Source organism: Anomaloglossus baeobatrachus, chromosome 3 (genome assembly GCF_048569485.1).
Source record: "Anomaloglossus baeobatrachus isolate aAnoBae1 chromosome 3, aAnoBae1.hap1, whole genome shotgun sequence".
NCBI classification, from domain to species: Eukaryota; Metazoa; Chordata; class Amphibia; order Anura; family Aromobatidae; genus Anomaloglossus; species Anomaloglossus baeobatrachus.
In genome coordinates this window covers 188,114,721-188,258,899 of record NC_134355.1, presented here as the reverse complement: position 1 = coordinate 188,258,899, position 144,179 = coordinate 188,114,721, and the positions used below count along the sequence as shown (strand labels likewise).

General features: G+C 45.7%; 1 long non-coding RNA gene across 1 annotated transcript; it reads left to right on the top strand.

Annotated features, from left to right (window-relative positions):
• Positions 1-43,536: 43,536 nt before the first annotated feature.
• Positions 43,537-123,605, top strand: LOC142295117 (uncharacterized). The gene is made up of 3 exons (XR_012751369.1): positions 43,537-43,642; positions 47,324-47,405; positions 123,547-123,605. It is a non-coding gene; the product is annotated as an uncharacterized LOC142295117 (long non-coding RNA).
• The last annotated feature ends 20,574 nt before the right edge of the window (positions 123,606-144,179 follow it).

The following is a 144,179-nucleotide window of genomic DNA, read 5'->3' as shown; positions in this document are numbered from 1 at the left end:
GGGCTGTTACCTCAATGCCTGCAGGGCCCCAGGTGAGGTTTCTGGGCTGGTCTTCGTCAGCAGACGGTGTCAAGTCCTCCTCATCCCAACGTGAATAGGGTAACATCTCCGGCTCTGAGTATTGCTCCACTGCCGGTGGCTCCGGAGTCAGCTCCTCAGCTTCCTGGCCTCCTCTCCCCCTTAGTTCTTCGCTGCACTCTGGTTGTGGTAGCGCTGGAGATGAGTGGTCCTCAGCTGGTCTGGGCGGTGGACTCTCTGGCGCGGCTGCAGGGGTTGCCTGAATCTCCTTGGGGGTATGCGGAGGGAGCAGATACCGATCCACCATCTCTTGTGGGAACTGGGCCTCTAGGTCAGCCTTCAGCTTCCAGTATTCGGGGTCCTCTCCTATCAGGGTCTTCCTAGCAGGGACCTCTTTGGACTGGGGAGCGGTGTCTGCTCTGGCCTTGCAGGCCGGGGTAAATGATGAGGTAATCTCTTCTTGGCGGGCCGCGCCTGGCATGGCGGCGGCCTGGTCTTGGCGGGCCGCGCTCGGCATGGCGGCGGCCTGGTCTTGGCGGGCCGCGCCCTGTATGGCGGCGGCCTGGTCTTGGCGGGCCGCACCCGGCATGGCGGCGGCCTGGATCAGTGTCGCTGTTGCAGGGGGCTCTATGCAGGCTGGGCTGGACGTCGCTGCAGCAGTCTGGGCTTGGCGGGCCGCGCCTGGCGTGGCTGCGGCCTGGTTCAGCACCTCACTTGCGGCGCGGACGAGCGTTGCTGCGGCGGTGGGGTCTCGGCGGGCCGGGCCTAGCAGGGCGGCGGCCTGGGTCAGCGTTACGCCTGCGGCGCGGATGAGGGTCGCGGTGGCAGCCGGTTCTTTGCGAGCCGGACTGGGCGTTGCTGCAGGGACCGGGTCTTGGTGGGCCGAGCAGGGCATCGCTGCGGCCGCTGGGGCTTGGAAGGCCGCACCTGGCGTGGCTGCGGCCTGCTTCAGCGTCGCCGCACCGGACGCCTCTTCGGGGACCGCGGGCGTGGCAGCAGGGGTCGGGGCACTTGCGCTGGCCGGGGCATCACTCGACTCACCCACCGGTGGCAGCATCGGGGTCTGCGTCATCGCCGTCCTGTCTGGCACTCGGCGCGCGGCTCTCCTTTCATAGGCCCGAACCGCCGCGGTCATCTCCAGCATTTCCATTCGTTCTTCCCGGATCTGCTCCACAACCCGGGTCTCCAGTCGGTCGCAGAACTGGGCCAGCTCCCGATACCACCAGGCAGCGGAGCCCGGTTCTGGATTTCTGCGGTCAGACGCCATTTCTTCTGCGCCCTCTTCTGCACGACTCTCCAGCTGTGGACTCGCCGTTGCCTCTAATAGCAAGCTGTTCAGTTTCCGCTCTGCCTCTTTCAGCAGCTCCTCTCCCAGCAGCAGGCTTGTGGCTTCCTTTCTGTCCCGACGTCTCTGGACGCTTCCACTCTCATAGCTGGCAAGGTCAGAACTCTCCAGGGGATCTCTGGGTAGCCACACCTCTTCGTGGGCGGTAACTTCTCCCAGCGCGGGCTGCTGTTGTTTTTCAGCGCGCTTTTCATGGTGGCAATATGGCGGCGCTTCCAATTTTTCAAGCGGACCGCCCAGGCACATGGTCACCTGTCTGAACAGGTCTAGTCCTTATCCTGTTCGTGACGCCAGATGTGAAGCCCCACAGGTGTAGTGTCGGTGCATTACCTTCAGGGACTCCACTCAGCTGGATCTGGTCACAGGTAGGAGATCTTCTTCTTGTCGTGACGCCACTCTCAGTATTGCGGTCAGTGGGGACCGCCACTGCAGATTAAGGGACGCCTGGGGCTGATGGTGGGTGCAGTTAGTTGTAATAGCCTCCTGAGAGTGAGGCAAGCCCCAGGGCCCTGTGTAGATGTGTAGAACCACAAGGCGCAGAATAACTCCACACAGGCAGAATGTCTTTCAGGGTTTTTACTCACTTCAGGTGGCAGGGTGAGTAACCCGGGCGTAGCTGGGATGAACCAGGCGGGAACCAGGTGTCCTTCAGGCTGACTTGTGAGGGTGACTACTAACTCGCCTTCCTTAGCCCTTGGTGGTTTGGAGTGACCCCGACTTTGAGTCCCTATGGGGGTCACCCAGGGAAGATGCTGAAGCCTCTCTCCCCTTCGTTTGCCGTGTGCTTGTCGCCTGGGCCAGATCACTCCAGCTTCTTGCCTCCTGTGAGCTATGGGCCCTAACTGTGGCTACGTGGCTGCGGCTTTCTGTGGTGTTGTGGCGTGGGCTTTGAGAGCCCCACACCGGCAGGTTTAGCAAAAGAAAGCTGGATCTATCTCCGCTTCGGGATCTGCCGCCCGTTTGGGCCTGGTACTCTCTAGCAGTCTCCTTACTTCCCACTCCGATGCTCTCTCTTTAGCTGAAGATGGATTTCGGGTAGCACTCCTAGTTGACCGTTCTCCCCCGTCAGTAGCCACTGCGCGGGCGCTGTTAGACAGCAACAGCCCCACAGGTCTGCTCCTCACTGAGCCCTATGGAGTTCTGCTCTCACTGACTCACTGCCCCTCCTCTCCTGTTCTTGCCTACGCCACCTAGCAACCAGACTCTGTTACCACACCCCTTGAGAGGAGATGGAGGCTTTTGGCCCCCTCCACTATTCCAGTGAAGGTCAAGGCTTTTCCCCCTCCTGGGATCCCCAGGGGTCCTCTCATGGGTACATGTGTGAGACCTGATCACTATGCGCCTGTGTTCCACACCCCGGTCAGCCTTCTGGATTACCTGTATTGTACTGTCCCCAGCATGGGTGCAGTACTCAGTGGTGCCTGACCAGGTCAGGGGCGCCACACAGACAGAGATAAAGGCAGACAGAGAGAGAGAGAGAGAGAGATAGACCGAAGCAGACAGACAAATGGAGATAGAGATACAAGTAGTCAGAGATAGAGGCAGAGAGAGATAAAGCCAGACAGAGATAGAGGCAGACAGAGGCAGACAGATGGAGACAGAGGCAAACAGAAGCAGACAGTGATAGAGGCAAAGAGAGATAGAGGCAAACAGAGATTGTGAAAAACAGATAGAGGCAGAGAGAGATAAAGCCACATAGAGTTAGAGGCAGACAGAGACACACGGAGACAGAGATAGAGGCAGACAGAGATAGAGGCAGACAGAGATAGAGGCAGACAGAGATAGAGGCAGACAGAGAGAGAGGTAGACAGAAGCAGACAGACAAATAGAGATAGAGATACAAGTAGACAGAGATAGAGGCAGAGAGAGATAAAGCCAGACAGAGTTAGAGGCAGACAGAGAAACACGGAGACAGAGATAGAGGCAGACAGAGATAGAGGCAGAAAGATGGAGACAGACAAATGGAGATAGAGATAGAAGTAAACAGAGATAGAGGCAGAGAGAGATAAAGCCAGACAGAGTTAGAGGCAGACAGAGACACATGGAGAAAGAGATAGAGGCAGACACAGACAGAGGCAGACAGAGTTAGAAGCAGACAGAGATAAAGGCAGACAGAGAGAGAGAAAGAGGAAGACAGAAGCAGAAAGACAAATGGAGATAGAGATACAAGTAAACAGAGATAGAGGCAGGGAGAGATAAAGCCAGAGTTAGAGGCAGACAGACACATGGAGAAAGAGATAGAGGCAGACACAGATAGAGGCTGACAGAGTTAGAGGCAGATAGAAAAAGAGGCAGATAGAGACAAACGTAGACAGAGATAGCGGCAGAAAGGGATAGAGTCAGAACAATAAAGAGACTGACAAACAGAGGTACACCGAAATAAAGGCAGAAAGAGATAGAGACAAATAGAGGCAGACAGAGACAGAGGCAGACAGAGAAAGATGGAGACAAAGGCAGACAGAAATAGAGGCAGACAGAGACAAAGACAGACAAATATACAGGGCAGATAGAGATAGAGACAGAAAGTGTCAGACAGAGATAGAGGCAGACAAAGATAGAGACAGAGATTGAGGCAGACAGAGACAACATGAATAAGAGTGTTATACCACCAGAAAAGCGTCAGTATTAACTCACTGTCGATATGATTACTTTTAAATTAACTGAAATACAATTTGGATTTTATATTTACCAGATGGCTGTGCTACACTCACTCCTCCTCCCTTTTTCATGCCAATGTCTGCTGCCCTGCACAAGCGTTGAATCAGCACCTTCCGACTCCAGAGATCTCCCGGCTATCATATCAAGGGCTTGGCGTCGTGAGTAGAGTTGAGCGATGTTCGAGGTTCGAGGTTCGCCAATTTCATGTTCGAGTGATTTTGGGGGTGCTCGAGATCGAACGCGACCGCGAGCTTTATGCTAAAAGCTTGATAGCTCGAGTTACGTTCGAAAACGGTTTGATCAGCAAAAAGCCTAGCTAATTACTAGCTGGCTTTTCACCGTAATAGTGTGAGTCACTCTGTGATTCACACTATTATCTAATTTCAGCATATAGTGTGCGGTGGCAGCGTGTTTAGATCAGTGCTGCTGAGATAATGGCGATCGTCATTTTTTTTTTTTTTTTCCTTAAGCGCGCGTGCAGTGGGGCGGGCCAGCATGTCAGCCAATCCCAGACACACACACAGCTAAGTGGTCTTTTTTTCCAGACAAGCAAGGGCATGTGTCATAGGCTGTCCATGTCACATGTCCTTGCATTATAAATACGGCCATTTTCCCTCACGGCGCCATTATCTGCTTTCTGCGCGTAGGTGACAGTCAACGCTCACGCAGCTCTTGGCGCCGCTCCGGCTGTGGACGCTATACACACAGCGCTCTACAGATTAGGGACAGAAGTTTATTTCAGACCTTTTCAAGGCTCATTTTCTCGGGCTCAGAGCCATAGGTGACAGTCAGGTCCGTGGAAACGCTGTATACAGCTTCAGATAACAGCGTTTGTGTACCTAAGCTCAGGGAATTCCTTGCTGAATTTCACCATTAGGAGGGATAGAAAGTGAGGCTTCCTTTCATTTCCACTGACCCAGAGAACCCGGCCACTGTACCCACCTGCCCACTTTTGCCACGCTATTTTTATAGCAAACAGTGCTGAAACTTAGTGGCATCCAAAAGGTGGCTACTATACTAATTTTGTGTCCCACTGGTGCCAAGAATTTTCCAGCACCTCTGCATTAAACCCTGATGCACATTTTGCTATGCTATTTTTATAGCAAACAGTGCTGGACATAAGTTGCATCCAAAAAGTGGCTGCTCTACTAATTTTGTGTTCCACCGGTGCCAAGCATTTTCCAGCACCTCTGCATTAAACCCTGATGCACATTTTAATGCGTTATTTTTATAGCAAACAGTGCTGGACATAAGTGGCATCTAAAAAGTGGCTGCTATTTTGTGTCCCACTGGTGCCAAGCATTTTCCAGCACCTCTGCATTAAAGGGAACCTGTCAGCAGAAATTTCCCCTAAAACCTAACAGATTCCCCCTCTGCAGCTCCTGGGCTGCATTCTAGAAAGGTCCCTGTTATTATTGTGCCCCCTTTCTGACCAAAAAAAAGAGTTTATAAAGTGGTACCTTTTTGGCTTCGGATTCTATAAATGTGACACGGGGGCGGGCTGCCTGATGGCCGTTATTCTGCCCCCTGGTCCTGTATGCCGCCCCCATCGCTGATTTCCATACTTGTGGACGCCGACCACTGCTCCAGCCATCCCCGCGCATGCCCAGTGCCCATCTCTCGTGGATGAGCACTGTGCCCAGTGTCACCGCTGGTGACGTGCGCGCAGGGTTTAGATTATGGGCGGTGCTTTGATGTTTATTACCAAGCAACCGCCCATAATCGCGGGACCGCGCTTTCCCCCTCGGCGTCCTTCATTCTGCGCAAGCGCGGTGCTGCTGACCCCACGTCACCTCCTTCCCATCTATTTCCTGCCTCAGGGCAAGAACAACTGTAAGAAAAGTAGATGATGCACAAAAAAAGAACATGCTTGAATGGATCTCAAGTGCTCCAACAAGTGCCCTCTCCTCCACCTCAACTACCACATCAAAAAAAACCCCAGTCCTCTGAGTTGTCATCTCAATCACAATTGCTTTCTCCCAGCTATCAAGTCTCCACCCGCACTGCACAGTATGGTGTACCAGAGATGGCTGAGTCTGCAGAGCTGTTCAGACATACTATAGGCTGGGAATCAGAGGTCTGCTCCCAAGCTACAGTGAGTACAGACCAGGAAATGGTCTGCAGTGATGCCCAGAAGCTTTTTGAGTCAGATTCAGGCCATGATGACCAAGTTTCTGAGCATAATGTAGACCCTCATTCCAAAACTGTAACACCTGTTGGTGGAGACAATGAGGAACATACTGATGACGATGAGACGCAGATACCAGATTGGGATGACAACTTAAATATTCGGTCAGGGCAGGAAGAGGCTAGGTCTGAGGGCGAGGGAAGTGCAAACACAACGCTTGATGATGAAGTTCTAGTTCCCACTTACTGTCAACCCACAGTCAGGCACTTGAGGAGATCAACCAAGGCGGTGGAAGAGGATGCAACTGACAATGAAGTTACCTTGCGCCTTCCTGGACAGAGTCGGAGTACTGGTAGCACGTCTACAACTGCATCCTCAGCCCCCACTCTGCCTCTGAGCACTAGTCGGGGTGGCTCTGCAGGTCGCATGTCCTCTAAGCCTTGCCTAGCCTAGTCCTTTTTTGACCTTACAAAGGATCTCCCAAATCATGTGATCTGTAAAATTTGTCGGGAATCTATAAGTAGAGGCAAAAAGCTCACCAGTTTGACAACTTCTTCCATGAATCGTCACATGAATACCAAGCATAATTCCCAGTGGGAAGCTCACTGTGCTGCAATGCGGCCTAGCGTAGCAGGCCAACCACCGCCTGCCCCTTCCAGTGCATCCGCGCGCTCTTTGTTTACTGTGGGGACAGCTGTCACACCTGTTTTTCCACGCACACCTTCCACTACTGTAACCTCAACAGGCAGTTTGCTTGTTAGGTCGTCAGTTGGTTTGGAAGGGGAAACAAGTGCGTGTGTACAGCTCTCTCAGACATCGATAGCACCAACGTTGGATGAAGGCAACATCATGTCTACGCCTGCACTTTCCTCACAAACCTGCATTTTTCCAGGGACACCCTACTCACCACCGTCAACACACAGCAGCCAGAGCTCTGTACCGCAGATGTGGACAAATAAAAGGCCATTTCCTCCGACCCATGACAAAGCTAAGAGGTTGACTTTATCCCTCTGTAAGCTCTTGGCTACCGAAATGCTACCTTTCCGCCTGGTGGACACAGAGGATTTTCAAGACCTTATGTCCGTCGTAGTGCCCCAGTACCAGATGCCCAGTCGCCACTACTTCTCCAAGAAAGGTGTGCCTGCGCTACACCAGCATGTCGCACACAACATCACCGCTTTCTTGAAAAACTCTGTGTGTGAACGGGTGCATTTCACCACCGATACTTGGACCAGTGAGCATGGACAGGGGCATTACATGTCGCTGACTGGGCACTGGGTAACTATGGTGATAGATGGAGAAGGGTTTGCTGAACAAGTCTTGCCGTCCCCACGACTTGTGCGTCAATCCTCTGTATGTATAAGTTTCTCCAACGCTTCTGCCTCCTCAACCTCGTCTGGGTCCTCCAACTCCACCCCAAGCCTGCCTGGTCAGTCCACCAGCGTTGTAACTGCGCACAATGAATCACGCACACCTCCTTACTATGCTGGCAGCAGAGCGCAACGGCATCAGGCGGTCTTTAGCTTGAAATGTTTTGGAAATAAGAGTCACACAGCAGCTGAGTTGTGGGCAGCTCTGCTGTCCGAGTTTAATAAATGGTTGTCTCCACTCAACCTGCAGCCAGGTAAGGCCGTGTGCGACAATGCTGCAAACCTGGGTGCGGCCCTTCGCCTGGGCAAGGTGACACACGTGCCTTGTATGGCTCACGTGTTGAACCTTGTTGTCCAGCAATTTTTAACACACTATCCCGGCCTAGATGGCCTTCTGCACAGGGCACGAAAACTGTCTGCTCACTTCCGCCGTTCAACCACCGCAGCTGAGCGACTTGCATCGCTCCAGAAGTCTTTCGGCCTGCCGGTTCATTGCCTGAAATGCGATGTGCCAACACGCTGGAATTCGACTCTCCACATGTTACAGCGACTGTGGCAGCACCGCCGAGCACTGGTGCAATATGTCATAACGTATAACCTGGGCCAACGAGATGCAGAGGTGGGGCAGATCACCCTGATGGAGTGGTCTCAGATCAAGGACCTATGCACCCTCCTGCACAGTTTCGACATGGCGACGAATATGCTTAGCGCTGGCAATGCCATTATCAGCATGAGAATTCCAGTCATTTTCATGCTGGAGCACACGCTAAACACTATTCGGAGTCAGGGGGTGGTTCAACAGGAAGGGGATAAAGTACATGAGGAGTCATATGCGCAAGGGATAACAACATCACCAAGGTCCAGACGTTCATCATCACCAAGGCGGCAGGCATGGGACGGTGGGGGCCTAACAAGGGCGCATGGTAGCAGGCAAAATGTTGAGGAAGGTGCAGGAGAACATGAAGAAATGGAGGACGAACTGTCCATGGACGACTCAGCACATGATGGAGACCTCGGTCACATTTCAGTTGAAAGAGGTTGGGGGGAGATGTCAGAGGAAGAAAGAACGGTTAGCACCTCTATGCCACAAACACAGCAAGGACTTGGTCCGCATGGATGCGCAAGACACATGAGCGCCTTCTTGCTGCACAACCTACAACATGACCCTTGGATTGTAAATTAGAAGTGATGATGACTACTGGGTTGCTATTAGATCCCCGGTACAAGTCCAAATTTTGTGAAATAATTCCAGCCATATAAAGGGACGCACGTATGCAGGAGTATCAGCAGAAGCTGTTACTCAATCTTTGCTCGGCTTTTCCAGTGAATCTACCAGTTGTAACTTGACAAACATGGGACGGTCTCGTCATCAACAGTCAAACCGTACCAGCAGCACCGTATCTGGTGCTGGTAACAGCAATTTTATTGAATCGTTTCATAATTTTTTTTAGACCATCCTTTGCAAGGCCAACATAGACAAGATGTCTGACACATAGTCAACGGCTGCAGAGCATGATACATGAGTATCTCCAAATGAACATCGATGCCATGACTTTGCAACTGGAGCCTTGCTCATTTTGGGCTTCAAATCTTGAAAAATGGCCTGAGCTCTCTACTTACGCCTTGGAGATCTTGTCGTGTCCAGCTGCCAGCGTTGTCTCTGAACGTGTCTTCAGTGCTGCTGGGTGTGTGCTGACAGATAAGCGCACGCGTCTGTCCAGTGACAATGTGGACCGACTAACGTTCATCAAAATGAACAAGTCATGGATCCGAAAGGACTTTACTACCCCTGTGTCATCCTGGGGAGAGTAAATGCTTGTGGATTTGGAATGTGCTTGATGCAAATGTACCTGTCAAGTTTGCAACTGGGGCACAAGTACTGCCACTGAAGGGGTGTCTGTGTGGCCCAATTTTTGGAAAAAAGGGAGACTCTGCTTGGAGTAACCCTTGCGGTACTTTTAAAAATGAGCCAAGATGAACAAGTCATGGTTCAGCAAAGACTTTGCTACACCCCGGTACCATCCTGGGGACAGTTAAGGCTGGTGTATTTTTGAATGTGTTTGATGCAAATCAACCTGTCCAGTTTGCAACTGGGGCACAAGTGCTGCCACTGAATTGGTGTCTGTGGGGCCCAATTTTTGGAAAAAAGGGAGAGTCTGCTTGGAGTCCCCTTGCTGTGTTTTACATGATTTTAGAAGGGCATGCCATGCTTATATCTGTGTCTCCTCCGCTTTTTCCTCGTCCAGCTGTTTAGTTTTCGCATGAGTTTTTGTCCTTGTCACTTTCCCATGTGTTTGTGTTGTCTTGGGAGTTGTTTGGCACCTTTAGGACAACTTTGAGGGTATTTTCTAGGTGTTTTTAGGTGTTTGTGATTGCCTCCCATTGGTTTCAATGGGGTTCGAGAGGTTCGTCGAATGGTTCGTTGAACGGGGCACCGTTCGACAAACCGAACCGAACTCGAACTCTAGGGGGGTGGCTCATCTCTAGTCGTGAGTTCCTAAACCCCCTCCTGTTTGCAGACAGAGACACATGGAAACACAGATAGAGGCAGACCGGGATAGAGGAAGACAGATGGAGACAGAGATAGAGGCAAACAGAACCAGACAGTGATAGAGGCAAAGAGAGAGAGGCAAACAGAGAATGTGCAAAACAGATAGAGGCAACCAGAGGCAGACAGAAATAGAGGTAGACAGAAATAGAAGCAGACTGACAAACACAGAGAAAGTTAGAGGCAGACAGAGAGACAAGGTGACAGAGATAGAGGCAGACAGAGATAAAAGAAGATAGAAAAAGAGGCAGACGGAGATGGAGGCAAACAGAGGCAAAAAGAGATTGTGGCAGACAGAGATAGAGGCAGCCAGAGGCAGATAGAGATGAAGGCAGACAGAGTTAAGGTCCAGTCACACTAAGCAACTTACCAGCGATCCCAACAACGATAGGGATCGCTGGTAAGTTGCTAGGAGGTTGCTGGTGAGCTGTCACACTGCGACGCTCCAGCGATCCCACCAGCAACCTGACCTGGCAGGGATCGCTGGAGCGTGGCTACACGAGTTGCTGGTGAGCTCACCAGCAACCAGTGACCAGCCCCCAGTCTCCTAGTTACAGCACACATCAGGTTAATTAACCCGATGTGTGCTGCAGCTAAATGTGCACAGAGCAGGGAGCAGCGCACACTGCTTAGTGCTGGCTCCTTGCTCTCCTAGTTACAGCACACATCGGGTTAATTGCCTGATGTGTGCTGCAGCTATCTGTGCACAGAGCAGGAGCCGGCAGCACAGGCAGTGAGAGCGGAGGAGTCTGGTATCAAAGGTAAATATCGGGTAACCAAGGACAGGGCTTCTTGGTTACCCGATGTTTACATTAGTTACCAGCCTCAGCAGAAGCCGGCTCCTGCTCACTGCACATTAGTTGTTGCTGTCTCGCTGTCACACACAGCGATCTGTGCTTCACAGCAGGACAGCAACAACTAAAAAATGGCCCAGGACATTCAGCAACAACCAACGACCTCACAGCAGGGGCCAGGTTGTTGCTGGATGTCACACACAGCAACATCGCTAGCAACGTCACAAAAGTTGTTCGTTACCAGCGATGTTGCTAGCGATGTTGCTTAGTGTGACGGGGCCTTTAGAAGCTAACAGAGATAGAGGCAGATAGAGACATATGGAAACAGAGATAGAGGCAGACAGAGATAAAGGCAGAAAGATTTAGAGGCAGACAGAGATAAAGGCAAACAGATAGAGACAGTGATAGAGGCAAAGAGAGATAAAGGCAAACGGAAGCAAACAGAGATTGTGGAAAACAGATAGAGGCAGAAAGAGGCAGACAGAAATAGAGGCAGACAGAGATTGAGGTAGACAGAGTCATGCATAGACAGAGGTAGAAATCGAAAAAGGCAGAGATAGATGCAGACAGAGGCAGACAGAAATAGAGGCAGAGGGAGACAGAAACAGACAGAGACACACGGAGACAGAGACAAACGGAGAGACACATAGAGACAGAGATAAATGTAGACAGAGATAGAGGCTGACAGAGTTAGAGGCAGATAAAGAGGCAGATAGAGACAAACGGAGATAGAGATAGAGGCAGAAAGGGATAGAGGCGGACCAATAGAGACTGACAAACAGAGGTACACCGAAAAAGAGGCAGAAAGAGATAGAGACAGACAGAGGCAGACAGAGACAGAGGCAAACAGAGAAAGCCGGAGACAAAGGCAGACAGAACTAGAGGCAAACAGAGACAAAAATAGACAAATATAAAGTGCAGAAAGAGATAGAGACATTGAAAGCTAAAGGCAGACAGAGGAAGTCAGAGATAAAAGCAGAAAGAGTCAGATAGAGATGGAGGCAGACAGAGATAGAGGGAGAGTTAGAGGCAGACAGAGATTGAGGCAGACAGAGATAACATGAATAAGAGTGTTACACCACGAGAAAAGCATCAGTATTAACTCACTGTGGATATGATTCCTTTTAAATTAACTGAAATAAATTTTGGATTTTATACTTACCGGATGACTGTGCTGCACTCACTCCTCCTCCCTTTTTCATGCCAATGTCAGCTGCCCTGCACCAGCGTTGGATCAGCACCCTCCGACTCCAGAGATCTTCCAGCTATCATATCAAGAGCACGGCGTAGTGAGTTCCTAAACCCGATCTTCTTTGCAGACTGAGACACACGGAAACAGAGATAGAGGCAGACAGGGACAGAGGCAGAAAGAAATAAAAGCAGACTGATAAAGGCAGACAAAGCTAGAGGCAGACAGAGATAAAAGAAGACAGAAAAAGAGGCAGACGGAGATGGAGGCAAACAGAGGCAAAAAGAGATTGTGGCAGACAGAGATAGAGGCAGCCAGAGGCAGACAGAGATGAAGGCAGACAGAGTTAGAGACTAACAGAGATAGAGGCAGATAGAGACATATGGAGACAGACACAGAGGCAGACAGAGATCAAGGCAGAAAGATTTAGAGGCAGACAGAGATATAGACAGACAGAGGGAGACATAATTTGTAGCAGACAGAGATAGAAGCAGATAGAGATAAAGGCAGACAGAGAGAGAGAGGTAGACAGAAGCAGACAGACAAATGGAGATAGAGATACAAGTAAACAGAGATAGAGGCAGAGAGAGATAAAGCCAGATAGAGTTAGAAGCAGACAAAGACACATGAGAAAGAGATAGAGGCAGACACAGACAGAGGCAGACAGATGGAGACAGAGATAGAATGAAACAGAAGCAGACAATGATACAGGCAAAGAGAGATAAAGGCAAACAGAGGCAACAGAGATTGTTGAAAACAGATAGAGGCAGACAGAGGCAGACAGAAATAGAGGCAGACAGAGATTGAGATAGACAGACTCATACAGAGACAGAGGCAGAAATAGACAGAGGCAGAGATAGGGGCAGACAGAGGCAGACAGAAATAGAGGCAGAGGGAGACAGAAACATACAGAGGCACACGGAAACATATAAAAACGGAGAGACACATGGAGACAGAGATAAAGGCAGACAGAGATAGAGGCTGACAGAGTTAGAGGCAGATAGAGAAAGAGGCAGATAGCGACAAACGGATACAGAGATCGAGGCAGAAAGGTATAGAGGCAGACCAATAAAGAGACTAACAAACAGAGGTACACTGAAAAAAAGGGAGAAAGAGATGGAGACAGACAAAGGCAGACAGAGAGAGGTAGACAGAGACAAAGATAGACAAATATAAAGGGCAGACAGAGATAGAGACAGAGAAAGCTAAAGGCAGACAGAGGGAGTCAGAGATATAGGCAGAAAGAGTCAGACAGAGATAGAGGCAGACAGAGATAGAGGCAGAGTTAGAGACATAAAGAGATTGAGGCACAAAGAGACAACATGAATAAGAGTGTTGCACCACCAGAAAAGCGTCAGTATTAACTCACTGTGGATATAATTACTTTTAAATTAACTGAAATAAAATTTGGATTTTATACTTACCGGATGGCTGTGCTGCACTCACTCCTCCTCCCTTTTTCATGCCAATGTCTGCTGCCCTGCACCAGCGTTGGATCAGCACATTCCAACTCCTGAGATCTCCCGGCTATCATATCAAGGGCTTGGCGTGGTGAGTTCCTAAACCACCAACTGTTTGCAGACAGATACATATGGAATCAGAGATAGAGGCAGTCAGGGATAGAGGCAGACAGAAATAGAAGCAGACTGACAAAGACAGACAAAGTTAAAGGCAGACAGAGAGACACGGTGACAGAGATAGAGGCAGACAGAGATAAAGAAGACAGAAAAAGAGGCAGACGGAGATGGAGTCAAACAGAGGCAAAAAGAGATTGTGGCAGACAGAAATAGAGGCAGACAGAGGCAGATAGAGATGAAGGCAGACAGAAGCTAACAGAGATAGAGGCAGATAGAGAAATATGGAGACAGAGATAGAGGCAGATAGAGAGAAAGGCAGAAAGATTTAGAGGCAGACAGAGATATAGGCAGAAAAAGGAAGACATCATTTGTGGCAAACAGAGATAGAAGCAGACAGAGAGAGACAGAGATAGAGGCAGACAGAGATAAAGGCAGACAGAGAGAGAGAGGTAGACAGAAGCAGATGGAGATAAAGATACAAGTAGACAGAAATAGAGGCAGAGAGAGATGAAGCCACACAAAGTTAGAAGCAGACAGAGACACACAGGGACAGAGATAGAGGAAGAGAGAGATAGAGGCAGAGTAAGAGGCACACAGAGATTGATGCGGACAGAGACAAAATTAATAAGAGTGTTACACCACCAGAAATGCCAGTCAGTGTCAGTGTTAACTCACTGTGGATATGACCACTTTTAAATTAACTGAAAAAATGTGGATTTTATACTTACCAAAAGGCTGTGCTGCACTCACTCCTCTTCCCTTTTTCATGCCAATGTCTGCTGCCCTGCACCAGCTTTGGATCAGCACCCTCCGACTACAGAGATCTCCCGGCTATCATATCAAGGGCTTGGCGTGGTGAGTTCCTAAACCCCCAACTGTTTGCAGACAGATACACATGGAAACAGAGATAGAGGCAGACAGGGATAGAGGCAGACAGAAATAGAAGCAGACTGACAAAGACAGACAAAGTTAGAGGGAGAAAGAGAGACGCATTGACAGAGAGGCAGACAGAAATAAAAGAAGACAGAAAAAAAGGCAGACAGAGATGGGGCAAACATAAGCAAAAAGATTGTGGCAGACAGGGATAGAGGCAGACAGAGACAGACAAAGATGTAGGCTTACAGAGTTAGAAACTAACAGAGATAGAGGCAGATAGAGATAAAAGCAGAAAGATTTAGAGGCAAACAGATATATAGGCAGAAAGCGGAAGACAGACTTTGTGGCAGACAGAAGCAAACAGAGATACAAGCAGACAGAGGTAGACAGAGATAGAGGCAGACAGGGATAAAGGCAGAGAGAGAAAGAAAGAGAGGTAGACAGAAGCAGACAGACAAATGGAGATATTGATAAAAGTAGAGAGAGATAGAAGCAGAGAGAGAAAAAGCCAGACAGAGTTAAAGGCAGACAGAGACACACAGAGATAGAGATAGAGGCAGAAAGAGATAGAGGCAGACAGAGATAGAGGCAGAGTAAGAGGCAGACAGAGATTGAGGCGGACAGAGACAAAATGAATACGAGTGTTACACCACCAGAAACGCGTCAGTGTTAACTCACTGTGGATATGACAACTTTTAAATTAACTGAAGAAAAATGTGGATTTTATGCTTACGGGATGGCTGTTCTGCACTTACTCCTCTTCCCTTTTTCATGCCAATGTCTGCTGCCCTGCACCAGCGTTGGATCAGCACCCTCCGACTCCAGAGATCTCCCAGCTTTCATATCAAGGGCACGGCGTAGTGAGTTCCTAAACCCCCTCCTGTTTGCTGACAGAGCCACACGGAAACAGAGATAGAGGCAGACAGGGATAAAGGCAGAAAGAAATAGAAGAAGACTGATAAAGGCAGACAAAGTTAGAGGCAGACAGAGAGACACGGTGACAGAGATAGTGGCAAGCAGAGATAAAAGAAGAAAGAAAAAGAGGTAGACGGAGATGGAGGCAAACAGAGACAAAAAGAGATTGTGGCAGACAGAGATAAAGGCAGACAGAGACAGACAGAGTTAAAGGCAGACAGAGTTAAAGACTAACAAAGATAGAGGCAGATATAGACGTATGGAGACAGAGATAGCGGCAGACAGAGATAAAGCAGAAAGATTTAGAGGTAGACAGAGATATAGGCAGACAGAGGGAGACAGAATTTGTGGCAGATAGAGGCAGAGATAGATGCAGACAAAGGGAGACAGAGATAGAATCAGACAGAGATAAAGGCAGACACAGAGAGAGAGAGAGAGATGTAGACAGAAGCGGACAGACAAATGGAGATAGAGATACAGATGAACAGAGATTGAAGCAGAGAGAGATAAAGCCAGACCGAGTTAGAGGCAGACAGAGACACATGAGAAAGAGATAGAGGCAGACAAATGGAGACAGAGATAGAGGCAAACAGGAGCAGACAGTGATAAATGCAAACAGAGCTAGAGGCAAACAGAGATTGTTGAAAACAGATAGAGGCAGACAGAGGCAGAAAGAAATAGAGGCAGGCAGAGATTGAGATAGACAGTCATACAGAGACAGAAGCAAAGATAGAGGCAGACAGAGGCAGACATAAAACGAGGCAGAGGGAGACAGAAACAGACAGAGACACACGAACACAGAGACAAACAGAAAGACACATGGAGACAGAGATAAAGGCAGACAGAGATAGAGGCTGACAGAGTTAGAGGCAGATAGAGACAAATGGAGACAGAGATAGAGGCAGAAAGGGATAGAGGCAGACCAATAAAGAGACTAACAAACAGAGGTACACCGAAAAAGAGGCAGAAAGAGATAGAGACAGATAGAGGCAGACAGAGAAAGAGGCAGGCAGAGAAAGCCGGAGACAAATTTGGATTTTATACTTACCGGATGGTTTTGCTTCACTCACTCCTCCTCCCTTTTTCTTGCCAATGTCTGCTGCCCTGCCCCAGCGTTGGATCAGCACCCTCCGATTCCAGAGATCTTCCAGCTATCATATCAAGGGCTTGGCGTGGTGAGTTCCTAAACCCCCAACTGTTTGCAGACAGATACACATGGAAACAGAGATAGAGGCAGACAGGGATAGAGGCAGACAGAAATAGAAGCAGACTGACAAAGACAGAGAAAGCTAGAGGCAGATAGAGAGACACAGTGACAGAGATAGAGGCAGACATAGATAAAAGAAGACAGAAAAAAAGGCAGACGGAGATGGAGGAAAAACAGAGGCAAAAAGAGATTGTAGCAGACAGAGATAGAGGCAACCAGAGGCAGACAGAGATGAAGGCAGACAGCGTTAGAAGCTAACAGAGATAGAGGCAGATAGAGACATATGAAGACAGAGATAGAGGCAGACAGAGATAAAGGCAGACAGAGGGAGACAGAATTTGTGGCAGACAAGGGCAGACAGAGATAGAAGCAGACAGAGATAAAGGCAGACAAAGAGAGAGAAAGAGAGATAGAGAGGTAGACAGAAGCAGGCAGACAAATAAAGATAGAGATACAAGTAAACAGAGATAAAGGCAGAGAGAGATGAAGCCAGACCGAGTTAAAGGCAGACAGAGACACATGGAGAAAGAGACGGAGGCAGACAGAGATAGAGGCAGACAGATAGAGACAGAGATAGAGGAAAACAGAAGCAGACAGTGACAGAGGCAAAGAGAGATAGAGGCAAACAGAGGCAAACTGAGATGTGGAAAACAGATAGAGGCAGACAGAGGCAGACAGAAATAGAGGCAGACAGAGATTGAAGTAGACTGAACAATATCAGACAAAGTTAGGGGCAGACAGAGAGACATGGTGACAGAGATAGAGGCAAACAGAGATAAAAGAAGACAGAAAAAGAGGTAGACAGAGATGGAGGCAAACATAGGCAAAAAGAGATTATGGCAGACAGAGATGGAGGCAAACAGAGGCAAAAAGAGATTGTGGCAGACAGAGATAGAGGCAGAAAGAGGCAGACAGAGATAAAGTCAGACAGAGACTAACAGAGATAGAGGCAGATAAAGACATATGGAGACAGAGATAGCGGTAGACAGAGATAAAGGCAGAAAGATTTAGAGTCAGACAGAGATATAGGCAGACAGAGGGAGACAGAAATTGTGGCAGACAGAGGCAGAGATAGAAGCAGACAGAGGGAGACAGAGATAGAAGCAGACAGAGATAAAGGCAGATAGAGAGAGAAGAGAAAGAGGTAGACAGAAGCAGACAGACAAATGGAGATAGAGATACAAGTAAACAGAGATAGAGGCACAGAGAGATAAAGCCAGACCAAGTTAGAGGCAGACAGAGACACATGAGAAAGAGATAGAGGCAGACAGAGATAGAGGCAGACAGATGGAGACAGAGATAGAGGCAAACAGAAGCAGACAGTGATAGATGCAAAGAGAGATAGAGGCAAACAGAGATTGTGGAAAACAAATAGAGGCAAACAGAGGCAGACAGAAATAGAGGCAGACAGAGATTGACATAGACAGAGTCATACAGAGACAGAGGCAGAAATCGACAGAGGAAGAGATAGAGGCAGACAGAGGCAGACAGAAATAGAGGCAGACAGAGATTGAGATAGACAGAGTCATACAGAGACAGAAACAGAGATAGAGGCAGACAGAGGTAGAAAGAAATAGAGGCAGAGGGAGACAGAAACAGACAGAGACACACGGAGACAGAGATAAAGGCAGGCAGAGATAGAGGCTGACAGAGTTAGAGGCAGATAGAGAAAGAGGCTGATAGAGACAAACGGAGAGAGATAGAGGCAGAAAGGGATAGAGGCAGACCAATAAAGAGACTAACAAACAGAGGTACACCGAAAAAGAGGCAAAAAGAGATATAGACAGACAGTGGCAGACAGAGACAGAAGCAAACAGAGAAAGACGGAGACGAAGGCAGACAGAAATAGAGGCAGACAGAGACAAAGACAGACAAATATAAAGGGAAGACAGAGATAGAGACAGAGAAAGCTAAAGGCGGACAGAGGGAGTCAGAGATAGAGGCAGAAAGAGTCAGACAGAGATAGATGCAGACACAGATAGAGACAGAGTAAAAGGCAGACAGAGATTGAAGCAGACAGAGACAACATGAATAAGAGTGTTACACCACCAGAAAAGCGTCAGTGTTAACTCACTGTGGATATGATTACTTTTAAATTAACTGATATAAAATTTGGATTTTATACTTATCGGATGGCTGTGCTGCACTCACTCCTCCTCCCTTTTTCATGCCAATGTCTACTGCCCTGCACCAGAGTTGGAACAGCACCCTCCGATTCCAGAGATCTCCCGGCTATCATATAAAGAGCTTGGCGTGGTGAGTTCCTAAACCCCCTCCTGTTTGCAGACAGATACACATGGAAACAGAGAAGGAGGCAGACATGGATAGAGGCAGACAGAAATAGAAGGAGACTGACAAAGACAGAGAACGCTAGAGGCAGACAGAAAGACATGGTGACAGAGATAGAGGCAGACAGAGATAAAAGAAGCACCTCGTCCCCTGAGGAAGATTCTACACCCTTCATGAATTGAAACGTACGTAGGACGTTCTGGGGGCCTAACTAACGTCTGGACTGTCCGGTATACCCTTCACTTTCTAACAGGTCTCTCTGGGGTTCCCCTGCGGGCACATTCCAAGTGTTGTCAGCTCACCAGGGAATCTTTGTACCTTGAACTATCAGGACTTTACAATATGGAACGATAAATATGTGTCGCCCCAGGACCTGGTCGCCACAACAGCATTGCCCCTCCAAAGGGTTAATGCTGAGCCTGGAGGTAATTAGGGGAATCATTGGCCAGTACGTTTAACATCCAACGTAGTTAATAGCCGCAAACCACAGGTGGCGTCACGACAACCATAAACTTTATTCACCAGCCATATTTAACTGACACCCACCAGGGCCACGGAGTCGGGCCCCGCCACCACTGACAACCCCCGGACTAGTCCGGCCTGGCACCGGGTGTCCCATAGCCCTGGGGTGGGCGAGTCAACTTTGGCGTCACGAACAGGATTTCGTGCCTGGTCCCACCGGGTACTGTGCGCCTGCAGAAACTGTGCTTAAAAGACTGTGTAACTGTTTGAAAACTGCCACCGCCATTAGCCTCGCTGAGCGCAGGAAGAAGGGGGGCGTGCCCGAAAAAGAGCGCGAAGGGAGCGCGCCATCAGAGCAGAGCGCTGTTAACCCCGCGCGACCCAGAAGGGAATTTGAAAAGTGAACGGAGCCTGGTAAGGTTCACTAAGGGGGAGGAAGATGTCCGACTCAGAGGGAGAGCAGGTGGCTGCCATAGCCCGAGACGCCGCAGCACCAGCCGAAGCAATCCCAGTCGCCCCAGCCCCAGCCCCCCGCTGTAGCGCCGGTAATGCCGATCACAATGCCGTACATCCCAGGAGCAGAATGGCTGCCGCAGTACTCCGGGGAGTCACATACCCTGAGCGACTTCAGAGAAAGGCTGCACAGCTTGTTTAGAGTGTATCCGACTGAAAGCCAGAAGGTAGGCATATTAATGGGGCAGCTAGCCGGCGCGGCCCAGCGTGAAGTGAAGTCCTGGCCTGATACAGATAAAGGGACAGCAACCCAGATACTGGCCAAGTTAAAGAGTACTTTTGACACCCACACCGCAGCGGAAATAAAAATGAGATTCTTCGGGTGCAAACAACGGGCAAGAGGCCCTGAGAGCAATTAAACAGGTGGACCCAGAGAGTGTACGTGAAGAAGACAAACTCCTAACTGAGCAGTTCATAGAAGGGCTCCTGTCAGATGCACACAGGACACAGCTGCGTATCATGGTCCTGCAGAACCCTGCTCTGGACTTTGCAAAGTTTAAGGACCAGGCCATCCGGGTACTGAGAGAATCTACACCGAATGACCCAGTACCCCTCCGGCCTCTTGCAATCACGTACCCAGGGGTGGTGCCTACAACACGAGCCGCTGCGGGGGCTGAGGCGCAGTCCCTGGATAAGGATCCCGCTGCAGAGCTCAGACAGCAGGTCCAGGAGCTGACCAAGACTGTAGCTGCCCTTGCCAAGACCGTGCAGTCTCTACAAGTGACCCCATCGCCTGCAAGAATCGAGTTGTCCTCCAGCCCAGATGACATCCCGTGGATGCGACAGAGAAGGATTCCGCCGACCCGAGGAAAAGACACAGACCGGTATGATTCAACTGGACAACCGATCTGCCGCCGCTGCAGCCAGGCGGGCCACATTGCAAGATACTGTCCTTTAAACGGGCCGAGCCTGGGGCCAGGAGCCAACCCCCAGGTGTAAGGAAGCCCGGCTCAAACCCCAGCCGCGGCAAGTATGTGGGAGGACGACCGGTCCTTCCTATTGTGCTGGATGGGATCCCTTTGAATGCCCTCCTGGATACGGGGTCCCAGGTAACAACCATCCCCTATAAACTGTACAAAAGATATTGGGCTGATTCAGACATTGACCATGGCCCAGATGATGATTTAACAATTCTGGCCAGTAATGGTCAGCCCTTGCCTCAAATTGGGTATAAGGAAGTAACCATTAAAGTGGGGCGGGTAGAATTGCCATGTCAGGGGATGATAATTGTAGATATTGATCGCAAAGAATCTAACCCACTGCTAACCATTGGTACAAATGTGATGGAAAATTGTCTTGCCGAAGTGATAATTTTGTTGCAGCAGGCGTCTGAAGGTGCCAGCTCCGGGCAGCAGCGTGCCCTACAGAGGGAGATCAGAGCCCTGATGAGGAGGCAGCAGGTAGAGCTGGCCGGAGGAGAAATTGGCAGTGTAAGGGTAAGTGACCCTCTCCCCATTGCAATCCCCCCAAAAAGTGAAATGTTGATATGGTGTCGGGCAGCAATAGGCCTCAAGGGCCAAGATTACCAGGCCCTGGTGGAACCTGTGTATTCAGAAAGTAGGCCTGGAGTCCTGATAGCCAGAGGGGTAGCAGACGTCCGCAAGGGAAGAGTGCCCCTCCCCCCTGGGCAGCTCCACTAGTGCTCGTAAAGAAAAAAGATGGTACAATCAGAATGTGCGTAGATTACAGACAAATTAACCGCATTACACATAAAGATGCTTATCCACTACCCAGAATAGACGAGTCACTAACAGCCTTAAAATCAGCTAATTATTTCTCCACCCTGGATCTCACCAGTGGGTATTGGCAGGTTCCCGTGGCAGAGGCGGACAAGGAGAAGACTGCATTCACGACACCAATGGGTCTCTGCGAGTTCAATTGTATGCCGTTCGGGCTCTGCAACGCCCCAGGGACATTTCAGAGATTGATGGAGTGCTGCTTGGGCCATCACAACTTTGAAACCGTGCTATTGTACCTGGATGACGTCATAGTCTACTCCAAGACCTACGAAGACCACCTGAGGCACTTAGCAGAAGTGTTTGAGTCCTTGTCGGAGTATGGCCTGAAGATAAAGCCGTCCAAATGTCACCTCTTGAAGCCAAAGGTACAGTACCTGGGTCATGTGGTCAACGCAGAAGGTGTGGCACCTGATCCGGAGAAAGTCACCGTAATCAAGGACTGGCCAAGACCCACCACGGTAAAGGAGGTGCGGCAGTTCCTTGGGCTGGTGGGCTACTACCAAAGGTTCATTGATGGTTTCACCAAGATAGCAGCGCCTCTTCAAGATCTCCTGGTGGGCCAGCCAAAGAAGGCTAAGAAGCAAAGCCCTCCATTTGAATGGAACAGCCAAATAGAAACATCTTTTGTCCGGCTGAAAGGGGCTCTCACGGGAGAAGAAATTCTGGCCAACCCTGACTACAGCCAGCCGTTTGTACTGTACACAGACGCCAGCAACGTGGGACTGGGAGCAGTTCTGTCCCAGGTGCAGGGAGGCAGAGAGAAGGTGATAGCTTACGCCAGTAGGAAGCTTCGTCCCACAGAAAGGAATCCAGAAAACTACAGTTCCTTCAAGCTGGAGTTCCTCGCTATTGTTTGGGCAGTGACTGAACGCTTCAAGCACTATCTGGCGTCGGCCAAGTTCACCATCTTCACGGACAACAACCCGTTGACACATCTGGCAACAGCCAAGCTAGGTGCGTTGGAGCAGCGATGGATGGCCCGGCTGTCTAACTTTGACTTTACCATCAAGTACCGGGCTGGCAAAAAGAATAACAATGCTGATGCGCTGTTCAGAATGCCTCACTTACCAGAGTCTGGAAAAGACCTGGATGAACTCGAAGAGATAGAGTTACCGGCTTTCCATCACCAAGGTGTTTCCCAGTGTGAGCATGCTGTAGGAGAGAAGCGCTCGAGCCAGCACGAAGTCTCGGTCAACCCATTACTCCACCATAATTGGGAAGAGACACAGAACGGTGACCCGGGCGTGCGATTGGTCAAAGAAAAGCTAGCACAAGCTGAGACCCATCTCGGTCCAGACGCTCCACAAGAAGCCCAGCAGCTGTGGAAGGAGAGGGGATGACTGTTCACCTACCAAGGCAAGCTCTGCAAGAGATATGTCAACTGGCGAACGAATGAACTCGTCTGGCAGATAGTGGTCCCACAGAGGGATGCTCCAATGGTCCTAGCAGCTTACCATGATAAAGCAGGACACTTCGGATGGAAGAAGTTGGAGACCCTACTCCGCGATCGGTTCTACTGGGTGCACATGAGAAAGACAGTCGAGAAGTGGTGCCGAGACTGTGGTCCGTGTAACCTGAGGCGGAAGGATGATGCCAGCCAGAGGTCTCCCCTACAGCCAATTGTCACGAAGCAGCCCCTGGAGTTGGTGGCCCTGGACCACGTGAAGTTAACACCAAGCCGGTCAGGCTATGTGTACGCCCTCACCATTGTGGACCATTACTCTCGTTTCCTGGTAGTAGTGCCTGTGAAAGACCAGACAGCCAGAACAGCAGCTAGAGCATTTCAGGCATACTTTTGTCGACCTCACGGTTATCCGGAAAGGGTACTGACTGATCAAGGTCCTGCATTCGAGGCAGAAGTGTTCCAAGAGTTCTGTAACATGTACGGCTGTAAGAAAATCAGAACAACTCCGTACCACCCCCAAACCAATGGATTGTGCGAGAAGATGAACCATGTGGTTATTGATATGCTCAAGACTCTACCTCTGGAAGAAAGAAACCAATGGCCAGAGAAGTTATCAGATCTGGTAGACCTGTATTACCATATCCCAGTGAACTCGACCAACTGCAGCCCTGCTTACTTGATGCGAGCAAGACCTGGCAAGTTACCTGTAGACTTTGAGATGGGAACTGTGTCACCTGAAGCGGTTCAAGAGATAGAAGATTGGGATACAGAGCGACAACAGCAGTACCGCAAAGTCCAGGAATGCGTAGAAAAGAGCCTGTCCCAAGCAAGAACGAGACAAGAGCAGAACTACAATCAGACAGCCCCAGCAACTCCCTTAGCACCTGGAGAACAGGTCGTAAAAAAAAGCAGAGGGCGCATAAATTAGATGATCAGTGGGAGAATGAACCCTACACCATTATTTCCTCCAACTTTGACAATAGTAAGGTATGTGTTACGGTTGCTGCGAGCACTGGAGACTATGTCCAGATTTATTGCTACTGCACATGTGCGAGCGCTGGAGACTAAGTCCAGATTTGTTGCTACGGCACATGTGCGAGCGCTGGAGACTAAGTCCAGATTTCTTGCTACTGCACATGTGCGAGCGCTGGAGACTAAGTCCAATCTTGGAGCCATTGCACATGTGCGGGTGACATCTTCGCTGACACGAGGTCACATGTCTCTGACACCTTCTATGCCGATTGGTCGCTGGTCATGTGCTTGTGATGCCTTGCTCGGTGATAGGCCAGCATGACGTCACTCCTGTCATTCTGGCAGCGGATTGGCTCTGGTGTCCTCCATCTTGGATGAGGCACAGAGTCTATATAAGACCCTGACACACGCCGCATGGCGCTCAGTCCTCTTGGTTCATGCATAAGAGTAGACGCTCTGTGCGCGTTCCTCTAGGCATTCCTCTGTCTATGCTAGGTGAGCGCTACCGGCAGGGTAGCGTTCTTATACCTTACAGCTTCGGCTGCTGTCCGTATCCTTACCTCTTAGGGGAGCGGACATAGGCAGGTGCCTGAGGCACATGGTCTGGCTGGGCCTTGTGGTTCGACTCGTAGGTGGACGTTGCCGCTAGGGTAACGTTCCTTATACTGCGTCTGGCAGTTGTTCGTATCCTCGCACACTAGGGGAGCGAACAGAGGTAGGAGCTTTGTGCGGCTTACGCTGCTGTTCGTCTCTTTCGCACCACTAGAAGAGCGGACCTAGGCAGGTGCCATATCTAGTAATTCGTGTCCTCGCACACTAGTGGAGCGAACGCAGGTAGGAGCTTTGTGCGGCTTACGCTGCTGTTCGTCTCTTTTGCACCACTAGAAGAGCGGACCTAGGTAGGTGCCATTTCGCACACATTGCCTTTGTCTCTGTGAGTATTAACAGAGATCATTCCACACCCTCCAAGTAAGGGAGGAATTGCTTTACTTACTTATTATATCCTTCTGTGAGTTAACAGAGGTATTGCACTCTGCCATAGTCTGCAGCAGAATCTTTGCACGGTGGACCCTGACTGTCTGATACTCCTTTAGGTTATTATCAGACAGCCCCCCGTAACAGTATGCCTCATAAGCAAAGATGAAGGCAAGACCTATCAAACAGTTTCTAGAGACCGCCTGAAAGCGTGCCCTGAGCGGTGCAAAATCCAAAAAGAAGTGGAAGCAGTACAAGAATGTCCCCAAATTCAAGAAAAAGAGGAAGAGATGATACAAACAATCCTTGGAAAATTCCCCAAAACTTGGACTCGAATAAATAATGCCATAGTGGTACCAGTCTTGACGTTCCTGCAGTTGGTCGAGCTAGAGACAGAAGAGGTTCCAGATCCACCTAAGGAACTGTTCGCCCCAACACAAGATGACACGCCAGCAGTGGAACAGGAGAATCAACCCCCTGTCAGTGGTGAACCTGTCGTACCCTTGGCGACTCTCAGACCACGTAGGCAATCATCACACATACCTATCAGGGTTAGGCCTACCCGTAGTGCTGAGGTAGCAGACGCTCCAAATAGTCAGGGACAAACCCCAGAGCTACGCAGGTCCCAACGTAGCACTCGGGGATGGCCCCCTCCAAGGTATAGAGAGTAAAAAGAAAAAGTACTTATTAGAATGTATATAGTTATTTAAAATGTCTGTAATGTTGTGTATAAAATGCTTTTATTTAAATGATTAAGTAAATGGACAATTGGGCCACTGGAGTATGGGTGGCCAACACGTTAACTGTACATAGTTAGCACCAGTGTGCTCAGCACCCCTGAAGAAAAATCCGTCCGGTGTGCATAGAGTGGGGTCATCAATGCTCTGACGCACGCCCAGAGCCTACGTTGGGGGTTTTATCGCGGTGGGTCCCCCATGGAGCAGTGTAATGGACACCCGGCAGGGAGCCACACTGGACTCTTATAGTATTGTTTAAGTTGTAACATTTAAGTAATGTGCCTCCCATAATGGGATGAAATGTTCTGACATGTTATGTTTTTTGTTTTCTTCAGTCCGGGAGTACTGAGTTTAACTAAGGGGGAGTGTGGCGCCCCAGGACCTGGTCGCCACAACAGCATTGCCCCTCCAAAGGGTTAATGCTGAGCCTGGAGGTAATTGGGGGAATCATTGGCCAGTAAGTTTAACATCCAACGTAGTTTCTCCCTCAGGCCAGCAGGGGGAGCTCTGAACCTGGAGTTCCAGGGAGCATTCCTCAAGTCTGACCTGACGGAGGGGTTAGAGGAGTCTGTAGAGAGAAAGCAGAGAAAGCAGACGCAGAGTGTGCTGTCTTGTGGAACTGGGGCCTGGAGCTGGAATAGCTTGGCCCAGTGAAGCAAGATTTGCAGAGAGGCACAGAAGAGACTCAGACATCGGAGTCTGTGGTTGCCAGGGTATAAAATCCTTCCCTGGTGACCGAATCCGGAGGGCAGGAGAGCTGCAAGCCCCCTGGCCCAGAAGCAATCTGAAGGTACAGCTGCATCCCAAGGGCCCGGTGTGGACTCCAGCAGAGAAGCACCAGAGAGGGCCTGCGCAGCCTACCACACAGAAAAAGGGACGAACCACCGGTCCCAGCAGCAAGAGGGCCATTGCTAAATTCAGAGTGCAGGGTCCTGTAGAAGAAAAGAAAGATTAGGGAGTAGGCCTCATACTCAACTGGCCAAGGATATCACCCCCAGGCACTTCCAGGCCGGCCGGATCATCTTTACCACCTGTGACAGTCTCCCTGGACTAAACTGTTGCCAAGTAAAAGAGGAGAAGGTAAAGAGACTACTGTTTGTGCATGTTTCTTTCACTGCCTGTCGGCCCTGCACCGTATTATTCACACAACATCACACCATAGACTCTCACGAGCACCAACTGTTGCCCCGGGGTACCGCTCCACCTGTGGGGAGCAGGACCATCCAAGCTGCCATTCCATCAGCCCCGGAGGCCCCATACAGCAGTGGCGGCTTAATGGCCGCAAACCACAGGTGGCGTCACGACAACCATAAACTTTATTCACCAGCCATGTTTAACTGACACCCACCAGGGCCACGGAGTCGGGCCCCGCCACCACTGACGACCCCCGGACTAGTCCGGCCTGGCACCGAGTGTCCCATAGCCCTGGGGTGGGCGAGTCAAATACACTGGACCCTTTGTCCTTTATCTCGATATATACCTATTGTATTGCCTTGTAAATTACTTGTGCATATGCATGACCTGCTTCATATATTTGGATATATATTATTGGTGATCTGCTATTTGGCTTTGTAGTTATGCATAATTGTATTTCTTATGTTCCCTGCAAACTCTGATGGGAGACTTTTTCTACCTTTACACTTTAACTTAATATCTTCCTGATCAGTCCTGGCGTTCTTGCTTTTAAAAAGGTTTTTTACTGAAATTTGTCACTTTTGTCTAATAAATAATGTATACTTGCACTTTAAAAACTCAGATTCTTTGTCTTTAAGAGATAAAAGAAGACAGAAAGAGGGGCAGACGGAGATGCAGGCAAACAGAGGCAAAAAGAGATGAAGGCAGACAGCGTTAGAAGCTAACAGAGATAGAGGCAGATAGAGACATGTGAAGACAGAGATAGAGGCAGACAGAGATAAAGGTAGAAAGAGGGAGACAGAATTTGTGGCAGACAGAGGCAGACAGAGATAGAAGCAGACAGAAATAAAGGCAGACAGAGAGAGAGAGAGGTAGACAGAAGCAGGCAGACAAATAAAGATAGAGATACAAGTAAACAGAGATAAAGGCAGAGAGAGATAAAGACAGACAGAGTTAGAGGCAGACAGAGACACATGGAGAAAGAGACGGAGGCAGACAGAGATAGAGGCAGACAGATAGAAACAGAGATAGAGGCAAACAGAAGCAGAAAGTGATAGAGGCAAAGAGATATAGAGGCAAACAGAGGCAAACAGAGATTGTGGAAAAAAGATAGAGGCAGACAGAGGCAGACAGAAATAGAGGCAGACAGAGATTGAAGTAAACTGAACAAAATCAGACAAAGTTAGAGGCAGACAGAGAGACATGGTGACAGAGATAGAGGCAGACAGAGATAAAAGAAGAAAGAAAAAGAGGTAGACGGAGATGGAGGCAAACAGAGGCAAAAAGAGATTGTGGCAGACAGAGATGGAGGCAAACAGCGGCAAATAGAGATTGTGGCAGACAGAGATAGAGACAGACAGAGATAAAAGCAGACAGAGTTAGAGACTAACAGAGATAGAGGCAGATAAAGACATATGGAGACAGAGATAGCGGTAGACAGAAATAAAGGCAGAAAGATTTAGAGGCAGACAGAGATATAGGCAGATAGAGGGAGACAGAATTTGTGGCATACAGAGGCAGAGATAAAAGCAGACAGAGGGAGACAGAGATAGAAGCAGACAGAGATAAAGGCAAACAGAGAGAGAGAGGTAGACAGAAGCAGACAGACAAATGTAGATAGAGATACAAGTAAACAGAGATAGAGGCAGAGAGAGATAAAGCCAGACCGAGTTAAAGGCAGACAGAGACACATGAGAAAGAGATAGAGGCAGACAGAGATAGAGGCAGACAGATGGAGACAGAGATAGAGGCAAACAGAAGCAGACAGTAATAGATGCAAAGAGAGATAGAGGCAAACAGAGATTGTGGAAACAAATAGAGGCAAACAGAGGCAGACAGATATAGAGGCAGACAGAGATTGACATAGACAGAGTCATACAGAGAAAGAGGCAGAAATCAACAGAGAAAGAGATATAGGCAGACAGAGGCAGATAGAAATAGAGGCAGAGGGAGACAGAAACAGACAGAGACACACGAACACAGAGACAAACAGAAAGACACATGGAGACAAAGATAAAGACAGACAGAGATAGAGGCTGACAGAGTTAGAGGCAGAGAGAGAAAGAGGCAGAGACAAATGGAGACAGAGATGGGATAGAGGCAGACCAATAAAGAGACTAACAAACAGAGGTACACCGAAATAGAGGCAGAAAGAGATAGAGACAAATAGAGGCAGACAGAGACAGAGGCAGACAGAGAAAGCCGGAGACAACGGCAGACAGAAATAGAGGCGGACAGAGACAAAGACAGACAAATATAAAGGGCAGACAGAGATAGAGACAGGGAAATCTAAAATCAGTCAGAGGGAGACAGAGATAGAGGCAGAGTTAGAGGCAGACAGAGATTGAGGCTGGCAGAGACAACATGAATAAGAGTGTTACACCACCAGAAAAGCATCAGCATTAACTCACTGTGGATATGATTACTTTTAAATTAACCAAAATAAAATTTGGATTTTATACTTACCGGATGACTGTGCTGCACTCACTCCTCCTCTATTTTTCATTAAAATGTCTGCTGCCCTGCACCAGCGTTGGATCAGCACCCTCCGACTCCAGAGATCTCCCAGCTATAATATCAAGGGCTTGGCGTGGTGAGTTCCTAAACCCCCAACTGTTTGCAGACATATACACATGGCGATAGAGGCAGACAGAGATGAAGGCAGACAGAGTTAGAAGCTAACAGAGATAGAGGCAGATAAAGACATATGAAGACTGAGATATAGGCAGACAGAGATAAAGGCAGAAAAATTTAGAGGCAGACAGAGATATAGGCAGACAGAGGGAGACAGAATTTGTTGCAGACAAAGGCAGTCATAGATAGAAGCAGACAGAGATAAAGGCAGACAGAGAGAAAGAGGTAGACAGAAGCAGACAGACAAATGGAGATAGAGATAGAAGTAAACAGAGATAGAGGCAGACAGAGATAAAGACAGACAGAGTTAGAGGCAGACAGAGACACATGGAGAAAGAGATGGAGGCAGACAGAGATAGAGGCAGACAGATAGAGACAGAAATAGAGGCAAACAGAAGAAGACAGTGATAGAGGCAAAGAGAGATAGAGGCAAACAGAGGAAAACAGATTGTGGAAAACAGATAGAGGCAGACAGGCAGACAGAAATAGAGGCAGACAGAAATTGAGATAGACAGAGTCATACAGAGACAGCGGCAGAAATAGTCAGAGGCAGGATAGAGGCAGAGAGAGGCAGACAGAAATAGAGGCAGAGGGAGACAGAAACAGACAGAGACACACGGAGACAGAGAAAAACAGAGAGACACATGGAGACAGAGATAAAGGCAGGCAGAGATAGAAGCTGACAGAGTTAGAGGCAGATAGAGAAAGAGGCAGAGAGACAAACGGAGACAGACATAGACGCAGAAAGGGATAGAGGCAGACCAATAAAGAGACTAACAAACCGAAAAAGAGGCAAAAAGAGATATAGACAGACAGTGGCAGACAGAGACAGAGGCAGACAGAGAAAGCCGGAGACAAAGGCAGATAGAAATAGAGGCAGACAGAGACAAAGACAGACAAATATAAAGGGCAGACAGAGATAGAGAGGGAAAGCTAAAGGCAGACAGAGGGAGACAGAGATAGAGGCAGAGTTAGAGGCAGACAGAGATTGAGGCAGACAGAGACAACATGAATAAGAGTGTTAAACCACCAGAAAAGCGTCAGTATTAACTCACTGTGGATATGATTACTTTTAAATTAACTGAAATAAAATTTTGATTTTATACTTACCGGATGGCTGTGCTGCACTCACTCCTCCTCTATTTTTCATGAAAACGTCTGCTGCCCTGCACCAGCGTTGGATCAGCACCCTCCGACTCCAGAGATCTCCCGGCTATCATATCAAGGGCTTGGCGTGGTGAGTTCCTAAACCCCCAACTGTTTGCAGACAGATACACATGGAAACAGAGATAGAGGCAGACAGAGATGAAGGCAGACAGAGTTAGAAGCAAATAGAGATAGAGGCAGATAGAGACATATGAAGACAGAGATATAGGCAGACAGAGATAAAGGCAGAAAGATTTAGAGGCAGACAGAGATATAGGCAGACAGAGGGTGACAGAATTTGTGGCAGACAAAGGCAGACAGAGATAGAAGCAGACAGAGATAAAGGCAGACAGAGAGAGAGAGGTAGACAGAAGCAGACAGACAAATGGAGATAGAGATAGAAGTAAACAAAGATAGAGGCAGAGAGAGATAAAGACAGACAGAGTTAAAGGCAGACAGAGACACATGGAGAAAGAGATAGAAGCAGAAAGAGATAGAGGCAAACAGATAGAGACAGAAATAGAGGCAAACAGAAGCAGACAGTGATAGAGGCAAACAGAGGCAAACAGAAATTGTGGAAAGCAGATAGAGGCAGACCGAGGCAGACAGAAATAGTGGCAGACAGAAATTGAGATAGACAGAGTCATACAGAGACAGAGGCAGAAATAGACAGAGGCAGAGATGGAGGCAGAGAGAGGCACAGAAATAGAGGCAGAGGGAGACAGAAACAGACAGAGACACACAGAGACAGAGAAAAACAGAGAGACACATGGAGACAGAGATAAAGGCAGGTAGAGATAGAGGCTGACAGAGTTAGAGGCAGATAGAGAAAGAGGCAGATAGAGACAAACGGTGACAGAGATAGAGGCAGAAATGGATAGAGGCAGACCAATAAAGAGACTAACAAACAGAGGTACACCGAAAAAGAGGCAGAAAGAGATAGAGACAGATATAGGCAGACAGAGACAGAGGCAGACAGAGAAAGCCGGAAACAAATTTGGATTTTATACTTACCAGATGGCTGAGCTGCACTCACTCCTCCCCCCTTTTTCATGCCAATGTCTGCTGCCCTGCCCCAGCGTTGGATCAGCACCCTCCGATTCCAGATATCTTCAGGATATCATATAAAGGGCTTGGTGTGGTGAGTTCCTAAACCCCCAACTATTTGCAGACAGATACACATGGAAACAGAGATAGAGGCAGACAGGGATAGAGGCAGACAGAAATAGAAGCAGAATGAAAAAGACAGAGAAAGCTAGAGGCAGACAGAGAGACACGGTGACAGAGATAGAGGCAGACAGAGATAAAAGAAGACAGAAAAAGAGGCAGACGGAGATGGAGGCAAACAGAGGCAAAAAGAGATTTTGGCAGACAGAGATAGAGGCAGCCAGAGGCAGACAGAATTTGTTGGAGACAGAGGAAGACAGAGACAGAAGCAGACAGAAATAAAGGCAGACAGAGATAGAGGTAGACAGAAGCAGACAGACAAATGGAGATAGAGATACAAGTAAACAGAGATAAAGGCAGAGAGAGATGAAGACAGAGTTAGAGGCAGACAAAGACACATGGAGAAAGAGATAGAGGCAGACAGAGATAGAGGCAGACAGATAGAGACAGAGATAGAGGCAAAAAGAAGCAGACAGTGATAGAGGCAAAGAGAGATAGAGGCAAACAGAGGCAAACTGAGATGTGGAAAACAGATAGAGGCAGACACTGCCCGCTGTCTCCTCTCTTGTTCAATCTAGCCATTGAGCCATTATCAAAACTGATCAATGGAGGAGACTGCTTTGAGGGCATTAACATTGGAACGGAAAAAGTACATTCAGCTCTATTCGCGGACGATATCATATTATTCATGAATAGACCACAGAATGACCTTTTAAAAACAATACAACAGATAGAGAGATTTGGGTCTATGGCAGGTTTTAAATTGAACAAGACAAAATGTGAAATACTGTTTCTGAATGAGCGAACCATGTCATCCCTGAAAACCTATGGAATAGGGGATAACATATGTGGGATACCGATAGCAAAAACTCACCTTAAATACCTGGGGATCCAGATGGGACGCCAGCCTGCCTCCATTTATGAATTAAACTTCAAACCGCTGATACAGAAGATAGAACGAGAGCTAAAGATGTGGGAGGGGCTGCCGCTATCCCTGCTAGGTAGAAACCACCTCTTAAAAATGATGAGTTTCTCGAAGCTGTTATACCCGATGCAGGCTATCACTATATTATTAAAGCATGCGGATGTAAAAAGACTGAATAAAGCATTTACAAGCTTCCTATGGAAGAGAAAAAGACCAAGAATTAGGGCGGAAAAACTAATGCTACCACTGGAAAAGGGAGGAATCAAGATGCCAAATGTGAGAGGCTACAACCTTGCATGCTTGATGAGGCACGTAATAGACTGGCTGAGGAAGACAAATAGCTATTCTAACATAAAATTGGAAAGTGAGTACTGTAGACCATGGGACTTGGGGGCAATATTACACACGTCATTGGCCAATATTCCGAGGAAAATTAAGCACTCCCTGGTATGTAGGGATACGATAATGGCGTGGAAAGCAGTGAGGACAAAGTTTAACCTGTCCTGGCGAATCTCCAAATACCTAAATATCTGGAATTTTCCGGAATTCCCAGCAGGGAGGGAAAACAAACTATTTCTAGAATGGAGAAATAAGGGGATCAGTGGGGTGAAGGATCTGCTCCATGAAACGGAACATAGGTGGTTGACCCTTGAGGAGATGGTGAACAGGTACAGACTTTCCCCATTCCAAATCATACAATACAAACAGGTGGAAAAGGGAATAATGGGACTATTGAGGGATGTTAGAAAAGAACAGATAATGAATGAAATGGACCAATTTATAATGAAGGATAAACAGGAGATTATTATCTCCTCCCTGTACAAAGATCTGAGAACAGCACTGGTACCACTGCACTCGGACCAGGTCTGGGGAGCATGGGCACGACAACTAAAAGATACAGAGGCAGGGGAAAAGATACAGCAGGGATGGATGAGGATGAGAAAGGAGGTGATTAATGAGGGCTGGAGGGACACACAGTTTAGATTAATGTACAGAGCAATTTATGGTTTTAACATCCCCACCAAGCAGACTATGAATAAAATAGAACATTGCCCCAAATGTAAACAGCCAAAAAAGGACTTATACCACGGGATTTGGCAGTGCCCACAAAGTCAGAAATTTTGGGGAAAAATGAAGACACTTATAGAAAAAGTATGGGAAGTGGAAATGGAACTAGACCCATTGTTATGGATTTTCCACCACAGGACTAAAGAAAAGGAAGGAGGAGGAGATACACGGGGGACCACGATTCCAAGACTCTTTCATAATATTGCTATGATAGGGAAAAAGGCCCTACTATGCAGATGGCTCGAGGAATCTGTTCCATCAGAGGAAAAGGTAGTCAATCAGATTAAAAAGCTGCTCAATATTGAACAGTTGGAAGCCGAAAGAAATAAGGACGAACTAACGGGAAACTTTTTTAAAAAATGGAAGAGATTTATAGTACAACAGTATGGAGTTGCAGAAATACGGAAAGTGGTATCTCCTTTCACTAATGCGGAATGGTATCTACTGGGAGACTTGCAAGGCACATTGGGAAAGCTGAAAATACACACGCAGTAGAGACACGACAGTAGGGCGAGACGAGGGTTTCAGAGAAATAGGGCTTCAAACGGGAATCAGAATATAGAGGAGCTGTGTGTTCTTTCGCAACTTATACCTGGTGTTCTGTGTATTAAAAATGTTGGGGGGGATAAAGTGGGAATAAAAGAGGGTGGGTTAAGACAAGGGTGGGTAAATTGGTAAGGTGAATTTATTCTTGTTCAAATGTTAGACATATTGTAATAATTCTGAAAAATGCAAGAAAAATTTATGTTTAAAAAAAAAGTGAAGCATATAAACATATTCTTATGCATAGCTTCCATAGAATAGAAAATATTGACAGTGCTACGCATTCCGGCTACATATTGTAGCCTTTGTCAAGTGTCTAGGTCAGGGAGAGGCTTGAAGCAACCTGGCAATTAACCTGCGGAGGACAGGGCCTTTGTGGACTGTCCCCATGAAGCTCAGAGATCGGGGGCACGAGCACAACTGTGACGCCCTGGCCTATCAGGTCGTCACAAGGGTGCCGTGCAATCTGCCCTTCTGCATGGTACCCGCTCCTCCTTGGTTACGGGTCCTGTCAATTTGGTGTGGCTACCAACAGGTGTACATAAATCCTAAGGAACACTCTGCACCACACCCACCAAACACTCATTGGGCAGCCTGAGGGGAATAGGGCCACCCAGATGGAGGGATGGAAGAGTAAGGTCAGAGATGTCAGTAGTTGAGTAGTAGTTGAGCAGTGAGACAGCGGTGACAGGACAGGTCACGCTGTGGAGCTGGGCTCCTGTACCCGTCCCAGGTGCCAGATGTTGGCCTGGCCAGAAGGAGCTGGAACCCCGATTGTAGGGGGTAGTGACAGGGGGTACGGTGCTGCTACAGAAGAGAGCAGGCCGTCTGCCTTGTGCTACAACTGGGCTGGGGCCAGGGCACGACGGGGTACGCGGACCCTAGGGTGGGAAGAAGCTTCACGCAGCCCAGTAATTCACCCGACGGGAACGGAGTCTTCAGGAACCGTTCCTCACCCGCTCCAGATACGGGGTACTAGCGTAGCGAGGGAGGATAGGACTTCCCACAACCGTTAAGAAAATCCCAAGTGTGAACCCTAAGAGCAAGCTCACCCTGCTAGCCACGCAGGTGAGCGGGACCCGAGTAATTCCAAGTGAAAGGGATCCATACGGGAGACACACAGTGCCAAGGGACAAGGCTTCAGACCAACCAGCAACACCAAAGGGGCGCGGACCCAGCGTGCTCAACCAACAACTGCAGAGTATTCAAGAGTTTGGTTTACCTGGTGTCAGTGTCAGTGACTTTGGACTGTTTGAGTACCTGATATCCCTTGACCCCCGACGGGTTCCCCACTCCATCCATCACCGGGCCCCGGGACACCAAACTCCTTACCCACGGAGGGGTTAAACATCCTGCTGCTTCAACATCGTCACGAACTTTATCCCATTCACCACCCCAAAACATTCCCCCTTTTTATTCCGAGGTAGCCGCGCGACCCCGCTTTGGATCCGGAGACCCCTCGAGCCACTGTGGATCCGGGTCCGAGCAGCCCGTCGGCTGTCGCGGGGGCGGCACACAATGAGGGGGATAGGGCTTTCCAAGCAAAGCAGCCCACTGAAATCTCAAGCGTGAGCTCCTGAGAGCAAGCTCCTCTACTACCCATAGTAGGGAGCGTGGCCCGGATAGCTTCAAGCTTACGGGCCACTTGGACACTTCTAAAATTCTGTGCATGGAGGCAGGCTCCAGACCATCAGGCAGTACTGCAGGGGACGGGACCCGGAGGAGCTCCCCCAAGAGGGCAGCGGCACCCAGAGACTTGGTTTACCACGCTGTCAGCATCTGCTTTCCTTCTGAGTGAGTACCTGATTAACCACTACAACCAGCGAGCCTGCGCTCCCCCTGCAATCCATCCCACCATCCAGAGTCCCGGGGCCTTCCCCTACCCGTGGAGGGTAACGTCATCTGGCTGCCCCACTCCATCACCCCGGGTACTCCCAACGACAGCGGCAGTACTCCCTATTACCGCACACCACGGGTAGCGTCACGAACTATCTAACTCCCCTGTAAATAACCCCCATTATGTTTCGGCTGCTGGGGCGGGAGGCATCCAGACCAAATCTTGGCGTCACGAACAAGATTCAGACTGGACCCACTAACCTGGGTGACGTGTGGCCTTGAAAATCCAAGCTGCGGTGTCAAAAGCCCGTTCCCGCCATTTTCCGCCATCTTTGGTGCCAAAACGCCATCTTCCAGACCAAAAGCGCGTGAAGCCAAAGCCCCGATCTTCGTCCTCAGATTATGGCTAGAACCGGAAGTTCCCAGGGGTCCCCAGCGCGAAAGTGAGTGGCTGGCGAAACCAAGGGGGCGTGATGGGATGTAGCAGCGTAAGTGAAGCAGGGATGTCATAACGTTCCTGGGCACCGCAGAGGCAAGATGGTGGCAGCACGAGACTGGTCACCAGAGTGTGCTGCTCCTGCGACCACGGCCTGGATAGAACAAGAAACAGAGCAACTCTGCAGGAGGATGCGGATGCAATTCCTCTTTATCTTGGACCACTGGAGGGAAGAGATGAGGAGCCTGGCAATGGCGGTGCGAGCCCATGAGATCGAAGTCCTACATGAGGAGCGGGTAAGCAGCTACCAAGTCCCGGTCGACCCGGACTATTCGGCTGCGGGATCCAGTCTGCCCCCGCCCGTCGCAAGCATCCAGCCACCGTCACCCTCGCCCTCGGCGGACGCCGAGCTGCTAACCCCTACACCGGCAGTGGAACCTCCAGTCCTTGTTTACGAGAAGCAGGCTGCAGAGCCTCTGACCTTGCTACCCGACCAGGTCACGAAAGCGGTTGTCCCAGCACCGGCCTGACCAGACCCGGCCGCATCACCGGGCCCATACCCTGATATGGAGCACCCGGACTTTGCATCCCCGGCTGTGGAACAGCCGGTCTTTCTACCTACCATAGCAGAGGCGGAGCCTGTGGAGATGCCAGCTCCGCCGCCGTGCGGCATCCCGGCGGCTGCTGGGGCCGCAGGAGTCCACTTACAACCAGTATCAGAGATCAAAGTGAAGCCTGACATCAGCTCCCTTGATTGGGAAAGGCATTGGCGACGGCTGATGTGGTTGCGTGCAAAAGTGCTTGCTAGGGAGCGGCGCAGGAGGAGAATCACTGCTCACCTCAACAGAGAAGAGGAGTTTGTGGGTGAAAGTGCCGTTTGGGTCTGGGACCCACAACTCCCCTGTAAATAGCCCCATTACGTTTCGGCATGACCCCGAGCCCTCAGGTCCGGAGACCCTCGAGCCACGAGTAACAACACCCGGATCCGAGCGGTTCGACCGCTGCTAGGGCAGGACGTGTCCGGAACAGATACTATACTGTGCGGTGCTGGATCTGATTTTATCACGCTCTCCATATAACTCTAAAGAAAAATTGGAAAAGGACATAGGCCCTATTGAAGATAATCAATGAATCACATAGTTTATCTCATCTATTTTTGCTGGACCAAAAGTACAGAACTCCGCAATTTCTATTTGATATAGGGATTTGATGTAGCCCTTTATACTGCAGATGCAAATCACAAAATGCTAATCATATTCACATGCTATGGTCTTGTCCCAATCTTGAATTTTATTGGAAAGTAATAACAAAAATTATTATTAGTTAATTATTAGTGTCTACTCAGTAGAAATGACTGTCTCCCTTGGTGTGCATTCTAGGATAAGTTGAGGATTTAGCTACTGATGAGTACTGCAAAACGGCAATGTCCAGAATGCTGTATATGGCTAGGAAACTAATAGCACGATATTGGAAAGAAGAACAGAAACCCTCAATCCCAAAATGTATAAGTAAAATCAACTTGCTAATAAATATGTAGAAAACCAAATACCTAAAAATAAATTGTATCTCTAAATTTGAAAAAATCTGGGCAGTATGGATAGATGGCTCGGGCTTTGCATCTACTGTAGAAAACTATAGAGATTTAGATTGGGGCTCTTAACCATCATTAGTCAGGTCCACTCTGTTGCCTTATTAGTAGCACCAAATTACTGAAAGTAAAGTACCTATTACTCTATTATTATCTTTTATTTTTTTTGTTTTGCCCCCTACAGAGCTGCAATATCTGCGTCTAGTGTACATATGTTTTTGGGAGTTGTTTGTGGTCGGGATGGTGGAATGGCATAACGGGACTGCATCCCCTATTGTTGTTGTAAAAGTTATTTTTGGTGGATTTTGGAAAGGCAGAAGACTACCTGAAGGGGTATCAGTTAACTCGTCCTCCAACTCCTTCAAGATTTTAATTGCATCCAATTATGCTTTAGTGAAAATTTGCTCATCTGTGTTCCCCCTGGAATGTAGTCTATATAAACCAGTTTTCTCAAAAATAAGTGAAGATCTTTAATCACTGTAAAAAAAACTAAATTAGCATCACGGGAAAAAGTAAGTCCAAATTTAAGAACTTCTTATTGTGTTTCTGTCAAAATATGGTTAGATAGGTTAATTACCTCTAAATCTCTTTTACTCTTTTTATCCATAGATTGGGAAGGTGTAATTTTACATAAGTATGGAAGTTCGTGTCCCTCCAATTTCCAGTCCTTGTTGATTGTACAAATCTTCCCATAAATTTATTAGTAGACCAACTACCAGGGACAGGGATGAGATGGAGCTGGAGCGGGATCATGATTCATTTAGCTGTTTTCTAGGAGTTCCTCGCCATCTGTACACAGTCATTTTTATAATCGAGTGAATCTCTGATATTTTTTAGTTTTAAATTAACTCCAATGATCTCCCTTTCCCACTCGGAAAAGTCAGAGTTTAATTTAGAGAGTTTTTCCTGGCACAGTTGACCCGCCAGTTTTTCTTGGATGGAGTTAATCTCTGATTCAATAACACGAGTATTTACATTGTGTCCCACTAGCAAACTAATAAGTATTTGAAACTTCTTCCCATTGTTTTTTAAAAACCTTCTCCTTATTGTCAAAAGATGGAAAAAGTTGTATGCGTAACCCTCTTGGTATCAACCCCTTCTCCAGGTAACGCTCCATAAATGTCTTGTTCCACCATAGGCGGGTTTTTGATTCAGCAGATATTTCAGTCTGCTGACCAATTGCTCAGTTACCTCAGTACCATAATTAAACCTCTCTGGACTCCCACTGAACTGGACTCTCCAGTTGTTATTTGCTTCATATTGATTCTATGCTGATGTTCTCCCATGGACCTCTTCCACCATCTAGTGGTCATTTAGAGGTAACACAGGTGAAAATGATTTTTTTTCCTTGTGGATCTATTTTACTTATATTGACATGATATTTATTACTACCATTATTTCTTTGTTAGGGTAGGACTCCATTTGTGGATGTGCTGACTGGTAGTAGGTTTCTTTAGGACTCTTTTGTGCACTTGTGTCTCTATTATATGTCTTTGTATTTGATAAAAACTGACTTTTAATCATCTTGTAATATGGTTTGATATAATAATGCTTTTTTACTTTAGCAACGGAGGATTCTTTTTGTATTATTTTCTATTTTAGGTGAGCCCCTATATGCTCCCTCTTTCACTTTATATGACAGCTCAATAATGTGTGGGAGTGGCTCTAGCTACTTATTTTTCTATAATATGGTCCTCTCATATATGTAGCATATGGTGAAGAAAGAGACAGGGATACTACACTAAATGAATAGATGCTGGGAAGATTATCTAAAATGGGTTAATACTACAGTATGAAAACCTTTCTGCTATTCAATCCTTTAGGCTGTGTCCGCACTTTGCGTTTTCACCTGCGTTCTGCTGCGTTTTGAACTGCAGCATTTTCATGCCAAAAGGCATGCGTTTTGACTTTCCAGCAAAGTCTATGGGATTTCTTGTGCGTGCGCACTTTGCAGTTCAAAACGCTGCGTTTAATTTGCATAATTTTGGGCAAAAACTCAGCGTTCAAAGAAGCAGCATGTCAATTGTTTTTGCCATTTGGGCTGCGTTTTGCTCACATTGAAGTCAATGAGAGGTTGTAAAAAGCAAGAAACATCAAAATTCCAGCGTTTTACCTGCTTTTTAGCTGCAGAAAGCATGCGTTTCTGACATCAAAATAATGGAATGATATGTCCCTTTACACACACGCATAGTCCGACAATTAAATGAATGAAAAATATTAATTTATTGTTATTTTAGCGATAAATAGTATAAAACCGCTATAATTATATTAAATATAACTATTTTCGTTATGATTTTAATAATTATATTTGTTTTATTTTTTTTCCCTTTTTTCATAGTTTTTGACTGTTTAAACTTTATTTAGCAGTGTTTTTATGTTCAAAATGCATCTGTCTTTACGCAATGGAAAAGCATGTAAAAAGCGCTAAAAACGCGGCTAAAACGCGGTAAAAAAACGCACACGCATTTATCGCATTTCTGTGGTCAAAAGCAACTTTGGCAAAAGCAATTACTGCCAAAATATGCGTTTAGAACTGCAACTACGACGACGCAAAGTGCTGACACAGCCTTAGGGTTTCGACTTTCTAAATTGAAGATCCACTGACTTTCTCTATTAAATCCCAACCTGTGAAGGTTTGTAAACTTTTTCCAATCCCGTGAATCTGAAGGCAGATAAGGTCCTTCTAGGTACTCTGGCAAAGTGTTTAGACAATGCCAAGATGCCAATAGACTTCACATTAGATATCTCATACATTTGTTTTCCAATGCGCTTTTTGTGGGGACCTGTAGTATAGCCCACCTATTGAAGCAGACAAGAGGCGCACTTCACATGGTAAGCAACATAGTTTGTATTACAATTTATAAGCTAGTGATAGGGAAAATAAGTTTGTTGCACATAGATGTAAACTTATTGGTTTTATGTTCATATTCACAGCACTTACATCTAACTTCCCCACATTTGTAAAAACCTTTTAGATTTAACCAAGTGTCTGATTTATACTTTTGTTCTGCATAAAAAAAGGCTAGGTTATAGGATATTTTGTAACGTGGGCACTTTCTTTGCTACATAGCGAATCTCATGTGTTTTCATTATGTTTTTTTTTAGAAATGGATCCTGTTCCAACATTGTTATTTTTTCAAAATGCTTGTAATTTTATTATAATAGGTATTGTAATGAGTGGAAAATGTTATGGAGGAAATTGTATTATTGATACAATTATTCTTTTAGGAATCAAAAGTTTTTTCCACCACAGAACATGCCCTGTTTAAGGCCCAATCAGGGTATTTTCTGTCTTTAAGCTGTGCACAAATTTTCTTCGCTTCACCATTATAAGTACATTCATAAGAGCAATATCTTTTAGTACGAATGAGTTCACCCGCAGGTATGTTTTTTATAACGTGTGAGGTGACAGGAATTTGCTTCCAAAATGCTGTTATTGGAAAGCGGTTTTCGGTATGAAGAGATAATCACTTTTCCATTAATTACTGATAAGGTGATATCCAGAAAAATGATTTTATTATGCCTGATGCCACTCGTAAATTTGAAATTAAAGTAGTTATTATTCATATGTTGAACCATAGATATTGCTTCACATTGTGAACCCCCTCCACACAATGAGGAGGTGATCAATATATCTTCCCAGCCATACTATATTATTGAAAAAAAAGGATTGGTATTGTTATAAATATAAATTTCTTCCCAGCGAGCCGTTACTATATCCACCAGCGATGGGGAGAATTTTACGAATTTTACTCTCGTGCTGACTCCTGTATGCTGCAAGGAGAATATATTGTCAAATGTAAAATAGTTAAGGCTGAGAAGAAATTTTAACCAAAGTTATGAGAAATTTTTTAATTGTTATTTGCTATATGTGTCAAGATAGTATTCTAGGCTGGTAATGGCCATATCGTGGGGGATGGGTATAATCCAATGACATTGCATGTGGGAGTCCAAAATGGCCGCAGTCGGAGACAGACGTACATGAGGGAGCTCCAGACCATCTGACAACATGCTGCTCCCCCGCCATCAATACTCAGGCCGGGACCCTTCACCTGAGCCACAGAGACCTGATGGAAAGAAGGCGACCCTGAATTAGCTGGCTACACTAGTGCTGGGACCCCGGGGAGGCTCCTCGAGACTGAGGCCAGGAAGCACACAGTAGGCCGCAGGGCCCGAACAGCGGGACCCCCGGTGACGTGGAGCACTCGTGCTGGGGTGACCCGGACAACGGCAAGGGGCCCGGGCAGAGCTGACCGAGATCGCACAGAGCCGTCCCCCCCCAGACTCGGCATCACAAACCAGCAAGCCCGGCGATCAGGGAGATGAGGAGAGGGACCGCCGCCATCTTGGAGACCTGAACCCCCCCCCGATTCCGCAGGCCAGAGGCAAGCGCGGCAAACACACAGCCGCAGGACACAAACCAGACGGCCGACAAGAAGTGGAGAGGACGCTGCTACTTACCCGGTCACCAGTCAGACAGAGCCGGAGCAGGGGAGGCGGTGGGACGCGTCGGGCCTTTGGGCGGCCGCCGGGAGATCCGGAGTTCCGGCCGGAAGCCTCGCGACAGCTGCGGGTGGCGCTTTGGGAGACCCTGCCGGGACCGGAGAGGAGTTCGGGCGGTAAGTGAAAACCTCCGGACGCCCTCCGGACGCCCTCCCGCATCCACCCCGTGAGACCCAGGAGAGTCCAGGGCATACACCGCCGCGACCCCCATTCACCGGGACGGCGTCCTCCTCCCCCCCTCTCCCACAGCTGAACGACGCATGCCAATCCAGGAGTCGGGGGGCTGCCAGGCCCGCATCCGCAGAGAGGCCGCACTTAGGTACCAGACAGGAGAGCCTGAGGGAGCCCCAAGCAAAGAGGCCCCCCCTCATAGCCTAAGGGCTGCGTCCACAACATCTTAGGGGACACCCCACTCCTCTCTCCACTACCTGAGGCCCTGCCAGGGATGAGACTCTCACATTTAGGGTCGCAAGAAGGGCACTTTGGCAATATTCTAAGATCCTGAGCCATATATCTTCCTAGACCAGACCTGGGCAAGTGGCGGCCCGCGGGCCACATCCGGCCCGCCTGCTCTCTGTGACCGGCCCGCCCGTCTTCAGCCGGTGCAGTGGAGCTGGGCTGCAGCGTGCCGAGCAGGGGGAGATCCTGTGCAGGTCCGCACAGTCAGTGCAGGCAGCGGAACGCAGGAGTCTTTCCTCTGTTCCCTGCCGGCACTAATTGTCAGTGACACACGCGCGCGCTCTGACGTTGTCAGTACTGCGCTGCGTGTGTCATTTCAAAAGTTCCCGCCCGGCAGGAGAAGAAGCAGCACAGCAGACGGAATAATTCATTTTGCAGGACCTGCGATGATGTCACGCCCATGTGACTGTGTGGGAGGAGACACAGGATGCCGGGCAGAAAGCAAAGATAGTGAATCCTGAAGGAGATGTGGACACATGATGACTGGTAATGAGAAAAGAGGGGACATGAGGGGGAGGGGGGCTGCAGGGTGAGTGCATATGAGGGAAGATGGAGCTGCAGGGTGAGTGCATATGAGGGAACATGGAGCTGCAGGGTGAGTGCATATGAGGGAACATGGAGCTGCAGGGTGAGTGGCATATGAGGGAAGATGGAGCTGCAGGGTGAGTGCATATGAGGGAACATGGAGCTGCAGGGTGAGTGCATATGAGGGAACATGGAGCTGCAGGGTGAGTGGCATATGAGGGAAGATGGAGCTGCAGGGTGAGTGGCATATGAGGGCTGCAGACTGACAGAAGGATGTGAAGGGGTGCAGAGTGTTTGAGAGGGGTAAGTTGGGGTACGGGCAGGGTGAGATATGTGGGCATGGTGTGTGACATATGGGGGTGTAGTGTGTGTGATATGGGGGTGCAGGCTAGTGGTGTAGTATATGGGGGTATAGTGATGTAGTATATTACAGGTGTGCTATATGGAGGTGTAGTATATTACAGGTGTGCTATATGGGGGTGTACTATATGGGGGTGTACTATATTACAGGTGTGCTATATGGGGGTGTACTATATTACAGGTGTGCTATATGGAGGTGTATATTACAGGTGTGCTATATGGAGGTGTAGTATATTACAGGTGTGCTATATGGAGGTGTAGTATATTACAGGTGTGCTATATGGGGGTGTACTATATTACAGGTGTGCTATATGGGGGTGTACTATATTACAGGTGTGCTATATGGAGGTGTAGTATATTACAGGTGTGCTATATGGAGGTGTAGTATATTACAGGTGTGCTATATGGAGGTGTAGTATATTACAGGTGTGCTATATGGAGGTGTATATAGTGGTGTAGTATATGGGGGTATAGTGATGTAGTATATTACAGGTGTGCTCTATGGAGGTGTAGTATATTACAGGTGTACTATATGGAGGTGTAGTATATTACAGGTGTACTATATGGAGGTGTAGTATATTACAGGTGTGCTATATAGGGGTGTAGTGATGTAGTATATTACAGGTGTGCTATATGGAGGTGTAGTATATTACAGGTGTGCTATATGGAGGTGTAGTATATTACAGGTGTACTATATGGAGGCGTAGTATATTACAGGTGTGCTATATAGGGGTGTAGTGATGTAGTATATTACAGGTGTGCTATATGGAGGTGTAGTATATTACAGGTGTGCTATATGGAGGTGTAGTATATTACAGGTGTGCTATATGGAGGTGTAGTATATTACAGGTGTACTATATGGAGGTGTAGTATATTACAGGTGTACTATATGGAGGTGTAGTATATTACAGGTGTACTATATAGAGGTGTAGTATATTACAGGTGTGCTATATGGAGGTGTAGTATATTACAGGTGTGCTATATGGAGGTGTAGTGATGTAGTATATTACAGGTGTGCTATATGGAGGTGTAGTATATTACAGGTGTGCTATATGGAGGTGTAGTATATTACAGGTGTGCTATATGGCGGTGTATATTACAGGTGTGCTATATGGGGGTGTACTATATTACAGGTGTAGTATATGGGGTGTAGTGATGTAGTATATTACAGGTGTACTATATAGAGGTGTAGTATATTACAGGTGTGCTATATGGAGGTGTAGTATATTACAGGTGTACTATATGGAGGCGTAGTATATTACAGGTGTGCTATATGGAGGTGTATATTATAGGTGTGCTATATGGAGGTGTAGTATATTACAGGTGTGCTATATAGTGGTGTAGTGATGTAGTATATTACAGGTGTGCTATATAGAGGTGTAGTATATTACAGGTGTAGTATATGGGGTGTAATGATGTAGTATATTACAGGTGTATATAGTGGTGTAGTGATGTAGTATATTACAGGTGTGCTATATGGAGGTGTACTATATTACAGGTGTAGTATATAGGGGTGTAATGATGTAGTATATCGGAGGTGTATTATATAGTGGTGTAGTATAATACAGGTGTATATGGGGGTGTAGTATATTACAGGTATATGGAGGGAGTGTAGTATAATACAGGTGTAGTATATAGGGGTGTAGTGGTGTAGTTTATTACAGGTGTAGTATATGGAGGGGGTGTAGTGATGTAGTATATTGGGTAGAACTGAGGTAATTATATTAGTCCGGCCCTCTAAACCAATCCCAATTTCTCATGCGGCCCCATGGGAAAATTAATTGCCCACCCCTGTCCTAGACCCTGGGGCTGCCGACGGGAACACACAGAGGAGTGGGCACAGAGAACGTCCACGCGGACCTACACTCCATATAAAGGCACAGTCCATCGGACACCCCCCCCACAGGGGCATGTAAAGCGGTGAACTCCATAATGCTCAGAGGGAGCAGAGGGACCAGACCCCCACTCTACTCATTATAACATAATACCATAAGAACTGACTTCGACATGGTCAAATTTGGCAATAAAATGGCCAGCGCTCTGCCCAAACCAGCGGTGACCACGACTCAGGCAGATGTCGATAAGTTTCTCAAAAAACATCTCTTGCCAGCAGAGGCGGGGGCTGACAGTCTTCAAAACTCATCTGCTAATGCCACACAAGAAATGGAAGATGACGCAAGTGATGCAGAGGACATGGATTCCAGCAAGAGCCTCCCAATCTCCAGGTCCTTTATCAAACGGATTCTCAACAAAGTCTTAGAACCGGTAGTGAAAGAACTCTCTCACATCAAACAGGATATTGGCCAGATAGGCCACAGAGTGGAAACACTAGAAGCTTCCCAGGCCACTATCACCACAACCTCCAATGCCATCATCTCTTGTCTCCACCAACAAGAAGATAGTGTCAATCAAATACATGCTATTCTGGAGGATCATGAAAATAGAGAGAGGCGGAACAACCTCAGATTAAAAGGCCTCCCAGAATCGGTAGCAAACGAAGCCCTGATCCCGGCTCTTCAAAGCATCTTCTCCGACCTGATAGACGCTGATCCTACACCACCGATAGAGCTGGTCAGAGCCCATAGATCATTGAGACCCCGTCCCAGACAGGGGGAACCACCAAGAGATGTCATCTGCCGCTTCATGGACTACCGAATTAAGGAGCTCATTCTTAAAAAAGCAAGGGAAGCTGGCACCATAAGGTATGAAGACTCCGAAATCCGGATATTTCAAGACCTTGCAGCCACCACTCTGACCAAAAGGCGAATACTAAAACCCTTTACAGAAGAGCTACGCCAATTCCCATATCGCTGGCTATACCCATTTGCATTGCAATAACAGCAAAAGGGAAACACTACCAAGGCAAAACATCAGCTGAAATTAGACGAATCTGTGAAGACCTGGGGATTACTTTGGAGAAATACCCTGAATTGGAAATCCACAGTTCGGCATCTACGCTACAGCAACTTCCAGAGCCGTCACCTTGGCACAGCATCATTCCGAAGACCCAAAGGCCCAGGCGCAATGCGGCACAGAAGCTCCAGATGAACTCAGAAAGCGAGCCCCATGAGAGGGCCTAGGTTCAGGCCTACTATTGCCCGCCATTGCTTATACATGCTAAAAGCATGAAGTCACTTTAGGGGTACTGCACTTTCTGCTCCCTCTCGATGCATACCCATTTTTATTCCGATGTTGAAAATGTTGTTATTGTTGAATTTAACACCTTGTTCCCTATCTGATCTTTTCTCCACCCTCCATCCCATCTGCTCTTTCCTTTCCCAGCATGGTCGTGGGTCTGGTCCATTCATCCCACCGGAAAAAGAGACATCCACCCGCAATTGTCACTATGCCGACACATCATAAGGTATTTAATGTGATAAGTCTTAACGCGCACGGGTTGAACTCCCCCATACCAAGGGCACAGACTCTATCTAACTTTCATAAGAAACATATTGACATAATCTTTTTACAGGAAACACACTTCTGCAAAGGCAAAATTCCAAGCTTTGAAAAAGCACACTATAACACGTGGTTTCATGCCCCCTCCCCAAATAAACGTACTAAAGGAGTGTCGATAGCACTCGCCAAAGACATACCCTTTTTACCCCATCATGAAGTAATTGATCCTGATGGCCGGTTCATATTTGTTAAAGGCCTATTGGCGGGCTCAATGGTAACTATGGGAAATATTTATGCTCCAAATGTCAAACAGGTTCGATGGCTACTTTCCACACTCAAAAAATTCAGGACCTTTTCGGAAGGCACTCCAATACTCTGTGGAGACTTTAATGTAGCCCTGGAGCCAAAATTAGACTCAACCTCAAAAAAGAGCCACATATCACTCAGGGACCTCTCCCGGATCAAAACTTCTCTCCTCTCTCTTTCCCTGATCGATGTCTGGCGATTACAACATCCGACAACCAAAGATTTCACCTTCTTCTCCCATCCCCATAAATCATACCACAGGCTAGATTACATTTTTTTACCCAGGTTTCTATTACCTAACGTCACTGACACAACAATCCAATCTACGCCACACTCTGATCACGCTTATGTCACGGCAAGTTTCACATTGCAGAGGCCATATCTGATCCACCGCACATGGAGGTTAAATGAATCAGTCCTCTCCTCAGAAGACAATAGGAAACGTATTTCTGATCGTCTCCGCAATTACTTTGCGGAGAATAAGACACAAGACATCAATGCACCAATTTTATGGGAAGCACATAAAGAGGTCATAAGGGGAGAACTGATTTCCATTTCCTCACACCTTAATAAACAAAGGAAACTAATTCTACAAAGCCTATATGAAGATATAACTACTTTGGAAACCCAACACAAAAAATCTCTGTCCCAACAGACTTTAGAACTATTGACTGCCAAGCGGGTGGCACTGAGAGACATACTCAATAAACAGTCAGCCAAATTACATTTGAGCTGGAAAAAACGCATATTTGTACATGGGGACAAAGCCTCCAAACTTATGATGTCACTAATAAAAACAAGACAGGCTCGCACGTTTATACATACACTTAAAACACCACAGGGCCATCGCACCCAGGACTATTCCCAAATCTCAAATGAATTTCTACAATTTTATAAGACCTTATACCAATCTCGGCCAGAAGAGTCAGCAACAGAAAAAGACAAGAGAAAATGCGGCATACATAACTATCTAGCCAAATTAAACCTCCCGACACTCTCCAAAACACAACAAGAATCCCTGACAAAACCGTTTTCTCATGCTGAGGTTCAGTCCATCCTGTCCAAATGCCCCATGGGAAGAGCACCAGGCCCGGACGGCCTACCAACCATTTATTATAAAAAATTCTTTGATATCTTGGGGGATCACCTCCTGGCAACATGCAATGCTTTACTTCTCGGTGATCCTATTCCCAAACAAGCCCTGGAAGCCCACATATCATTAATACATAAGGAAGGGAAAGACCCGGAAAGTTGTGGAAGTTATAGGCCCATTTCACTTCTGAATGTGGACCTAAAAATCTACGCTAGCTTAATCGCTAACCGGGTTGCGGAAATCCTTCCTGACCTCATATCTCCGGAGCAATCCGGATTTGTACGAGGAAGAGAAGGGAAAGATAATGCGCTACGTTTACTTCACCTAATGCAATATGCTAGGGCCCAGAACTTGCCCCTTGTGCTTTTGGGAACGGATGCCGAGAAGGCATTCGATAGGGTGGACTGGACCTTCTTGCGGGGCACGTTGGAAGCTTTTCACTTTCCTCCGACTGTCATACATGCAATACTACAGATGTACACGTCCCCCACAGCCAGAATCAAAATAAATAACACGCTGACTGACCCCTTCGATATCAGAAATGGAACCAGGCAGGGTTGCCCCTTGTCCCTCCTACTCTTTGTCATGGTAATGGAGCCATTAATATGCTCCATCCAACGAAACCAGGAAATTGAGGGGATTAACCTACAGGGGACTCACCACAAGTCCGCCGCCTTTGAGGACGACTTGTTGGTAGTAATGTCCAGACCGGAAAGAGGCTTCCCTGCCTTCATGAACACACTAGAAGATTACAGCCAATGGTCCAACTTCAAAATCAATCTCTCCAAATCTGAAGCGCTGAGTTTAAACATCCCGGGCAATGTCACTAAACTTCTTCAACAGTCGTTCCCATTCAGGTGGCCAAAAAGCCACATTACCTATCTCGGCATCAAAATAGGGAAAGCCCCCAAATCCCTTTTTGACCTAAATTACAAGCCTCTCCTTCCCAAACTTACCACGCAAATAGCCTCTTGGAAAGCACCTTTTATCTCTTGGATAGGCCGGAAAAATCTAATCAAAAGCATCATACTCCCAAAACTCATATACCTCTTTCAAATGTTACCTATACCAGTCCCCAAATCTTTCCTTTCTCAATGCAATTCTTTAATTTCCAACTACATCTGGAACAAACATAAACCAAGAATTAACTTTCACACATTGAGCCTCCCAAAGGACAAAGGGGATATGGGACTCCCCAACATATCCACATACTATAAAGCCGCCGTCCTCTCTAGAGCAGTAGACTGGGTCAGACGCCCTCCGAATAAGTTATGGACGACAATAGAGGAACACTTGGCCCCCACCCCCTTACGAGCCCTCTTACTCGCTCCCTCCTGTCAGGGAAATAAAAGAACCTTTACCAACGAACTGACTAGAACACTTCTGGACAATTGGAACCATAACGTGGAGCTCCTGGCCCCCCCCTCTCCCCACTTACCCTAATCTCCGATATTCTAGACTTCAGCCTGAATCTTGCCAATACCGCAAAATCCACGCACCTGAGTAATGCAAAGATCCCGGCTACGGATGTCTTGGAGGACGGCTCTCTGGTCTCGAGGCAGGAGATGGGTGAGATCCCCCTCCTCTCTAAACTCACATTTCTCCATTACATGAAAATAAAACACACAATCCAACCACTACTGCCACAATCCAACCTCGCTAGACCCCTAACCACATTTGAATCCTATTGCTCGCAAACAAGGTCCCCCAAAAAAATCCTATCTCGCTTATATAACACTCTACTTACAAAAGAATTAGCAGTAAAGAGAGCTTACATACTGAAATGGGAAAAAGATCTGAACACCTCATTTACCGATGCTCAAACGAGCCAAATCTACGGAGCCTCGCACGGACCATCATGTTGTGTGAGGGTCCAAGAGAATTCTTTCAAAGTAGTTGCGAGATGGTACATAGTCCCTACCACGGTCGGCACATGGAAATCCGCCTCTTCGGATCTCTGTTGGAGATGCGAGGGGGACAAGGGAACATATCTCCACATATGGTGGACATGCCCACGCCTCCAGATATTCTGGAAGACAGCAACTCAGCTGATCTCTGACCTTACAAGCAAACAGGGGGACCCAGAACCCATGCATCTGCTACTAAATTTCCCACTGTGGCCTAATGATAAAGCTAACTCGAGACTAGTGTCATTTGTGAGCTCAGCCTGTAAACTGCTGATTGCCCAACTGTGGCGCACAACAATGATACCCACCATCTCGCAGCTACTACTGAAAATTGACCAATTATACTACGCGGAAGAGCTCTCAGCCCTCTCACGACAGAATATGTTCTCCTTTATGCAAGTTTGGAATGCCTGGAAGGATTACAAGTCCAAACCCCCTTTTTTGGCGGCGGTTGCGCAGAAGATGCCATAAAGGATTCTAAGTCATCTCCTCCCCCCCATTAGGGGACTGAACGAGCTGATGACTTAGTCCCGATTATTATGGACATATGATGAATGGACCCTAGACCAACACCCTCTTCCTACTCCACCCCCCTATCTCTTCCCCCTTTCTCCAATCTCTTGGACCCCCTATCTCTCTTACTAAAACTGAGTTTCAAGTGCTAAAAGGCTCCTTTCAGGAGTCTCAGTTACACCCCCCCCCCTCCTATTTCCTAGTTTCTCTTATTTGTTTTTTTTTTAATAAGAAAAAGGAAAAAACTGTTTTTTATAATATTTCGAGGGCAAGTTATGGTCTCGCTCGCCTTCCACCCCTCGTCTGATATAAAGACTATCAATCGATTTGAGAATGTCACCCCACAGACGACATCAGACCTGGAAGGCGGTTCAATGCAAATTAGTTTAATAGCGATACTAGATCTGTCTATGCTCTCTGATATTTGTATACATTTTGTTTATAACTGTTCAATAAACAAAACATTAAAACAAACAATGACATTGCATGTGAGCCAAATGTAATCTTTATATCAGTTAAACTGATCAAACATGGTTACCTCTGCCTTGGTGTATCTACTATAGCTGGGAATAGATTTAACGGGTATCACGGGGTATCAGCGCTGCCAAATACTGAAAGTGTGAGGCCCAGTGAAAGGTTAGACAGGCGCTTTCCTCCAGAGCTCTCATGCAATGCCGTCACTCACATGTCCGGTCAGGCCACTAGAGATATTTCGTTACAATAAAACATATACTGTACTCAGTCAAAGTTATAAGCATTGTTTTGTAATAGCAGCGACCAGCCTCGGTTCCCACAGACCCAGTATGGGACCTAATAAAAAATGCTTTGCATTTGACCATAAGGCCAGTTTCGTTTGGTTAATATTGGCCTAATTAAAATTACATACAGTCTTGATCATAACTTTACTAGGTATAGTTGTTGCTCTTTAAGTAATATATTCTCATATATTTAAGTGTAATATGTAGCGTGTTCCCGGCCCAGAGAGAAACCCCCCTCCATGAAAACCTCATTACCCAAACAGAGGGGATCTGTATCCCGCCAGTCGTGACATTGTAGTTGCTATTGGTTTTCCTCTGACTTAATTGAGACCTCTAGCTCACGTATTCATTGTAAGTACACGGCTCTACAACACTCTCACCATTCTTCCTTCCCATTTATACTGACTCATTAAAATTCTCTCATCTTTCTTCCTTTCTTTCTACGTCACCTTACCCCTCAAAGAGGGGGGGTTCTCTTTCACCCCTCCTTTCTCTCTTCCCTGCTCCTACAACCCCCCCCACCCCCAGGTGGGAGCGGCAGTGGACTTAAAATAACATAATCATGAAAGGAGTGAAACTTATTTCTCTAAATAGCAAAGACTTCAATGTCCCTCAAAAAGATCTCAGGTACCTTATTGTATGCACAAACAGAGGGTATATTTACTGATTCTCCAAGAGACTCATTTCAAAAAGGATGATGCCCCCACTATTACAGATTGGTACTATTCAAAGTAGTTCCACAGCATCAATCCTGAGCCACGATGGAAAGGTATGTATGTAGCCATTCATAAATCTATAGGATATTCTATTGCAGACATTCACATAGATTCTGAGGATATATATGTCATTTTAAAGCTGAAAATATTCTCAACCTTGTATACTGTTGCAGGTAAGTATGCACCTAATCAGGGACAAACCAATGCATGTCGCTCTTTATTGAAAGTCTTGGCTTACTTTGTAGAGGAATGTAGAAATGTGTGTGGCTTTTAAATATAAGTTTTTCTACTGCATATTTTTAATAATCTAATATTGTTAACATCCATTGTTCATTATAATCCCTACCATCACACTTAATTGTACAGTATATGCATGTTTTAAGATATAGTCTTTTACTGTATATTTATATTAATTAAATACTTCTTTTATCTTGTATTTATTTTTTGTACCGTTATATCCAATTACATATGCACTTTATAAGAATACTACCATCTAGTGTTCATTTTAATTTTTACCACCTTATTCAAATTACATATGCACTTTATTGGTAGTAATTGAAACATGGACAACCTCATCCCTCGTCCATAGACAGTTTTCTATGGTCTGCATGCTCTTACATTTTTAAATATCACTCCCCCTATTGTGCTATTAATTCCATAGCACTTTACAGATGTTAGCATCACTGTCCCCATTGGGGATCACAATCTAAATTCCCTATTAGTATGTCTTTGGAGTGTGGGAGGAAACCGGAGTACCCAAAGGAATCTCATGCAAACACAGGGAGAACATACAAACTCCTTGCAGATGGTGTCCTTGGTGGGATTTGTACACAGGACCCCAGCGCTGCAAGACTGCAGTGCTAACCACTGACCCACCAGGTTTCCCTACAGATATTGGATATATTGAAAACATACTACTCCAACTTATATAATATAAAGGGAAAATTTTCAGACCTAGGCCCTCAAAGTTTACAACATATAGATCAATACATAGCTAATACGACCATCCTCCTTTATCCAAGTATTCAGTAAATCAACTAGTAGTAAGGTTCTCCGAACTAGAAGTTGATGATGCTACAAAAAATACTCCAGCAGGGAAGAGCCCAGGGCCGGATGGTTTCACACCACTAATATTTAAATCCTTCCAACAACAGCTAAGGGCGGTGTTACACGGTACGATTTATTGTGCGATTGCGTGAGCGATCGCACCCGCCCCCATCGTTTGTGTGTCACGGGCAATTTATTGCCCGTGTCGCACAAAGTCGTTTACCCCCGTCACACGTACTTACCTCCTGAACGACCTCGCTGTGGGCGACGAACATCCTCTTCCTGAAGGGGGAGGGACGTTCGGCGTCACAGCGACGTCACACAGCGGCCGCCCAATAGAAGCGGAGGACAGAGAGAAATATAATTGAGCAAAACCCGATATGAGAAAATAGCAAAACCTTTATTGAACAAAAAGTAAAAACAATTAAAAGACAAGGCTGCACAACCAGTGACCAGAAATATCAAGTAACCCCATATTGTTATAGTACATGATTATTTAGATACAGCCAACACTTACACTTACAATATTGAGGTCCCCTGCACAAATAAATATATATATATACAGGAAAAAAAACACAATAGTCATTTCTATAAGAGTAGCAAAAGCAAGGGAGACACTCACCAGTAGAAATGCCTTATCCTGACCACTATATAAGAGATATATACAGGCACTCTAAAATGCAATCCTAGAAATATAGGATACATATATAATAGCATGCAAGCCAGCACTATTAGCACTTGTAAAGCTGGGAAGGCCAGATGTAAAAGCAAGGACCCTGGCAAAAGGTAGCACCTGAGGGGGAGCCGTGGTCCAATGTTACGAGGGGGACCCGGGGAAGCGTGCCAAGATGGGAAATGGACTGCTTCCGCCGGTCAAGGTCCACTGTGCGGTGTAAGGGACCGCCGCTATGGTGGGTGAAGAGTGAGCGGGTTGCTGCTAGCGATCGTCTGGAATGTCACAGACGATCTATGTACACCGATCTGCCCTAACCCGTGAGGGTTGTATGGCACAGATCTCACGGCTCGGTGTACCTGTTGCACGGGGAAGCACAGAGGTGCCCACGCACGTGTGCCAGTGGAAGTCACGAGAATATGGCACGAGGGTAGCACAGAGGTGCCCACGCACGTGTGCTTTCAATAACCAGGTGAGTCCAATGGAGACTTGAGGAGCTCACCTGGGACAGGAACACGGCCTGTTGACGGGGGTACTGCCGGAGCAGCAAGGCAGGAACACGGCCTGCAAACGAGGTACTGCCGGAGCAGCAAGGGCCAAGCCCACAGGAGACAGTAATGCCTGAGCAGTGGCGTGGCAGCACGCTGCCAGACATCCAAACATAGGACGGTCGCGCGCCGCCATGATGGCAGGGGGAGCTTTTAAGGAGGTGCAGCTCCACCCGAGGGCGGGCGCGAGGCGGAGATGACGGACTTGACCCAATCAGGGTCCACGACGTCCCAGCCTGGCCAGTCAGGATTCACCACGTCACCAGCATTGTCATCAAGCCGTGTGACGTCAGTGAGCGAATCAGGACCCACCACGCATTGCACATGCTCACCCTCCTGCCTCTGGGAAATAGAGGCGGGATCCTCGGTCTCACAATGTGGAGAGATAACAGGAATCTCACTGCTTCCCTGAGCAGTAAACCTCTGCACATTGCGCAGCCTCGCAGACCTTCGGGGCCGCTGAGCAGGAGAGTCTGCGGCAGGCCAGGAATGGGAGACCGCTTCACTCCTTGTAACAGGAGAACCACTAGGTGTCACCCTTCTGCTGCCTCTCTGAGAAGGTATCTCCTGCACACTGCGCAGTCTGGTAGACCTTCGGCGCTGCTGAGCAGGAGTGCTCGTGGCAGGCAAGGAATGGGAGACTGCCTCAGTCCTTGCCTCAGGAGAGCCACGAGATGCAACATTACCCCCCCGTCTAGGCCCCCCCCTGTCCGTGCTCGAAGGCCGCTATCAAACCCGGGGCGCGGATATGATCCTCCAACTCCCAGGATCTATGCTCCGGACCACGGCCGGCCCACTCCACGAGGTAGTACCTCTTGCCCTGTATGACTTTTGTCTCCACAAGTTTTGCCACCTCAGGGTCGTCGGACGGGGAGTCGGTTTGAGCCGGCAGGGACCCCGAGAATTTATTAAGTCGTACGGGTTTCAGGAGGGACACGTGAAAGGTGTTGGCTATAGCCCAGCGTGGAGGGAGCTGGAGTCGGTATGCCACCGGGTTTACCTGCTGTAGTACCTTAAACGGACCCAGATACCTAGGGGCGAATTTGGCTGCCTGTACCCGTAGGTTAACATTCTTAGAGGACAGCCATACTAGGTAACGAGGGGCGAAGGATGGTGCAGGGCGACGGCGAACATCAGCCGTTGTCACCATCCGGTCTTTAGCCCTCTTAAGAGCCTCTTGGGTGTCATCCCAGATCTCCCGGGCCTTGGTCGCCCAATCCTCCACTCTAGTATCGGGTGACGTAATGGGCATCGGAACCGGGATTCTGGGATGTTGTCCGTTATTGAGTAGGAACGGAGTCTGGCCAGAGGATTCATGGACCGAATTGTTAATGGCAAATTCGGCCCAAGGAAGGAGGTTAGCCCAGTTGTCGTGATGCGCGGAGATAAAATGGCGGAGGTAAGTTACCAAGGTTTGATTAGTCCTCTCCACTAGTCCATTGGTCTCGGGATGGTATGCGGAGGAGATGTTCAGCTCTATCTGCAGGAGCTTACAGAGCTCTCTCCAGAAGCGAGACGCGAACTGGGGACCCCGGTCGCTCACCACCTTGTCAGGCATGCCATGCAACCTAAATACATGCCGAATGAACAAGGTGGCGAGAGCACGTGACGTCGGGAGTCGTGGGAGAGGCACCAAGTGGACCATTTTAGAGAAGTGGTCCGTGATGACCCATACGACCTTGTGCCCTGCTGACTTGGGCAGATCTCCCAGGAAGTCCATCCCTACCACTTCCCAGGGACGATCCGGCACTGGCAGTGGGTGAAGAAGACCTGCCGGTCTCTGCCGGGACGGCTTATTCCGAGCACACGACATACAGGCTCCCACATACTCCTGTACGTCCTGGGGTAGTCTCGGCCACCAATAATGCCTGGTCACCAGGTCTCTGGTCCTTTTGACCCCAAAGTGACCCCCGACCTTGGAGGCATGGGCCCACGATAGCACCTCGTTCCGTAGTTCAGGGGGAACGAGGGTTTTGCCAGGTGGCACCTGGTCCAAGGAAGTGGGAGTGACCATCCTCAAGCTGTCCGGGGGTAGTATAAGACGAGGCTCCTCCTCGTCCTCCTCCAACACAACCATACAACGTGACAAGGCATCGGCCCGTACGTTCTTCTCACCGGCCAGGTGGCGGATAATAAAGCGGAACCGGGAGAAGAATAAAGACCAACGGGCCTGCCTTGGGTTCAGCCGTTGTGCTGTCTGGAGGTATGTGAGGTTTTTGTGGTCAGAAAAAACCTCAAATGGATGCTTCGCACCCTCCAGGAGATGCCGCCATTCCTGGAATGCTAGTTTCATCGCCAGTAACTCCCTATCCCCTATGGAGTAGTTCCTCTCGGCCGGAGAAAAGGTCTTGGAGAAAAAGAAACACGGATGTTTCCTTCCTCGTTCGTTTTTCTGGTACAGGACTGCACCTGCACCGACCGAAGAGGCGTCTACCTCCAGTAGGAAGGGTTTGGAGATGTCTGGACGATGAAGGATGGGAGCTCTGGAGAAGTGAGTTTTGAGAGTGTGAAATGCCTCTACCGTTTCCCGTGTCCATGCTTTGGGATTAGCGCCCTTGCGGGTAAGGGCAATGATGGGTGCTGCCACCGTCGAGAAGTTGGGAATGAACTGGCGATAATAATTGATAAACCCCAAGAATCGCTGGATCGCCTTCAGCGAGCGGGGCTCAGGCCAGTTCATCACTGTCTCCAACTTCCCCGGATCCATTGCTAACCCCTGACTGGACACTATGTACCCCAGGAACGGCAAGGATTCCTGTTCAAAAACGCACTTTTCCAGCTTAGCATACAACGAATGGGTGCGGAGCCTCTTAAGTACTCGGATGACATCCCTCCGATGGGTGGTAAGATCGGGGGAGAAGATAAGAATGTCATCCAGGTATGCAACCACGGAAAGATACAAATCCCGGAAAATGTCATTCACAAAGTCTTGAAATACGGCGGGGGCATTGCAGAGTCCGAAGGGCATTACTAGATACTCGTAGTGACCGTCCCTGGTGTTAAAGGCGGTCTTCCACTCATCGCCCTTTCGGACTCGCACTAGATTATATGCCCCGCGTAGATCCAGCTTTGTGAAGACCTTTGCCCCGCGGAATCGATCAAATAGCTCAGTAATGAGGGGCAAAGGGTATTTGTTCTTGATTGTGATTGCATTTAATCCCCTGTAATCGATACAGGGGCGCAGATCCCCTTCCTTCTTCTGCACAAAAAAGAACCCTGCACCAGCCGGTGAAATAGACTTGCGAATGAACCCCTTCGCCAGGCTGTCCTGAATATATTTGGACATAGCCTCCGTCTCTGGAGCAGAGAGTGGATACACTCTGCCCCTAGGGGGCTCGGAGCCTGGCTTCAGGTCTATTCGGCAATCATATGGCCGGTGGGGAGGAAGAGTATCTGCGGCCCTTTTGGAAAAGACATCCCTGTAGGCCTCATGAGGTGTCGGTAAACCCGGCCCCTCAGTATTCCCTGAGGACCCAACCGACCTAATGGTAGCGGGTGGTTCGGTAGTCACGAGGTGCTCTCTACAGGATCCTGCCCAGGATGAGATCTCCCCTGTTGCCCAGTTGAGTATAGGAGCATGCTGTCTCAACCAGGGAAGGCCCAGTAGGATCTCATCCGTCCCCCCTGGAAGCACCAGGAAGGACACCTGCTCATGGTGTCCCGGTGGTACATCCATCCTGAGAGGGATGGTGATCTGGGTGATAGGATCGAGTAGTATGGACCCGTCGACTACCCGGACCCTGAGTGGCTTGGGCAACAGAACCAGGGGAACTGAGTATCGGGTTGCCAGGGAGGTCGAGATGAAATTGCCTTCAGCGCCTGAGTCCAAGCAAGCCAGGGCAGAGAAGAGAGTAGTGCCGAACTGCAACTGGGCGCTGATAGTCAACCTAGAGGGAGAAGTAGCGTCTAGAGTCCCCCCTCTGATAGAAACTAGACGCTGTCTTTTCCCGACGGTTTGGGACATAGGGTAGCTATGTGTCCCCTCTGCCCACAGGAAAAGCAGATGACACAAGACCGAGAACCTGGGGCAGAGGAGACCACCTTGGACACCTCCATTGACTCCACGGAGTCGCCTACAGGACTGGCTGGGGGACCTGTCTGATGGAAGACGGGAGTCAGACGCTTTTTAGGCCGAGAAGACGTGGGTGCTGAAGAGACCTCGAGCCTTCGCTCCGCCTGGCGGATGTCTATGCGAGAGGCAACCTGAATCAAGGACTCTAAAGTGGCAGGCACCTCACGTGTGGCCAGTGCGTCTTTGACAAACCCTGCCAGGCCCTCCCAAAACACAGGGACAAGGACCTTATCCGGCCAGTCCAGCTCTGCGGCCAGTGTCCTAAAGTGTACAGCAAAGTCCCCGACTGAAGCAGACCCTTGCCGAAGTCGTAGGAGGCGCAGCGCGGAATCGTGGGTGACTTGAGGCCCGAGAAACACCATTCTCATGGCCCCAAGATAAGCTGCTAAGTTATTCACCACACGATCTCCGCGCTCCCACAACGGCGTGGCCCACTTCAGCGCTCTCCCTGTGAGCAGGGACTGGACGAAGGCTACCTTCGCCTTCTCGGTAGCGTAAAGAGTCGCGGACAGCTCTAAGTAGGTGGTAACCTGGTTTATAAAACCACGGCACTCAGAGCTGTTGCCGCTAAAGCGCTCTGGAAGCGCAAGGCGAGGAGACCTTCCGCCCAATAGCACAGCCTGGGTAGCCGCCTGGGTGGCGACTGTCGTCAGAGTAGTCTTATCGGAGGAAGACTGCTCCACTGCTGCCAATCGTGACTCCAACTGCTGCACATAACGCAGCAACTGCTGCTGCTCTTCAGCCATAGCCAGACCTTTGGCGCGACCGTAATGTTACGAGGGGGACCCGGGGAAGCGTGCCAAGATGGGAAATGGACTGCTTCCGCCGGTCAAGGTCCACTGTGCGGTGTAAGGGACCGCCGCTATGGTGGGTGAAGAGTGAGCGGGTTGCTGCTAGCGATCGTCTGGAATGTCACAGACGATCTATGTACACCGATCTGCCCTAACCCGTGAGGGTTGTATGGCACAGATCTCACGGCTCGGTGTACCTGTTGCACGGGGAAGCACAGAGGTGCCCACGCACGTGTGCCAGTGGAAGTCACGAGAATATGGCACGAGGGTAGCACAGAGGTGCCCACGCACGTGTGCTTTCAATAACCAGGTGAGTCCAATGGAGACTTGAGGAGCTCACCTGGGACAGGAACACGGCCTGTTGACGGGGGTACTGCCGGAGCAGCAAGGCAGGAACACGGCCTGCAAACGAGGTACTGCCGGAGCAGCAAGGGCCAAGCCCACAGGAGACAGTAATGCCTGAGCAGTGGCGTGGCAGCACGCTGCCAGACATCCAAACATAGGACGGTCGCGCGCCGCCATGATGGCAGGGGGAGCTTTTAAGGAGGTGCAGCTCCACCCGAGGGCGGGCGCGAGGCGGAGATGACGGACTTGACCCAATCAGGGTCCACGACGTCCCAGCCTGGCCAGTCAGGATTCACCACGTCACCAGCATTGTCATCAAGCCGTGTGACGTCAGTGAGCGAATCAGGACCCACCACGCATTGCACATGCTCACCCTCCTGCCTCTGGGAAATAGAGGCGGGATCCTCGGTCTCACAATGTGGAGAGATAACAGGAATCTCACTGCTTCCCTGAGCAGTAAACCTCTGCACATTGCGCAGCCTCGCAGACCTTCGGGGCCGCTGAGTAGGAGAGTCTGCGGCAGGCCAGGAATGGGAGACCTCTTCACTCCTTGTAACAGGAGAACCACTAGGTGTCACCCTTCTGCTGCCTCTCTGAGAAGGTATCTCCTGCACACTGCGCAGTCTGGTAGACCTTCGGCGCTGCTGAGCAGGAGTGCTCGTGGCAGGCAAGGAATGGGAGACTGCCTCAGTCCTTGCCTCAGGAGAGCCACGAGATGTAACAGTCCAGGGGCTCAACATGGATGGATGGCAAGGCAAGGCCAGGACGTGTACTCCATGCCGAAGGCAGGGGGCCTGTGGGAAAAAGGAGGCTGTAATGGTGGGTACAGGGGCGGTCCAGGGTGTGCAGCAGCCCCACGCGTATCGCCGCACGCAGGCGGCTTCGTCAGGGAAAGTGTGTGTGAGTAAAGGAGTTCAGACAGGTTAAATACATACTAAAGGCTAATAATATAGCGATCACCTGTGAGGATGCGACGGCATCACCGGCTGCAGGATCCAGGAAGTGTGCGCACATGCGTACTAACGAGGGGACGAACAGGTATCAGGGCAGGCCAAAAAACAGTGTAATAACATGGATTTGTGCATTTTCTATACTGTATTTTTTACTGTGTGTGCGTTGGCTTTTCACCGGCATCATGGATTGGGATGCACGGGAGGCGGCCTGGCGGGCACAATCTGGCAGTGTTTTTCTTACAGGGAGTACTGCCCCACATGTATCTGATGAATTTTCCATTCTCACATGAGATCTTCTATCTGCACACAAGACCGGGGTCAGGCTCTGGTGGAATATTCGCAGCCTTGAGGAGTACCTCAAGGCCGGTATTGTACCCCAGGGCTTGAGAGTTTCTATTTTCCCAGCATGGGAACCCTCGGTGGCGTTCCAGGACACCTGGGAGCAGGGTCTTCTTAAATGTTCTAACATACTGATCAACATGCTTCTGGAACATGACAGAACATTACTGGCCACCACTAAGACCAACATTAGGGACTTGGAGGCTAAACTTAGCAAACATGATGACCAAACGTCGGTTCTAGCTTTCCAGACTAAACTGAAGGACGCAGTTGACCGCTATGAGCAGGACATCATTGAGAAAAAACGGAAAAAAATCCAAAGAGACTGCTCGGATTTTGATAATAAAACCATCTTCAGATGGAAACATAAGGGCAACACCTGCCAGACAAGACTGCCCAGGACCCATCGAACCAACCCTCAGGGACGTGCCACATCCAAAGATGTAAGTTCCAGTGATTTTTTATCTACAACTGGCAGCGACCCAGACACAGGACCAGACGAGGGGGCCGGGGCAGGGGTCTTCGTAAGAAGAACTACCAGGAATCGGAAGTACATACTGTGGAGACACGGGGCTCAGCGGGTGCTCTCGTCCACTAAAACCCGCCGCCTTTAGAAAGACAGCGTGGCTCAGGGCTCATCCCAACTGAACGCCGGCCTCCTTAACCGTGGGCGTAACACTACTCAGACAACACAGGGTGAGGGAACCACAATAATTAGACTTTATTGGATCCCCAAACAATTAACGGCACATAACATTAAAACCAGCAAAACACACAAATGTAACAGGCAACAGAGTCTCACCCTTCCGCTGGCTCACCAGGGATTTAGAATGTCCATGCCTCAGAGGTTCCAGGGCCGCTTACTCCAATCCAGCAGCACTCCGCTTTTGGCGGGCACCCACCGAGAAAGGAATAGCGCCAGATTTAGGAAGCTGTGTGAGGTCAGCAAAGTCTGTAACAGGTGACTGAATTGTCCCAACCTGAGTGTCCTCCTTAGGTAGTCCTGGTATGATGTTACAATCCTGGCAGCCGGAGTCGAAATCCCTAGGCTGTGGATATGGTCTCCAACCGGAACCAGAGTCCCTAGATTGAAGCAAAAAGATATCCTGATCCTCTAGTCAGCTCCAAAGAGCTTAGACTGGATCTATCAGCATCCAACAACCTGGTGGCTTAAAGAAGTCCCTTTTTATAGCCACAGCCTTCCACTTAGATACACTGTGTCCTCATCGATTGGTTGGACAAGAGCGTCTCTCCCATTGGATGAATCTCAAGCTGCATGGACAATGTTCATCCAAATGATGTCTACAGAAAGACTAAAGATATCTACATGGAGTCTGCAAGTCACAGACTCAACAATGGCTACTAAGGTAATCACATTAGCAATACACAACTACAATACAATGGTTACTGGAAAAGTCTGGAGAACAATACGTCTGGCTTTCAGTGGCCAACACAATTACATTGAGTCAACAAGAGTCTTGTAAAAACAATGAGGGACTTCTCCCCCATCTATAATCAATCTATCATGCTGTCTGGCTGAATTTTAAGAAACTTTAACCCATGAGAGTCCATGTCGTCACACATACCACAGTACAAACAGGGTGCGAGACCGAAACAACATTTTTAGGGACCTCTTTGGACACGGGACTTCAGGCAACGGATGATACACTCCAGGTAATTAACCTTTCCGACTATGAATTAACCTTACATGAGTTGTCCGTTCTCAGAAGGGGGCTCACCTTTTCTCCTACCTATGGCCTGGATAAGTTCACGCTGATTAAAGATCTTTATTTGTTTTGTAGGCGGCTTATCTTTCAGGTCATGTATAAGAAACCAGAGGTGATTGACACCCTAAAACCAGACGAGCAGCAGGCTTTCCGGGATCTGTTGGGACTTTTAGAGGAAAACAGCACGAACACAGGCAGAGGTAGGTTCCCCTTCAAGAAGAAATCTTGTACCAGTCCTTCTTTCACTATGGTACCGGCTGTCAGACTATTTTTTGAATTAGTCAAGGCAGATTTTCTGCAATTGACACCCGGTAACCCACGAGCCCCTAATTTGACGGTAGCATAAAAGAGAGCCATTGACAATTTACGTAGTAATAACAAATTTGTCATTAAAGAGGCGGATAAAGGGGGCAATGTTGTGATTTGGCCCATGGAGCTTTATCTTGAAGAGGCCCATAGACAACTTTCAAATACTATCTACTACAGCAAATTGCCCTCTGACCCCACTGGACTCTTTACCACCAAATTGCACCGTCTACTTAATGAAGCATTTCGGGTGGGTATCATCTCGACTGATGAGAGGAACTACATGTGGGTTGATAATCCAACTATCCCCATTTTTTACATGCTGCCGAAAATTCACAAGTCCACCATCAGACCACCAGGGAGGCCCATCGTGTCTAGCATTGGAAGTCTATGTGAAAAAGTCTGTGTTTACATAGACTTTTTCTTCCAACCGTTGGTGACCAGATTACCCTCATTTGTCCAAGACACCTCCCACTTTATTAACATCTGCAAGAAAGTCAGACTCCCTTCGCAGGCTCCCCTTGTGGTTACTTGCGATGTGGAGTCCCTTTATTCCAACATTAGGCACGAGGAGGGGCTGCATGCGGTCACATATTTTTTGGATGCACAGGGACATTCGGACCGCATGCACGATTCCCTTCTCATTGATCTTTTGGATTATGTGCTTAAACATAATTACTTTCTTTTTGACAGGGGTTTTTACAAACAAACCTCTGGCGTGGCGATGGGTGCCCGATGTGCGCCCACCTTCGCCAACCTGTTCTTAGGGTGGTGGGAAGCCACGGTGGTGTTCCGTCAAAACAATATCAAAGTCTGGTGCGCCACTGGTGTCGATACATAGACGACATTTTTTTCATTTGGCTTGGCACAGAGGAAGAATGTGAGGCCTTCATCTCATCACTGAATAATAACGCCTTTAATATCTTTTTGACTTATAACAGTTCCGGCGTCAGTGTGTCGTATCTGGACCTTCAGTTCTCTGTCATGGATAATGGTCTATCTACCACCCTGTTCCGGAAGAAGACAGCGACCAACAGCCTCCTGGAATTTGGCAGTTTCCATCCGCCACACATCAAAAACGGGGTGCCTGTAGGTCAGTATCTGCGTCTCAGACGCAACTGCATGGGGAATGCGGATTTCCGACATGAGGCTAATTTGCTCACAAATAGATTTCGTGCCCGGGGATACCCTAAGAGGGTTCTATCTAAAGTTTACCAACGAGCGGCTTCAGAATCTCAGGCGTCCCTGACCATGGCTACTCCTAGGTGGACGGATGATAAGGTTAGGTTCATTACAACCTATAATGACCAGTGGGACAGAATTAAACACATCTTAAACAATCGATGGTCAGTTCTGACCACAGATATACAGACTTCAGATGTCATCTGTCCATTTCCCCAGATTACGGCACGCAGGGCACCGAATCTCAAAGATCTTATCTCCAAGAGTCACTTTGTTAGACCTGTGACCAGACTCCATCGGGGGATCATCCTCAGAGGATCATTTCCCTGTGGGTATTGCAATGTGTGCAGCTTCATGCACCCCACCTCCAATGTCTTCGTAAAGCCTCAGGATTCCAAAGAACACGCCCTTACCAAATACATTACCTGTAAGACCAAAAATTTTATTTACTGCTTCTTATGTCCCTGTAACAAGGTCTACGTGGGACAAACCACCCAGGAATGCAAAAAAAGGATTCAGAAGCACTTTTCGAACATCAACTTGGCAGCCTCTGACCTTAAAAAAGGCAAGTTCATTACCTCTGTTGCAAACCATTTTTTGACCCACCATCAGGGGAGTACACGAGGCATTCGGGTGGTGGGTTTACAGAGGTATGTTGGTAATGGGCCGGGAGACTCATGCAAAAAGTGGCTTCTACAACAAGAATCCAAGTGGATCTTTCATCTTCACACGGTTACTCCTGCTGGCCTTAACGAGGAACTCCTATTTACGGGTTATTTGGGATGATACCTCTGGTGATATACGTTCGCTCTTGTTGCCATCTAATAGTCTGTACTTTACTACCCTTAGGTCCTGTGCCATTCTCTAGCCGTTGATAACCTGTCTACACTGGTCCGGTCTTCTATGGAAACAATTGGACTCTGCCTTGGACATCCGTCATATTCATACAAGTACAACATCGTGGGATCCTCGACTTATTTGATTAACTATCGATGGATTCCTTTCATCTCCCACTTCGTAGTATGCGTCCGGATTGACTACTATCCCGCACCTTGGGGATCCTTCGTTGGCTCTCTTCATGCCGGACTGACTTCCCCTGGATCTAAACCACTCTGGCTATACACATGTTTATATGTGCAATATTGTAATTATTATAATCCATAATACAATTATATATATATATATTTTTTTTTTTTTTACCCCTGTCAGTTCTCACCTGAACCGACTGTGATGTTTCTTGACCATTGTTCCAGTTGGTAGCATACAGTCGGCCACAATGTACAGTATGCATTCCACTCAGGTTGATTGGTTCCTCGACCTATGGTGGTGGCCTTCAACCATCTGCGGTTTCTGATGTATACTTTTGCATACCATGCGTTTTTTGGGGGCTTTTTTACAGGTTTTTCATGTGTGTACATGTGCTTATCTGTGGGTGCATGAGCATGCACATGTACGATCATTTGGTCTTATTTTTGCTGTCCTTCGGAATGCTCATATATTTCAGCTGTGTTTTTAGTTTATTACTACCATTCCCTCTTTTGTTGGGCACCTTTCTGGCGCCTATATTAATGCACCTCCTTAGTTTCAGCTTAACCCCATGGGTCTGGTAGCACAGGCTCTCTTTGTTTCTCAATGTCATTAGGCTCACACTTACTTAGCCATCCTTCCTTATATCATGTTCTGGCCCCGGGGACCCTCATGTGCGTGCAGCGGCACATGCGGACACTTGTCTGCATATGCGGTTTCATGTTCACACTACTCCTATTTTTTTTTTTTTGTTTATCTTCCTCGCATGTGTTTGCCATTTGGTTGGACCGCAATTTCATGCTGTTTCAGTATGGGCCTTCATGCTGCCTCTATTTTTGCTTAGTTTGGCCCCCTTATTAAGTCATTACGTCTATTGTGTCTATTTTGTTCCCTGCTACAATTGTCAAATTGTGGGTTTAAAATAAACAAGATATGTGCTCTGTCTTTTCCCAGCACTCCTTGTTCTACCCGGTTTAACCTGTCATGTTGCCCATGTTCTCTTTACCTTGCACGATTAGCGCCCCCTGGGTGCAGTTCATCCTTGCACAAATCCATGTTATTACACTGTTTTTTGGCCTCCCCTGCTACCTGTCTGTAACCTCGTTAGTGCGCATGTGCGCACACTTCCTGGATCATGAAGCCAGTGACGCCGTCGCATCCTCACAGGTGATCGCTATATTATTAGCCTTTAGTATGTATTTAACCTGTCTGAACTCCTTTACTCACACACTTTCCCTGCCGAAGCCGCCTGCGCGCGGCGATACGCGTGGGGCTGCTGCACACCCTGTGACCGCCCCTGTACCCACCATTACAGTCTCCTTTTTCCCACAGGCCCCCTGCCTTCGGCATGGAGTACAATGGAGTGCCATCCATCCATGTTGAGCCCCTGGACCACGGCTCCCCCTCAGGTGCTACCTTTTGCCAGGGTCCTTGCTTTTACATCTGGCCTTCCCAGCCTTACAAGTGCTAATAGTGCTGGCTTGCATGCTATTGTATATGTATCCTATATTTCTAGGATTGCATTTTAGAGTGCCTGTATATATCTCTTATATAGTGGTCAGGATAAGGCATTTCTGCTGGTGAGTGTCTCCCTTGCTTTTGCTACTCTTATAGAAATGACTATTGTGTTTTTTTTCCTGTATATATATATATATTTATTTGTGCAGGGGACCTCAATATTGTAAGTGTTGGCTGTATCTAAATAATCATGTACTATAACAATATGGGGTTACTGGATATTTCTGGTCACTGGTTGTGCAGCCTTGTCTTTTAATTGTTTTTAATTTTTGTTCAATAAAGGTTTTGCTATTTTCTCATATTGGGTTGTGCTCAATTATGTGCAACGTCTTTCTCTCTGTTCTACATTGTTCTTGTGTTGCACTTGTAGCACCCCTGCTGGTGATACTTCTCCATTGTGGTGCGCTCCCCATTTATATTATATCAATAGAAGCGGAGGGGCGGAGATGAGCGGGACGTAAAATCCCGCCCACCTCCTTTCTTCCTCATTGCCGGCGGGATGCAGGTAAGCTGTGTTTTTCCTTCCCAGGGTGTGACACGTAGCGATGTGTGCTGCCTCGGGAACGACGAACAACCGTCGCGCAGAAGGAGGAACTACTTTATTAAAATGAACTGCGTGTCAATGAGCAACAATAAGGTTGAATATTTTTGCTCGTTCACAATCGTTTTTAGCTGTCACACACGATGCCGGATGTGCGTCACGGAATCCGTGACCCCGACGACATATCGCCCGATATATCGTAGCGTGTGACGCTGCCCTAACTCCGTTGCTCACTAGCGTATTTAACTGTATTTCGGATTCGTCCTCCTTTGCCTCTCCATCTTTGGTGATGCTAAAATCAGGAAAGGATCCAACAATCGTATCAAATTACAGACACCACTCTCTCTGATTAACATATCTTGATATCAAGATATTATTTAAAATATTGGCCAATAGATTAACATCACTTTTTCCCTCGAAAATTCATCCTGATCAGGTGGGTTATGTAAAGGGTAGGGAAGCTAGAAATAATGTACATAAGACAACGTCTCTTATTGCGAACACCAGATCCTCCCTAAAACCACTTGGATTTCTGTCAATTGATGCTAAAAAAGGCCTTTGACTGTGTACACTGGGGTTTTATGATAATGATAATTAGGTTTGTATGGAGACAGTTTACATTTAGACTTAGATACCAGACCCTGATCTGACCGAAAGCCATGGGGGACTCCCCGATATACAACTATACCACCAAGTCTCTTTATTAGTACGAATCTTTAACAGGCATTTCATTCAGGAACAAAGCAGAGGGTGAAAACAGAACAAGATTGTTCCCATTTACTTCTAAAATATCTGCCTTAAATTAAATTCAGAGATAAAATATCTGTGGTGGACAAGGGATTTCTAGTCAGGGATGCTTTGAGAGTGTGGGATAGCATAAAAAGGAAAAAAAAGTCTTATGAATCCTCTTAATCTCTAATTCTGCCTTTCTGCCATGTATCAACAGAGAAAAATTCCTTAGATAGAACTCTGATTCTGATATTTGGCTATGTCAAAGAATGACGGCTTTGGGGGTTCCTTCCTTAGATGAAATTCAGAACCGGGATCCTGCTCAAAAAGTGCCTTTGTTGGAATACGTATGAACAGCTGAGATCCTTTGCCCGGGGGTGGGACTGAGGGGTAATGGCATTCCTTAACACCCACTATAACTCTGTTTGAAAGATTATTCCTACAAGGGTCGCCTCCTTTTCATGCGATAGCTTTTGTCTATGGTTTACTGAATGGGGTTCCATCTGAGACAGCACCCTGTTTTATGCAGGCTTAGGAATTGGAGATGAGGTATACTTTCTCAGGAGAATAAATACTAAGAGCATTCTTATTTACTCACAAGATGTCCCCAGCAAGTTTTACACAAAAGAAAAATTATAAAATTCTATCCAGGTGGTACCAATACCATGTAAGATTACATACAATATTCCCAGGGGCGTAACTACCGCGGTTGCAGAGGTCGCGACTGCGACAGGGCCCAGCAGCTTAGGGGCCCGCTCTGCAGATCAGCAAGCAGCTCCTTTCTGTGAGAGGAGCTGCGCTGATCTGGTGCAGACCACATGGCCGCTATATGACCCGGTGCCGCCGCCGCTGACACCGGGCCCCCCTGCCCGTTGTCAGCGGCAGCACCGGGCCCCCCTCCCCCATCATCACGTACAGCAACAATAAAGAAGCGTGGAGTGGCCCGTGCAGCTCCACGCCCCTTCATTCTCCCTCTTTGCCTGCGCGGTGACGTCACTCCTGTGCGTTCGCTGTGCTCAGAGCACAGAGCGGGAGGACGTTGACCGCAGCTGCAGGGGAACGGAGGAGAGCTGAGGATGGAACAGCAGGGAATGAGGACACGTGAGGACAGCAGCGGGGGAACGAGTTGAGTGGTAAGAACTTGTTTGTTTTTTTTTTTGTTTGTTTGTTTTTTTAAATCAGTGCATACCCGGGGGCCGGAGGAGCATGGGCGGGCTGCCAGAAGTATACATAGAGCATGGGGGTCTGCCAGAAGTATACATGGTGCATGGGGGGGCTGCCAGAAGTATACATGGAGCATGGGGGGCTGCCAGAAGTATACATGGAGCATGGGGGGGCTGCCAGAAGTATACATGGAGCATGGGGGGCTGCCAGAAGTATACATGGAGCATAGGGGGGCTGCCAGAAGTATACATGGAGCATGGGGGGCTGCCAGAAGTATACATGTGTCACGCTCCCCGGGTCCTCTGCTCTGCTCCCCGGCTCACCTGCCACGCTCCTCGCTCTCCAGCCTCCATTGGCCGCGCTTCCCAGGCCTCCTGGTCCCCGCTCCCGGCGCCCGTCGGCTTCCCAGCCCCTGGCCGGCTCTGCTGCTTCCTCCTCTCAGCTTCCTGCCCTGGCTTCTGGCACCCGGGCCGCGCGCATGCGCATTAGGGCGCGCGCGCGGTCACTGACCCTTTCTTAAAGGGCCAGTGTCCACTGACAGGAAATGATGCACACAGGTACAGGGTATAAAGGGGATTAATGTCCAAGGGGGCGGGGCCTGTTCTTCGTGTTTCCCAAGCTAGGAGTCAGGTCTCCTTGTGTTCCTGTGAGATGCTTACCTCTCTCTCTTTTAGAGCCGATCCTGCATTGCCATCCGGTCCTGCTGTATCTCGAACCCCGAACGCTGCCTATCTACCATCCTGACAGTCCGTACCATCCCGGTTCCCTGCGGTGACCCGCCATCTCGCTCCAACGGTTCCGGACCCCGCCTGACATCATCCCGGCTTCCGAACCTGAGCTTCGTCACCCGGACCACCATCAGTGACCCCGTGGTCCCAGGGACTTCTCCATTGTGTTCTAAGTGCACGGACTGTTCTGCTACCGGACTCCGTTCCCTCTTCGGGGAGTTCAGTCCAGTGGATCCACCTCCCGGGTCTGCCCATCCATCTGGCCCTAACAGTAAGAACAGGCCATGGATCCCGCCGAAGCACTAGCGGCCTTGCAAGAGGAACTCCAACGCCAGCGTGAAGTCCAGACCCGCATGCTGAACTTTATGACTTCCGTGGACGCCCGCCTGAACACGCTACAAGCCTCGGTCACATCTTCAGCGCCCCGGGTCTCCACTAGTCAATCCACGGCTCCCGCTCCCGTGGCAGCCTCTTCGGATGCTTCCAGTCTTCGTTTGGCTTCACCACCCCGGTACGCCGGAGATCCCAAGACCTGCAGGGGGTTCATAAACCAATGCTCCCTTCATTTCACGCAGCTGCCGCATTTGTTTGCCTCCGACCAAGCCAAGGTCGCCTTCATAATGTCTCACCTAGAGGGCGAGGCACTGGCGTGGATGAACCCCTTGTGGGAGAAGGAGGACCCTATGACCAAGAACCTCCAAGAGTTCCTGCAGGCCTTTCGCGGCACCTTTGACGAGCCAGGACGCGCCTCCGCGTCTGCTTCATCTCTTCTCCGGTTACGTCAAGGAACTCTGACGGTGGGTCAATACGCCATCCGTTTCCGCACCTTGGCTTCGGAACTCGGGTGGAATAATGAGGCCCTAACCGCCGCCTTCTGGGAAGGACTCTCGGGTCGAATCAAAGATGAGCTGGCTGGACGTGACGTACCATCCACCCTGGACGCCCTGATTACCCTAGCGACTCGAGTGGACATTCGCTTTCAGGAGCGGTCCAAAGAGGTGTCCCGTGAGAGACGTCCGGTACGGCATGCCTCTCCTCCACAGAAGCCCGCCGTACTCCAGTCAACGACCTCTGGTGCCTCCGTCCATGAACCCATGCAGATCGACCGTGTGCGACAGTCTGAACAACGTCGAGCAGAGCGACTCGCCAAGGGTCTCTGCTTCTACTGCGTTCATAGTAGTTGTGACTTTCACAACTACATTTGGTGAGTATTCTTACTCCCCCCTCCCTACCCCGTTCATATTGGGGTAAAACCCTATTTGCGCTTGGTTTTTCCACAGTCTTCTCCACGTGGTGTTATTACTGGACCTGGCAAGACCAGATCTTCTTTATCTGTGGACGGAGCAGCAGAGGGTCGTTTTTGGTACAATGGATTACTTCAATAATCGTCTTTCATCAAGGGAAAAGCTGATCCTTCAAACCGTAGGTACCCCAGAGATACACAATATTGACTGGGAGCTTGATTTGCCCGATATTTATTCAGAAGAAGACACGGCTTTAATGAAAAAACTGTTTTTACGTTTGGAAGATTTACTTAAGGAAGAGCTTCGGTTTGGGCTTGATGCCCGGTTTTTAACTATTTATATGGAGGAAAAACTCTGTCCTAGGGGGCTCAGAATCAAACATGAGTCGCCCTTTCCCACTGATCCTCTGTTCTCTAATGAATGGGACACTATCTTAAGGAACTGTATGCAGAGCATGTTGCAATGTCTTTTTAAAAAACGGAATATGATTGCCACTGAGGCATCCAGGAACATTGCTGAACTTTATCAAGATCTGAATAAATATGATCTGCACCCAGAGTTTAAAATTTTGAATTCTGATATTAACACGAAACTGATCCAATTAGAGCAAGACACCATTTTCCGCAAGGCAAAGAAATTACAAAGGGACAGGGCCGATATGATTCCAAAGAAAGCACAGGATGGAGAGACAGAGACCACTGTCAGAGATCCTCCTGCTCGTAGACCCAGATCCCAGGGGAGCTATAGAAATTTTTTTAATAGTAGATATCATAAGAATAGTACAGTTTCCCGTAATAAGAAAGATACTAATAATGGTATCAATACTGCCAGACCCAGAGTGACCTCTAATATTATGCCCGTTGTGGGCAATCCTCCTCCTGTACCTTCATCGGTTGGAGACACGGAGGAGGTTTTTACAGAGTCTGCTGTAGATGGTGCTTCCAATAAGGGAGATCATGCTGCAGTTGCCTCTGTGTTTCCCCCTCCCTCCAGAGTATCCATTGACTTTGAAGATACAAGGCAACAAGTTGAGTCCTTAAGACTGCAGATTGAGAGAATCCGGAAAAATAGGGAATCTCTTTCTTGTTTGGATGCAATTGTTACCCCTGTACAGAAAGGGGATCTCCCGGACAATGACTTTATCGACTTATTAGATATATCGGTGCACGATGATTTTCTACCTCTACCTACTTCATCTGAAATGACTGATTGTGATCCCGGTTTTGAGACACCTTTATCTGAGCCAGGTGCCTCTACCGATGGTTTGATCACCATTGATAATACCCATAAGAATGATGTTTGCGTGCCTTTTTTACCCCTTGCCAGGTGCTCACAGATGCCTATCACAAATTTCCTGACTCCCAGAGGAGCAAAAAGAAAAAACACTACAGAGGGACTAGAGCAGGACTAAGGGGCACTTTGCACACTGCGACATCGCAGGTGCGATGTCGGTGGGGTCAAATTGAAAATGACGCACTTCCGGCATCGCATGCGACATCGCAGTGTGTAAAGGCTGGATGATACGATTAACGAGCGCAAAAGCGTCGTAATCGTATCATCGGTACAGCGTCGGCGTAATCCATAATTACGCTGATGCAATGGTCCGATGTTGTTCCTCGCTCCTGCGGCAGCACACATCGCTTTGTGTGAACTCGCAGGAGCGAGGAACGTCTCCTACCGGCCTCACTGCGGCTTCCGTAGGATATGCGGAAGGAAGGAGGTGGGCAGGATGTTTACATCCTGCTCATCTCCGCCCCTCCGCTCTGATTGGCCGCCTGCCGTGTGACGTCGCAGTGACGCCGCACGACCCGCCCCCTTAACAAGGAGGCGGGTCGCCGGCCACAGGGACGTCGCACGGCAGGTGAGTGTGTGTGTGAAGCTGGCGTAGCGATAACTTTCGCTACGCCAGCTATCACCACATATCGCTGCTGCGACGGGGGCGGGCACTATCGCACTCGGCATCGCAGCATCGGCCTGCGATGTCGTAGTGTGCAAAGCCCGCCTTAGGCTCAAGCAAAAAAGAGAAAAAATTCACCTGAGTGAAACTTATAATTTTGGTATATTCAACCTTTCTAGCCATACCATGTCTAAAAGTGAGATTAACGTCCTTAAAAAAGGTCTTTCCTTCTGCCCTACTAAGCCTTCTAATGACTTCGAGCTTTTTGTGGATTTTCAGAAATTCATCAGAAAGCTCACACTCACTAGGCATTTTCAAATGAATAGACCAATTTCCAATAGCAAAGGTGATAACAGTGATGTTTTCCTTCACACTGACTATAGGGTCAAATCGAACTTTTATCCCTTACATAATATAGGGCACCATATCAAAACTTTCAAGGACTTGGTCTTGGAAGATTTTAAGGGAATACAGAAAAATAAACAGCCCCAGAGGTCCAATCTATCTAGGGAAGAAAAAATGGCAATGATTTCCTTGAAAAATAACACAAACCTAGTGATCCGTAATGCGGACAAAGGAGGGGGCATTGTCCTGCAGGATAAAAGCAGTTATATCCAGGAAGCATTGAGGATGCTGTCCAATAATACTCATTACGAGACAGTAGGGTTATCTACCTATCAAGAGTCGATTTCTAAATATCGGGCACTGATAAAAAAGGCCTCAGACTTGGGGATCCTGAACCAAGATGAGTACAAATTTTTAGATATTAAGAATCCAGTATTGCCATTTTATTATCATCTCCCAAAAATTCATAAATGTCTGAGCAATCCCCCTGGGAGACCAATTATATCTGGGATCGGGTCACTCACCGAGAACCTGGCAGCCTATGTGGACTGCATAATGAGGGCACATGTTAGTAATTTAAAGAGTTTCCTTAGGGACTCACCCCACCTCATTGGGATTTTAAAGGACATTACTTGGAAGGAGTCGTTTGTATTTCTTACTTTGGATATTGCGTCTTTGTATACCAATATTGCACACGATCTGGGTCTAGAGTGTTTTAAGCAATTCTTGGAAGTTGATGACCGCCTACCGGTTGCACAAAAGGGATTCCTCCTGGACAGCATGAGATTTATTTCTGAAAATAACTTCTTTAGTTTCCAGGATACGGTGTATCATCAGTGCTGTGGCGTTGCCATGGGCTCTAGGGCAGCACCCACCTTTGCTAATTTAGTGATGGGACTGTTTGAGCTACAATATATTTACTCATCTGAATTGTTTAGACACGTAGTGGTCTATAAAAGGTATATTGATGACCTGTTCATCATCTGGGATAACACTGAAAATAATTGTTCATTGTTCTTGGAAGGTATTGAGAATAATACGTGGGGTTTAAAATTCTCGCCTACTATTGATCAGACCTCTATCAACTTCCTTGACCTCACTATCTCGCATGATAATAATTCCATTGTTACGAAAACTTTCTTTAAGAAAGTAGATAGTAACAGTTACATCAATTTTAATAGTGGCCATTATGATAAATGGCTACTCAATGTCCCTAAGAACTAGTATCATAGAATTAGGAGAAACTGTACGCGAGATGAGGACTTCAAAGATCAGGCTAAAATCCTGAAAGAAAGGTTCATAGATAAAAACTACCCCCTGACGGTCATCAAGAAAGCATATCATGACAATAGGCATCAGACGCAATATGACGCACTAGATACAAGTGACAGGGGACTACAGAAAGGTATACAGAAGGAAAATTTCTCCTCCAATTTTCTGACGACTTTTAGTTGTGATGGTGAGGCCATCAAAGGGGTTTTAAGGAAACATTGGTCCATACTACAAAATGACCCCTATCTCAAAGGGGTGTTACCTGCTCGCCCTGGTGTCACTTTTCGTAGAGCAGCCAACCTGAAAAACCATTTGGCCCCGAGTAGACTTAGAAATCCACCTTGTACAATAGGGACTGACAAACCCATGGGATCGTTCAAGTGTTTTACTAAGAATTGTCTCTGTTGCAGGTCCATTCAACATGGAAGAGTCAGTTTTGGCTCTCTCCCTGATAGTGGGGAATTTTTAATACAGGGACACCTTACGTGTCAATCCGACTATGTAATCTATTTAATTGAATGTGACTGCAGCAAACGATACATAGGGAGGACTATTCAAGCCCTACACAAAAGAATTAATTCCCATAGGCACAATATTAAGGTGGGATTCTTACTGCATGGATTGTCTCGGCACACCACGATATGTCATGAGAAGAAGATTAAACTAAAAGTGACCCCAATCGAACAAATACCCCCATTTGTTCCTAACAGGATGGATACCCTAAACAAAAAAGAAACATATTGGATATATAAGTTGAATACATTAAAGCCTCAGGGTCTGAATGAGGTTACTGACTTATTTCATTAATACTTATTAGAGTGATCAGTAATTTATTTTTTAGTCATTTAATTGTTAGTTTTATCATTATTTATACATTTTTATACATTTTTATTAAATACATTGATTGTTTTAGTTTTTTAGTGATATAATATGATGTCACTCCTATGATGATTTTAATCATTTTTATGCGTTTTTATTATGAGATCATACCATACATGGACCTGGTTTTATCATGGATATTTTATGTTTTATTTGTGTTGAAGGTAATATTCTATGTGTATATGTATATTCTTCTATATGTGGATTTTACTTTAACATATCATTCTGATTGTCGAGATATTCTGTTTTATTAGTGAGGATGTTCCAAAGATTCATGGGCTCCCTTATATCTTTATCTTTATATATATATATATTTTTCTGGTGATTGTTGGTTTGCTCTATTCTTTGATTTACTATTTAACATTACTGTGCAGAAGGTTGTGTTTCCCTCGAGGGTCCACATCTTTTTCCTTCACACTTTATTTGCTCAGATTGAGATATATACTATCCTTCTAAGGATCTTCGGATACCCTTTTGCACTTCATTTTCACTCCTACGCATGCGCGCTGAGGTTTTTTCCCACGCTCTTGTCCTCCAGTGAACCCTAGATCTTACTCCATATCTCTGACGCATGCGTCCTTTGACTTTTTCCCACCTTCTGAACCTCCGTGAACCCTGCTTGTTTTGCTGATCTGTAGCGGTTTTCAGGCTCCTGCAGGTCCATTCACAAATACACTTCACTTGCTATGTGAGATACACTTTTTTCAATGTGAGGAATACACACGCTCGGGTGGCGGCATGAGCTCAGTCGTATATCCCTGTCTTAATGGGATCTGCAGACTGAGTGCGTCCTAAGTTCGTGTACCTCTCCATTTCGAGTTTGGATATATTATAACTGGGATTATACTGCTTTTGTACACTAAACCCCAAATTGCACACTTAGTGAATAGTGTGTTCACTATTATATTTTGTTTGATTTTTCACCTATCTATATATTTTTCTCAATTTTAATTGATTCAGATGGTGGTGGTACTATCACATTGGGCCTGCTTTCTTATGGGCGACACATGTTAATTCTTTTTTAATTGAGTAAGCTGTTTGAAGTACGTCACGTTTTGACAGCGTGGCTGTGCTTCCCGCCTGTTTTTTTCTTTGATGACGTCATATAAACTATATAAATGTATGTCTCTGTCCGACTGGGACAGATTTGATGTTTCTTGTTCTTGATGGTCCTGATGAAGGGGGCAGATGCTCCGGAAACGCGTTGACCCATATGATTAATAAAGTGGCATTAATCTGAACATCTGCTGGAGTGATCTCTTTGGCGCAGCAAGTGAACACCTCTCTCCTTTACTCTCTGTGATCTACTGCGGAGAGAGCACACACCTGCTACGCGCCTGTCCAGAGAGGCCGGGAAACTCCAAAGCCTAGGGTTGGTAGGAGAGGCCACCCTAGGTGCTGGGACTCTCTCAGACCCGGTTACATGGACTGTGCAAGTGACAACGGGAGAGACGCGGTTTACGGCTGAGGCGTACCTCGATTCTGGGGCAGCAGGCAATTTCATGCAGCAGGCCACGGTGGACAAATACCAGGTGCCTGTTACTCCACTCGCCAAACCTCTTGTGATTGCCTCTGTGGATGGGAGACCCCTCTCTGACACCATCTCCTGGATCACCAAGCCGCTTGAACTGCGTATCGGTGCTCTGCACACCGAGAACATCGCTCTCTACGTCCTCCCTCACATGTCACATCAAATCCTGCTGGGTCTTCCTTGGTTGCGGACACACGAACCTTCAGTCAGCTGGGGCACTGGCGATATCACTCGATGGGGGTCTTCTTGCCATGACACCTGTCTGAAGACCATAAAACCCAACCGGCGACCTCCGGTTCCAGAGACCCTACCGGGACTACCCTCAGCCTATTGGTCCTTCGTGGACGTCTTTGATAAGAAGGAGTCAGAGGTACTTCCGCCACATCGTCCTTACGATTGTGCCATTGACCTGCTCCCGGGAACTACACCACCTCGAGGAAGGATATATCCATTGTCTCCAGCCGAAACAAGGGCCATGTCTACATACATCACAGAGAGCCTGGCTAGGGGATTCATTCGGAGATCCTCCTCTCCTGCTGGAGCTGGCTTCTTCTTCGTAAAGAAGAAAGAGGGCGACCTACGACCATGCATAGACTACCGGGGATTGAACCAAATTACCGTAAAAAACAAGTACCCCCTGCCGCTCATCCCCGAATTGTTTGATCGGCTCAGAGGAGCTCGTGTCTTCACCAAGTTGGATCTTCGGGGTGCCTACAACCTGGTCCGTATTCGCTCGGGGGACGAATGGAAGACCGCGTTCAACACTCGTGATGGGCACTATGAATACTGCGTGATGCCCTTCGGCCTGTGTAACGCACCAGCCGTCTTCCAAGAATTAGTGAACGACGTGTTCCGGGACCTTCTCTACGTCTGTGTGGTGGTATACCTGGATGACATCCTTGTCTTCTCTCCGGACCTCCAGACCCACCGAGAGAACGTGCAACTGGTTCTACAAAGACTGAGAGAGAATCGTCTGTACGCCAAGTACGAGAAGTGTGTCTTCGAACAGTCTTCTCTCCCCTTCCTGGGTTACCTCATCACCGAGACCGGACTGCAGATGGACCCAAAGAAGGTCTCTGCCATTCTCAACTGGCCTCCTCCTTCTGGACTGAAGGCAATCCAACGTTTTCTGGGATTCGCCAATTATTACCGCCAGTTCATTCCTCACTTCTCTGCTCTGACTGCTCCTCTCTCCCCCTTGACCAAGAAGGGGGCTAATCCAAAGGACTGGTCACCTGCGGCCGACGCCGCGTTTGGCTCTCTAAAGCGAGCCTTTGCCTCCTCTCCGGTACTCCACCGTCCAGAGTTAAACCGCCAGTTCACCTTGGAGGTGGATGCCTCCTCCTCAGGAGCCGGAGCAGTGCTCATGCAGAAGTCCTCCTCCGGGAAGATGGTGACTTGCGGTTTCTTCTCCAAGAGCTTCTCCGCCCCTGAACGCAATTACACCATCGGTGATCGAGAGCTATTGGCAGTCAAACTGGCTCTGGAGGAATGGCGCTATCTTCTGGAAGGAGCAGTGTACCCCGTCATTATTTACACGGACCACAAAAACCTGGAATACCTGCGGTCTGCTCAGCGACTGAACCCCCGGCAAGCCAGGTGGTCCTTGTTCTTTGCCCAGTTCGATTTCCAGCTCCATTTCCGACCAGCGGACAAGAATGTACGTGCTGATGCCTTGTCTAGGTCTTTCATGCCCATGGAGCAGGAAGAGGAGACATCCCATCCCATCGTCTGTCCAAGTAAGATTATTCCGGTGGCTCCTGTCACCCTGGCCCAGATACCGCCCGGGAAGACCTATGTCTCTGAGACAGACAGGCATAAAGTGCTCGAAAACAGCCGGTCATGCTGGTCAGAAGAGAACATGGAGTGCGATTGTACGTCATTACTGGTGGCCATCCCTTCACACGGACGTCGCCTCTTTTGTCTCTGCTTGCTCTTCTTGTGCCAGGAACAAGACGCCCAAACACCTGCCATATGGCCGTCTACTGCCTCTGCCCATACCCTCAGTTCCCTGGCAACACATTGCGATGGACTTTATTACGGACTTGCCATTGTCCTCCGGACACACAGTCATATGGGTCGTGGTGGATCGGTTCTCTAAAATGGCCCATTTCGTCCCTATGGCTGGACTGCCCTCTGCCCAGGAACTCGCGGACGCCTATATACATCACATCTTCCGCTTGCACGGCTTTCCATCACACATTGTGTCCGACAGAGGAACTCAGTTCACCTCCCGCTTCTGGAGGGCTCTCTGTAAACATCTGGGAGTAACGCTGGACTTTTCTTCTGCCTACCATCCTCAGTCGAACGGCCAAGTGGAACGGGTCAATCAGATATTGACCTCTTTCTTACGTCACTACGTCAACGCCCATCATGACGATTGGTCCACACTTCTTCCTTGGGCTGAATTCTCCCATAATCACCACGTCAGTGAGTCCTCCTCCTGTTCTCCCTTCCATGTCGTCTACGGACTTCAGCCGTCTGTCCCATTGCCTGTATCCTCTTCCTCGGACATCCCTGCTGCTGATGCAGTACTCCGTGACTTTACAACCATTTGGGACTCAGTTAAGGCGTCCCTTGCACGTGCATCCCTGCGGATGAAGAGACACGCGGACAAGAGACGTCTGGATCCTCCATGTTTCTCTCCGGGAGATCTCGTCTGGCTTGCTTCCAAGTACGTCCGATTGAAGTTACGATCCTACAAGCTGGGACCTCGCTACATCGGACCGTTTAAAGTCATCGGCAAGATCAATGAGGTCTCCTACAAACTGCAGCTTCCGGCCACGATGAGGATACCCAACTCCTTCCATGTCTCTCTGCTCAAGCCGGTTGTCCTTGGTCCCTTCTCCGCTGCTGCCAGTCCGGCTCCTCCTCCTATTGCTGAGGACGACATCTATGCGGTAAGGGATATCATGGCCATGAAGACCGTACGAGGCCGACAGTTCTTCCTGGTGGACTGGGCAGGGTATGGTCCTGAGGATAGGTCCTGGGAGCCCAAGGAGAATGTGGGTACTCCGCTGATCCGTGCCTTCCTGTCCCGGTTGCGGGGAGGGGGGCGTGGGGGGGGTACTGTCACGCTCCCCGGGTCCTCTGCTCCGCTCCCCGGCTCACCTGCCACGCTCCCCGCTCTCCAGCCTCCATTGGCCGCGCTTCCCAGGCCTCCTGGTCCCCGCTCCCGGCGCCCGTCGGCTTCCCAGCCCCTGGCCGGCTCTGCTGCTTCCTCCTCTCAGCTTCCTGCCCTGGCTTCTGGCACCCGGGCCGCGCGCATGCGCATTAGGGCGCGCGCGGTCACTGACCCTTTCTTAAAGGGCCAGTGTCCACTGACAGGAAATGATGCACACAGGTACAGGGTATAAAGTGGATTAATGTCCAAGGGGGCGGGGCCTGTTCTTCGTGTTTCCCAAGCTAGGAGTCAGGTCTCCTTGTGTTCCTGTGAGATACTTACCTCTCTCTCTTTTAGAGCCGATCCTGCATTGCCATCCGGTCCTGCTGTATCTCGAACCCCGAACGCTGCCTATCTACCATCCTGACAGTCCGTACCATCCCGGTTCCCTGCGGTGACCCGCCATCTCGCTCCAACGGTTCCGGACCCCGCCTGACATCATCCCGGCTTCCGAACCTGAGCTTCGTCACCCGGACCACCATCAGTGACCCCGTGGTCCCAGGGACTTCTCCATTGTGTTCTAAGTGCACAGACTGTTCTGCTACCTAAAGTGCTCCGGCTACCGGACTCCGTTCCCTCTTCGGGGAGTTCGGTCCAGTGGATCCACCTCCCGGGTCTGCCCATCCATCTGGCTCTAACAACATGCAGCATAGGGGGGCTGCCAGAAGTATACATGGAGCATGGGGGGGCTGCCAGCAGTATACATGGAGCATGGGGGGGCTGCCAGCAGTATACATGGAGCATGGGGGGCTGCCAGCAGTATACATGGAGCATGGGGGGGCTGCCAGCAGTATACATGGACCATGGGGGGGCTGCCAGCAGTATACATGGAGCAATGGAGCATGGGGGGCTGCCAGCATTATACATGGAGCATGGGGGGGTTACCAGCATTATACATGGAGCATGGGGGGAGCTTGCATTATACATGGAGCATGGGGGGGGGGCTTGCATTGTACATGGAGTGTGGGGAGGCTTGCATTATACATGGAGCATGGGTGGTTGGCTGCATTATACATGGAAAATGGGGGGCTGGCTGCATTATATATGGAACATGGGGGGCTGGCAGCATTATACATGAAGGCCTGGGGGGCTGACTGCATTATACATGCAGCATGGGGAGCTGGCTGCATTATACATTGGGGGCTGGCTGCATCATACATAGAGGCCTGGGGTGAATTATAATATATGGAGGACTATGGGAAATGCATTATAATACATGGAGGACTATGGAGCTACATTCTAATATATGAAGGGTTATGTGGGATCCTTGATACTATATGGAAGGCTATGTGGGGGTCATTATAGTATTTGGAGAATTATATACAAGGGGGGACAAAGATACAAACAGGGGATGGGAACGTTTTGTGCTGAGGGAAAAGGGCTCTTTCCCTCAGCACCCAGCTTTCCCATGCTCTGCTATACGTCTCTCAGCACCCAGCTTTCCCATGCTCTGATGTGGGAAAGCTAGGTGCTGAGGGAAAGATGTATAGCAGAGCATGGGGAAGCTGGGTGCCGAGGACAAGATGGATATCAGTACATAGGGAAAGCTGGGTGCTGAGGGAAAGAGCCAAGTGTCAGCGTCATTATCCCATACCCCAAGTGTCGGTATACGTAGAGGGGGGGGCCCAGGTCCGAACTTTGCACCGGGGCCCATCAAACTCTAGTTACGCCACTGAATAGTCACTTTGGTATAGGACTTATTTTGGCGCTGTGAAACTGAAAAGGGCACGACGCTCCACATTTAGTGGAATAAGAAAAAAATAAAACGATTGTGGCAAGAAGTGTTTGCAGTTTATAATAAAGTCTCTGTAGAGAAAGTTGTACCAAGTCCTCAAGCAGCCATTTTCTCTATGTTGCCGGGGTCTATCATAATTCAAAAGCGTAGCCTTTTACGATTTTGCCTGGCAGCGGCACATACAATAATTACTAGGCACTGGCATACAACAGGGACCCCGTCAATGTTGGAGTGGCTGTAAGGGGTACTTTGCACGCTGCGACATCGCAGGCCGATGCTGCGATGCCAAGCGCGATAGTCCCCGCCCCCGTCGCAGCTGCGATATCCTTGTGATAGCTGCCATAGCGAACATTATCGCTACGGCAGCTTCACATGGACTCACCTGTCCTGGGACGTCGCTCTGGCTGGCGAACCACCTCCTTATTAAGGGGGCGGGTCATACGGAGTCACTGCGATGTCACACGGCAGGCGGCCAATAGGAGCGGATGGGCGGAGATGAGCGGGATGTAAACATTCCGCCCACCTTCTTCCTTCCGCATATCCTACGGGAGCCGCGGTGACGCCGGTAGGAGATGTTCCTTGCTCCTGCGGCTTCACACACAGCGATGTGTGCTGCTGCTGGAGCGAGGAACAACATCGGACCATCGCATCAGCGTAATTATGGATTACGCCGACGCTACACCGATGATACGATTACGACGCTTTTGCGCTCGTTAATCGTATCATCTAGGCTTTACACACTACGATGTCGCCTGCGATGTCGGATGTGCGTCACTTTCAATTTGGCCCCACCGACATTGCACCTGCGATGTCGTAGTGTGCAAAGTACCGCTAAGAGTTTACTCATATCCATTATATGGAAGAGTTATCAGCAGTCATCTGGAGATAATGTTATTTTTGTTCGGACATGGCAGCCTTGGATCCTATTTAGAGAATCTGCTGAATTCCAAAACTTAGGGGTACTTCACACACAGCGAGATCGCTACTGAGATCGCTGCTGAGTTACGTTTTTTGTGACCTCATTAGCAATCTCGCTGCGTGTGACACTGAGCAGCGATCTGGCCCCTGCTGTGAGATCGCTGCTCGTTACACACAGTGCTGGTTCGTTTTTTTATTGTTGCTCTCCCGCTGATAAGCACACATCGCTGTGTGTGACAGCGAGAGAGCAACAATCCTGAATGTGAAGGGAGCAGGAGCCGGCATCTGACAGCCTGCGGTAAGCTGTAACCAAGGTAAACATCGGGTAACCAAGGTGGTTACCCGATATTTACCTTCGTTACCAGCCTCCGCAGCTCTCAAGCTGTCAGTGCCGGCTCCCTGCTCCCTGCACACGCTAAGTTAAGTGGTGTGCGCTGGTAACTAAGGTAAACATCGGGTAACCATACCCGATGTTTACCTTAGTTACCAGTGTCCGCAGCTTCCAGACGCCGGCTCCGTGCAAGCGCAGCGTCGCTTGCACGTCGCTGCTGGCTGGGGGCTGGTCACTGGTCGCTGGTGAGATCTGCCTGTTTGACAGCTCACCAGCGACCATGTAGCGATCCAGCAGCGATCCTGACCAGGTCAGATTGCTGGTCGGATCGCTGCTGCATCGCTAAAGTGTGAAGGTACCCTTAGTATCATAGAATACTGTACTACAGTGATTAAGATAAGAATTAAAAATGATTTATAACACTTATTTACACTCATTAGTGCATAGTTGCCCATCCCCTTTCTTTTTATTCTTCTCTTCTTCCCCTCCTACCTTATTCTCCTCCTTTGTGTTTCTTCTCTCTATTCTCGTCCCACTGATACTCTCCCTACTTTTCTGTTGTTCCTTTCATACTATTTAAGTCAAATATATATTTTGACAGTCTGTATTGGTGATAGTACAATAACAATAAGACATGCATTGTTTATACTACATTTACATAGTTTTAAGCTGGATATAGCAATTCTAGTTTGTTATAGCAGATAATAGAAGTAGATGCATTTTTTCAAATTATAGTTTATAATCAAGTCCTGTGTGACTTTATTCCTATCAGTTGATTTTATGCTTCCAATTTTAAAAATGCTGTTTAAATACGATTAAACATAAAAAGATGGATACTGCTGGAGCACAGGCCAGGTGGGAGCTGACATTGACTCCCTCTGCCTCATTACAATGAATTTTCCATTTGGAATTTTATCAGAATCACAATTTTAACAAATTTACACATAATCCCTGATGTAAACGCACAGTGTAGAGTGCACGATAGATGTGAGCTATGCTGTACTGCAATCTTTGGGAGGCAGAATGAACAAATCAATAGAGAATAAGCTCTATTTAGTTACATTTTTTACTCCGTACACCGTTCAGTATAAATGATTAGGTGGCTTTATTCCTCAGGTCAGTATGATTACAGTGATACCAGATTTATATAGGTTTTTTAGATTTGGCTACTATCACACTAAACATGCTTTTTTTTTTTAGAAAATATACTGTATATTTTTTGCCAACATTCATGTGAGGGCTTGTTTTCTGCAGGATGAGTTGGAGTTTCTATTGGTACCATTTCAGGCCACATAATATTTATTGATTGCTTTCTATTTCACTTTTTGTGTGGAAAAATCAAGAAGATACAGTAATCTTGGAACTGTTAATTGTTTTACATAGTTCACCATGTCATAAAAGTGATGACATTTATATATTTTTTTGCTTTGCCATTTTTAAACCATGAATACAATTTTATATATATATATATATATATATATATATATATATATATATATATATATGTGAGTATACAGTGTGTATATATATATATATATATATATGTGCTGTATATATAATGTTTTTTTCAGTGCTGCATTTTGAGGGCTATAGCTTTTTTATTTTTTTGCTGATGCAAAAGTACCATTTTTATTTATATTTTTTTTTCATTGCGTTTTATTCCACTTTTTTTGTTATTTGTATGATGAAAAGGCATGGTTTTACCAAACGCGGTGATATGCAATACCAAATATGTGTTTTGGGGCTTTTTTGTTTTTTTTTTTACATAAATACATAGTTATTGTTAAACGTTTTTTCGTTATTTTTTCTCTTCTTAATTATTAAATATTTTTACTATTTTTGTTTTTACTTTTTTTCTTAATCCGTATATGGGACATTACCTTTTACTGCTCTGACCGCAGCTATAATGTATTGCAATACACAATTATTGTAATACAGCATAGCTATCAGTGGAGCACTGAACAAAGAATCTGGGATCATGCTCCTGGCAAGATCCAGAGGCTTTCCGTAGCTTGGTGATCTGGAGATCAACATGATGACCTCGAGTCACTATAACAACAATCAGGACCTCATGATCACATCGCAGGAGCACTAATTGGAGAGGACAGGAAACGCAATCCCTCTCCCCTATGAATGCTGTGACCGAAATCAATTGCAGTATTCAGGGTATTAAACTGCCAAGGATGGTCAAGGTCAAGAGTCGGGGCTCAGCTGTTGAGTAAGCAAAGTTACTGGCTGGGATCGAGTGGGCACAGCTCCTGAGCCCCTGCGATTGCCAAGACGTACTGGGTACATCCAAGGTTAGGAAATACCTGACAAGCAGGACATATCCAGTATGTCCAATATTTGAAAGGGGTTAAACCTCCTTGTAGATATCCAACGCTAGATATTTGCTGTAGTGCGCGCTCCCTTCCACTCAGGATGCAGGTAACACTATACCACCATCGCTACTGTTATTCTATATATTACCATCAGTGATCTCTTTCCCTCTTCTTTTAACTATTCTCTTAAACCTTTCTCCCTAACATCATGCTTCTGGCTCCCTCCTCACCATCCACTTTGCTGTCCTCTTACTCTACAAGCGCTCTAGCAATTCTAATTACACATGCAACTGTACTTATTATTGACATAATCTACAGCATTCTATTGTTGCACACAACGGATCCTCTATGTGTTTATACGTAACCATCTGATTTTTTAATATGATTTTTTTATACAGCTTTTTTCTGTACCCACAGCTGGACTATTTATTTGATTTATTTTGTGCTATATGTATATACAGCCCAATTCTTTTATTATTTTTTCATCTCCATTGTAGCAAAACTTTTGAGACAGGTCAAAACGTCAAAATACTACATGTCGCATTTGACACCCACCACTATGACAATAATTTGTAACTAATAAAAAACAGCATTTACTTAAAATTAATGTGATTGCATTTCAACGGATTTGTGTGGAGAAATGAAACCAAGATAGAACTTTTTGGTGAAGCTCATCATTCTACTGTTTACAAAAAAAGCAATAAGTTTGTCTACAAAGAAAAGTACACAGTACGTAATTACAGTCAAATATGATGGAGGTTCCAAGATGTTTTGGGGTTATTTTGGTGCCTCTGACACTGGGTGTCTTGACTGTGTCATGCAAGGCATCATGATATCTGAAGATTATCAAAAGACTTTGGCTCGCAATGTCATGCCCAGTATCAGTAAAGTGGGTTTGCATCCTAGGTCATGGGTTTATCAGCAAGACAATTAACTCAAACATACAGTTAGGTCCAGAAATATTTGGACAGTGACACAAGTTTTGTTATTTTAGCTGTTTACAAAAACATGTTCAGAAATACAATTATATATATATAATATGGGCTGAAAGTGCACACTCCCAGCTGCAATATGAGAGTTTTCACATCCAAATCGGAGAAAGGGTTTAGGAATCATAGCTCTGTAATGCATAGCCTCCTCTTTTTAAAGGGACCAAAAGTAATTGGACAAGGGACTCTAAGGGCTGCAATTAACTCTGAAGTCGTCTCCCTCGTTAACCTGTAATCAATGAAGTAGTTAAAAGGTCTGGGGTTGATTACAGGTGTGTGGTTTTGCATTTGGAAGCTGTTGCTGTGACCAGACAACATGCGGTCTAAGGAACTCTCAATTGAGGTGAAGCAGAACATCCTGAGGCTGAAAAAAAAGAAAAAATCCATCAGAGAGATAGCAGACATGCTTGGAGTAGCAAAATCAACAGTCGAGTACATTCTGAGAAAAAAGGAATTGACTGGTGAGCTTGGGAACTCAAAAAGGCCTGGGCGTCCATGGATGACAACAGTGGTGGATGATCGCCGCATACTTTCTTTGGTGAAGAAGAACCCGTTCACAACATCAACTGAAGTCCAGAACACTCTTAGTGAAGTAGGTGTATCTGTCTCTAAGTCAACAGTAAAGAGAAGACTCCATGAAAGTAAATACAAAGGGTTCACATCTAGATGCAAACCATTCATCAATTCCAAAAATAGACAGGCCAGAGTTAAATTTGCTGAAAAACACCTCATGAAGCCAGTTCAGTTCTGGAAAAGTATTCTATGGCCAGATGAGACAAAGATCAACCTGTACCAGAAAGATGGGAAGAAAAAAGTTTGGAAAAGAAAGGGAACGGCACATGATCCAAGGCACACCACATCCTCTGTAAAACATGGTGGAGGCAATGTGATGGCATGGGCATGCATGGCTTTCAATGGCACTGGGTCACTTGTGTTTATTGATGACATAACAGCAGACAAGAGTAGCCGGATGAATTCTGAAGTGTACCGAGATATACTTTCAGCCCAGATTCAGCCAAATGCCACAAAGTTGATCGGACGGCGCTTCATAGTACAGATGGACAATGACCCCAAGCACACAGCCAAAGCTACCCAGGAGTTCATGAGTGCAAAAAAGTGGAACATTCTGCAATGGCCAAGTCAATCACCAGATCTTAACCCAATTGAGCATGCATTTCACTTGCTCAAATCCAGACTTAAGACGGAAAGACCCACAAACAAGCAAGACCTGAAGGCTGCGGCTGTAAAGGCCTGGCAAAGTATTAAGAAGGAGGAAACCCAGCGTTTGGTGATGTCCATGGGTTCCAGACTTAAGGCAGTGATTGCCTCCAAAGAATTCGCAACAAAATATTGAAAATAAAAATATTTTGTTTGGGTTTGGTTTATTTGTCCAATTACTTTTGACCTCCTAAAATGTGGAGTGTTTGTAAGGAAATGTGTACAATTCCTACAATTTCTATCAGATATTTTTGTTCAAACCTTCAAATTAAACGTTACAATCTGCACTTGAATTCTGTTGTAGAGGTTTCATTTCAAATCCAATGTGGTGGCATGCAGAACCCAACTCGCGAAAATTGTGTCACTGTCCAAATATTTCTGGACCTATCTGTACTTCAAGAAGCCCCCAGAAATGGATGGAAACAAAGCGCTGGAGAGTTCTGAAGTGGCAGCAATGAGTCCAGATCTAAATCCAATTGAAAGCTGTGGATAGATCTTTAAATTGCTGTTGGGAGGAGGCACCCTTCAAATATGAGAGACCTGGAGCAGTTTTTTAAAAAAAGAGTGGTACAAAGTTCCAGTTGAAAGGTATTAGAAGCTTGTTGATGGTAATGGGAAGGATTGATTGCAATTATTTATTTGAAAGGGTGTGCAACCAAATATTAAGTTGAGGTTACCTTCATGTTTTCTGGCCTAATTTTGTGATTTTCTGTGAAATTGTGTTGAATTTGCCTTTTTTTCTCTATTTTTTTATGTGTTGGCTTAATACACATAATGGAAATAAACATGTGTAACAATATATGTGTAATTGCAATAAATTTCTAGGACAACTGCTTCCTTTTCTGAAACAATTTCAAGAAGGCCAACACTTTCGGCCATAACTGTATTGAAGATATATATACAGTTAGGTCCAGAAATATTTGGACAGTGACACAAGTTTTGTTATTTTAGCTGTTTACAAAAACATGTTCAGAAATACAATTATATATATAATATGGGCTGAAAATACACACTCCCAGCTGCAATATGAGAGTTTTCACATCCAAATCGGAGAAAGGGTTTAGGAATCATAGCTCTGTAATGCATAGCCTCCTCTTTTTCAAGGGACCAAAAGTAATTGGACAAGGGACTCTAAGGGCTGCAATTAACTCTGAAGGCGTCTCCCCCGTTAACCTGTAATCAATGAAGTAGTTAAAAGTTCTGGGGTTGATTACAGGTGTGTGGTTTTGCATTTGGAAGCTGTTGCTGTGACCAGACAACATGCGATGTAAGGAACTCTCAATTGAGGTGAAGCAGAACATCCTGAGGCTGAAAAAAAAGAAAAAATCCATCAGAGAGATAGCAGACATGCTTGGAGTAGCAAAATCAACAGTCGGGTACATTCTGAGAAAAAAGGAATTGACTGGTGAGCTTGGGAACTCAAAAAGGCCTGGGCGTCCATGGATGACAACAGTGGTGGATGATCGCCGCATACTTTCTTTGGTGAAGAAGAACCCGTTAACAACATCAACTGAAGTCCAGAACACTCTCAGTGAAGTAGGTGTATCTGTCTCTAAGTCAACTGTAAAGAGAAGACTCCATGAAAGTAAATACAAAGGGTTCACATCTAGATGCAAACCATTCATCAATTCCAAAAATAGACAGGCCAGAGTTAAATTTGCTGAAAAACACCTCATGAAGCCAGCTCAGTTCTGGAAAAGTATTCTATGGCCAGATGAGACAAAGATCAACCTGTACCAGAATGATGGGAAGAAAAAAGTTTGGAGAAGAAAGGGAACGGCACATGATCCCAGACACACCACATCCTCTGTAAAACATGGTGGAGGCAATGTGATGGCATGGGCATGCATGGCTTTCAATGGCACTGGGTCACTTGTGTTTATTGATGACATAACAGCAGACAAGAGTAGCCGGATGAATTCTGAAGTGTACCGGGATATACTTTCAGCCCAGATTCAGCCAAATGCTGCAAAGTTGATCGGACGGCGCTTCATAGTACAGATGGACAATGACCCCAAGCATACAGCCAAAGCTACCCAGGAGTTCATGAGTGCAAAAAAGTGGAACATTCTGCAATGGCCAAGTCAATCACCAGATCTTAACCCAATTGAGCATGCATTTCACTTGCTCAAATCCAGACTTAAGACGGAAAGACCCACAAACAAGCAAGACCTGAAGGCTGCGGCTGTAAAGGCCTGGCAAAGCATTAAGAAGGAGGAAACCCAGCGTTTGGTGATGTCCATGGGTTCCAGACTTAAGGCAGTGATTGCCTCCAAAGGATTCGCAACAAAATATTGAAAATAAAAATATTTTGTTTGGGTTTGGTTTATTTGTCCAATTACTTTTGACCTCCTAAAATGTGGAGTGTTTGTAAAGAAATGTGTACAATTCCTACAATTTCTATCAGATATTTTTGTTCAAACCTTCAAATTAAACGTTACAATCTGCACTTGAATTCTGTTATAGAGATTTCATTTCAAATCCAATGTGGTGGCATGCAGAGCCCAACTCGCGAAAATTGTGTCACTGTCCAAATATTTCTGGACCTAACTGTATATATATACATATAGAGAGAAGGACAGAAAGATATATATTTTACCTGTATAAATTATTGTGATTAGAAAAATCCTTAAAACTTTCAAGCATAATGAGCGTGCTTACATTAATGTCCATTCTAGTATACTAGGGCATAATGAGATGGAGATTAAGGCTATATGTGCACGCTGCAGTTTTAACTGCACTCAAACTGCAACCAAAACTGCTCCTGTCACAGAATACCTGAAAATGTCACAAAAAAATGCTTGTAATGATGGTGCATTTTTGGTGTTTTTTTATGCTTTTTTGTTGCGTTTTTGTCAATTCTGATTTCATGTGTTTGTCAGTATAGACAGTGTGACAAAACTGCAACAAAAAAGTAAGAAGAATGAACATGCTGCATTTTTTTGTCAGAAGTTTGTGATAAATAAAGTGCAGACAAAAAAATGCAATATGCACACAGTAAGGGTGGCTTTACACGCCACGAGATCGCTACAGCGATCTCGTTGGGATCACGGATTTTCTGACGCACATCCGGCCGCTGTAGCGATCTCGTTGTGTGTGACTCCTAGGAGCGATTTTGGTTGACATGGGGGCCAAAATTGCTGCTTGTTGACATGGGGGGTCCTCTCCCAATTATCGCTGCTGTCGCTTGGGCGAAGTTGATCCTCGTCCCTGCGGCAGCACACATCGCTACGTGTGACGCCGCAGGAATGACGAACCTCTCCTTACCTGCCACACGCCAGCAATGAGGAAGGAAGAAGGTGGGCGGGATGTTTGTCCCGCTCATCTCCGCCCCTCCGCTTTGATTGGGCGGCCGCTTAGTGACGTCGCTGTGACGCCGAGCGAACCGCCCCCTTAGAAAGGAGGCGGTTTGCCAGTCACAGCGACGTCGCCGAGCAGGTAAGTACGTGTAACGCTGCCGTAGCGATAATGTTTGCTACGGCAGCGATCTTCACATATTGGCATAACGATAGGGGCGGGTGCTATCACGCTCGCCATCACTAGCATCGGCTAGCGATGTCGCAGCGTGTAAAGCCCGCTTTACTCTGATTTGTCATAGACTTTGCTGGGAAGTCAAGAGTGAAAACTTTCTGACAACAAAACTGCACCAAAAATAGTAACAAAAAAGCAACAAAAACTACAGCGTGCGCATATAGCCTTAGCGCCACTTGTTCTTCTTTAGCTAACACAGATGTACTATAAACTTTGGGCAACTGCGTTTTGCTCTGCTGCCTGTGTTTCATCAAACTTTATTGATACCAGAAAGTTTTATTCATATGTGTTTTTTTGTGAGTTTCCAGTGTGGAAACACATTAAATACGCACTTGCATTTTTGAACATTACATTTTACCCCTCTAATCCAACTTTATGCGAAAAATCCACACAGAAAACTGCGCACCCGCAAGAGAAACTGACATACTGCAGATTGGATAAACACACCACAGGTAAATTTATGCAGCATAAAAGAAAAACACATTGGACATGAGATTCTATAAATTCCATCCCCTTTACTGGATCTGTAAAACTCTGCATTTTTGATGTAGTGTCAACATTTTTGACACTGTCAAAAAGCTCAATAAAAGCTCATCTTGGGCACGCAGCCTTATAACAACAGTGTTGTGTAAAGAATAAAGGCTTGGCAGAATCTAAAGTGACTCCATCTGCCTCAATACAGTGAATAGTTCTGTTGAGGGTTTTGTTTAAATAACATTTTTGGAGAATTTACATGGAAACCCCAATGTAAGTGCACAGTGTAAAAAAAACCAGGATAAGTGTGAACCAAGCCTTATTCTAATTTTTGGGAGGCCAAATAAACAGCAGTTCAAGAATTTTTATCTTTTATGCTGTTTACCATGCATTATAGTAAGACCACTGCATTCTGTGTGTCAGTATGATTTCAGATTTATATATTTTGTTGCTACATTTATGCACTAAATGACGCTTCTTTTAATAAAAAAAATAAAATAAAAAAAAATATTACTTTTATGCCATCATTTTTTTCTGATCTGTATGATAGGCTTGATTTTTGTTGGATGAGTTGCTTCAGATACATCATTTTTTGTTTTTCTTTTTTATGACGTTCCCTTTCTGGTAAAAGTGATGACAGCTTTATTCATTAGGTCAGTACCAGATTTTTGCACATTAAAAACAATATTATGAGAGCTGAAATTTTTCCAATTTTTTTCTCCATGCAACCTATAAGAGCTTATTTTTTGATTAATACAATTTCTTTTTTACATGACTTTTTGATTGTTTTTTATATGATTAATACAATTGTTCTTAACATATAATAATAATATCTATTCATTTATATAGCGCTGTTAATTCCACAGCACTTTACATACAATGGCAACACTGTCCCCATTGGGGCTCACAATCTAGGTTCCCGATGAGTATGTATTTGGAGTGTGGGAGGAAACCCATGCAAACACAGGGAGAACATACAAACTCCTTGCAGATGGTGTCCTTGGTGGGATTTGAACCCAGGACCCCAGCGCTGCAAGCCTGCAGTGCTAACCACTGAGCCACCACAAGACTGCAGTGCTAACCACTGAGCCACCGTGCCCGCCCTATGCCTATTGATAGCTTTTTATTTCACTTTATATATTCTATGTCAGAACAATGAAAATGTTTCAGAGACACATCATTCAGAGCAGAGCAACTTTCTGTGTAACATCCTTTTTTAATGTGGAGACTCTTCCTACAACACATGGAGCAGCAGCAACTGGTTTTAAAACATATACAGGAGTTGTGACTTAAAATAACAGCCTAAGGCTGCTTTCACACTACGTCTTTTTAACATGCGTCCTGAACGTTTTTTTGCTGCAAAAGCGGATCCTGCTTTTACAGCAAAAAACGCATGCAAACGCATGTGTTACTTTGCAGGATCCTGTCACTGGATGTTTAGGGGCGGGCATTGGAGTCATGTGATCGGGAGTGAGGGGAACTAAACGTGCCAGACTGGGAGCCGGCATCTGACAGCTGCGAGGCTCGTAACCAAGGTAAACATCGGGTATACTTGCTTGGATACCCGATATTACTTTGGTTACAAGCGTCTGCAGCTGCTAGGAGCCGGGCTCCCTGCACACGTTACCAACGTAAACATCGGGTAACTAAAATAAGTGGTTACCCGATATTTACCTTGGTTACGAGTGTCCGCAGCTCTCAGGTGGGGGAGAGGGAGGGGGAGAGACAGAGAGAGAGGGAGGAGAGAGACAGAGAGGTAGGAGAGAGAGACTGATCACCCGAGGCTGGTTCTGGGCATGCTCAGTAGAGCAAGCAGGATCCTGCCTATCAGCACGCCAGCGTTCACATGCGTTTGCATGCTGTTTAGTCAGGATCCAGCAATTTGCAGAAGTTGGAAGCAGCTCAAAAACGCTACAAGTAGCATTTTTGAAAGATGTTAAAAAACTGCAATTTGCTGGATCCTCACTATAACGCACGCAAACGCAGGTGAACGCATGTTAACGCGAGTCCATTGCAAATGCATTGAAATGAAAACGCATTTGCACTGGATCCGTTTCTGCGTTAAAAAAACGTTCAGGACGCATGTTAAAAATACGTAGTGTGAAAGCAGCCTAAGATGAGCAACTTCCTCATGCTTGTTAGATTTCTTAAAAAAAAAATCACCCTCTGTCTTGCCTATAGCACACCTTCAAATTATCAAAATAGTGTATGCAGTTTATGAATTTGGTGCACAGTAAAAAAAGCTTAATGCCTGTGATCCTGTGATTAAACCATTTTTGAGACTGGGCCCAGACATGCATCTTTTCAAAATGTCACAAAAATGTGACCTTTGAAAAGCTTGGATAAAATTACACCTGAGGGAAACTGGAGTAACATTGTGCCAAATTTTCAGATTTTTTTTTAAAGTAGCGATTGATGAATCAGCCAGAAAAATCTATAATTCTTTTAGTCAGCCAACATAGTGGGGAAAAAAATGAGCAAGCACATATAAAATAGACTTGAAAAAAAGCATACAGGTCGAAACGTTGCTGTTGTCATTATTATATGCAGGAATAAAGGACTTTTATATGAAACTTTCTGATGAGTGCTGTCTTTGAATGGTAGATTGGTTTTATGGACTTTACATTCAGTGGATTCCTTAGGTACATTTTGACTATGAGGCTCTATTATGCCTAATGTGTGCTGCAGACATGCCTATTTGAAGTGTGATAATCCTATACATGCTCAAAAATTACTGTTTGGGCATACAGCAAGATTTGGAATTTTGAAGCATTTGAATTTTGGAGCATCATTTTACCATGAATAGTTTGCGGATTCCATGTCGCATTTATAGAGCCCCTAACATACCAAAACTGCAGAAACCCCAACAAGTTACCTCATTTTGGAAACTACACCCATCAATGAATTCATCTAGTGGTGTAGTGAACACATTGAACTCATAATTGCTTTAGAGAATTTTTTAACATTGAAATGTGAAAAATTAAGTTTTTCCACAAAAATGTTTATTTAGCTCTAAATTTTTCCTTTCCACAAACAGTAGAAGGATAGAAGAGTATGATACCTCATTTGCGGTCCCAAACCACTGTTTGGGCACACAAATGGGCAGCAGGGAATGAGTGCTATCTGAATTTTGGAGCGTCCCAGAATTTAAGGTTTAGGTTTGTGTTAGGCCAGAGGTGAGGATTAAGGTTGAGTCCTGGGTTAAGGCTAGGGTTAGGGTTGAACCATGGGTTAGGAATAGAGTTAAAACAGGAGCTAGGGTCAGACCAGGAGCTAGAAATAGGGTTAGTCCAGCAGTTAAAGTTAGGTTACCCCAGTATTTAAATTTTAGGTTAAGTCAGAGGTGAGGATTAGGTTTGGGTCCTGGGTGAAGGTTAAGGTTAGGGTTAGACCATGGTTTAGAAATATAGTTAAAACAGGAGTTGGGGTCAGACCAGGAGCAAGACATAGGGTTAGTCCAGAAGTTAAACTTAGGTTAAGCCAGAATTTAAGGTTTAGGTTAAGCCAGAGGCGAAAATTTGGGTTGGGTCCTAAATTAAGGCTAGGCTTAAGGTTAGATTATGGGTTAGGATTAGTGTTAAAAAAGGAGTTAGGGTCAGACCACGAGCTAGAAATAGGGTTAGTCCTGCAGTTAAAGTTAGGTTATCCCAGATTTTAAGGTTTAGGTTTGGGTTAGGACAGAGGTGAGGATTAAGGTTGAGTCCTGGGTTAAGGCTAGGGTTAGGGTTGGACCATGGTTTAGGAATAGAGTAAAAACAGGAGTTAGGGTCAGACCAGGAGCTAGAAATAGGGTTAGTCCAGCAGTTAAAGTTAAGTTATCCCAGTAGTTAATGTGTAGGTTAAGCCAGAGGTGAGGATTAGGGTTGGGTCCTGGGTTAAGGCTAGGGTTAGGGTTAGACCATGGGTTAGGAATATAGTAAAATCAGGAGTTAGTTTAAAACTAGGGTCTAGAAATAGGATTAGTCCAGCAGTTTAACCTAGGTTAAGCCAGAATTTAAGGTTTAGGTAAAGCCAGAGGTGAGGATTAGGGTTGGGTCCTGGGTTAAGGCTAGAGTTATGGTCAGACCGTGGTTTAGTAGTAGATTTAAAAAAGGAGTTAGGGTCAGACCAGGAGCTAGAAATAGGGTTAGAGCAGCAGTTAAAGTTAGGTTATCCCAGTATTTAGGGTTTAGGTTAAGCCAGGGGTGAGGATTAGGGTTGGGTCCTGGGTTAAGGCTAGGGCTAGGGTTAGACCATGGGTTAGGAATAGAGTTAAAACAGGAGTTAGGGTGAGACCAGAAGCTAGAAATATGGTTAGTCCAGCAGTTAAACTTAGGTTAAGCCAGAATTTAAGGTTTAGGTTAAGGCAGAGGTGAGGATTTGGGTTGCGTCCTGGGTTAAGGCTAGGGTTAGGGTTAGACCATGGGTTGGGAATAGAGTTAAAACAGGAGTTAGGTTCAAACCACGAGCTAGAAATAGGGTTAGTCCTGCAGCTAAAGTTAGGTTATCCCAGATTTTAAGGTTTAGTTTTGGGTTAGGCCAGAGGTGAGGATTAGGGTTAAGTGCTGGGTTAAGGCTAGGGTTAGGGTTAGACCATGGGTTAGGAATAGAGTTAAAACAGGAGTTAGGGTCAGACCAGGAGCTAGAAATAGGGTTAGTGCAGCAGTTAAAGTTAAGTTATCCCAGTATTTAAGGTTTAGGTTAAGCCAGAAGTGAGGATTAGGGTTGGGTCCTGGGTTATGGCTAGGGTTAGGGTTAGACAATGGGTTAGGAATAGAGTTAGAACAGGAGTTAGGGTCAGACCAGGAGCTAGAAATAGGGTTAGTCCAGCAGTTAAAGTTAGGTTAAGCCAGAGGTGAGGATTTGGGTTGGGTTCTAAATTAAGGCTAGGGTTAAGGTTAGACCATGGGTTACTAATAGAGTTAGAACAGGAGTTAGGGTCAGACCACGAACTAGAAATAGGGCTAGTCCAGCAGTTAAAGTTAGGTTATTCCAGTATTTAAGGTTTAGTTTTGGGTTAGGCCAGAGGTGGGGATTAGGGTTAAGTCCTGGGTTGAGGCTAGGGTTATGGTTAGACCATGGGTTAGGAATAGAGTTAAAACTGGAGTTAGGGTCAGACCAGGAGCTAGAAATAGGGTTAGTCCAGCAGTTAAAGTTAGGTTATTCCAGTATTTAAGGTTTAGTTTTGGGTTAGGCCAGAGGTGGGGATTAGGGTTAAGTCCTGGGTTGAGGCTAGGGTTATGGTTAGACCATGGGTTAGGAATAGAGTTAAAACTGGAGTTAGGGTCAGACCAGGAGCTAGAAATAGGGTTAGTCCAGCAGTTAAAGTTAAGATATTCCAGTATTTAAGGTTTAGGTTAAGTCAGAGGTGAGGATCAGGGTTGGGTCCTGGGTAATGGCTAGGGATAAGGTTAGACCATGGGTTAGGAATATAGTAAAATCAGGAGTTAGTTTAAAACTAGGGGCTATAAATAGGATTAGTCCAGCAGTTTAACCTAGGTTAAGCCAGAATTTAAGGTTTAGGTAAAGCCAGAGGTGAGGATTAGGGTTGGGTCCTGGGTTAAGGCTAGGGTTAGGGTTACAAAATGGGTTAGAAATACTGTTAAAGCAGGAGTTAGTGTCAGACCAATGGCTTGAAATAGGGTTTGCCCTGCAGTTAATCGTAGGTTAAGCCAGAATTTAAGGTTTAGGTTAAGCCAGAAGTGAGGATTAGGGTTGGATCCTGGGTTAAGGCTAGAGTTATGGTCAGACCGTGGGTTAGTAGTAGATTTAAAACAGGAGTTAGGGTCAGACCAGGAGCTAGAAATAGGGTTAGAGCAGCAGTTAAAGTTAGGTTATCCCAGTATTTAGGGTTTAGGTTAAGCCAGGGGTGAGAATTAGGGTTGGGTCCTGGGTTAAGGCTAGGGTTAGGGTTAGACCATGGGTTAGGAATAGAGTTAAAACAGGAGTTAGGGTGAGACCAGGAGCTAGAAATAGGGTTAGTCCAGCAGGTAAACTTAGGTTAAGCCAGAATTTAAGGTTTAGGTTAAGGCAGAGGTGAGGATTTGGGTTGGGTCCTGGGTTAAAGCTAGGGTTAGGGTTAGACCATGGGTTAGGAATAGAGTTAAAACAGGAGTTAGGTTCAGACCAGGAGCTAGAAATAGGGTTAGTCCAGCAGTTAAAGTTAGGTTATCCCAGTATTTAAATTTTAGGTTAAGTCAGAGGTGAGGATTTGGGTTGGGTCCTGGGTTAAGGCTAGGGTTAGGGTTAGACCATGGGTTAGGAATAGAATTAAAGAGGAGCTAGGGTCAGACCAAGAGCTAGAAATAGGGTTATTTCAGCAGTTAAACTTAGGTCAAGCCAGAATTTAAGGTTTAGGTAAGCCAGAGGTGAGGATTTGTGTTGGGTTCTAAATTAAAGCTAGGGTTAAGGTTAGACCATGGGTTAGTAATAGAGTTAAAACAGGAGTTAGGGTCAGACCACGAGCTAGAAATAGGGTTAGTCCAGAAGTTAAACTTAGGTTAAGCCAGAATTTAAGGTTTAGGTTAAGCCAGAGGCGAGGATTTGGGTTGGGTCCTGGGTTAAGGTTAAGGTTAGGGTTAGACCATGGTTTAGGAATAGAGTTAAAACAGGAGTTAGGGTCAGACCAGGAGCTGGACATAGGGTTAGTCCAGAAGTTAAACTTAGGTTAAGCCAGAATTTAAGGTTTAGGTTAAGCCAGAGGCGAGGATTTGGGTTGGGTCCTAAATTAAGGCTAGGCTTAAGGTTAGATTATGGGTTAGGATTAGTGTTAAAACAGGAGTTAGGGTCAGACCACGAGCTAGAAATAGGGTTAGTCTTGCAGTTAAAGTTAGGTTATCCCAGTATTTAAATTTTAGGTTAAGTCAGAGGTGAGGATTTGGGTTGGGTCCTGGGTTAAGGCTAGGGTTAGGGTTAGACCATGGGTTAGGAATAGAATTAAAGAGGTGCTAGGGTAAGACCAGGAGCTAGAAATAGGGTTAATTCAGCAGTTAAACTTAGGTTAAGCAAGAATTTAAGGTTTAGGTTAAGCAGGAGGTGAGGATTTGGGTTGGGTTCTAAATTAAGGCTAGGGTTAAGGTTAGACCATGGGTTAGTAATAGAGTTAAAACAGGAGTTAGGGTCAGACCACGAGCTAGAAATAGGGTTAGTCCTGCAGTTAAAGTTAGGTTATCCCAGAATTTAAGGTTTAGGTTAGGGTTAGGCCAGAGGTGAGGATTAAGGTTGAGTCCTGGGTTAAGGCTAGGGTTAGGGTTGGACCATGGGTTAGGAATAGAGTTAAAAAAGGAGCTAGGGTCAGACCAGGAGCTAGAAATAGGGTTAGTCCAGCAGTTAAAGTTAGGTTACCCCAGTATTTAAATTTAAGGTTAAGTCAGAGGTGAGGATTAGGTTTGGGTCCTGGGTTAAGGTTAAGGTTAGGGTTAGACCATGGTTTAGGAATAGAGTTAAAACAGGAGTTAGGGTCAGACCTGGAGCTAGACATAGGGTTAGTCCAGAAGTTAAACTTAGGTTAAGCCAGAATTTAAGGTTTAGGTTAAGCCAGAGGCGATGATTTGGGTTGGGTCCTAAATTAAGGCTAGGCTTAAGGTTAGATTATGGGTTAGGATTAGTGTTAAAACAGAAGTTAGGGTCAGACCACGAGCTAGAAATAGGGTTAGTCCTGCAGTTAAAGTTAGGTTATCCCAGAGTTTAAGGTTTAGGTTAGGGTTAGGCCAGAGGTGAGGATTAAGGTTGAGTACTGGGTTAAGGCTAGGGTTGGGGTTGGACCATGGTTTAGGAATAGAGTAAAAACAGGAGTTCCGGTCAGACCAAAAGCTAGAAATAGGGTTAGTCCAGCAGTTAAAGTTAGGTTATCCCAGATTTTAAGGTTTGGGTTAGGACAGAGGTGAGGAGTAGGGTTAAGTCCTGGGTTAAGGCTAGGGTTAGGGTTAGACGATGGGTTAGGATTAGAATTAAAACAGGAGTTAGGGTCAGACCAGGAGCTAGAAATAGGGGTTAGTCCAGCAGTTAAAGTTAAGTTATCCCAGTAGCTAAGGTTTAGGTTAAGCCAGAGGTGAGGATTAGGGTTGGGTCCTGGGTTAAGGCTAGAGTTAGGGTTAGACCATGGGTTAGGAATTGAATTAAAGAGGAGCTAGGGTCAGACCAGGAGCTAGAAATAGGGTTATTTCAACAGCTCAACTTTGGTTAAGCCAGAATTTAGGGTTTAGGTTAAGCCAGAGGTGAGGATTAGGGTTGAGTCAAGGGTTAAGGCTAGGGTTAGGGTTACAAAATGGGTTAGGAATACTGTTAAGGCAGGAGTTAGGGTCAGACCAGTGGCTTGAAATAGGGTTTGTCCTGCAGTTAATCATAGGTTAAGCCAGAATTTAAGGTTTTGGTTAAGCCAGAGGTGAGAATTAGGGTTGGGTCCTGGGTTAAAGCTAGAGTTATGGTCAGACCGTGGGTTAGTAATAGATTTAATGCAGGAGTTAGGGTCAAACAAGGAGCTAGAAATAGGGTTAGTCCAGCAGTTAAAGTTAAGTTATCCCAGTAGTTAAGGTTTAGGTTAAGCCAGAGGTGAGGATTAGGGTTGGGTCCTGGGTTAAGGCTAGGGTTAGGGTTAGACCATGGGTTAGGAATAGAGTTAAAAGAGGAGTTAGGGTCATACCAGGAGCTAGAAATAGGGTTAGTCCTGCAGTTAAAGTTAGGTTATCCAAGTACTTAAATTTTAGGTTAAGTCAGAGGTGAGGATTTAAGTTGGGTCCTGGGTTAAGGCTAGGGTTAGGGTTAGACCAAGGGTTAGGAATAGAATTAAAGAGGAGCTAGGGTCAGACCAGGAGCTAGAAATAGGGTTATTTCAGCAGCTAAAATTAGGTTAAGCCAGAATTTAAGGTTTTGGTTAAGCCAGAGGTGAGAATTAGGGTTGGGTCCTGGGTTAAAGCTAGAGTTATGGTCAGACCGTGGGTTAGTAATAGATTTAAAACAGGAGTTAGGGTCAGACCAGGAGCTAGAAATAGGGTTAGTCCAGCAGTTAAAGTTAAGTTATCCCAGTAGTTAAGGTTTAGGTTAAGCCAGAGGTGAGGATTAGGGTTGGGTCCAGGGTTAAGGCTAGGGTTAGGGTTAGACCATGGGTTAGGAATAGAGTTAAAAGAGGAGTTAGGGTCATACCAGGAGCTAGAAATAGGGTTAGTCCTGCAGTTAAAGTTAGGTTATCCCAGTATTTAAATTTTAGGTTGTCAGAGGTGAGGATTTGGGTTGGGTCCTGGGTTAAGGCTAGGGTTAGGGTTAGACCATGGGTTAGGAATAGAATTAAAGAGGAGCTAGTGTCAGACCAGGAGCTAGAAATAGGGTTATTTCAGCAGTTAAACTTAGGTTAATCCAGAATTTAAGGTTTAGGTTAAGCCAGAGGTGAGGATTTGGGTTGGGTTCTAAATTAAGGCTAGGGTTAAGGTTAGACCATGGGTTAGTAATATAGTTAAAACAGGAGTTAGGGTCAGACCACGAGCTAGAAATAGGGTTAGTCCTGCAGTTAAAGTTAGGTTATCCCAGAATTTAAGGTTTAGGTTAGGGTTAGGCCAGAGGTGAGGATTAAGGTTGAGTCCTGGGTTAAGGCTAGGGTTAGGGTTGGACCATGGTTTAGGAATAGATTAAAAACAGGAGTTAGGGTCAGACCAGGAGCTAGAAATAGGGTTAGTCCAGCAGTTAAAGTTAGGTTATCCCAGATTTTAAGGTTTAGGTTTGGGTTAGGCCAGAGGTAAGGAGTAGGGTTAAGTCTTGTGTTAAGTCTAGGGTTAGGGTTAGACGATGGGTTAGGATTAGAATTAAAACAGGAGTTAGGGTCAGACCAGGAGCTAGAAATAGGGTTAGTCCAGCAGTTAAAGTTAAGTTATCCCAGTAGTTAAGGTTTAGGTTAAGCCTGAGGATTAGGGTTGGGTCCTGGGTTAAGGCTAGGGTTAGGGTTAGACCATGGGTTAGGAATAGAGTTAAAAGAGGAGTTAGGGTCATACCAGGAGCTAGAAATAGGGCCAGTCCTACAGTTAAAGTTAGGTTATCCCAGAATTTAAGGTTTAGGTTTGTGTTAGGCCAGAGGTGAGGATTAGGGTTAAGTCCTGGGTTAAGGCTAGGGTTAGGTTTAGACCATGAGCTAGAAATAGGGTTAGTCCAGCAGTTAAAGTTAGGTTATCCCAGAATTTAAGGTTTAGTTTTGGGTTAGGCCAGAGGTGAGGATTAGGGTTAAGTCGTGGGTTGAGGCTAGGGTTAGGGTTAGACCATGGGTTAGGAATAGAGTTAAAACAGGATTTAGGGTCAGACCAGGAGCTAGAAATAGGGTTAGTCCAGCAGTTAAAGTTAGGTTATTCCAGTATTTAAGGTTTAGGTTAAGTCAGAGGTGAGGATCAGGGTTGGGTCCTGAGTAATGGCTAGGGTTAGGGTTAGACCATGGGGTAGGAATAGAGTTAAAACAGGAGTTAGGGTGAGACCAGGAGCTAGAAATAGGGTTAGTCCAGCAGGTAAACTTAGGTTAAGCCAGAATTTAAGGTTTAGGTTAAGGCAGAGGTGAGGATTTGGGTTGGGTCCTGGGTTAAAGCTAGGGTTAGGGTTAGACCATGGGTTAGGAATAGAGTTAAAACAGGAGTTAGGTTCAGACCAGGAGCTAGAAATAGGGTTAGTCCAGCAGTTAAAGTTAGGTTATCCCAAAATTTAAGGTTTAGGTTTGTGTTAGGCCAGAGGTGAGGATTAAGGTTGAGTCCTGGGTTAGGCTAGGGTTAGGGTTGGACCATGGGTTAGGAATAGAGTTAAAACAGGAGCTAGGGTCGTACCAGGAGCTAGAAATAGGGTTAGTCCTGCAGTTAAAGTTAGGTTATCCCAGTATTTAAATTTTAGGTTAAGTCAGAGGTGAGGATTTGGGTCGGGTTCTAAATTAAGGCTAGGGTTAAGGTTAGACCATGGGTTAGTAATAGAGTTAAAACAGGAGTTAGGGTCAGACCACGAGCTAGAAATAGGGTTAGTCCAGAAGTTAAACTTAGGTTAAGCCAGAATTTAAGGTTTAGGTTAAGCCAGAGGCGAGGATTTGGGTTGGGTCCTAAATTAAGGCTAGGCTTAAGGTTAGATTATGGGTTAGGATTAGTGTTAAAACAGGAGTTAGGGTCAGACCACGAGCTAGAAATAGGGTTAGTCCTGCAGTTAAAGTTAGGTTATCCCAGAATTTAAGGTTTAGGTTAGGGTTAGGCCAGAGGTGAGGATTAAGGTTGAGTCCTGGGTTAAGGCTAGGGTTAGGGTTGGACCATGGTTTAGGAATAGAGTAAAAACAGGAGTTAGGGTCAGACCAGGAGCTAGAAATAGGGTTAGTCCAGCAGTTAAAGTTAGGTTATCCCAGATTTTAAGGTTTGGGTTAGGACAGAGGTGAGGAGTAGGGTTAAGTCCTGGGTTAAGGCTAGGGTTAGGGTTAGACGATGGGTTAGGATTAGAATTAAAACAGGAGTTAGTGTCAGACCAGGAGCTAGAAATAGGGTTAGTCCAGCAGTTAAAGTTAAGTTATCCCAGTAGCTAAGGTTTAGGTTAAGCCAGAGGTGAGGATTAGGGTTGGGTCCTGGGTTAAGGCTAGGGTTAGGGTTAGACCATGGGTTAGGAATTGAATTAAAGAGGAGCTAGGGTCAGACCAGGAGCTAGAAATAGGGTGATTTCAGCATTAAACTTTGGTTAAGCCAGAATTTAGGGTTTAGGTTAAGCCAGAGGTGATGATTAGGGTTGAGTCATGGGTTAAGGCTAGGGTTAGGGTTACAAAATGGGTTAGGAATACTGTTAAGGCAGGAGTTAGGGTCAGACCAGTGGCTTGAAATAGGGTTTGTCCTGCAGTTAATCGTAGGTTAAGCCAGAATTTAAGGTTTTGGTTAAGCCAGAGGTGAGAATTAGGGTTGGGTCCTGGGTTAAAGCTAGAGTTATGGTCAGACCGTGGGTTAGTAATAGATTTAATGCAGGAGTTAGGGTCAAACAAGGAGCTAGAAATAGGTTTAGTCCAGCAGTTAAAGGTAAGTTATCCCAGTAGTTAAGGTTTAGGTTAAGCCAGAGGTGAGGATTAGGGTTGGGTCCTGGGTTAAGGCTAGGGTTAGGGTTAGACCATGGGTTAGGAATAGAGTTAAAAGAGGAGTTAGGGTCATACCAGGAGCTAGAAATAGGGTTAGTCCTGCAGTTAAAGTTAGGTTATCCCAGTATTTAAATTTTAGGTTAAGTCAGAGGTGAGGATTTGGCTTGGGTCCTGGGTTAAGGCTAGGGTTAGGGTTAGACCATGGGTTAGGAATAGAATTAAAGAGGAGCTAGGGTCAGACCAGGAGCTAGAAATAGGGTTATTTCAGCAGTTAAACTTAGGTTAAGCCAGAATTTAAGGTTTAGGTTAAGCAGGAGGTGAAGATTTGGGTTGGGTTCTAAATTAAGGCTAGGGTTAAGGTTAGACCATGGGTTAGTAATAGAGTTAAAACAGGAGTTAGGGTCAGACCACGAGCTAGAAATAGGGTTAGTCCTGCAGTTAAAGTTAGGTTATCCCAGAATTTAAGGTTTAGGTTAGGGTTAGGCCAGAGGTGAGGATTAAGGTTGAGTCCTGGGTTAAGGCTAGGGTTAGGGTTGGACCATGGGTTAGGAATAGAGTTAAAAAAGGAGCTAGGGTCAGACCAGGAGCTAGAAATAGGGTTAGTCCAGCAGTTAAGGTTAGGTTACCCCAGTATTTAAATTTAAGGTTAAGTTAGAGGTGAGGATTAGGTTTGGGTCCTGGGTTAAGGTTAAGGTTAGGGTTAGACCATGGTTTAGGAATAGAGTTAAAACAGGAGTTAGGGTCAGACCAGGAGCTAGACATAGGGTTAGTCCAGAAGTTAAACTTAGGTTAAGCCAGAATTTAAGGTTTAGGTTAAGCCAGAGGCGATGATTTGGGTTGGGTCCTAAATTAAGGCTAGGCTTAAGGTTAGATTATGAGTTAGGATTAGTGTTAAAACAGAAGTTAGGGTCAGACCACGAGCTAGAAATAGGGTTAGTCCTGCAGTTAAAGTTAGGTTATCCAAGTATTTAAATTTTAGGTTAAGTCAGAGGTGAGGATTTAAGTTGGGTCCTGGTTTAAGGCTAGGGTTAGGGTTAGACCATGGGTTAGGAATAGAATTAAAGAGGAGCTAGGGTCAGACCAGGAGCTAAAAATAGGGTTATTTCAGCAGTTAAAATTAGGTTAAGCCAGAATTTAAGGTTTTGGTTAAGCCAGAGGTGAGAATTAGGGTTGGGTCCTGGATTAAAGCTAGAGTTATAGTCAGACCGTGGGTTAGTAATAGATTTAAAACAGGAGTTAGGGTCAGACCAGGAGCTAGAAATAGGGTTAGTCCAGCAGTTAAAGTTAAGTTATCCCAGTAGTTAAGGTTTAGGTTAAGCCAGAGGTGAGGATTAGGGTTGGGTCCTGGGTTAAGGCTAGGGTTAGGGTTAGACCATGGGTTAGGAATAGAGTTAAAAGAGGAGTTAGGGTCAAACCAGGAGCTAGAAATAGGGTTAGTCCTGCAGTTAAAGTTAGGTTATCCCAGTATTTAAATTTTAGGTTAAGTCAGAGGTGAGGATTTGGGTTGGGTCCTGGGTTAAGGCTAGGGTTAGGGTTAGACCATGGGTTAGGAATAGAATTAAAGAGGAACTAGGGTCAGACCAGGAGCTTGAAATAGGGTTATTTCAGCAGTTAAACTTAGGTTAATCCAGAATTTAAGGTTTAGGTTAAGCCAGAGGTGAGGATTTGGGTTGGGTTCTAAATTAACGCTAGGGTTAAGGTTAGACCATGGGTTAGTAATAGAGTTAAAACAGGAGTTAGGGTCAGACCACGAGCTAGAACTAGGGTTAGTACTGCAGTTAAAGTTAGGTTATCCCAGAATTTAAGGTTTAGGTTAGGGTTAGGCCAGAGGTGAGGATTAAGGTTGAGTCCTGGGTTAAGGCTAGGGTTAAGGTTGGACCATGGTTTAGGAATAGAGTAATAACAGGAGTTAGGGTCAGACCAGGAGCTAGAAATAGGGTTAGTCCAGCAGTTAAAGTTAGGTTATCCCAGATTTTAAGGTTTAGGTTTGGGTTAGGCCAGAGGTGAGGGTAGGGTTAAGTCTTGTGTTAAGTCTAGGGTTAGGGTTAGACGATGGGTTAGGATTTGAATTAAAACAGGAGTTAGGGTCAGACCAGGAGCTAGAAATAGGGTTAGAGCAGCAGTTAAAGTTAGGTTATCCCAGTATTTAGGGTTTAGGTTATGCCAGGGGTGAGGATTAGGGTTGGGTCCTGGGTTAAGGCTAGGGTTAGGGTTAGACCATGGGTTAGGAATAGAGGTAAAACAGGAGTTAGGGTGAGACCAGGAGCTAGAAATAGGGTTAGTCTAGCAATTAAACTTAGGTTAAGCTAGAATTTAAGGTTTAGGTTAAGGCAGAGGTGAGGATTTGGGTTGGGTCCTGGGTTAAGGCTAGGGTTAGGGTTAGACCATGGGTTAGGAATAGAGGTAAAACAGGAGTTAGGGTGAGACCAGGAGCTAGAAATAGGGTTAGTCTAGCAATTAAACTTAGGTTAAGCTAGAATTTAAGGTTTAGGTTAAGGCAGAGGTGAGGATTTGGGTTGGGTCCTGGGTTAAGGCTAGGGTTAGGGTTGGACCAAGGGTTAGGAATAGAGTTAAAACAGGAGCTAGGGTCAGACCAGGAGCTAAAAATAGGGTTAGTCCAGCAGTTAAAGTTAGGTTACCCCAGTATTTAAATTTTAGGTTAAGACAGAGGTGAGGATTAGGTTTGGGTCCTGGGTTAAGGTTAAGGTTAGGGTTAGACCATGGTTTAGGAATAGAGTTAAAACAGGAGTTAGGGTCAGACCAGGAGCTAGACACAGGGTTAGTCCAGAAGTTAAACTTAGGTTAAGCCAGAATTTAAGGTTTAGGTTAAGCCAGAGGCGAGGATTTGGGTTGGGTCCTAAATTAAGGCTAGGCTTAAGGTTAGATTATGGGTTAGGATTAGTTTTAAAACAGGAGTTAGGGTCAGACCACGAGCTAGAAATAGGGTTAGTCCTGCAGTTAAAGTTAGGTTATCCCAGTATTTAAATTTTAGGTTAAGTCAAAGGTGAGGATTTGGGTTGGGTCCTGGGTTAAGGCTAGGGTTAGGGTTAGACCATGGGTTAGGAATAGAATTAAAGAGGTGCTAGGGTCAGACGAGGAGCTAGAAATAGGGTTATTTCAGCAGTTAAACTTAGGTTAAGCCAGAATTTAAGGTTTAGGTTAAGCCAGAGGTGAGGATTTGGGTTGGGTTCTAAATTAAGGCTAGGGTTAAGGTTAGACCATGGGTTAGTAATAGAGTAAAAACAGGAGTTAGGGTCAGACCACGAGCTAGAACTAGGGTTAGTTGTGCAGTTAAAGTTAGGTTATCCCAGAATTTAAGGGTTAAGGTTAGGGTTAGGCCAGAGGTGAGGATTAAGGTTGAGTCCTGGGTTAAGGCTAGGGTTAGGGTTGGACCATGGTTTAGGAATAGAGTAAAAACAGGAGTTAGGATAAGACCAGGAGCTAGAAATAGGGTTAGTCCAGCAGATAAAGTTAGGTTATCCCAGATTTTAAGGTTTAGGTTTGGGTTAGGCCAGAGGTGAGGAGTAGGGTTAAGTCCTGGGTTAAGGCTAGGGTTAGGGTTAGACGATGGGTTAGGATTAGAATTAAAACAGGAGTTAGGGTGAGACCAGGAGCTAGAAATAGGGTTAGTCCAGCAGTTAAAGTTAAGTTATCCCAGTAGTTAAGGTTTAGGTTAAGCCAGAGGTGATGATTAGGGTTGGGTCCTGGGTTAAGGCTAGGGTTAGGGTTAGACCATGGGTTAGGAATAGAGTTAAAAGAGGAGTTAGGGTCATACCAGGAGCTAGAAATAAGGTTAGTCCTGCAGTTAAAGTTAGGTTATCCCAGTATTTAAATTTTAGGTTAAGTCAGAGGTGAGGATTTGGGTTGGGTCCTGGGTTAAGGCTAGGGTTAGGGTTAGACCATGGGTTAGGAATAGAATTAAAGAGGAGCTAGGGTCAGACCAGGAGCTAGAAATAGGGTTGTTTCAGCAGTTAAACTTAGGTTAAGCCAGAATTTAAGGTTTAGGTTAAGCCAGAGGTGAGGATTTGGGTTGGGTTCTAAATTAAGGCTAGGGATAAGGTTAGACCATGGGTTAGTAATAGAGTTAGAACAGGAGTTAGGGTCTGACCACGAGCTAGAAATAGGGTTAGTCCAGCAGTTAAAGTTAGGTTATTTCAGTATTTAAGGTTTAGGTTAAGTCAGAGGTGAAGATTAGGGTTGGGTCCTGAGTTAAGTCTAGGGTTAGGGTTAGACCATGGGTTAGGTATAGAGTTAAAACAGGAGTTAGGGTCAGACCAGGAGCTAGAAATAGGGTTAGTCCAGCAGTTAAAGTTAGGTTATTCCAGTATTTAAGGTTTAGCTTAAGTCAGAGGTGAGGATCAGGGTTGGGTCCTGGGTTATGGCTTGGGTTAGGGTTAGACCATGGGTTAGTAATATAGTAAAAGCAGGAGTTTGTTTCAAACTAGGGGCTAGAAATAGGGTTATTCCAGCCGTTTAACCTAGGTTAAGCCAGAATTTAAGGTTTAGGTTAAGCCAGAGGTGAGGATTAGGGTTGGGTCATGGGTTAAGGCTCGGGTTAGGGTTACAAAATGGGTTAGGAATACTGTTAAAGCAGGAGTTAAGGTCAGACCAGTGGCTTGAAATAGGGTTTGTCCTGCAGTTATTCGTAGGTTAAGCCAGAATTTAAAGTTTTGGTTAAGCCAGAGGTGAGAATTAGGGTTGGGTCCTGGGTTAAAGCTAGAGTTATGGTCAGACCATGGGTTAGTAATAGATTTAAAGCAGAAGTTAGGGTCAGACCATGATCGAGAAATAGGGTTAGTCCAGCAGCTAAAGTTAGGTTATCCCAGATTTTAAGGTTTAGTTTTGTGTTAGGCCAGAGGTGAGGATTAGGGTTAAGTCCTGGGTTAAGTCTAGGGTTAGGGTTAGACCATGAGCTAGAAATAGGGTTAGCCCAGCAGCTAAAGTTAGGTTATCCCAGATTTTAAGGTTTAGTTTTGGGTTAGGCCAGAGGTGAGGATTAGGGTTAAGTCCTGGGTTAAGGCTAGGGTTAGGGTTAGACCATGGGTTAGGAATAGAGTTAAAACAGGAGTTAGGGTCAGACCAGGAGTTAGAAATAGGGTTATTCCAGCAGTTAAAGTTAATTTATCCCAGTATTTAAGGTTTAGGTTAAGCCAGAGGTGAGGATTGGGGTTGGGTCCTGGGTTAAGGCTAGGGTTAGGGTTAGACAATAGGTTAGGAATAGAGTTAAAACAGGAGTTAGGGTCAGACCAGGGGCTAGAAATAGGGTTAGTCCAGCAATTAAAGTTAGGTTATTCCAGTATTTAAGGTTTAGCTTAAGTCAGAGGTGAGGATCAGGGTTGGGTCCTGGGTTATGGCTTGGGTTAGGGTTAGACCATGGGTTAGGAATATAGTAAAAGCAGGAGTTTGTTTCAAACTAGGGGCTAGAAATAGGGTTATTCCAGCAGTTTAACCTAGGTTAAGCCAGAATTTAAGGTTTAGGTTAATCCAGAGGTGAGGATTAGGGTTGGGTCATGGGTTAAGGCTAGGGTTAGGGTTAGACCATGGGTTAGGAATAGAGTTAAAAGAGGAGTTAGGGTCAGACCACGAGCTAGAAATAGGGTTAGTCCTGAAGTTAAAGTTAGGTTATCCCAGAATTTAAGGTTTAGGTTAGGGTTAGGCCAGAGGTGAGGATTAAGGTTGAGTCCTGGGTTAAGGTTAGGGTTAGGGTTGGACCATGGTTTAGGAATAGAGTAAAAACAGGAGTTAGGGTCAGACCAGGAGCTAGAAATAGGGTTAGTCCAGCAGTTAAATTTAGTTTATCCCAGATTTTAAGGTTTAGGTTTGGGTTAGGCCAGAGGTGAGGAGTAGTGTTAAGTCTTGTGTTAAGTCTAGGGTTAGGGTTAGACGATGGGTTAGGATTAGAATTAAAACAGGAGTTAGGGTCAGACCAGGAGCTAGAAATAGGGTTAGTCCAGCAGTTAAAGTTAAGTTATCCCAGTAGTTAAGGTTTAGGTTAAGCCAGAGGTGAGGATTAGGGTTGGGTCCTGGGTTAAGGCTAGGGTTAGAGTTAGACCATGGGTTAGGAATAGAGTTAAAAGAGGAGTTAGGGTCATACCAGCAGCTAGAAATAGGGCTAGTCCTACAGTTAAAGTTAGGTTATCCCAGAATTTAAGGTTTAGGTTTGTGTTAGGCAAGAGGTGAGGATTAGGGTTAAGTCCTGGGTTAAGGCTAAGGTTAGGTTTAGACCATGAGCTAGAAATAGGGTTAGTCCAGCAGTTAAAGTTAGGTTATCCCAGAATTTAAGGTTTAGTTTTGGGTTAGGCCAGAGGTGAGGATTAGGGTTAAGTCGTGGGTTGAGGCTAGGGTTAGGGTTAGACCATGGGTTAGGAATAGAGTTAAAACAGGAGTTAGGGTCAGACCAGGAGCTAGAAATAGGGTTAGTCCAGCAGTTAAAGTTAGGTTATTCCAGTATTTAAGGTTCAGGTTAAGTCAGAGGTGAGGATCAGGGTTGGGTCCTGGGTAATGGCTAGGGTTAGGGTTAGACCATGGGGTAGGAATAGAGTAAAAGCAGGAGTTAGTTTAAAACTAGGGGCTAGAAATAGGGTTAGTCCAGCAGTTTAACCTAGGTTAAGCCAGAATTTAAGGTTTAGGTAAAGCCAGAGGTGAGGATTAGGGTTGGGTCCTGGGTTAAGGCTAGGGTTAGGGTTACAAAATGGGTTAGAAATACTGTTAAAGCAGGAGTTAGTGTCAGACCAGTGGCTTGAAATAGGGTTTGTCCTGCAGTTAATCGTAGGTTAAGCAAGAATTTAAGGTTTAGGTTAAGCCAGAAGTGAGGATTAGGGTTGGGTCCTGGGTTAAGGCTAGAGTTATGGTCAGACCGTGGGTTAGTAGTAGATTTAAAACAGGAGTTAGGGTCAGACCAGGAGCTAGAAATAGGGTTAGAGCAGCAGTTAAAGTTAGGTTATCCCAGTATTTAGGGTTTAGGTTATGCCAGGGGTGAGGATTAGGGTTGGGTCCTGGGTTAAGGCTAGGGTTAGGGTTAGACCATGGGTTAGGAATAGAGTTAAAACAGGAGTTAGGGTGAGACCAGGAGCTAGAAATAGGGTTAGTCCAGCAGTTAAACTTAGGTTAAGCCAGAATTTAAGGTTTAGGTTAAGGCAGAGGTGAGGATTTGGGTTGGGTCCTGAGTTAAGGCTAGGGTTAGGGTTAGACCATGGGTTAGGAACAGAGTTAAAACAGAAGTTAGGGTCAGACCAGCAGCTAGAAATAGGGTTAGTATAGCAGCTAAAGTTAGGTTATCCCAGAATTTAAGGTTTAGGTTTGTGTTAGGCCAGAGGTGAGGATTAAGGTTGAGTCCTGGGTTAAGGCTAGGGTTAGGGTTGGACCAAGGGTTAGGAATAGAGTTAAAACAGGAGCTAGGGTCAGACCAGGAGCTAAAAATAGGGTTAGTCCAGCAGTGAAAGTTAGGTTACCCCAGTATTTAAATTTTAGGTTAAGACAGAGGTGAGGATTAAGTTTGGGTCCTGGGTTAAGGTTAAGGTTAGGGTTAGACCATGGTTTAGGAATAGAGTTAAAACAGATGTTAGGGTCAGACCAGGAGCTAGACATAGGGTTAGTCCAGAAGTTAACCTTAGGTTAAGCCAGAATTTAAGGTTTAGGTTAAGCCAGAGGCGAGGATTTGGGTTGGGTCCTAAATTAAGGCTAGGCTTAAGGTTAGATTATGGGTTAGGATAAGTGTTAAAACAGGAGTTAGGGTCAGACCACGAGCTAGAAATAGGGTTAGTCTTGCAGTTAAAGTTAGGTTATCCCAGTATTTAAATTTTAGGTTAAGTCAGAGGTGAGGATTTGGGTTGGGTCCTGGGTTAAGGCTAGGGTTAGGGTTAGACCATGGGTTAGGAATAGAATTAAAGAGGTGCTAGGGTCAGACGAGGAGCTAGAAATAGGGTTATTTCAGCAGTTAAACTTAGGTTAAGCCAGAATTTAAGGTTTAGGTTAAGCCGGAGGTGAGGATTTGGGTTGGGTTCTAAATTAAGGCTAGGGTTAAGGTTAGACCATGGGTTAGTAATAGAGTAAAAATAGGAGTTAGGGTCAGACCACGAGCTAGAACTAGGGTTAGTTCTGCAGTTAAAGTTAGGTTATCCCAGAATTTAAGGGTTAAGGTTAGGGTTAGGCCAGAGGTGAGGATTAAGGTTGCGTCCTGGGTTAAGGCTAGGGTTAGGGTTGGACCATGGTTTAGGAATAGAGTAAAAACAGGAGTTAGGATCAGACCAGGAGCTAGAAATAGGGTTAGTCCAGCAGATAAAGTTAGGTTATCCCAGTAGTTAAGGTTTAGGTTAAGCCAGAGGTGATGATTAGGGTTGGGTCCTGGGTTAAGGCTAGGGTTAGGGTTGGACCATGGTTTAGGAATAGAGTAAAAACAGGAGTTAGGATCAGACCAGGAGCTAGAAATAGGGTTAGTCCAGCAGATAAAGTTAGGTTATCCCAGTAGTTAAGGTTTAGGTTAAGCCAGAGGTGATGATTAGGGTTGGGTCCTGGGTTAAGGCTAGGGTTAGGGTTAGACCATGGGTTAGGAATAGAGTTAAAAGAGGAGTTAGGTTCATACCAGGAGCTAGAAATAAGGTTAGTCCTGCAGTTAAAGTTAGGTTATCCCAGTATTTAAATTTTAGGTTAAGTCAGAGGTGAGGATTTGGGTTGGGTCCTGGGTTAAGGCTAGGGTTAGGGTTAGACCATGGGTTAGGAATAGAATTAAAGAGGAGCTAGGGTCAGACCAGGAGCTAGAAATAGGGTTATTCCAGCAGTTAAAGTTAATTTATCCCAGTATTTAAGGTTTAGGTTAAGCCAGAGGTGAGGATTAGGGTTGGGTCCTGGGTTAAGGCTAGGGTTAGGGTTAGACAATGGGTTAGGAATAGAGTTAAAACAGGAGTTAGGGTCAGACCAGGGGCTAGAAATAGGGTTAGTCCAGCAGTTAAAGTTAGGTTATTCCAGTATTTAAGGTTTAGCTTAAGTCAGAGGTGAGGATCAGGGTGGGGTCCTGGGTTATGGCTTGGGTTAGGGTTAGACCATGGGTTAGGAATATAGTAAAAGCAGGAGTTTGTTTCAAACTAGGGGCTAGAAATAGGGTTATTCCAGCAGTTTAACCTAGGTTAAGCCAGAATTTAAGGTTTAGGTTAAGCCAGAGGTGAGGATTAGGGTTGGGTCATGGGTTAAGGCTAGGGTTAGGGTTACAAAATGGGTTGGGAATACTGTTAAAGCAGGAGTTAAGGTCAGACCCGTGGCTTGAAATAGGGTTTGTCCTGCAGTTATTCGTAGGTTAAGCCAGAATTTAAAGTTTTGGTTAAGCCAGAGGTGAGAATTAGGGTTGGGTCCTGGGTTAAAGCTAGAGTTATGGTCAGACCATGGGTTAGTAATAGAGTTAAAGCAGAAGTTAGGGTCAGACCATGATCGAGAAATAGGGTTAGTCCAGCAGCTAAAGTTAGGTTATCCCAGATTTTAAGGTTTAGTTTTGTGTTAGGCCAGAGGTGAGGATTAGGGTTAAGTCCTGGGTTAAGGCTAGGGTTAGGGTTAGACCATGAGCTAGAAATAGGGTTAGCCCAGCAGCTAAAGTTAGGTTATCCCGGATTTTAAGGTTTAGTTTTGGGTTAGGCCAGAGGTGAGGATTAGGGTTAAGTCCTGGGTTAAGGCTAGGGTTAGGGTTAGACCATGGGTTAGGAATAGAGTTAAAACAGGAGTTAGGGTCAGACCAGGAGCTAGAAATAGGGTTATTCCAGCAGTTAAAGTTAATTTATCCCAATATTTAAGGTTTAGGTTAAGCCAGAGGTTAGGATTAGGGTTGGGTCCTGGGTTAAGGCTAGGGTTAGGGTTAGACAATGGGTTAGGAATAGAGTTAAAAGAGGAGTTAGGGTCAGACCAGGAGCTAGAAATAGGGTTATTCCAGCAGTTAAACTTAGGTTAAGCCAGAGGTGAGGATTTGGGTTGGGTTCTAAATTAAGGCTAGGGTTAAGGTTAGACCATGGGTTAGTAATAGAGTTAGAACAGGAGTTAGGGTCAGACCACGAGCTAGAAATAGGGTTAGTCCAGCAGTTAAAGTTAGGTTATTTCAGTATTTAAGGTTTAGGTTAAGTCAGAGGTGAAGATTAGGGTTGGTTCCTGAGTTAAGGCTAGGGTTAGGGTTAGACCATATGTGAGGTATAGAGTTAAAACAGGAGTTAGGGTCAGACTAGGAGCTAGAAATAGGGTTAGTCCAGCAGTTAAAGTTAGGTTATTCCAGTATTTAAGGTTTAGGTTAAGTCAGAGGTGAGGATCAGGGTTGGGTCCTGGGTTATGGCTAGGGTTAGGGTTAGATCATGGGTTAGGAATATAGTAAAAGCAGAAGTTAGTTTAAAACTAGGGGCTAGAAATAGGGTTAGTCCAGCAGTTTAACCTAGGTTAAGCCAGAATTTAAGGTTTAGGTGAAGCCAGAGGTGAGGATTAGGGTTGGGTCCTAGGTTAAGGCTAGAGTTATGGTCAGACCGTGGGTTAGTAATAGATTTAAAATAGGAGTTAGGGTCAGACCGTAAGCTAGAAATAGGGTTAGTCCAGCAGCTAAAGTTTAGTTTTCCCAGATTTTAAGGCTTATTTTTGGCTTAGGCCAGAGGTGAGATTTAGGGTTAAGTCCTGGGTTAAGGCTAGGGTTAGGTTTGGACCATGAGCTAGAAATAGGGTTAGTCCAGCAGTTAAATTTAGGTTATCCCAGATTTTAAGGTTTAGTTTTGGGTTAGGCCAGAGGTGAGGATTAGGGTTAAGTTCTGGGTTGAGGCTAGGGTTAGGGTTAGACCATGGGTTAGGAATAGAGTTAAAACAGGAGTTAGGGTCAAACCATGAGCTAGTAATAGGGTTAGTCAAGCAGTTAAAGTTAGGTTATTCCAGTATTTAAGGTTTAGGTTAAGTCAGACGTGAGGATCAGGGTTGGGTCCTGGGTAATGGCTATGGTTAGGGTTAGACCATGGGTTAGGAATAGAGTTAAAACAGGAGTTAGGGTCAGACCATGATCGAGAAATAGGGTTAGTCCAGCAGCTAAAGTTAGGTTATCCCAGATTTTAAGGTTTAGTTTTGTGTTAGGCCAGAGGTGAGGATTAGGGTTAAGTCCTGGGTTAAGGCTAGGGTTAGGGTTAGACCATGGGTTAGGAATAGAGTTAAAACAGGAGTTAGGGTCAGACCAGGAGCTAGAAATAGGGTTATTCCAGCAGTTAAAGTTAATTTATCCCAATATTTAAGGTTTAGGTTAAGCCAGAGGTGAGGATTAGGGTTGGGTCCTGGGTTAAGGCTAGGGTTAGGGTTAGACAATGGGTTAGGAATAGAGTTAAAAGAGGAGTTAGGGTCAGACCAGGAGCTAGAAATAGGGTTATTCCAGCAGTTAAAGTTAGGTTAAGCCAGAGGTGAGGATTTGGGTTGGGTTCTAAATTAAGGCTAGGGTTAAGGTTAGACCATGGGTTAGTAATAGAGTTAGAACAGGAGTTAGGGTCAGACCACGAGCTAGAAATAGGGTTAGTCCAGCAGTTAAAGTTAGGTTATTTCAGTATTTAAGGTTTAGGTTAAGTCAGAGGTGAAGATTAGGGTTGGTTCCTGAGTTAAGGCTAGGGTTAGGGTTAGACCATATGTGAGGTATAGAGTTAAAACAGGAGTTAGGGTCAGACTAGGAGCTAGAAATAGGGTTAGTCCAGCAGTTAAAGTTAGGTTATTCCAGTATTTAAGGTTTAGGTTAAGTCAGAGGTGAGGATCAGGGTTGGGTCCTGGGTTATGGCTAGGGTTAGGGTTAGATCATGGGTTAGGAATATAGTAAAAGCAGAAGTTAGTTTAAAACTAGGGGCTAGAAATAGGGTTAGTCCAGCAGTTTAACCTAGGTTAAGCCAGAATTTAAGGTTTAGGTGAAGCCAGAGGTGAGGATTAGGGTTGGGTCCTAGGTTAAGGCTAGAGTTATGGTCAGACCGTGGGTTAGTAATAGATTTAAAATAGGAGTTAGGGTCAGACCGTAAGCTAGAAATAGGGTTAGTCCAGCAGCTAAAGTTTAGTTTTCCCAGATTTTAAGGCTTATTTTTGGCTTAGGCCAGAGGTGAGATTTAGGGTTAAGTCCTGGGTTAAGGCTAGGGTTAGGTTTGGACCATGAGCTAGAAATAGGGTTAGTCCAGCAGTTAAATTTAGGTTATCCCAGATTTTAAGGTTTAGTTTTGGGTTAGGCCAGAGGTGAGGATTAGGGTTAAGTTCTGGGTTGAGGCTAGGGTTAGGGTTAGACCATGGGTTAGGAATAGAGTTAAAACAGGAGTTAGGGTCAAACCATGAGCTAGTAATAGGGTTAGTCAAGCAGTTAAAGTTAGGTTATTCCAGTATTTAAGGTTTAGGTTAAGTCAGACGTGAGGATCAGGGTTGGGTCCTGGGTAATGGCTATGGTTAGGGTTAGACCATGGGTTAGGAATAGAGTTAAAACAGGAGTTAGGGTCAGACCATGATCGAGAAATAGGGTTAGTCCAGCAGCTAAAGTTAGGTTATCCCAGATTTTAAGGTTTAGTTTTGTGTTAGGCCAGAGGTGAGGATTAGGGTTAAGTCCTGGGTTAAGGCTAGGGTTAGGGTTAGACCATGGGTTAGGAATAGAGTTAAAACAGGAGTTAGGGTCAGACCAGGAGCTAGAAATAGGGTTATTCCAGCAGTTAAAGTTAATTTATCCCAATATTTAAGGTTTAGGTTAAGCCAGAGGTGAGGATTAGGGTTGGGTCCTGGGTTAAGGCTAGGGTTAGGGTTAGACAATGGGTTAGGAATAGAGTTAAAAGAGGAGTTAGGGTCAGACCACGAGCTAGAAATAGGGTTAGTCCAGCAGTTAAAGTTAGGTTATTTCAGTATTTAAGGTTTAGGTTAAGTCAGAGGTGAAGATTAGGGTTGGTTCCTGAGTTAAGGCTAGGGTTAGACCATATGTGAGGTATAGAGTTAAAACAGGAGTTAGGGTCAGACCAGGAGCTAGAAATAGGGTTAGTCCAGCAGTTAAAGTTAGGTTATTCCAGTATTTAAGGTTTAGGTTAAGTCAGAGGTGAGGATCAGGGTTGGGTCCTGGGTTATGGCTAGGGTTAGGGTTAGATCATGGGTTAGGAATATAGTAAAAGCAGGAGTTAGTTTAAAACTAGGGGCTAGAAATAGGGTTAGTCCAGCAGTTTAACCTAGGTTAAGCCAGAATTTAAGGTTTAGGTTAAGCCAGAGGTGAGGATTAGGGTTGGGTCCTAGGTTAAGGCTAGAGTTATGGTCAGACCGTGGGTTAGTAATAGATTTAAAATAGGGGTTAGGGTCAGACCATAAGCTAGAAATAGGGTTAGTCCAGCAGTTAAAGTTTAGTTTTCCCAGATTTTAAGGCTTATTTTTTGGTTAGGCCAGAGGTGAGGATTAGGGTTAAGTCCTGGGTTAAGGCTAGGGTTAGGTTTAGACCATGAGCTAGAAATAGGGTTCGTCCAGCAGTTAAATTTAGGTTATCCCAGAATTTAAGGTTTAGTTTTGGGTTAGGCCAGAGGTGAGGATTAGGGTTAAGTCCTGGGTTGAGGCTAGGGTTAGGGTTAGACCATGGGTTAGGAATAGAGTTAAAACAGGAGTTAGGGTCAGACCAGGAGCTAGAAATAGGGTTAGTCCAGCAGTTAAAGTTATGTTATTCCAGTATTTAAGGTTTAGGTTAAGTCAGAGGTGAGGATCAGGGTTGGGTCCTGGGTAATGGCTATGGTTAGGGTTAGACCATGGGTTAGGAATAGAGTTAAAACAGGAGTTAGGGTCAGACCAGGAGCTAGAAATAGGGTTAGTCCAGCAGCTAAAGTTAGGTTATCCCAGAATTTAAGGTTTAGGTTTGTGTTAGGCCAGAGGTGAGGATTAAGGTTGAGTCCTGGGTTAAGGCTAGGGTTAGGGTTGGACAATGGGTTAGGAATAGAGTTAAAACAGGAGCTAGGGTCAGACCAGAAGCTAAAAATAGGGTTAGTCCAGCAGTTAAAGTTAGGTTACCCCAGTATTTAAATTTTAGGTTAAGTCAGAGGTGAGGATTAGGTTTGGGTCCTGGGTTAAGGTTAAGGTTAGGGTTAGACCATGGTTTAGGAATAGAGTTAAAACAGGAGTTAGGGTCAGACCAGGAGCTAGACATAGGGTTAGTCCAGAAGTTAAACTTAGGTTAAGCCAGAATTTAAGGTTTAGGTTAAGCCAGAGGCGAGGATTTGGGTTGGGTCCTAAATTAAAGCTAGGCTTAAGGTTAGATTATGGGTTAGGATTAGTGTTAAAACAGGAGTTAGGGTCAGACCATGAGCTAGAAATAGGGTTAGTCCTGCAGTTAAAGTTAGGTTAACCAAGATTTTAAGGTTTAGTTTTGGGTTAGGCCATAGGTGAGGATTAGGGTTAAGTCCTGGGTTGAGGCTAGGGTTAGGGTTAGACCATGGGTTAGTAATAGAGTTAAAACAGGAGTAAGGGTCAGACCAGGAGCTAGAAATAGGGTTAGTCCAGCAGTTAAAGTTAGGTTATTCCAGTATTTAAGGTTTAGGTTAAGTCAGAGGTGAGGATCAGGGTTGGGTCCTGTGTAATGGCTAGGGTTAGGGTTAGACCATGGGGTAGGAATAGAGTAAAAGTAGGAGTTAGTTTAAAACTAGGGGCTAGAAATAGGGTTATTCCAGCAGTTTAACCTAGGTTAAGCCAGAATTTAAGGTTTAGGTAAAGCCAGAGGTGAGGATTAGGGTTGGGTCCTGGGTTAAGGCTAGGGTTAGGGTTACAAAATGGGTTAGAAACACTGATAAAGCAGGAGTTAGTGTCATACCAGTGGCTTGAAATAGGGTTTGTCCTGCAGTTAATCGTAGGTTAAGCCAGAAATTAAGGTTTAGGTTAAGCCAGAAGTGAGGATTAGGGTTGGGTCCTGGGTTAAGGCTAGAGTTATGGTCAGACCGTGGGTTAGTAGTAGATTTAAAACAGGAGTTAGGGTCAGACCAGGAGCTAAAAATAGGGTTAGAGCAGCAGTTAAAGTTAGGTTATCCCAGTATTTAGGGTTTAGGTTAAGCCAGGGGTGAAGATTAGGGTTGGGTCCTGGGTTAAGGCTAGGGTTAGGGTTAGACCATGGGTTAGAAATAGAGTTAAAACAGGAGTTAGGGTGAGACCAGGAGCTAGAAATAGGGTTAGTCCAGCAGTTAAACTTAGGTTAAGCCAGAATTTAAGGTTTAGGTTAAGGCAGAGGTGAGGATTTGGGTTGGGTCCTGGGTAAAGGCTTGGGTTAGGATTGGACCATGGGTTAGGAATAGAGTTAAAACAAGAGCTAGGGTCAGACCAGGAGCTAGAAATAGGGTTAGTCCAGCAGTTAAAGTTAGGTTACCCCAGTATTTAAATTTTAGGTTAAGTCAGAGGCGAGGATTTGGGTTGGGTCCTAAATTAAGGCTAGGCTTAAGGTTAGATTATGGGTTAGGATTAGTGTTAAAACAGGAGTTAGGGTCAGACCACGAGCTAGAAATAGGGTTAGTCCTGCAGTTAAAATTAGGTTATCCCAGAATTTAAGGTTTAGGTTAGGGTTAGGCCAGAGGTGAGGATTAAGGTTGAGTCCTGGGTTAAGGCTAGGGTTAGGGTTGGACCATGGCTTAGGAATAGAGTAAAAACAGGAGTTAGGGTCAGACCAGGAGCTAGAAATAGGGTTAGTCCAGCAGTTAAAGTTAGGTTGTCCCAGATTTTAAGGTTTAGGTTTGGGTTAGGACAGAGGTGAGGAGTAGGGTTAAGTCCTGGGTTAAGGCTAGGGTTAGGGTTAGACGATGGGTTAGGATTAGAATTAAAACAGCAGTTAGGGTCAGACCTCGAGCTAGAAATAGGGTTAGTCCAGCAGTTAAAGTTAAGTTATCTCAGTAGTTAAGTTTTAGGTTAAGCCAGAGGTGAGGATTAGGGTTGGGTCCTGGGTTAAGGCTAGGGTTAGGGTTAGACCATGGGTTAGGAATAGAGTTAAAAGAGGAGTTAGGGTCATACCAGGAGCTAGAAATATGGTTAGTCCTGCAGTTAAACTTAGGTTAAGCCAGAATTTAAGGTTTAGGTTAAGCCAGAGGTGAGGATTTGTGTTGGGTTCTAAATTAAGGCTAGGGTTAAGATTAGACCATGGGTTAGTAGTAGAGTTAAAACAGGAGTTAGGGTCAGACCACGAGCTAGAAATAGTGTTAGTCCAGCAGTTAAAGTTAGGTTATTCCAGTATTTAAGGTTTAGGTTAAGTCAGAGGTGAGGATCAGGGTTGGGTCCTGGGTTATGGCTAGGGTTAGGGTTAGATCATGGGTTAGGAATATAGTAAAAGCAGGAGTTGGTTTAAAACTAGGGGCTAGAAATAGGGTTAGTCCAGCAGTTTAACCTAGGTTAAGCCAGAATTTAAGGTTTAGGTTAAGCCAGAGTTGAGGGTTAGGGTTGGGTCCTGGGTTAAGGATAGGGTTAGGGTTAGAAAATGGGTTAGGAATACTGTTAAAGCAGGAGTTAGGGTCAGACCAGTGTCTTGAAATAGGGTTTGTCCTGCAGTTATTCGTAGGTTAAGCCAGAATTTAAGGTTTAGGTTAAGCCAGAGGTGAGGATTAGGGTTGGGTCCTAGGTTAAGGCTAGAGTTATGGTCAGACCGTGGGTTAGTAATAGATTTAAAACAGGAGTTAGGGTCAGACCATGAGCTAGAAATAGGGTTAGTCCAGCAGCTAAAGTTTAGTTTTCCCAGATTTTAAGGTTTAGTTTTGGGTTAGGCCAGAGGTGAGGATTAGGGTTAAGTCCTGGGTTAAGGCTAGGGTTAGGTTTAGACCATGAGCTAGAAATAGGGTTAGTCAAGCAGTTAAAGTTAGGTTATCCCAGATTTTAAGGTTTAGGTTTGGGTTAGGACAGTAGGGTTAAGTCCTGGGTTAAGGCTAGGGTTAGGGTTAGACGATGGGTTAGGATTAGAATTAAAACAGTAGTTAGGGTCAGACCAGGAGCTAGAAATAGGGTTAGTCCAGCTGTTAAAGTTAAGTTATCCCAGTAGTTAAGGTTTAGGTTAAGCCAGAGGTGAGGATTAGGGTTGGGTCCTGGGTTAAGGCTAGGGTTAAGGTTAGACCATGGGTTAGGAATAGAGTTAAAAGAGGAGTTAGGGTCATACCAGGAGCTAGAAATAGGGTTATTTCAGCAGTTAAACTTAGGTTAAGCCAGAATTTAAGGTTTAGGTTAAGCCAGAGGTGAGGATTTGGGTTGGGTTCTAAATTAAGGCTAGGGTTAAGGTTAGACCATGGGTTAGTAATAGAGTTAAAACATAAGTTAGGGTCAGACCACGAGCTAGAAATAGGGTTAGTCCTGCAGTTAAAGTTAGGTTATCCCAGAATTTAAGGTTTAGGTTAGGGTTAGGCCAGAGGTGAGGATTAAGTTTGAGTCCTGGGTTAAGGCTAGGGTTAGGGTTGGACCATGGTTTAGGAACAGACTAAAAACAGGAGTTAGTGTCAGACCAGGAGCTAGAAATAGGGTTAGTCCAGCAGTTAAAGTTAGGTTATCCCAGATTTTAAGGTTTAGATTTGGGTTAGGCCATAGGTGAGGAGTAGGGTTAAGTCCTGGGTTAAGGCTAGGGTTAGGGTTAGACGATGGGTTAGGGTTAGAATTAAAACAGGAGTTAGGGTCACACCAGGAGCTAAAAATAGGGTTAGTCCAGCAGTTAAAGTTAAGTTATCCCAGTAGTTAAGGTTTAGGTTAAGCCAGAGGTGAGGATTAGGGTTGGGTCCTGGGTAAAGGCTAGGGTTAGGGTTAGACCATGGGTTAGGAATAGAGTTAAAAGAGGAGTTTGGGTCATACCAGGAGCTAGAAATAGGGTTAGTCCTGCAGTTAAAGTTAGGTTATCCCAGTATTTAAATTTTAGGTTAAGTCAGAGGTGAGGATTTGGGTTGGGTCCTGGGTTAAGGCTAGGGTTAGGGTTAGACCATGGGTTAGGAATAGAATTAAAGAGGAGCTAGGGTCAGACCAGGAGCTAGAAATAGGGTTATTTCAGCAGTTAAACTTAGGTTAAGCCAGAATTTAAGGTTTAGGTTAAGCCAGAGGTGAGGATTTGGGTTGGGTTCTAAATTAAGGCTAGGGATAAGGTTAGACCATGGGTTAGTAATAGAGTTAGAACAGGAGTTAGGGTCTGACCACGAGCTAGAAATAGGGTTAGTCCAGCAGTTAAAGTTAGGTTATTTCAGTATTTAAGGTTTAGGTTAAGTCAGAGGTGAAGATTAGGGTTGGGTCCTGAGTTAAGTCTAGGGTTAGGGTTAGACCATGGGTTAGGTATAGAGTTAAAACAGGAGTTAGGGTCAGACCAGGAGCTAGAAATAGGGTTAGTCCAGCAGTTAAAGTTAAGTTATTCCAGTATTTAAGGTTTAGCTTAAGTCAGAGGTGAGGATCAGGGTTGGGTCCTGGGTTATGGCTAGGGTTAGGGTTAGATCATGGGTTAGGAATATAGTAAAAGCAGGAGTTAGTTTAAAACTAGGGGCTAGAAATAGGGTTAGTCCAGCAGTTTAACCTAGGTTAAGCCAGAATTTAAGGTTTAGGTTAAGCCAGAGGTGAGGGTTAGGGTTGGGTCCTGGGTTAAGGACCCAGGAGAAAAAACCGGAGGAAATTCTGCTTCTTAAAAACATCCCTAAACATTTTAGGGAATGTCATGACTGCAATTGGCGGTTACTCAGATTCAGAGGCATTGATAAAGTTTACCTTGGTGCGAGAGGGGGCGATTTCAGAAATGCCATATTTAATAAAGAGGCTAAATGGTTCATAACTCTTGATACAGTAAAACCGCGGTTGCTGAATGATATGATCAGCTATAAGCCCTTTTTGATTTAAATGTCTTTGCTCACGGTCTGCAGTTGTTTAGTGGAGGTATTGGTTTGTGGCTGCGTACCAATTGCCGTTTTATATTCTAATTGTCTCTCCAGTAAAGGAGACAAACTCTAGCACAGCGCCACCTATTGGAAGTAGCGATCCTAAAAGTCACAAGTGGATTTTCAACAATCCTTTGCAATATGACTCAGGATATATAAGCCAGATCAGAATCCCAATTTGCAGACACGGTGTTTCGGGATGCTTGCCCCTCGTCAGTGCAAAGTATGGGGGTGTCTGATCTGGCTCATGAGAAAGCTATGTGGGGACCACGGGGGAACACTATTCTCCGTAAGGAGACTTTGCAAGCCAGTCTGGCTGCCAGGTAAGGGGACGTTTTATATTCTGACATTCTTCTCTTTTTTATCTCTTTTTTATCTCTTTCCTATTTCTCTGTTATTATTAATTCATACTTTTTAGAGATGGCGGCTTGTATCTGCATATAATGGAGACATTAAAACAGGAAGATATATATGGACCGATTGCGTTATCAAGATCTGGACAAATTGCAACTTAAGAGACTTTATGGACATTACTTTATGGATACCGTCCAACTTGCTATATATCTATTGCTGTAACTATTTTTCCTGCTCGGTTCTTATTTGCCCTGTTGCATGCCCTCATTTAATATGGTGGCTATGGACTCCATCCTGTGCGCGCACGGGGCTCTGATCACTCCTCCCCCCTGTGTCTGGTGATCTAATGGTTGTCGGGTTGTGCGCATGCGCACTCCCGTTTCCTGAACGCCGGACGCAGTGGAGGATGGGCATCGGATTTCCGTGGCGCGCCACAATAGGATGGTAAGAATTGTTCATGCTGGATATAAGCAGCCTTGGATGTCACCTCTGCACCTCCCGATGAAGCGATAAGCGAAACGCGTTGAGGTGCAGGGTGGTGTGTCAGGCTTGAACACGGGAGTGTTCCTGGTGGGTCATAGAACCTTTATATACTTTGTACTTAAGCCATCCTCCTTGCTGAAAGGACGGTTTCTCTCTTGCATTGCACATATTTGAGCAATGGCTCATGCTCACAGGACAGCCTTGTATTATAATCATTTGAGTCCTGTTTCATGCTCATAGGACAGCATATATGGTGATTCTGACATTATGTATGGGTCTCTATAAGTTCACAGTGCATTCTCATGACATGACATTCTGTTTGATTGTTACTTAATGTATTTCACTGCGCTGTTAACTGTATTATGTGAGACTGATATACTGATATACTGCAGTTATGTTGTTTTTGTGGGCTGTGCCATGTACCTATTTCAGCTTGTTCTGCACTGACACACTTCCCTGACTGGCTATGTATATGTTTTTAAGCACATTTTTGTACTATGTGTTGCACACTCTTTGTGTCCCTGAAAAAAACTTTTTATTAAATCGCATTTAAATACATTTTCAAAAGATTTCTATAAAGAAAACATTGTTTGGTATTTAATTTAAATAGGATTATATGGACAATGATTATGGAGCTTCTATGTAGGTTGTTTTGTTGCTAATGGGGAACCTCCATGCTACATTCTATATGGTTATCATGGACCTAGTTATTCAATTTTTCTTTGTGTATGTTTTTTTGGGGAATACAGGTCCGGCTATGGATTACCGTGGATGGGACGCGAATTGGGCAGCACAGGTCACTGATGTGTTCGGCAATGGCGGCAACCACACCAATCCCTCACCTCCAATGCAGTACCGTGAGCTTCAAGTAAAATTAAAAAATTTATTGTTTAAACGCACCAAAACCTGGTGGAATAAGGCTTCACTAGAACAGTACCTTGGGAGAGACATTGTCCCAAGAGGTTTACGTATTCAAACATTCACAGCATTTGTGGTCGAAGATGACACATTTAAGGGCAGATGGGAAGAGGCCTGTAAACTGTGCTCCCGCACAATGCTTGAGCTACTTATCGGCCTTAATAAGAAAAGGTTGGCTGAGCTTGAGATTGAGATTGAAAAAGTTAATGTGGAGTTAAAACAAAAGAAATCTGAGACAAACTTAGCGCAGTTTGATAAAGAACTTGCGAAGGAATTTGAGCAGTGGGAGATGGACATTAAGCAGAAAAAGGCACATAAATTTAAAAGCGATATTGATGACTATCAAAATGGGAATGTATTTAAATGGCATCAGCATAGAAGTTTTAGATCAGGTTCTACTGTGCACTCCAAATCCCAATCTAATACGGACTCTATTTCCTCCGGCGAGGGTTCATCACAGTTTCGGGGACCCCCTAGTGGTCGCAATCGGAATAACTTCTTTGGCAATAGGATAGAAACCCGAAACTATACCAGAAAGAAGCAACGTCAGGATATGAATAAATCTTCCAACCAGACTGATACTTTGCAGGTAATAAATCTTACTGATAAAGTGTTGACTGAGGACCAACTCTCTGTTCTTGAATTAGGTCTCTCCTTTTCACCTGTCGCGGATTTTGATGTTTTCACTGCTATAAAAGATTTACATTTGTTTGGCCGTAAACTTATGTTTAAGAAATATTTTTTGAAAAAAGATTTGGGATCATACCCGGATCTATCGGCAGAGGACATGGAAGCAGTGAGAGTGTTGGAATCGTTACTGGCTGAACAGGAAGATACGACCATGTCTACCTTTCCTGCAACTATTAAAAAGAGATCCACTGTATTTCCTCCCTTGTCGGCCTGCCCGGTGATTGAGTTATTCACTAAATTGGTGACTCAAGAATTTAGGCGCTTACCACGTAAGCGCACACACGACAACTTGAGCCAAAAACAATGGGTGGCACTAAAAGAGCTTAAAAATATGGATGACGTCGTAATTAAGCAGGCCGACAAGGGGGGTAATGTGGTTCTCTGGTCCAAGGAGCAATATGAAATAGAGGCATTCCGCCAATTGAATGATGCCTCCTGCTACACGAAACTTGATGGGAATCCGTTAAGGAAATATCAGGGTGAACAATATGATCTGTTATTCCTTGCCTTTGAGAGGGACATCATACCCAATTCTGTCTTTGAAGGCCTCCTGACTGAACACCAGGTTATTCCAACGATATACTTTCTGCCAAAAGTGCACAAGAATATTGATTGTCCACCTGGCAGGCCAATCGAGTCCGGTAATGGTAGCCTATGTGAGCCTGCTTGCAGGTTCCTGGACTATTATTTACAACCCCTTATTACCCTCCCGTCCTATATTCGGGACTCCACGGAGTTCTTGAATCGTCTGGAGGGTATTACATTCGAGTCTGACATCATCATGGTCACTGCTGACGTTGAGTCGCTATATACTTCTATAGCCCATGAGGATGGCATTGCTGCTGTGGATTTTTTTCTACGGTCCACTGAGCTGGATGTGCAGCTGATTGATCTCCTCCTGCTTCTACTTAGATTTATTTTATCTCATAATTTCTTTTTATTTAAGGACCGTTTCTATCTCCAAGAGAGAGGAGTTGCGATGGGGGCGTCTTGTGCGCCCTCATACGCAAACCTCTTTCTTGGACTATGGGAACGGTCCATATCTTTTCCAGCATCTGAGATGGGCGCAGTTCACATGTGGTTGCGTTTCATCGATGATATTTTTTTGATTTGGCAGGGGGAGATCAATCAGTTGGATATTTTCATGCAGCGACTCAATGACAATATAAATAACATCAAGCTTACTTATGTCTTCAGCAGTGAACAAATCGAATATCTGGATGTACGAATATTGAAGGGGACGGACGGAACACTGTGCACAGACATTTTTCGTAAAACCACGGCTGTAAATTCACTTTTGAGTGCCAGATCATCACATCCAAAAAAGGTGATTAATTCCATTCCTACAGGGCAATTTTTGCGGGCCCGACGGGTATGTTCTGATAATGTCTTATTTGAGCAACAATCTGAGGATCTAAAAAGAAGGTTTAGGGCACGGCACTATCGAGAAAAACCTATACAGGAGGGATATGCCAGAGCAAGGGATACTCCACGTGATGCCCTGCTAAAAACCCACCCTAAAAAGAATGATGATATCGTTCGTTTCATCACTCCCTATCATGGACAATGGAGGGAGATGTTCTCCATTATCAAAAAATATTGGTCAGTGCTTCTCACTGACAATGATTTGTCTCTTATACTTACCTCTGGACCTGCAGTGACGCCAAAAAGATCTAAAACATTAAAAGATCAAATTGGGAAAAGTCTTTATATTCCAGCAGTCAGGAACACCTTTGGGACAAATAGGGGTCCCAGATGGGGGTCACGCTCTTGTGGGGACTGTGGGGCCTGCCCACAGATGGATCGAACGGGTGAATTTTGGGATTCCTCTAGAGAGAATACCTATAGAATTGTACACTCCATAAATTGTTGATCCACTGGGATTATTTATTGGGCAATATGCCCCTGCGGCCTCATTTATGTAGGCCTGACCACTCGGGAGTTCCGGGTACGCATCCTGGAACACATTCGTGATATCAGGAATGCGGCTAAAGTCACAAAACCGGAGGAAATTCTGCTTCTAAAAAACATCCCTAAACATTTTAGGGAATGTCATGACTGCAATTGGCGGTTACTCAGATTCAGAGGCATTGATAAAGTTTACCTTGGTGTGAGAGGGGGCGATCTCAGAAATGCCATATTTAAGAAAGAGGCTAAATGGATCATAACTCTTGATACAGTAAAACCGCGGGGGCTGAATGATATGATCAGCTATAAGCCCTTTTTGATTTAAATGTCTTTGCTCACGGTCTGCAGTTGTTTAGTGGAGGTATTGGTTTGTGGCTGCGTACCAATTGCCGTTTTATATTCTGACATTCTTCTCTTTTTTATCTCTTTTTAATCTCTTTCCTATTTCTCTCTTATTATTAATTCATACTTTTTAGAGATGGCGGCTTGTATCTGCATATAATGGAGACATTAGAACAGGAAGATATATATGGACCGATTGCGTTATCAAGATCTGGACAAATTGCAACTTAAGAGACTTTATGGACATTACTTTATGGATACCGTCCAACTTGCTATATATCTATTGCTGTAACTATTTTTCCTGCTCGGTTCTTATTTGCCCTGTTGCATGCCCTCATTTAATATGGTGGCTATGGACTCCATCCTGTGCGTGCACGGGGCTCTGATCACTCCTCCCCCCTGTGTCTGGTGATCTAATGGTTGTCGGGTTGTGCGCATACGCACTCCCGCTTCCTGAACGCCGGACGCAGTGGAGGATGGGCATCAGATTTCCGGGGCGCGCCACAATAGGATGGTAAGAATTGTTCATTCTGGATATAAGCAGCCTTGGATGTCACCTCTGCACCTCCCGATGAAGCGATAAGCGAAACGCGTTGAGGTGCAGGGTGGTGTGTCAGGCTTGAACACGTGAGTGTTCCTGGTGGGTCATAGAACCTGTATATACTTTGGACTTATGCCATCCTCCTTGCTGAAAGGACGGTTTCTCTCTTGCATTGCACATATTTGAGCAATGGCTCATGCTCATAGGACAGCCTTGTATTATAATCATTTGAGTCCTGTTTCATGCTCATAGGACAGCATATATGGTGATTCTGACATTATGTATGGGTCTCTATAAGTTCACAGTGCATTCTCATGACAAGACATTCTGTTTGATTGTTACTTAATGTATTTCACTGCGCTGTTAACTGTATTATGTGAGACTGATATACTGATATACTGCAGTTATGTTGTTTTTGTGGGCTGTGCCATGTACCTATTTCAGCTTGTTCTGCACTGACACACTTCCCTGACTGGCTATGTATATGTTTTTAAGCACATTTTTGTACTATGTGTTGCACACTCTTTGTGTCCCTGAAAAAAACTTTTTATTAAATCGCATTTAAATAAATTTTCAAAATATTTCTATAAAGAAAACATTGTTTGGTATTTAATTTAAATAGGATTATATGGACAATGATTATGGAGCTTCTATATAGGTTGTTTTGGGTCCTGGGTTAAGGCTAGGGTTAGGGTTAGAAAATGGGTTAGGAATACTGTTAAAGCAGGAGTTAGGGTCAGACCAGTGTCTTGAAATAGGGTTTGTCCTGCAGTTATTCGTAGGTTAAGCCAGAATTTAAGGTTTAGGTTAAGCCAGAGGTGAGGATTAGGGTTGGGTCCTAGGTTAAGGCTAGAGTTATGGTCAGACCGTGGGTTAGTAATAGATTTAAAACAGGAGTTAGGGTCAGACCATGAGCTAGAAATAGGGTTACTCCAGCAGCTAAAGTTTAGTTTTCCCAGATTTTAAGGTTTAGTTTTGGGTTAGGCCAGAGGTGAGGATTAGGGTTAAGTCCTGGGTTAAGGCTAGGGTTAGGTTTAGACCATGAGCTAGAAATAGGGTTAGTCAAGCAGTTAAAGTTAGGTTATCCCAGATTTTAAGGTTTAGGTTTGGGTTAGGACAGAGGTGAGGAGTAGGGTTAAGTCCTGGGTTAAGGCTAGGGTTAGGGTTAGACGATGGGTTAGGATTAGAATTAAAACAGGAGTTAGGGTCAGACCAGGAGCTAGAAATAGGGTTAGTCCAGCTGTTAAAGTTAAGTTTTCCCAGTAGTTAAGGTTTAGGTTAAGCCAGAGGTGAGGATTAGGGTTGGGTCCTGGGTTAAGGCTAGGGTTAAGGTTAGACCATGGGTTAGGAATAGAGTTAAAAGAGAAGTTAGGGTCATACCAGGAGCTAGAAATAGGGTTAGTCCTGCAGTTAAAATTAGGTTATCCCAGTATTTAAATTTTAGGTTAAGTCAAAGGTGAGGATTTGGGTTGGGTCCTGGGTTAAGGCTAGGGTTAAACCATGGGTTAGGAATAGAATTAAAGAGGAGCTAGGGTCAGACCAGGAGCTAGAAATATGGTTATTTCAGCAGTTAAACTTAGGTTAAGCCAGAATTTAAGGTTTAGGTTAAGCCAGAGGTGAGCATTTGGGTTGGGTTCTAAATTAAGGCTAGGGTTAAGTTAGACCATGGGTTAGTAATAGAGTTAAAACATGAGTTAGGGTCAGACCACGAGCTAGAAATAGGGTTAGTCCTGCAGTTAAAGTTAGGTTATCCCAGAATTTAAGGTTTAGGTTAGGGTTAGGCCAGAGGTGAGGATTAAGGTTGAGTCCTGGTTTAAGGCTAGGGTTAGGGTTGGACCATGGTTTAGGAACAGACTAAAAATAGGAGATAGGGTCAGACCAGGAGCTAGAAATAGGGTTAGTCCAGCAGTTAAAGTTAGGTTATCCCAGATTTTAAGGTTTAGGTTTGGGTTAGGCCAGAGGTGAGGAGTAGGGTTAAGTCCTGGGTTAAGGCTAGGGTTAGGGTTAGACGATGGGTTAGGGTTAGAATTAAAACAGGAGTTAGGGTCAGACCAGAAGCTAGAAATAGGGTTAGTCCAGCAGTTAAAGTTAAATTATCCCAGTAGTTAAGGTTTAGGATAAGCCAGAGGTGAGGATTAGGGTTGGGTCCTGGGTAAAGGCTAGGGTTAGGGTTAGACCATGGGTTGGGAATAGAGTTAAAAGAGGAGTTAGGGTCATACCAGGAGCTAGAGATAGGGTTAGTCCTGCAGTTAAAGTTAGGTTATCCCAGTATTTAAATTTTAGGTTAAGTCAGAGGTGAGGATTTGGGTTGGGTCCTGGGTTAAGGCTAGGGTTAGGGTTAGACCATGGGTTAGGAATAGAATTAAAGAGGAGCTAGGGTCAGACCAGGAGCTAGAAATCGGGTTATTTCAGCAGTTAAACTTAGGTTAAGCCAGAATTTAAGGTTTAGGTTAAGCCAGAGGTGAGGATTTGGGTTGGGTTCTAAATTAAGGCTAGGGATAAGGTTAGACCATGGGTTAGTAGTAGAGTTAAAACAGGAGTTAGGGTCATACCACGAGCTAGAAAAAGGGTTAGTCCAGCAGTTAAACTTAGGTTATTTCAGTATTTAAGGTTTAGGTTAAGTCAGAGGTGAATATATCTCTAGCCAATGGGTTGTCTAATCAAACATCAAAGGGGAATTAGCAATTATGAAGTACCGAATTCTTCAATTAAAATTTAACCTTTATTATTAAATTCATTAAAAGGTCCTCAACCAATAAAACCAGACAAACAATACATATAAAGTATGGCCCCTCCAGACAAGGAGACACGTGTAGGCCAATAAATCAGCTATTACCGCTATAGTGACTGAAATTATCTCACCAGATGACTAGATGCTTATCAACATAAAGGTCCAAGAAAATTATTGGATTAATCTCACCATTTAATTCAAATACTGATTCGTTCAGACCATCTCATGGCAGAACCTTATAAGTAAAGGATATACCTCCCGACGCGTTTCATTCTGAAAGAACTCTTCAGGGGAGCTTAAGAATCCATTCCGGGTCTCATAAAATCAAGAGCCCGTTATATCCAATAGGCATGCTGAAAAACATACAAAATTGCATACAAAACAGCAATAAGCGTCAGTATGTCAGCTAATTTACATAATCACATATAGAAAAACTCACCAGTGGACCCAGACTCATCACAGAGTCATATACACGGTGAATCCAAATCAGGTCCCATACAACATGGACCCAGCACCTGATCATGCTGAAACAAACAATGATGGAAGTGAGTGCCAGCATGTCTGGAGGATTCTCCATAACGCATGTCTGCAGAAAGTTAACTCACCATGTGGCAGGAGCGGTCGTGCTTCTTGCTCTGTCAAAAGAGCCACCGCTGACTGCCAGACTTTTAAATGCTCCCACACTGCAGGAGCGTCTGACGCTTTTTCTGCCTACTCGGTCACATGATCGCAGCCGGGTATCAGCGTCATGATGGTAAGCTGCAGAATTGTATCCGCCCAGCCGGTCACATGACCGCGGTCGGATGATTCGCGTCATAATGTTTACATCGTTACTGAGGTAACGGACTGTAGGAGCGTCTGATGCTATTTCCGCCTAACTGGTCACATGATCGTGGCCGGATATCAGCGTTATGATGGTAAGCTGCAATAGCATACAGAATTGTATCCGCCCAGCCGGTCACATGACCACGACCGGATGATTCGCGTCATAATGTTTACATGGTTACTAGGGTGACGGACACCGTCCTCACTCCCATGCACCACGTGACACTATACCATACTGCCGACACGGATACATCCAATATCACAGACACAACACAGAATGCAACAGCGTTCTTTCTTTGCTATCGCTGCAAACAACATCATAAAATAATCCTCCTCCTTCAGGTGACTATTAGATAGCCTGCAAAAAGTATTGTTTGTGCCAAATTACAAACTTATAAAATATAACCTGTGTATGGAACACCATTACCCCTCAAAAGAGTGGGTTTGACCAATAATTTCACATGTTATTAGGTGACTGCATACTATATAACCACAGATAATAGCCATATCACCACAACCACTAAGACACACTTGTGGAGAGCAATAGCTCCACATAAGAAGCATGTCACCCATATGCTGTGGCAGTTTAATATCAATTCAAAACAACAATATCAATCTCAAGGGGTCAGTTTACAAAGGACTCAAAATGTATAAATCACTCATTAACAGTGGCCACTGATAAGGTGTAAAGGGCACTGAAATGTCACCCCTCCAGGCATCGACCATATCAAATCCCCTTGCAGAATAGAACCCACGAGGGAGGATAAAAGAGAAAAGAAATCCACCACCAAAGGGGGGGGGGAGTTAGTGGGACTATATCCTTTCCCTTAAATCTATTTACTACTCATGTCTGGCCCTACCTATCATGTGAAGGTCGGCGCCATAATGAAGGACGGTGTGTAGGCGCCCCCACTTGGCCTACGTCTTACCCTCCTAGCTATAATTCAACTCCAACACCACTAGAGAAAGGGTGCAAAGGATAGTTTTTCATTCAAGCCCTTTGGATGGAGTGTCTTCAACCAATAAATCCATCTGGATTCCTGCTGTAATAGTCTCTTATCTCAGTCTCCTCCCCTTGGTGAAGGTTTGACATGATCGATGCCCTGAAATGCCAAAACAGTATGATCTCCATTATGTATGTTATTAATGTGCCTCGCTAATGGTGTATCATTGCCTAGTCTGATATCTCTCAGATGTTCTCCAATTCGTCGTCTTAGCTCCCTACGAGTCTTACCTACATATTCAAGATGACATATACAGGTCGCCTTATAGATTACACTACGCGTTTTACAATTTATGAAGGACCTAATATCATATTCCTTTCCGGTGACCTGACTGAGAAATTTATTTCCAACCATGATAGAGCCACAGGCCACACATCCACTACACCTGTAGCATCCCTTCAATGTTGGAACGGCCTCAAAATGGTTCTTTGGGGCCAGATAACTGTGGACCAGCCGGTCCTTCAGTGACTTTGCTCTCCTGTAGGTGATAGATGGTCCATCAGCAATCAAACCACCTATATCACCATCCATTTTTAGAATAGGCCAATATTTTACAAGGATATTTCTCACATCATCTGCCCCATTATCAAAGGTTGTTATAAACCTCATCACTTCGTTGTCATCATCCCTCGTCGATCTTTTTTGAGGATATAAGAGGTCTGTTCTTTTAACCTTCTTAATATCGGCAGCCGCTTTACTAATCACCTGTCTCGGATACCCTCTTTCTAAGAATCTTCTCTCAAGATCCTCAGACTGATTTTTGAAGTGCACCTCATCAGAGCAGTTTCTCCGAATTCTAGAGAACTGTCCTTTTGGAAAGCCTTTCTTCAGACTCAGTGGATGATTGCTTTCCCATTTTAGTAGTGAATTCGTTGCAGTGGGCTTACGGAAAGTACTCGTTGTAAAAGTACCCTCTGAGTCTTTCTCAATCAGCAAGTCCAGAAAAGATAGTCTGGACCTATTCATCTCAAAAGTGAAGAAGAGGCCCAGGTTATTGTTGTTCAAGTCATCCATGAACCTCCTCAATTCAACTTCACTGCCCTTCCACACCATGAAGATATCATCAATGAATCTGTACCAGATTCCAATGTGTTCATTAACAGACTCACGGTCTTCTCTGAAGACCACCGTTTCCTCACACCAGCCCAGGAGCAAGTTTGCGTACGATGGGGCACAGGGGCTCCCCATCGCTGTGCCCCTGAGCTGGTGGAAGGTGTGGCCATCAAAGGAAAAAATGTTATGTGTCAGGCAGAATTTGAGGATATCCAGGACAAAGCGAGTATGTTCTTCACATTGTATTCCCCTGCCTTTGAGAAAATATTGAGCTGCCATCAATCCAAGGTCATGACGTATGGATGAATATAGAGATTCGACATCAATACCAACGAGGAATACTTCTTCCTCAAAGCTAAGTCCTTCCAATTTTCTCAATAGGTCAGTTGTATCTGACAAGTAGGAGTCCAATCCTAAGACAAATGGCTTTAAGATATCATCCAAATAAACCCCTAGGTTTTGTGTCAAAATGTTAACCCCAGATATTATGGGTCTACCTTTTAGGGGATCAACACCCTTATGGAGTTTCGGTAAACTATAAAAGGTGGCCATCATTGGATGCTTTGGAAAAAGGAAATCAAGCTCGGACCTACTTATCAAGTTTTTTTCAAAGGCGGTTTGAAGAATCAATTTCAACTCCTTTGAATACTGTTGTGATGGATTGGACCTCAATTTAGCAAAACCGCTTTGGTCCCCTAAGATATTATAACACATCTCAGTGTATTTCTCTCGATCCATCACAACAGTATTCCCCCCCTTGTCAGATTGCTTGATAACAATATCCGTTGCTTTTTCCAAAGTGTCAAGGCTCCTCATCTCCTCCTTAGTCAAATTAAACCTTACTCTATGATTGGGCTTTAACTCTTCCAACTCATGCGAGACCAGATTACAGAATACGTCAATTGCACTTAGGTCATTCTGAATCGGTGGCATCTTGGTACTCTTTAATTTGAGATATGTAAAGGGACCATAGCCAGTCAAATCAGGGCCCATCACATCCAAACTAAATAAGAGCCTGACATCCTCAAGTATATCATCTTGAATTCCCAAATCAGCACAAGTCGTTTTATTATCTCTAATGAAGTATTTCTTCCACTTCAGTTTCCTAATGAAGAGATTTAGATCTTTGACACTTTCAAAGCCATTATAATCAGTCGTTGGCACAAAAGAAAGACCCTTACCCAAAACACTCAATTCAGCAGTCGTTAGTACCCTACTCGAAAGGTTCACTATTTGTTGAGATCCGGAGGGTTTTGATACCCCCCTCGATTTGTTCGATTCCTGAGGAAATATCCCCTTGGTTCTAAAAAATGGCTATTCTGAGAGGGTTGATTAAATCTACCCCTTTCAAAATTCTTCTTCCTTCTACCTCTTGTCCCCATGTTCCTACTTTCAGAGTCAGATATATCAGTGTCTGTTGTAGAACAATCTGTCTCACTAGGTTTTACAAAGCGTGGTGGGGCAAAATTACAAATCTTATTTTCCCTAAAATCCTGCAGATCCCTATTATAGAACTTATGTTTTTGGTCCTTCAAATGGTATTGATATTTTTCAATTGTATTTTGTAAAGCTTTTTCTTTAACCAAAAATTCTGATTCTTTAGAAAAGGTGTTAGTCATTTCAATTTGTTCTTTAAGTGTTACCTCTAGGTCTGCAAGATTCTTTCTTTCTTCTTCCAACAGTAGGGTCATTAGTCGAAGGGAACTCTCTGTAGCTTCTTTCTCATCCTAGGGGTTTATTTGGATGATATCTTAAAGCCATTTGTCTTAGGATTGGACTCCTACTTGTCAGATACGACTGACCTATTGAGAAAATTGGAAGGACTTAGCTTTGAGGAAGAAGTATTCCTCGTTGGTATTGATGTCGAATCTCTATATTTATCCATACGTCATGACCTTGGATTGATGGCAGCTCAATATTTTCTCAAAGGCAGGGGAATACAATGTGAAGAACATACTCGCTTTGTCCTGGATATCCTCAAATTCTGCCTGACACATAACATTTTTTCCTTTGATGGCCACACCTTCCACCAGCTCAGGGGCACAGCGATGGGGAGCCCCTGTGCCCCGTCGTACGCAAACTTGCTCCTGGGCTGGTGGGAGGAAACGGTGGTCTTCAGAGACGACCGTGAGTCTGTTAATGAACACATCGGAATCTGGTACAGATTCATTGATGATATCTTCATGGTGTGGAAGGGCAGTGAAGTTGAATTGAGGAGGTTCATGGATGACTTGAACAACAATAACCTGGGCCTCTTCTTCACTTTTGAGATGAATAGGTCCAGACTATCTTTTCTGGACTTGCTGATTGAGAAAGACTCAGAGGGTACTTTTACAACGAGTACTTTCCGTAAGCCCACTGCAACGAATTCGCTGCTAAAATGGGAAAGCAATCATCCACTGAGTCTGAAGAAAGGCATTCCAAAAGGACAGTTCTCTAGAATTCGGAGAAACTGCTCTGATGAGGTGCACTTCAAAAATCAGTCTGATGATCTTGAGAGAAGATTCTTAGAAAGAGGGTATCCGAGACAGGTGATTAGTAAAGCGGCTGCCGATATTAAGAAGGTTAAAAGAACAGACCTCTTATATCCTCAAAAAAGATCGACGAGGGATGATGACAAGGAAGTGATGAGGTTTATAACAACCTTTCATAATGGGGCAGATGATGTGAGAAATATCCTTGTAAAATATTGGCCTATTCTAAAAATGGATGGTGATATAGGTGGTTTGATTGCTGATGGACCATCTATCACCTACAGGAGAGCAAAGTCACTGAAGGACCGGCTGGTCCACAGTTATCTGGCCCCAAAGAACCATTTTGAGGCCGTTCCAACATTGAAGGGATGCTACAGGTGTAGTGGATGTGTGGCCTGTGGCTCTATCATGGTTGGAAATAAATTTCTCAGTCAGGTCACCGGAAAGGAATATGATATTAGGTCCTTCATAAATTGTAAAACGCGTGGTGTAATCTATAAGGCGACCTGTATATGTCATCTTGAATATGTAGGTAAGACTCGTAGGGAGCTAAGACGACGAACTGGAGAACATCTGAGAGATATCAGACTAGGCAATGATACACCATTAGCAAGGCACATTAATAACATACATAATGGAGATCATACTGTTTTGGCATTTCAGGGCATCGATTATGTCAAACCTTCACCAAGGGGAGGAGACTGGGATAAGAGACTATTACAGCAGGAATCCAGATGGATTTATTCGTTGAAACACTCCATCCAAAGGGCTTGAATGAAGAACTATCCTTTGCACCCTTTCTCTAGTGGTGTTGGAGTTGAATTATAGCTAGGAGGGTAAGACGTCGGCCGAGTGGGGGCGCCTACACACCGTCCTTCATTATGGCGCCGACCCCCACATGATAGGTAGGGCCAGACATGAGTAGTAAATAGATTTAAAGGAAAGGATATAGTCCCACTAACTCCCCCCCCCCCTTTGGTGGTGGATTTCTTTTCTCTTTTATCCTCCCTCGTGGGTTCTATTCTGCAAGGGGATTTGATATGGTCGATGTGCCTGGAGGGGTGACATTTCAGTGCCCTTTACACCTTATCAGTGGCCACTGTTAATGAGTGATTTATACATTTTGAGTCCTTTGTAAACTGACCCCTTGAGATTGATATTGTTGTTTTGAATTGATATTAAACTGAAATAGCATATGGGTGACATGCTTCTTATGTGGAACTATTGCTCTCCACAAGTGTGTCTTAGTGGTTGTGGTGATATGGCTATTATCTGTGGTTATACAGTATGCAGTCACCTAATAACATGTGAAATTATTGGTCAAACCCACTCTTTTGAGGGGTAATGGTGTTCCATACACAGGTTATATTTTATAAGTTTGTAATTTGGCACAAACAATACTTTTTGCAGGCTATCTAAAAGTCACCTGAAGGAGGAGGATTATTTTATGATGTTGTTTGCAGCGATAGCAAAGAAAGAACGCTGTTGCATTCTGTGTTGTGTCTGTGATATTGGATGTATCCGTCCCGGCAGTATGGTATAGTGTCACGTGGTGCATGGGAGTGAGGACGGTGTCCGTCACCCTAGTAACCATGTAAACATTATGACGCGAATCATCCGGTCGTGGTCATGTGACCGGCTGGGCGGATACAATTCTGTATGCTATTGCAGCTTACCATCATAACGCTGATATCCGGCCGCGATCATGTGGCCAGTTAGGCGGAAATAGCATCAGACGCTCCTACAGTCCGTTACCTCAGTAACGATGTAAACATTATGACGCGAATCATCCGACCGCGGTCATGTGACCGGCTGGGCGGATACAATTCTGCAGCTTACCATCATGACGCTGATACCCGGCTGCGATCATGTGACCGGGTAGGCGGAAATAGCATCAGACGGTCCTGCAGTGTGGGAGCATTTAAAAGTCTGGCAGTCAGCGGTGGCTCTTTTGACAGAGCAAGAAGCACGACCGCTCCTGCCACATGGTGAGTTAACTTTCTGCAGACATGCGTTATGGAGAATCCTCCAGACATGCTGGCACTCACTTCCATCATTGTTTGTTTCAGCATGATCAGGTGCTGGGTCCATGTTGTATGGGACCTGATTTGGATTCACCGTGTATATGACTCTGTGATGAGTCTGGGTCCACTGGTGAGTTTTTCTATATGTGATTATGTAAATTAGCTGACATACTGACGCTTATTGCTGTTTTGAATGCAATTTTGTATGTTTTTCAGCATGCCTATTGGATATAACGGGCTCTTGATTTTATGAGACCCGGAATGGATTCTTAAGCTCCCCTGAAGAGTTCTTTCAGAATGAAACGCGTCGGGAGGTATATCCTTTACTTATAAGGTTCTGCCATGAGATGGTCTGAACGAATCAGTATTTGAATTAATTGATAAGATTAATCCAATTATTTTCTTGGACCTTGATGTTGATAAGCATCTAGTCATCTGGTGAGATAATTTCAGTCACTATAGCGGTAATAGCTGATTTATTGGCCTACACGTGTCTCCTTGTCTGGAGGGGCCATACTTTATATGTATTGTTTGTCTGGTTTTATTGGTTGAGGACCTTTTAATGAATTTAATAATAAAGGTTACATTTTAATTGAAGAACTCGGTACTTCATAATCCCTAAGTCAGAGGTGAGGATCAGGGTTGGGTCCTGGGTTATGGCTTGGGTTAGGGTTAGACCATGGGTTAGGAATATAGTAAAAGCAGGAGTTTGTTTCAAACTAGGGGCTAGAAATAGGGTTATTCCAGCAGTTTAACCTAGGTTAAGCCAGAATTTAAGGTTTAGGTTAAGCCAGAGGTGAGAATTAGGGTTGGGTCCTCGGTTAAAGCTAGAGTTATGGTCAGACCGTGGGTTGGTAATAGATTTAAAGCAGGAGTTAGGGTCAGACCATGAACGAGAAATAGGGTTAGTTCAGCAGCTAAAGTTAGGTTATCCCAGATTTTAAGGTTTAGTTTTGTGTTAGGCCAGAGGTGAGGATTAGGGTTAAGTCCTGGGTTAAGGCTAGGGTTAGGGTTAGAACATGAGCTAGAAATAGGGTTAGTCCAGCAGCTAAAGTTAGGTTATCCCAGATTTTAAGGTTTAGTTTTGGGTTAGGCCAGAGGTGAGGATTAGGGTTAAGTCCTGGGTTAAGGCTAGGGTTAGGGTTAGACCATGGGTTAGGAATAGAGTTAAAACAGGAGTTAGGGTCAGACCATGAGCGAGAAATAGGGTTAGTCCAGCAGTTAAAGTTAAGTTATCCCAGTATTTAAGGTTTAGGTTAAGCCAGAGGTGAGGATTAGGGTTGGGTCCTGGGTTAAGGCTAGGGTTAGGGTTAGACAATGGGTTAGGAATAGAGTTAAAAGAAAAGTTAGGGTCAGACCAGGAGCTAGAAATAGGGTTATTCCAGCAGTTAAACTTAGGTTAAGCCAGAGGTGAGGATTTGGGTTGGGATCTAAATTAAGGCTAGGGTTAAGGTTCGACCATGGGTTAGTAATAGAGTTAGAAGAGGAGTTAGGGTCAGACCACGAGCTAGAAATAGGGTTAGTCCTGCAGTTAAAGTTAGGTTATTTCAGTATTTAAGGTTTAGGTTAAGTCAGAGGTGAAGATTAGGGTTGGGTCCTGGGTTAAGGCTAGGGTTAGTATTAGACCATGGGTTAGGTAAAGAGTTAAAACAGGAGTTAGGGCCAGACCAGGAGCTAAAAATAGGGTTAGTCCAGCAGTTAAAGTTAGGTTATTCCAGTGTTTAAGGTTTAGGTTAAGTCAGAGGTGAGGATCAGGGTTCGGTCCTGGGTTATGGCTAGGGTTAGGGTTAGATCATGGGTTAGGAATATAGTAAAAGCAGGAGTTAGTTTAAAACTAGGGGCTAGAAATAGCGTTAGTCTAGCAGTTTAACCTAGGTTAAGCCAGAATTTAAGGTTTAGGTTAAGCCAGAGGTGAGGGTTAGGGTTGGGTCCTGGGTTAAGGCTACAGTTATGGTCAGACCGTGGGTTAGTAATAGATTTAAAACAGGAGTTAGGGTCAGACCATGAGCTAGAAATAGGGTTAGTCCAGCAGCTAAAGTTTAGTTTTCCCATATTGTAAGGTTTAGTTTTGGGTTAGGCCAGAGGTGAGGATTAGGGTTAAGTCCTGGATGAAGGCTAGGGTTAGGTTTAGGATTAGAATTAAAACAGGAGTTAGGGTCAGACCAGGAGCTAGAAATAGGGTTAGTCCAGCAGTTAAAGTTAAGTTATCCCAGTAGTTAAGGTTTAGGTTAAGCCAGAGGTGAGGATTAGGGTTGGGATCTGGGTTAAGGCTAGGGTTAGGGTTAGACCATGGGTTAGGAATAGAGTTAAAAGAGGAGTTAGGGTCATACCAGGAGCTAGAAATAGGGTTAGTCCTGCATTTAAAGTTAGGTTATCCCAGTATTTAAATTTTAGGTTAAGTCAGAGGTGAGGATTTGGGTTGGGTCCTGCGTTACGGCTAGGGTTAGGGTTAGACCATGGGTTAGGAATAGAATTAAAGAGAAGCTAGGGTCAGACCAGGAGCTAGAAATAGGGTTATTTCAGCAGTTAAACATAGGTTAAGCCAGAATTTAAGGTTTAGGTTAAGCCAGAGGTGAGGATTTGGGTTGGGTTCTAAATTAAGGCTAGTGTTAAGGTTAGACCATGGGTTAGTAATAGAGTTAAAACAGGAGTTAGGGTCAGACCACGAGCTAGAAAAAGGGTTAGTCCAGCAGTTAAAGTTAGGTTATTTCAGTATTTAAGGTTTAGGTTAAGTCAGCGGTGAAGATTAGGGTTGGGTCCTGAGTTAAGGTTAGGGTTAGACCATGGGTTAGGTATAGAGTTAAAACAGGAGTTCGGGTCAGACCAGGAGCTAGAAGTAGGGTTAGTCCAGCAGTTAAAGTTAGGTTATTCCAGTATTTAAGGTTTGGCTTAAGTCAGAGGCGAGGATTAGGGTTGGGTCCTGGGTTATGGCTTGGGTTAAGGTTAGACCATGGGTTAGGAATATAGTAAAAGCAGGAGTTTGTTTCAAACTAGGGGCTAGAAATAAAGTTATTCCTGCAGTTTAACCTAGGTTATGCCAGAATTTAAGGTTTAGGTTAAGCCAGAGGTGAGGATTAGGGTTGGGTCATGGGTTAAGGCTAGGGTTAGGGTTACAAAATGGGTTAGGAATACTATTAAAGCAGGAGTTAGGGTCCGACCAGTGGCTTGAAATAGGGTTTCTCCTGCAGTTAATCGTAGGTAAGCCAGAATTTAAGGTTTTGGTTAAGCCAGAGGTGAGAATTAGGGTTGGGTCCTGGGTTAAAGCTAGAGTTATGGTCAGACCGTGGGTTAGTAATAGATTTAAAGCAGGAGTTAGGGTCAGACCATGAACGAGAAATAGGGTTAGTCCAGCAGCTAAAGTTAGGTTATCCCAGATTTTAAGGTTTAGTTTTGTGTTAGGCCAGAGGGGAGGATTAGGGTTAAGTCCTGGGTTAAGGCTAGGGTTAGGGTGAGACCATCAGCTAGAAATAGGGTTAGTCCATCAGCTAAAGTTAGGTTATCCCAGATTTTAAGGTTTAGTTTTGGGTTAGGCCAGAAGTGAGGATTAGGGTTAAGTCCTGGGTTAAGGCTAGAGTTAGGGTTAGTCCATTGGTTAGGAATAGAGTTAAAACAAGAGTTAGGGTCAGACCAGGAGCTAGAAATAGGGTTAGTCCAGCAGTTAAAGTTAAGTTATCCCAGTATTTAAGGTTTAGGTTAAGCCAGAGGTGAGGATTAAGGTTGGGTCCTGGGTTAAGGCTAGGGTTAGGGTTAGACAATGGGTTAGGAATAGAGTTAAAAGAGGAGTTAGGGTCAGACCAGGAGCTAGAAATAGGGTTATTCCAGCAGTTAAACTTAGGTTAAGCCAGAGGTGAGGATTTGGGTTGGGTTCTAAATTAAGGCTAGGGTTAAGGTTAGACCATGGGTTAAAAATAGAGTTAGAACAGGAGTAAGGGTCAGACCACGATCTAGAAATAGGGTTAGTCCAGCAGTTAAACTTAGATTTTTTCAGTATTTAAGGTTTAGGTTAAGTCAGAGGTGAAGTTTAGGGTTGGGTCCTGAGTTAAGACTAGGGTTAGGTTTAGACCATGGGTTAGGTATAGAGTTAAAACAGGAGTTAGGGTCAGACCAGGAGCTAGAATTAGGGTTAGTCCAGCAGTTAAAGTTAGGTTATTCCAGTATTTAAGGTTTAGGTTAAGTCAGAGGTGAGGATCAGGGTTGGGTCCTGGGTTATGGCTAGGGTTAGGGTTAGATCATGGGTTAGGAATATAGTAAAAGCAGGAGTTAGTTTAAAACTAGGGGCTAGAAATAGGGTTAGTCCAGCAGTTTAACCTAGGTTAAGCCAGAATTTAAGGTTTAGGTTAAGCCAGAGGTGAGGGTTAGGGTTGGGTCCTGGGTTAAGGCTAGGGTTAGGGTTAGAAAATGGGTTAGGAATACTGTTAAAGCAGGAGTTAGGGTCAGACCAGTGTCTTCAAATATGGTTTGTCCTGCAGTTATTCGTAGGTTAAGCCAGAATTTAAGGTTTAGGTTAAGCCAGAGGTGAGGATTAGGGTTGGGTCCTAGGTTAAGGCTAGAGTTATGGTCAGACCGTGGGTTAGTAATAGATTTAAAACAGGAGTTAAGGTCAGACCATGAGCTAGAAAAAGGGTTAGTCCAGCAGCTAAAGTTTAGTTTTCCCAGATTTTAAAGTTTAGTTTTGGGTTAGGCCAGAGGTGAGGATTACGGTTAAGTCATGGGTTAAGGCTAGGGTTAGGTTTAGACCATGAGCTAGAAATAGGGTTAGTCCAGCAGTTAAAGTTAGGTTATCCCAGAGTTTAAGGTTTAGTTTTGGGTTAGACCAGAGGTGAGGAATAGGGTTAAGTCCTGGGTTGAGGCTAGGGTTAGGGTTAGACCATGGGTTAGGAATAGAGTTAAAACAGGAGTAAGGGTCAGACCAGGAGCTAGAAATAGGGTTAGTCCAGCAGTTAAAGTTAGGTTATTCCAGTATTTAAGGTTTAGGTTAAGTCAGAGGTGAGGATCAGGGTTGGGTCCTGGGTAATGGCTAGGGTTAGGGTTAGACCATGGGGTAGGAATAGAGTAAAAGCAGGAGTTAGTTTAAAACTAGGGGCTAGAAATAGGGTTAGTCCAGCAGTTTATCCTACGTTAAGCCAGAATTTAAGGTTTAGGTAAAGCCAGAGGTGAGGATTAGGGTTTTGTCCTGGGTTAAGGCTAGGGTTAGGGTTACAAAATGGGTTAGAAATACTGTTAAAGCAGGAGTTAGTGTCAGACCAGTGGCTTGAAATAGGGTTTGTCCTGCAGTCAATCGTAGGTTAAGCCAGAATTTAAGGTTTAGGTTAAGCCAGAAGTGAGGATTAGGGTTGGGTCCTGGGTTAAGGCTAGAGTTATGGTCAGACCTTGGGTTAGTAGTAGATTTAAAACAGGAGTTAGGGTCAGACCAGGAGCTAGAAATAGGGTTAGAGCAGCAGTTAAAGTTAGGTTATCCCAGTATTTAGGGTTTAGGTTAAGCCAGGGGTGAGGATTAGGGTTGGGTCCTGGGTTAAGGCTAGGGTTAGGGTTAGACCATGGGTTAGGAATAGAGTTAAAACAGGAGTTAGGGTCAGACCAGGAGCTGGAAATAGGGTTAGTCCAGCAGTTAAAGTTAGGTTATCCCAGAATTTAAGGTTTAGGTTAAGTCAGAGGTGAGGATTAGGGTTGGGACCTAGGTTAAGGCTAGAGTAAGGGTTAGACC